This window comes from Glycine soja, chromosome 17 (genome assembly GCF_004193775.1).
Source record: "Glycine soja cultivar W05 chromosome 17, ASM419377v2, whole genome shotgun sequence".
Classification (NCBI taxonomy): Eukaryota; Viridiplantae; Streptophyta; class Magnoliopsida; order Fabales; family Fabaceae; genus Glycine; species Glycine soja.
The window spans coordinates 2,320,568-2,429,085 of record NC_041018.1 but is presented as its reverse complement, the minus strand read 5'-3'; the positions used below and the strand labels follow the sequence as shown (position 1 = coordinate 2,429,085).

The 108,518-nt window shown below is 34.1% G+C and overlaps 13 protein-coding genes, 1 long non-coding RNA gene and 1 other non-coding gene across 20 annotated transcripts; 9 read left to right on the top strand and 6 right to left on the bottom strand.

Annotated features, from left to right (window-relative positions):
* Window positions 1-435: 435 nt before the first annotated feature.
* On the bottom strand, window positions 436-7,822 carry LOC114392479 (aldehyde dehydrogenase 22A1-like). The gene is made up of 15 exons (XM_028353627.1): window positions 7,520-7,822; window positions 7,180-7,385; window positions 7,044-7,087; window positions 6,795-6,899; window positions 5,238-5,365; window positions 4,894-5,016; window positions 4,463-4,616; window positions 3,887-3,990; window positions 3,721-3,799; window positions 3,462-3,557; window positions 3,199-3,336; window positions 2,238-2,453; window positions 1,590-1,781; window positions 1,213-1,356; window positions 436-1,023 (listed from the first exon to the last, which is right to left on the bottom strand). The coding sequence occupies exons 2-15, from the start codon at window positions 7,289-7,291 to the stop codon at window positions 868-870; spliced, it is 1,791 nt and encodes a 596-aa protein (XP_028209428.1). The 5' UTR covers window positions 7,292-7,385; window positions 7,520-7,822; the 3' UTR covers window positions 436-867.
* A 1,550-nt stretch (window positions 7,823-9,372) lies between these two features.
* On the top strand, window positions 9,373-12,131 carry LOC114393317 (UPF0481 protein At3g47200-like). The gene is made up of 2 exons (XM_028354610.1): window positions 9,373-9,486; window positions 10,703-12,131. The coding sequence occupies exon 2, from the start codon at window positions 10,783-10,785 to the stop codon at window positions 11,992-11,994; it is 1,212 nt and encodes a 403-aa protein (XP_028210411.1). The 5' UTR covers window positions 9,373-9,486; window positions 10,703-10,782; the 3' UTR covers window positions 11,995-12,131.
* Window positions 12,132-12,750: 619 nt separating this feature from the next.
* On the top strand, window positions 12,751-16,472 carry LOC114393732. Of its 4 annotated transcripts, none has more exons than XR_003662587.1 (6): window positions 12,751-12,859; window positions 13,928-14,243; window positions 14,524-14,946; window positions 15,451-15,780; window positions 15,860-15,987; window positions 16,096-16,472. It is a non-coding gene; the product is annotated as an uncharacterized LOC114393732 (long non-coding RNA). The 4 variants fall into 4 exon arrangements; XR_003662588.1 differs by having other exon boundaries at window positions 14,524-15,549; window positions 15,691-15,780; XR_003662589.1 differs by having other exon boundaries at window positions 14,527-15,780.
* An 88-nt stretch (window positions 16,473-16,560) lies between these two features.
* Window positions 16,561-22,600, bottom strand: LOC114393731 (ubiquitin-conjugating enzyme E2 32-like). Its single transcript, XM_028355155.1, has 5 exons — window positions 22,387-22,600; window positions 21,943-22,074; window positions 21,382-21,466; window positions 17,440-17,603; window positions 16,561-17,306 (listed from the first exon to the last, which is right to left on the bottom strand). The coding sequence occupies exons 1-5, from the start codon at window positions 22,492-22,494 to the stop codon at window positions 16,860-16,862; spliced, it is 936 nt and encodes a 311-aa protein (XP_028210956.1). The 5' UTR covers window positions 22,495-22,600; the 3' UTR covers window positions 16,561-16,859.
* Window positions 22,601-24,139: 1,539 nt separating this feature from the next.
* LOC114392369 (probable bifunctional TENA-E protein) lies at window positions 24,140-25,803 on the top strand. The gene is made up of 3 exons (XM_028353486.1): window positions 24,140-24,357; window positions 24,503-24,720; window positions 25,284-25,803. The coding sequence occupies exons 1-3, from the start codon at window positions 24,202-24,204 to the stop codon at window positions 25,597-25,599; spliced, it is 690 nt and encodes a 229-aa protein (XP_028209287.1). The 5' UTR covers window positions 24,140-24,201; the 3' UTR covers window positions 25,600-25,803.
* Window positions 25,804-26,500: 697 nt separating this feature from the next.
* TRNAH-GUG lies at window positions 26,501-26,572 on the top strand. Its single transcript has one exon. It is a non-coding gene; the product is annotated as a tRNA-His (tRNA).
* Window positions 26,573-27,061: 489 nt separating this feature from the next.
* LOC114392809 lies at window positions 27,062-27,529 on the top strand. The gene has a single exon (XM_028354033.1). It carries the CDS (start codon window positions 27,125-27,127, stop codon window positions 27,380-27,382), a length of 258 nt encoding a protein of 85 aa, XP_028209834.1. The 5' UTR covers window positions 27,062-27,124; the 3' UTR covers window positions 27,383-27,529.
* Window positions 27,530-30,800: 3,271 nt separating this feature from the next.
* Window positions 30,801-32,425, bottom strand: LOC114393980 (zinc finger CCHC domain-containing protein 10-like). Its single transcript, XM_028355511.1, has 2 exons — window positions 32,310-32,425; window positions 30,801-31,979 (listed from the first exon to the last, which is right to left on the bottom strand). The coding sequence occupies exon 2, from the start codon at window positions 31,875-31,877 to the stop codon at window positions 31,098-31,100; it is 780 nt and encodes a 259-aa protein (XP_028211312.1). The 5' UTR covers window positions 31,878-31,979; window positions 32,310-32,425; the 3' UTR covers window positions 30,801-31,097.
* A 3,458-nt stretch (window positions 32,426-35,883) lies between these two features.
* LOC114392388 (serine/threonine-protein phosphatase 4 regulatory subunit 3-like) lies at window positions 35,884-54,597 on the bottom strand. 3 transcript variants are annotated; one of them, XM_028353512.1, is made up of 24 exons: window positions 54,241-54,578; window positions 48,352-48,432; window positions 44,994-45,093; window positions 44,785-44,869; window positions 44,629-44,678; window positions 44,294-44,373; window positions 44,108-44,167; window positions 43,575-43,674; window positions 43,403-43,480; window positions 43,082-43,149; window positions 42,901-42,969; window positions 42,745-42,822; window positions 42,564-42,659; window positions 41,749-41,819; window positions 41,130-41,207; window positions 40,931-41,024; window positions 39,934-40,032; window positions 39,024-39,241; window positions 38,823-38,937; window positions 37,727-37,858; window positions 37,544-37,651; window positions 37,363-37,472; window positions 37,170-37,271; window positions 35,884-37,086 (listed from the first exon to the last, which is right to left on the bottom strand). In XM_028353512.1, exons 1-24 carry the CDS (start codon window positions 54,283-54,285, stop codon window positions 36,558-36,560), a joined length of 2,646 nt encoding a protein of 881 aa, XP_028209313.1. In that variant the 5' UTR covers window positions 54,286-54,578; the 3' UTR covers window positions 35,884-36,557. The 3 variants fall into 3 exon arrangements, 1 of the variants encoding a protein (XP_028209313.1); XR_003662290.1 differs by lacking the exons at window positions 35,884-37,086; window positions 37,170-37,271; window positions 37,363-37,472; window positions 37,544-37,651 and adding an exon at window positions 38,656-38,746 and having other exon boundaries at window positions 37,736-37,858; window positions 54,241-54,583; XR_003662291.1 differs by lacking the exons at window positions 35,884-37,086; window positions 37,170-37,271; window positions 37,363-37,472; ... (2 more) ...; window positions 38,823-38,937; window positions 39,024-39,241 and having other exon boundaries at window positions 40,931-41,019; window positions 54,241-54,597.
* Window positions 54,598-57,775: 3,178 nt separating this feature from the next.
* On the top strand, window positions 57,776-66,591 carry LOC114394030 (dihydrolipoyl dehydrogenase 2, chloroplastic-like). Its single transcript, XM_028355575.1, has 15 exons — window positions 57,776-58,314; window positions 58,585-58,731; window positions 58,992-59,126; window positions 61,934-62,042; window positions 62,675-62,799; window positions 63,044-63,169; window positions 63,251-63,331; window positions 64,526-64,588; window positions 64,678-64,752; window positions 64,827-64,905; window positions 64,983-65,083; window positions 65,284-65,397; window positions 65,616-65,729; window positions 65,854-65,925; window positions 66,103-66,591. The coding sequence occupies exons 1-15, from the start codon at window positions 57,991-57,993 to the stop codon at window positions 66,148-66,150; spliced, it is 1,713 nt and encodes a 570-aa protein (XP_028211376.1). The 5' UTR covers window positions 57,776-57,990; the 3' UTR covers window positions 66,151-66,591.
* A 1,467-nt stretch (window positions 66,592-68,058) lies between these two features.
* Window positions 68,059-68,747, bottom strand: LOC114392599 (60S ribosomal protein L29-1). The gene is made up of 3 exons (XM_028353789.1): window positions 68,642-68,747; window positions 68,454-68,557; window positions 68,059-68,360 (listed from the first exon to the last, which is right to left on the bottom strand). The coding sequence occupies exons 2-3, from the start codon at window positions 68,553-68,555 to the stop codon at window positions 68,277-68,279; spliced, it is 186 nt and encodes a 61-aa protein (XP_028209590.1). The 5' UTR covers window positions 68,556-68,557; window positions 68,642-68,747; the 3' UTR covers window positions 68,059-68,276.
* Window positions 68,748-71,008: 2,261 nt separating this feature from the next.
* LOC114393302 (GTP-binding protein SAR1A-like) lies at window positions 71,009-73,502 on the top strand. Its single transcript, XM_028354589.1, has 3 exons — window positions 71,009-71,369; window positions 71,479-71,610; window positions 72,856-73,502. The coding sequence occupies exons 1-3, from the start codon at window positions 71,241-71,243 to the stop codon at window positions 73,174-73,176; spliced, it is 582 nt and encodes a 193-aa protein (XP_028210390.1). The 5' UTR covers window positions 71,009-71,240; the 3' UTR covers window positions 73,177-73,502.
* A 3,898-nt stretch (window positions 73,503-77,400) lies between these two features.
* On the top strand, window positions 77,401-79,218 carry LOC114393303 (GTP-binding protein SAR1A-like). The gene is made up of 3 exons (XM_028354590.1): window positions 77,401-77,758; window positions 77,879-78,010; window positions 78,572-79,218. The coding sequence occupies exons 1-3, from the start codon at window positions 77,630-77,632 to the stop codon at window positions 78,890-78,892; spliced, it is 582 nt and encodes a 193-aa protein (XP_028210391.1). The 5' UTR covers window positions 77,401-77,629; the 3' UTR covers window positions 78,893-79,218.
* Window positions 79,219-80,786: 1,568 nt separating this feature from the next.
* On the bottom strand, window positions 80,787-94,850 carry LOC114393667 (calmodulin-binding transcription activator 5-like). Its single transcript, XM_028355054.1, has 14 exons — window positions 94,725-94,850; window positions 94,456-94,578; window positions 93,908-94,033; window positions 93,285-93,400; window positions 92,557-92,645; window positions 92,329-92,374; window positions 91,829-91,946; window positions 91,223-91,342; window positions 91,077-91,135; window positions 89,793-90,206; window positions 82,483-83,177; window positions 81,698-82,244; window positions 81,303-81,614; window positions 80,787-81,217 (listed from the first exon to the last, which is right to left on the bottom strand). The coding sequence occupies exons 2-14, from the start codon at window positions 94,520-94,522 to the stop codon at window positions 81,158-81,160; spliced, it is 2,769 nt and encodes a 922-aa protein (XP_028210855.1). The 5' UTR covers window positions 94,523-94,578; window positions 94,725-94,850; the 3' UTR covers window positions 80,787-81,157.
* A 6,925-nt stretch (window positions 94,851-101,775) lies between these two features.
* Window positions 101,776-106,055, top strand: LOC114393522 (acetate/butyrate--CoA ligase AAE7, peroxisomal-like). The gene is made up of 3 exons (XM_028354877.1): window positions 101,776-102,150; window positions 103,363-103,950; window positions 104,669-106,055. Exons 1-3 carry the CDS (start codon window positions 101,926-101,928, stop codon window positions 105,563-105,565), a joined length of 1,710 nt encoding a protein of 569 aa, XP_028210678.1. The 5' UTR covers window positions 101,776-101,925; the 3' UTR covers window positions 105,566-106,055.
* Window positions 106,056-108,518: the final 2,463 nt, after the last annotated feature.

Sequence of the window (108,518 nt, the reverse complement as noted above, 5' to 3'; positions counted from 1 at the left end):
TATATAATATAAAAGGTAATTTTGAGTAAACAGTATCAATATCTTATATAATATAAAAGGTAAATTAGAGAAAACAGTATCTTAAGTATCTAATGTATAGAAGGTAAAAATAATAAAATTCTACCTTATCAATGGAAGAAGAGAAAAAAAAATAAATTAAATCTCATCTTATATAGGAAAGATTAAAAAAAATCTAATAAACATTCAAGACAAAAAGAAAATAAATATAAAAGTTAGTGTTTTAAAAAATGTTACTTAAAATATCGTCTGAAAAAAATATTGAAAGCTACTAAATTTTTTTTTTACTAAATAGTCAAACAAATTTTTTAATTAGTAAAAAAAAACTAAAAACTTGTTAAAATGTCTTGGTAACCGTAACCAAAGTTGATCATTGTTATATGCCCTAATGAATAGGTATCAAACCAAAGGCCACAATCACAAAAATATCCCATCTCCTGCAATCCAAATAATCGTCAACTAGTTTGAGTTTAAATCCCCTTACATTTGAAAAGAAAGACAAAACAATGATAACTTCTGAGAGTTTTCTTTGACAAGAACAGATAAAGATAGCAACGTTTGATTTTGGGTGTGTGTGGTGGGGGGAGAGCATTTAAAAATTATATTAAAGTGATACCAAAGCTCAACAAAAATGATGGCACAGGACACATGTACAAAAAAAAAGAGCATTGTAGTTAGATATAAATACGTCAACCAAAAGTGAGACCCCCCACCCAACTTGACAATATTAACCATTTAGCGTGTTCTCTTGACTTGCCGCCAATTATTCATTTCTTCCCTTACAGCTTCCTAGCAGCAGGGTTTGAGTATGACAATATTAGCCATTTAGCATGTTACCTGACCTGACAATCAGTCATTTCTTCTCTTGCCGCCGCCACCAGGATGCTGCTCAGTAAGCATTTTTAAAACGTTTACTAATGCTCGCAAGCGGTCCCATATGCCAATACCATAAAGCGCTTCAACAAGTGACTCCTGAAATTCGAATCCATTCTCTGCAACAGGATACTGTAGCAGACAAGAAGCCCATTAAAGTTTCTATTCATGGTGAAGTAAAAAATACTAGTACCTTTTTTCCATATCTTTGCATGTTTTAGCTTTCTTTTTCTTTCTTTTTTTGGTGAATTAGCTTTCTTTCTTTTATCTCAAAACAATTGATGTCGGAAGGAAATAGTAATGACAGTTTTCCTGACTGACCTGAATAGGCTTAGGTATCTTGGTTTTGACAAATGGCCACCATCGATCTTCAGCAACTGCTTTAACAAGACAGCAAGCTCGCAAACCTTCTACACCACCAAATCGTCCAAATCCACTATGTTTCACACCCCCAAATGGTAGGGACTGCAAAATCATAATGCATAATTGCTTCAGTGAAAATGGAGGATAACCTAGGCTGAGTTAACTTTTCCAGGCAGTTTGAAAAAGAAAAAAACTGCACAATCTGCAGTCAGCCTACTTGTTGCACATTCAGAACAGATCAACACATATTAAACAAGCATTTAGATGCAAGATAGACAAGAAGATAAAATTACCATTAAATCCTTTCAAGAGAGTTAAAGATGAAATAAATTTACCTGACACATGTATGTTGATGCAAAATCATTAACCGCAGCTACCCCAGCATGTATCTGTGAAGCTATCTCTCTGGCACGACTCTGATTGCCTGAGAAAACAGCACAGCCGAGCCCATATTTTGACTCATTTGCAAGCCTGACAACCTCCTCATCAGAGCTGAATTTCATTATCGGCATGATTGGTCCAAATGCCTAGTCAAGTATTTAATTGCACAGATGAATTTAGTAAGCAGTTGCTGAAGCATAGAATAATAGAATATAGAAGGGAAATTCTTGAATGTAAATGCACAATTGAGGCGCATGACTGTCATGGGATATGATTACCTAAATTTTAAAAAATCTCAAATGGTTGCAGTCTAGGTAAGTAGGTATGGAATGTATGCATACCTACTAACAATGAACTTAAATACAACAATAGTAATAACGCTTCTTGCACATCATGGCTCACATTATCATTGATTCACACTAATATAGTTTTGTGCAGTAAAATCAAAGCGTAATTGCGCAAAAAACATGGAACAACTAACTATAATTAGATGATGAAAACTATGGCAATGTGAAGTGATGTATGAGTGTGTAGGATATTTGTAATAATCAAAGAAGAAAATAAAGGCATCTTCAAGTAGAAAAGATAGTGAGTTTTGCTACCTCTTCTTGCATCAATCTCATTGTGTGGTTCACATTCACAATCACAGTAGGGGGGAAATATTGATCAACTGCATCTTCACCAATATGTCCAAAACTCCCACGGGCAACAATTTCAGCTCCTTTGTCTAAAGCATCATTTACAAGGCCTTCAAGCTTTTCAGAATGCTCATGCATGCATAAAGCTCCCATATCATACTTTCCAACAAGTGGTGGGCCCTGCAAGAAATCAATAACCAATAAATTAAATAAAAAAATTGACTTTATACTCAATACTCCTAGGACAGAAGTTCATTCTTCAATAATCAGTAAGCAGCAAGTTCTTGTTTATTGTAGTCGTCAATGTTAATGCCATCTGTGAATGAACATAAATTTCTGATACTTTTGTCCCTCCTCTCAAACAGTATATAATCATGAATTCCAGATTTCAGTACTTTTTGTTTTAAAGGAAAATATCATCTCAGAAGAGAATTGGAGCATCCCAGTGATGCCATGCAATTTGTTCATCTCTAAATTCTATTTGTTTGCTAGACATCAACAACAATTCACAGATACTATACATTTTAAAGAGTTCCAAATACATAGAACACACACACACACATACTAGAATATAAAGCCAGTAATAAGTTGATGCTAATATTTTTCTTTAAAGGTTTATGTAGAAAATGGTTCCTTGGGGGCACACTGGTACAGAAAGGGAGAAATGGGAGAAACAAAAAACATGCAGAGGTTCAACTAAAATAGACGACAATGCAATGTATCCTGAACCAAATGTCTATTTCTGATAGTTTTTGACATAGAGCTAAAACAGATGTATAAACAATAAGATAGATTTCTGAAAAAGCAATCTTGTGGCAAACTAGCAATGAAGTGCAAGCATATGTGATTATATGCATCAGAAGCCTATTATGAAAGTTATAGAGTTAGAGAGTTAGATTTAATGAATGTTGTTAAAAACACTTACAGCTGTAACAGACTTCACAATTTTGGTAACTAAGCTAACAAAAGAAGAATATATTTCCCTATGGACATAAAATCGCTCTGCCCCAGCACAGTTCTGTCCACTTGACTGAAGTACAGCCCTGACAGCAATTTGTGCAACCTATATTCAGCAGATCAAAGGCTGTTAAAACTAAGGTACTCAAGAATGGAGATCTCATTAAGCTTTTGTGAATAATAGTTAAATCCAAGCTTTGGGGAATCTGAACAGGGAGAAAGGATTCATACATGGTCCAGATCTACGTCTTCACAAACAATAAATGCATCTTTCCCACCAAGCTCCAGTGTCACTGGTGTAAGAGTGTTAGCAGCATTGTTCATTATCTGCATAAAAAGATGAAGCATATTAGCATAGTGCAATTCATGGGAAATAGGATGCCATCATAAAAATGAATGGAGTATATGACAATGATTGGAAGCAATGAACTATGATACAATTCCAGGTGATAGCAGAGTGAACCCATTCAATTGGCCAGAAGAATCATACCATCTTACCAACACCAGGCGATCCAACAAATATGACTTTATCAACAGAAGATACTAATGCTTCTCCTGTTTCAGCAAACCTGGAAGAAGATCCAATCAATGTCATAGGTGATAAACACAACCATAGAACAAAAAGGAAAAAGGAATGGTAAGACAAATGGCCGTACCCTGTTATCACCTCAACAAGGTCCTCTGGAGCTCCTATGGCAGCAAGGGCTGATTGGATGATCCGGAAGTAGAAGCATCCAGACCAACTTGCATGTTCTGATATCTACAATAAAAAGCACATGATTTTCTTTCAAATTGCAAAACATAGAAGCATTTTATATGGTTAAATAACAATTCTCCTAAAAGCTTAAGCCAGTAGGTGGAAGCTAAAAAATGGTTTTATGCCTCCAACTCTAACATGATCCTTGAGCAATAGCCTTTTTTATCACTTAATACATCAATAGTGCATAGGCCAATTTTAACTTGTGCTGAAATTCAGCTTAATAATGAAGAAATGGGTGGAAAGAAAGGATCAAGCTTGGTTGCGTTAGTGGAATCCATAACAATCTTCTAAATGGTTATTAGGTGGAAGTTCATCAATAGTTTTAAATCTCTAAAACAAGAGTATGTATCGCACCATGCAAGAGATTTTTATTTTTTAATTTTACCAAGGAAAATAATCTAACTAAAATCAACACAATACACCAGCAGCATGAAGAATAATTGTGATAGGTAGATAGTAAGATATTTTATACCTTAATCACAATACCGTTTCCAGAAAAAATTGCAGCCAGCATAGGATTAAAAATATTGTGGAAGGGATAATTCCATGAAACAATGGCTCCAATAACACCAAGGGGATGAAATTCTACTTTAGCTCTCTTATGAAGCATTGATCTTCCAGAAGACCTGCAAAGATTTTTATTCATCACACACAAGGAAAAAGAAAGTGAACATAGAAGTGACTTTAGATAATTTGAAATTTCACCATAGTGATATTAAATGCATGTATAAGGAAGAAGTTATAACTTGATTTTTTGTAATAAAACAATACATATCTTATAAGTTAAAAGGCCTAGTTTTTTGTGTAAAAGAAGGCACATAAAGAACAGAAAATAAAAAGAGACAGATAATTCATCATAATCAGTTTAAGAAAAGAAAATAGTCAACTACTAAAAGAAGGTACCGGTATTCAGGCTTTAACCACTGCTCACCCTCTGACAGTAGCCAATTGATCTTCTCACATGTTGTCATTATTTCTCCTAAAGAGGCATCTACCATTGTCTTTCCAGTATCACGCGAAGATATTCTAATTAAAGCACATGAATTACAAGATGTTATCATCATTCTCATGCAATGATCACAATTTACATCTACTTCAGACCAGATGAATTAAACAGTAGGATAACTATAAACAGTGGATAGTTATGAAAGTTTTGCATATTTTCTAAGTTCAAGTCTGTATCACAAACGTTTCCAAGAAGTGTAAAAAATGAGAAGACTTTTACAAACATGGAAAAGTGTTCTTACTCGCATATAAGCGCTTGATGTTTAATTATATACTTTAAAAGTATACGCAAAAATAGGCGTCTTTGCTTGAAGCTGGACTTTGCCCACATTTTTTGCGCCTTCCTTACTTTTGCCACTCGGTCTTTGACCTATCCATAGATGCAAAGCAGTTATAGTTAATCCAGCAAAGCTAGTAAAAAAATTCCTCAAAAACTAGGAAACAGTATTTTATCATGCATGCTCTGCAACAACTGGCACTTTACATCAATATTCTCCTCTTAGTATCTGTGAATGCTTTGTCATTAATGTTTCCAGATGTATAAAGATCAATAAGAATGCTAATGGGATACATTATACATTAATTCATTTTTATAAATAAGTGCAGACATTCATAAACAAGAAGAAAAAAAGGATGGAAACTAAATATGGTCAACATGAAGAAAAATTGTGAGAACAACAAACATAAAAATCAAAGGAATTCCATAGAACTTGTACTATAAACAACAAAATGAATAATCAATAATTATATTAAAACTGTCCAACAATGTTCTACATTTCAATCATTGTCAAGTCCGCTTCCAGCTTAAATAGTGTTATTCTGGTAATATTATTGTAAAATAGTGATATTCTATTTGGATCGTGTTGTTGCACATGCACACCGGCACTGCTCTAGTTAGTATAAAATTTTATCCAGAAGGTAGAAGCTATGACATGTCAGATTTAATTCAGCACAACCAGCATATTTCTTGCATGGCAATGATGTCCTTGTAGATTTCTTGAGTGTTTGGAAACCAGTTTGTGCCATTTTAAATGGAAGCTTACACATTTGAATGCACCAAATGTAGAAGCAACCTTAAGGGTGGATTGGCATTATGTTAGTTGCAAACCAGGTTTCCAAACACACACGAACACATCTCTTCTATTTATTCGCTCTCCATCTCTTTAGCTATGAAAATTAATTCTTAAAAAGTTAAAATCACACTTCATCAAACACTAATCACAAACTAAGTTTAATTGAAAACTAATTGTGCTTCCCAGTCTATGATATACAGATATGATACTTATTTTCAACTCGATACATATATGATACCGCAACACATATCTAAATATGCATAAAAATTCATAAGACACAATAAATATATATTTGCAATTATGCAAATCCAAATAAAGAAAACAAAATAAAAATTGTAAATCCTTGTTATCATTAATCAATTCCTATTGTCTATAAATAGGAATAGTATCAATCTTATTACTTTCTTGAAATCATCCATAAAAGGATAACGCATCCATAATTTCCAATCTTATTCCTGAGTCTCATATGTATTTGTATCGAATTTTCATAAATTTCTGTTAAAGGTTTGGATACTTCACATGTACCGATGTACGTAACAATAAAGTATCTAGGAGTATCGGTACAAGATACATAACGGATACAGATACTTGAAGTAAATTAAAGTATCAGTGCTTCGTAGTTCCTAATTAAACCATCAATCATTAGCTTCGGTTAAATAGATACAAATACTACTCATCATAACCATTAGCCCACTGTTACAAGAGCACGGGCTGAGGCTCACTGACCTCATCACGCGTCAATGCAGGAACATATCCCAAATATTTCATAGTTGCAGGCTCGTAGCACTGAACTATCTTGCCTGATTGCTGCGATGTTCCCCTCGGAGGTACCTGGATTGGAACCAATGACAGATCATAACGATTCTGAAAAAATGCAATTAAATGCAGTACGGTACCTTATCATGCAACGATTTGCAAGATTCTTTCATATGCGATTCGTTAACCAAAGCAGAAAGAGAGAGAGAGAGAACTCACATATATGAAACTGTTCTCCTGCGCTTGGTTTCCATCGTCTAACACTGTCATTATCACAAATTTGACCGTCACAACAAACCTCATTGTGTAAGTGTGTGTGCGTGCGTGCGTGTGGAGAGAGAGAGAGAGAGAGTACCATCGGAAGTGTCAACGTCGATGGAAGGAACCTTAGGAGGAATGAGCATGAGAAGGAACCTACAAATACCGTAAGCGAATGCTAAAACGAGCAACGGCCACCAAAACGCCATTGGAAATGCGCTGTTTCAGAGCGCGTTCTCTTCGAATCGGAAGAAAACCAGCTAGGGATTTTGATTTGGATTGATGCTCTTTAACTCGAAGCTTCTGCGGAGTGTTTTAAAGGAAAATGCTCCCAGTCAGTGAATGCGTAAGCTTAAGCTCGTGGAGATGAGCATGGCATTGATATTAATAATAACAATCATAGTCAGCAAGGAAAAAACGAAACGGAAAATTCATACTCCGTGCCACGAAAATAAGGAAAAAAGGAAACGCAGATTCCATTCGTAGCGTGATGCGTCCTGTCGTTTTTTATGGCACTTTACTTCTCTATTGGACTCGTATGTTCTCTCTAGTCTATGCCTTCTTTCTCTCTCTCTCTCTCTTTTTATGTGAAAGTAAGGAGGGATTAAAATCCTCAAAGAAAAAATAGTAAAGAAAGAAATGGTACTGGTACTTGATAGTTGATAATATCTTTGAATATTTTTAGTAGATGAGCTTAGCCGCTTATATAATGAGACAGCAATTAATCTTCCCTGAGTCCCTCACAAGTCACAAAACTCGTTGTCTCTCTCTCGATCTCTCGATCCCAGGACCTGCATGGCTGTTCTGAGGTAAAGTTTGAACTTATCAGCGTGCAAAAAAGTGTCTTTTTCTCTCTGATTAACATTGACATTATTATAAAGTAATTTCTGATTCTTTAATTACAAGATTTTTTTTTCAAATTATTTATACTCTTTAAAGAAAAATAATTATTTTTTTGTTTTAATAAGAATAATAATATGTTATATACCAAAATAATATGTGCTTATATATTATGCTATAAATATAATTACTTTGTATATCAGTATATAAAAATTATATTATTAACTAATAAATGTTCAGTAAAAAAAACTAATAAAAACTATGGACTTCTTTAGGCTTGTCACATTATCCATGACTCACAAAAATTTCACCAGTCAATTACTACTATAAAACATCTCATCTAGAAGTGGAAATTAACTTGGTCAGACTGAACCATACTGAAATAGCAAGCTTTAGATTACCAAAGACATTCGATAACATTAGGTCTTAGTCTTAAATAAATACTATGCATCTTTTACATTTTTTTACTTTAGCATTGGAGTGTTTCTACGGGTAAATACAGATTTTACTTGTAACTAGAGGCCGTTGTTGCTCGCCAGAATCCTCTTCTGAAACATTCACCATCTTTGGAAACGCATTCGAACAATGTGTTTAGAGAATCATTGTAAGTTGTAACACTAATAAATTAAGGTGAATTTTTATTTTGATTGCAATGTCATCAACGGGGTTTTAATATTGCCTAGCTTGTTTTTTTATTTTTTTTCTAGAAAAATGGGTCCAAGTTTATTTTTCTGCATGTCGTCCTTCTAAACTCTTCCATCTCAATTCTCACACCACTATCAGTCTATCACTCAAACATTCTCCTTCATATATATTACGCCAACATCACCTTCGTTAATTCCTCTTCCTTAATCCTTAGTCTCCAATGGTTGTGCCTCAGTCACCAACACCTGAAACCTCCTTTTTATCTCCTTCTCTATCATTCACTTCGTTGGCTTTGGTGTGGTCCACACAGTCAACGCGTGAACGAAGCTGGCATGCAAGGGGTGGCTCGATGGATGGAACAAAAGAGCCCATAAACTAGGTCTAGCGGTCTCTATAGAACCTGATATGAGTAATGGGATCATAGTCTTCTGCACTCAGAAACCTTTAAGAAGAATAGAATATAAGTAATGAAAAAGTAGGGAAAACCATGATGGGTTAATGTACTGGCTAGCTGGTACAATTACTGTGTAAACAATTCTTAAATTATCTATTAAGTAACAAATGCTAACCGGTTTTCTCTTTACCTTCAGCATGTTGTGCTTTCTTTTTGTTACGTACAGTTCAGAAATATCAAATTATATCTGAGTTTTGTTCTTCCTTTCCTTATTCATTGGTTTTTCTAATTGCTTTCTCTTACCACACTTCTCAAGTTATCTAGGATTCTGATCAAGTTTCAATTAATATATTTATTATATATATAGTAGCTGCGATAGTTTCCGAAAGTATTACTTACCCGGCTGTTAAGAAATCGATATGATGCAATGCAACATTCTTGCATTGGGTGCAGAGGGAGATAAAGAACAGATTGGTAGGAAACAAAAATTCAGATAACTGACATAAGAGCTCACATACAATACAGGTATACTTTTTTTCTTTTTTTTCTTTTCTAGTTTCCTTAATCACTTTTTCTTTTTTCTACTATTTTTGTTTTTTAATAAATTTGAAAACTACTCTGAGCTGTGGAGGGCTAAGTAGAGCCAAAAAAATTATGAGTTTTCATTCCGACGGATCGCTTTATTTTTTTTATGGTCTCCAAGAATTTTATTCCCATGAATTTACTACCAATTCTCAAGCAATTATGGGGAGTTGAAATTGAAAACAAAAATGTATAGCAGTAACATTATTTGTTAACGCGCGCTAAGACAAAAATAAAGTTTTATTTAATATTTTTGGGGTATGGTGGGGGCTGCTAATTTAATTTACAGGCTTGATTTTCTCTACATGTGATCTTTGATTGATGTTTAGCATGTCGTCGGAGAGCATTTTCAATTTGTAAAATTCCAATGGCTGTGACATACTTTGTTCCCCTTCTCCATATTCCGAATCTTCTGCATCTGCTGTTGTAAACAAACAAATACTACAACATTATTTCTTAAAACCAAAGTTTCAGTGGCTGCGTATAGCAGATTGGGTTATCAAAAGAGATACTTATTAAGGACATATTTCTCATGTAGTCATGTTTCTTAGACACTTGCGTTTAGTAAAATCTATTATGCTCAATATACAGAACCGAGCTAGGTAGTTTTGAATTTTAATAAGTAGAAACCTATTCTAAAATGTTAAATATGATTCATGGGATAGCATATATATAGTATGGACTTAACGTATAAAATGCCAAACTAATAGTAAGCTCTTTGTTTGGTCATAGCACTTATCTTTCATTGCCTTGTTTTCTCTGCTTTAGTCTTGCCAATTTAACATTCTGTCCTTTTTCTTTTCCTTGAAATTTGGATATGATTAACCACATTTTTTTCACATTTGGCGCCTCGTGCCACACTTATTCTCCAGAATCACGAGCCTGTGCATCTTCAATTTCATATTTTATTTTCTTTATTGAACATGCATTGAACAAATCAATTTTATTGGTTAATATTTCTTGCTGTGTATATTGTCTGCATATGAGATTTAATAATGATTTTCATGATAAGTAATATCTTTTTAGAGATATGTAGCATAACAAATTTTATAACTAAGAGACAGAAATATGAAATGTAATAATTTGTTATAAAACATAGATACAGAAAAGGTTATTATATAAATTTTTGTATGAAAACAATTTTTTTTGTGTCTTTCAGTGGATTTGTGTAAGGATCACTTTTCTGGGACTTTTTAATAGGAAACAAGCACTGACAATTCCAGGGACCGGTTCAAAAACATGGACCATAACCCTGCTTCAGCTATCACACAAGCAAACGAAGATCTTGTGTCATCAATCAAAGAGAAGCTTGAAGCCGTTTCATCTTTGAAATCCATCTACAGAGTCCCCGAGAATCTTCGAGAAGCAAATGAGAAGATGTACATCCCTAGCACAGTGTCAATTGGTCCTCTCCATCATGGCAAGGAGGGTCTAAAATACATGGAAGATCGCAAGTGGCATTACCTCTTCACACTTCTGAGTCGACAACCAAACCAGCTTGAATCAAGCTTGCACGAATTTGTTAATGCACTAAGCGATTTAGAGAAGCCAGCACGAAATTTCTACGCAGAACTCAATCTCACATGGAGCCAATTCATGGAGATGATGCTGGTTGATGGGTGTTTCATCATTGAGCTTTTCTTGAAATATTCTCTAAAGGATATAAGAAGCCGTGGGGATCCCACGTTTTCCACGCCAGGGTTACTCAATAGGGTGAGGTGTGACCTTATCTTGTTAGAAAACCAAATACCATTTCTCATTCTTCAAAGGCTATTTCAAATTGTGCTCATTCCAATACAATATGAGCTTACCCTGACCCTCTCTGAGCTTGCCGTTCGTTTCTTCAGAAAAATGTTGCCAGGGGATAAGGACATTGTCAACGAGAAGTTTAGCCAAGAGGGTTATCATTTGCTTGACTTAATTCGCCAGTGTTACCTACCAACCTATGCAAGAGTAATGTCCAAAAAAAGTGTATCTCAAGGTGATCTTGAGAATGAGAGTGCAACAAAGCTCAAGAAAGATGGGATTAAGTCCAAGAGTTCCAAAGCCAAGAGCTTGCTAAATATTAAATTTGCAAATGGAGTGCTTGAAGTTCCTCCCTTCACACCCCATCAGCATTTTACAGAAATGATGTTTTCCAATCTGATAGCATTGGAGCAGCACCAAAATGATAGCCAACCGTTTACATCTTATGTCTTTCTAATGAAAGCCTTGGTCTGCAATGAAAACGATGTGAAGTTGTTCCGCAACCGAGGGATTGTGATCATGGATAATTACACGGAGAAAGAAGTTTGTGATCTGTTTAAAAGGCTGTGTGGGGAAGTGGAATATGGGGAGGACAAGTTCTATTTTGCAGGGCTAATTGAACAAATTTTAGAGTATAAGAGAACTCCGAGATCGTGGAGGAAGATATTGAAATGCAGTTGGCTTAAAACTCGAACTTCTACTTGATGTCAATTTGGAGTACGTTGCTTACTTGTTGCAACGTGCTCCATGCATGCTGTGCACACTCTCTCTTCCCTTATCGTGTGCTCTGTTAAATGTCATCCTCGTTTCTCGATCACCAATTTTTATGACACTTTTTTATTTATCTTTTTTCATAAATTAAAAAATAATAATTATATGTTATATAGTGATTCATCAGAAATATATGATCCCGGATTACCATGTAATAATTACTATTATATCCATAAAAGACTCAAGCTACTGATTACCTATGTTACTCCGTATTCTAAACAAAATTATAAAGTATTTGTAATTATATGCAAACACATAAAAGTTAATTAGCATGTCACATAGATTTCGTAGCTTGTGAAATATTAATAAAAAAAGGTTAAGAGTTAAATTTTTTAAGAAACAATTTTAATAAATTAACAACAAATAATTAAATTATAATATATTATGTATAAAAATTATAAATTAAATATATTGATGTAAATATATCAACATAACGGGAACTACACAACCGAAGGCTGCTAGTACTGGCATTTAAAAAAATTATATTATGTATATAACACTTTTTTATAATATTACTTTATTATATTTATAAAATATAAATTTTATAATATTTATAAAAAAGACTGCCTGTTCTGGACTTTATTATTTTTATTATATTATTACGCATCTTATTTTGCATTTTTTCTTAATTATAAAAAAATATATAAATTTATTGCCCAAATATATTCTGTCCTTTAATTGCGACTAACGTCGCTAACCCCATCGAATGAGAAAGAATTTCATTTCCTTTTGATTGCCAGTTTCAGAGGGAAAAATTTCGTGCAGCACTTTGTGCTCCAACTCTATATTACATTTACAGGTACGCTTGATTATTGATTCTTTCAGAAGCAGAAGAGAGAATTTCTTTGTTCTTCCCAGTACCAAGTCTCGTTTTTTTTTAATATTTTTTTATTTTCACTGCTGCTATTGTGAGCTTATAGTGCTTCCATCCCCATTCATATTCTAACTGAAATTTTCTGCATTGAAGTTATTCAATTTGAGTAGTCGAGGAAAAGAAAATGTGCAATATGTTTCTTCAATGAAAACCAATCCTATCTTCTTTTTGCGAAACTGAACTTTTAACAGTGACATGCATGCGCGAATTTTCGTTCTCTTTAGCTACACTGAGGAAATAAAGGCCGTGAGGTTCCCTTTGTTGCTTCTTTTAATTTGTTCACTGTAATAGTAATAGTTTGTGTATGTTCTTACGAGAGTTAAATTTCTTTGCTTCTCTACCGTGGCAAATTTAAGCTGTAAATAACACTTTTTTGGTTATGGCTGATTCTGAAACAAGGTCAGCGAATCACAATCTATATGTGTTTCTATTGAATCGGTGTTGGGTACTTTTGCATGCAGTTGCTTGTTGCTCAATGTTATTGAATGTCGTGTTTCGTTTCTCGCTAATCTAACTAGTTGACTAATGACCGGTATTGGGTTTTCCCATATTTGTTGTTTATTTTGTTTTTAATTAATATTAATATTGTAAGCTTTTGCTCTGTATCGCTCTTAAAAAATAAAGAACACCAAAAATTACACTAGATCTCTTGTTGCGGATACTCAATTTTGTTTGTATTGCTTGGTTGAGCTGTTCCTTCTGTGAATTACTTCAAAAGAAAACTTGCTTTTGTTCCTGTAGTTGATTTTACGAGTTATCACTAACCAAAAAGTGGATGAACTCTAGTGTGAACATAAATAATTATCAAAAGTTCAGGTTTGTTTCCTTATTTTCCTATGTGTGTGTGTTTTAGTGTTTATATACCTGCCTTTTGTGATTTTTCTTGCAAAGTAATTGTCTTCAATTTGGTATATATCCTTATCTTATTGGCTGATTTGCTGCTATAAAAGTTTCTAAAAGTTTTGTATTAATGGAAATCCTTGGTGTGTCTAGGTTGCTTCTTGCTATGAAGAGAAAAAGGAGTACGGTTTCACATCAACCTCGGGCTAATGCTGATACACTATTTCAGAGTTACTTTGGTCAGCTGTCACCAGTAGAACCTTTTGGAAAACAAGCTGAGAATGAGAATGTCAAGGAAAAAATGGATGCTTCTGCTGGATTAGAAACTGGAAACAAATTGAAGAAGCTAAAGCTCAAGTTTAGGGGTGTTACTCATACTATTCATGCCAAGTCAAAGACAGAAACAGGCTTCAGCAGTGATTCTTTAATAAAAAAAATTTCTCCTTGTTCTGATTGTTCTAAGCCTCAGGTAATCTGTAATTAATGTTTGGTAGCTTCAATATTTGCAAAAGAATCTTTCAGCATCCTTTAGATCACTTCAAAAAAAATAATTCAAGATGTTGACTCCATATGCTCTTGCAACTGTATTTCCTTCTGATAATTTGTTATAAACCTGAAAGGTTTCTTATCTATTAGTCATCAATGCACACAGGATGATACAGATGGTAATTATGTTTGTCCTTTTGATAAGAGAAAAGGCCTTGGCAATAAATTGCTAATGCCCTCTGTAACTGAATCTGGTTTTACAGCAGAGAATCATTCACATAGAGGAAAGACCACCGGAGAAACTATAGATGTCAATCATGAGCATGTCTGTGAGAGCAAGCACATTACCAGGAGATGTGCCTTGAGTGTGGAATTTAGTGATGAAGATAATAAAGATGCAGAACTTCATTTTCTCAAAGACCCTGGAATACCGGGCTCAATTAAATATGGTAAAATGAAATTGAAATCAGGGAAGAAATATGAGGATTCAGACTATGTGGAAGAAGATCCAACATCAAGTGACGAGTCAATATCGGCGTGGAAGAAGCCAAAGAGGGAATCTGTTGATTTACTTGTACAAAGAGGGAATCATACTTGTTCAGTTGACTCATTGAAAGATGTTTTATCTGGGTCAGCTGCAAGCATTGCCGACATCTCAGATGCTTTAGTTCCCATGGTATCTAAAAGTGAGAAATTTATTTATTTTATATTATTTTTACATATTGATGCTATTTTAGCTGTTCTGTCATTTTTAGTTTTTGTATGTGTAAATTCCAACTGTGACTGTTATTTAGATAAACGGTTATCGATTTTTTGTGTTTGTGCATATTGTTTTTAAATGGCATCTAAAGATTTAAAATCTTTATTACCTTACAACTAAGATTTTTTAAAGCAGATGAAGTTTTGGCCTTTGGGGAGTTATTATTTTTTGAGATCTTTATTACCTTACGGATTTTACATTTGAAGTCAGGCCATGTGTAAAACTGATGTAAGAGGACCCAATGAATATGAATTGAAAGTTATCATAATATACCTGATTAAATAAGCCAATTCAATCAAATAAACTTTTATCATGATTCATGAAGTAATTTGCTAGTACATGCTTCAACATGAAGTATCAACTCATACTCATAATACCTGTAGGGGAAAATATTTTTTGAATTATTTTTGTTTTCTTTGATGATAATAAGGGAAAAGGGGAAAATTGTCAGAAATGGAGCAACAAGTCAAGAAAGCTGAGGCTGCAGAGACGTAAAATTCAATCAGAGAAGGCAGCTCGGGAAGCTGAGGTCTGCCTGTGATGCTGTGATTCCGTTGATTATCTTAGAACTAGTAGTTGAGATTGTAGTATAGCATTAACATTGGGACGGAACACAGAAGTTCTAGACTATGGCTCTCATAAATCGAGGTCTGACATTGTGTTTCTGTAGGCAGCCGCCATCAGAAAGATACTTGGTCAAGAATCGGGTAGGAAGAAGAGAGAGGATAAGATGAAGAAGCACAGGGATGAATTTGTTAAGGTCTGGATAAGATTGATGACCGACCATGACTTCTTCCTTTTAGTGATTTGTTTCAAGTTCTAACATGTTGGTTGTGCAGGAAAAATCTAACAAATCCTTCAATTTAGGATCAAATACTGTTAGATTGACCATGAGACCCCAAGGAACTGTAGTAACTTTTTCTGAAGATATTGGTCTACCGAGTATCTTCCAAATGGGAACTAACAGGTACAGCTTTGCAACTCAGTCTCTCAACATAAAAGAGTTTAGCATTTCTAATATTTATATGCTTTAAAAACTTGCATTTCTGCAACGTTGATGTTTTGGAATTTTCAGCTATCCTCCCGAGAGAAAAATGCTCTGGTCCAAACTGCACTGATGAGTACAAGTACCGGGATTCCAAGTCAAAGTAAAACAACAGTTATAAGATTTGATTTACATACAAATACTTTTGAGGAACGGGCGTTGCAACATTTGACAAGGATATCCATGTATATGAAAAGTGAACCAAATATTGAAAATGTTAAGTACCGATGATACATTTCAGCTTTTCTAATTTCACGTAAAATGAAAGTCTAAGTTCTACAAAGGGCAAAAGAAAAGAAAAATATGCCTCTAAATTTTTCTGTTGGGATGTTAACTGTTTCTTCTCACTCTATAACCATAAGAGCATCTCCAATAGACTTGAACTTTAAGTTGGTTCTTAAAGTTAAGTAACTTGCAAATATCATTGGAAGTTTGGAACAATTGAGAATTTATAGAATATGCTTGTATAAGCAACTATCAATAATGCTACTCAACTATTAAAAATATAAGCCACGAAGTTGTTTGTCCGACCTTTTTGTCAATGATGAGTACTTTCGGTTTGTATACATAAATCAGGGGTCATAAGCAAACAATAAGGCATTGTAACTGTACCTACCACATAGTAGACCCTTGCTCACGAACTCATAGCTGTAGTATATATTTATATTACCATAATTACAAGCCAATCGTACAATTCAAAAATCATAAAATATCAGAGAAGTTCTAAATTTTCCTATCGACTATACCTGGGCTAAGAATCTTGATATTGAAGCTAACACGAGCAAATAATTCATCTAAGATTCATCCATGAAAACAGCACCATATTCTGTAGATTTAATGAACTTCTTCAGCAAAAGAACCACAATTGCTATAGTAAGCCCAATAGCAGCAAGTGTAAACAATCGATCGTCAGATTTTTGAATCCTTGTCTCTGGTTTCAGATTTTGAACCCTTGCATCTGACTTTTGGAGCAACTGGTTACTTGAGCCGCTGGATGAATTATCCATTGAAGCTTCAACTCCTGCAGGGTTAGAATTAACATTGACAGGGAGTTCTTGTTCTTCAACATCTCTGTCGCCTGCTTGATCTGGAATCTCCACTCCCGCAGGTAAAGCTTCAGGATTATGTAAATTAACCTGGGCCTCAGCCTCAGCCTCCTCAGTTTTGGAATGTTCTTCAGAAACTTGTGAGGGGGCAAGTTGTGGAACGGGGGATGACTTGCTTAGCATATACTCGTGTATCTGGGATAAAACAGTACAACAGAGAAAATATGCATCCAGGAAAAAACAATAAGCAACATTTTACCTGGTACAATCAGCAGAAGATACTAATGAAAAACATGCACTGGACAAAAAACAATGAGCAACATCGTACCTCATCAATCAGTCTTTGACGTTCAGGAGTCCCAAATTTTGGAGGTGCTTCACGGGATTTAATGGCCAAGGCACGCCTGTCTTCTTTCTTGTAGTTTAATGAGCCCAACGCGCCATTTGGGTTGGTGGGCATGAATGCAATCAGGGCGACTAAAGCAGTCCTTACTGTAAAAATAAATTTACATCAGCTCAGTGAGAAGCTTCTTCCATCAAATGTAAAGAATGAAGCTCCAATGTTTATAATTAATTAATTAATGGTTTTAACTGTTGGAAAATAAAATAAAAATGAAGGAAAATAAATATGAAGAAGATGCACAGTCTTGAATTAAATAACAAAATAACAGTAGCAAAATAAATTTAATTGACAACGCACGAATAATTCATTATAACATACAATAAGCACAAGAAAGAATTAAATTAAGGGAAGAAAGATATAGCCTGGGTTGAAGCGCGTAAACGCTATCCTTAGAGAGAAAACGCCCCCACTGCACGGGTAAGAAATTCTGATTGCGCTCCTCTCCCAAGATACGACAACCCGTTGGTTCCGATCGTGTGCAGCGAAAGGATCCCCGAACCTTATGAACACCAATGCTCTTGCTCTCACAAAAATTAAGTTTTGTATAGGAAAAGAAAGAGATAAATTGTTGGCAGAAAGAAACCAGAGCTCTCAGTCTATCTCTAGAAAAGAGGAAAGAGATATATATATAGGCATTTTGCAACAACAAAATATGACCGTTAGAAATATGACCGTTGGAAAACCAACCTACAGTTGTCAAAACAAATCTAACAAACTAGTTTGACTCATTAAAACAAAATCTTAAAAAAATCTAAAATAAATATTTTATTTTATAAAATAGAATTAATATATATATTTATAAATTTTAAATTAAAACACAAATATTTATCAACATTCCCCCACATAATTTAAAATTTTAAAATATATTTTCTGAAAGATAAAAATATAAGAGAAAGAGCATGTGATATTGTATTTCGGTATAAGGAACCTTCCGGGTTTGAGCCTTATACCTAGTGTTTATGAACTTCCATCCGAGAAAAATGTAGTGACTTGATTGTCTTGAACTACATATTCTTTAACCGGACTTTAGTACACAACTCCTACAATATTGGTGTTCAATTAGGTTCTAATCAGTGGTAGCGCGTTACACGGCCTTGCGCTTGTATCTTGTTTCGTGAGTGTCACTTAGAGATTAGCCCATATCTCACAGTGGCGGCCCCACCACCACACTCACTAGGTGAATCCTCAAAGAGTGAGTTGTGACCCTCACCCCTACAATAATTGTCATCGGATTCATTAAGAGGTATTTTTTTTTCATCAAAAATACACATATATAAATACCTCAACCTTAATATTGCCACAATTTATAATACACCTCGTCATAGGAATGAGAAACGGAACAGCTCCGTCAAATTTCATTTTGGTGTACTTTAGTCAACAAACAATTTCGTTGTTACCCGTTGAACTCCATTCATGGGATCACCAATCACACGGAGACGGGTGTCCATTGTTGTAACTAAATAATGGGCTTTAATCTCATTCCCCTCGACGACTCAAGTACTTGTTGACGCGTCAACCCTTTTGTAAGCGGATCCGCAATATTATTTTCTGACCTGACAAAGTCAAGAGAAATGACACCATGAGAAATCAAATTTCTGATAGACTTATGTCTCACTCTTAAGTGTCTTCTTTTTTCATTAAAATTTTTGCTAGTAACTTTAGATATAGCAACTTGACTATCACAATGCATTGGAATTGAAGGTATAGGCTTATTCAACAATGGTAGATCACATAACAAATTTTTAAGAAACTCAGCCTCACTAGTAGCAGTATCTAAAGCAATAATTTTTGCTTTCATGTGAAATAATAATTTGTCTAGTAGATTTTCATGATACTACACAACCATCTAAAGCAAAGACATAACCACTTGTCAATTTTATTTCATCAAAATAAGAACTTCAAGTTTGTATCATTAAATCTCTCAATTACTTTCCAATCTACCAACTGCATATGCAATATCAGACAAGCCTAGAGAAGTTTGTCAAATGCAATAAAGAACCGATACTTTGAGAATATGTGAAGAAAATCCTTTACTCAAATTTTTCTTTAACTTGATGGATGAGTCATAAGGAGTAGAAACATGTTTCACATCAAAATAATTAAACTTCTTTAATATATAGCTTTTCAACATACTAAGATTGGGTAAAAGTCATGTCATCATTTTTCTTTATAAGCTTAATACCCAAAATCACATCTACACAACCAAGGTCTTTCATACCAAAATTTCTAAACAAGAAAAAATTTACATCATTTATGAAATTCATATTACTACCAAATATCAATATGTCATCCAGATACAAACATAAAATGACGCATCCATTATCATCAAATTGTTTCACATACACACATTTATCACTATCATTAATTTGAAAATCATACAAAAGAATAACTTAATCAAACTTTTGTGTCAATGCTTTGGAGCTTGTTTCAAACCATACAAAGATTTAATAATTTATTTTTCAAGAAAAAAATATTTTCAAAGAAAGTCACATCTCTAGACTCCATAATAGTACCATTAGAAATTTCAGATACTTCTGAATTAATAACTAAGAATCTATAAGTAGTATTATGTAAAAAATATCCAACAAAATATAATTAGTATTTTTTTTTTTTCAATTTTCCTTTTCTTATTAATAGGGATATTAACCTTTATTAGACACCCCCACACTTTAAGATATTTCAAATTTGATTCTCTTTTTTTTTTTTTCCATAGCTCATAAAATTTTTTTTTGTTTATAAGGTACTCTTTTAAGAATACGACATGCAAAATATAAAGTTTCACCAAAGTATTTATTTTATTGTTTTTGTGTGTTATATTTTCACAGGCTTATCTTTTATCAATGAGTTATAAATAAAGAGACAATCAGTCAACATGTAACAACAAAATACTTGCAACATTAATAATAACGTTAAACAATAAGAATTAAAAACCAAACAACAAATGTCCTGATTTTAAAAACTTGTGTTCACAGGATCATTTAACCAAGTAAAAGATAGTTTTCTAATCATATAGGAATGAAATTAGAAGTATGCTTTTAGTTTTTCACATAAACTAATTCTAAAAGCATTTTCTCTTCAAAACCACCATTAGTGAAGAAAATATATTGTAAATCTCAAATTATAAGAAAATATTTTTCAACAATTTCTCACTAATGTAAAAATTTAAGGAAATGAAATAATATAATAAAACATTTTTAATAAAACATAATACATTGTGTCTTCATCCATTAATTTTCGAGACTTACTAAAAAGGGAGTCAATCATATTCATGACAGATATTTTGGTAAAATAGAATGCTCCTGTAGAAAAGACTATGCAAGAAGAACGTGATAACGACTTTTCTCTCTAAGACTGTTGGAAAATAAAATAAAAATGAAGGAAAATAAATATGAAGAAGATGCACAGTCTTGAATTAAATAACAAAATAACAGTAGCAAAATAAATTTAATTGACAACGCACGAATAATTCATTATAACATACAATAAGCACAAGAAAGAATTAAATTAAGGGAAGAAAGATATAGCCTGGGTTGAAGCGCGTAAACGCTATCCTTAGAGAGAAAACGCCCCCACTGCACGGGTAAAAAATTCTGATTGCGCTCCTCTCCCAAGATACGACAACCCGTTGGTTCCGATCGTGTGCAGCGAAAGGATCCCCGAACCTTATGAACACCAATGCTCTTGCTCTCACAAAAATTAAGTTTTGTATAGGAAAAGAAAGAGATAAATTGTTGGCAGAAAGAAACCAGAGCTCTCAGTCTATCTCTAGAAAAGAGGAAAGAGATATATATATAGGCATTTTGCAACAACAAAATATGACCGTTAGAAATATGACCGTTGGAAAGGGTGGAAAGGGATATTACTTACCGCTCCATGATGGTTGCCAATGCTCAGGGTGATGATTTGATATGCTCAAGCAAATCTTGGTTTGTGTCTCAAAACGGCCACTAGGCTGACATCACAACAGTGAATATTTAGCTTTTAAGTTCCAATAATTTAAACACAAAATCATTATAAGAAACAGAAACACCCAAAACAAATTCAGGTAAACATTTTAAAATAGTTTAATTACCCATTTGATTTCTATAGACCTATACTTGAATTATTTTTGGTCTTCATACTTAGAAAGTAGACGTTTCAGCGCCTACATGTGCACTTTTAAAACCGCCACAAAACAAATTCGTAGCTAGAGTGACAATTTTGGGCAGTTTTACATCGCAGTGTTAGTTAACGGCAAGGACTAAAACAGAATTAAGAGACACTTAACAGAAGGGATCAAAAAATGGAATTAAAAGTGCGTGTGTAAGGACTAAAATGTCTAGTTTCTAGGTATAGGAAACAAAACATAAAAATGGTGTAAGAACAAATGATTAATTAAACTTTTTTAAAATAAGAATCTGCTCAGTCTAAAGGGGAAACATATCTTACTGTGAGCAACATAAACGAAGGAGGTTTGAAGGGATATTCTGAAGGCAGCTGAATCCGTCCGTGATAAATACCACCTTCAAATTCAGTATCACGAGGCCCCCTTATAGCAAATTGCCATTCAAATATATTTTCCTGAAAGAAAACACTTTAATGCATTATCATAATGACCACCGTAATCGTAGCTCCAACCAATATTTTTTTTTCTTTCTCAAAAAGTAGACCCTTCAATTTTGTATGTTATTTTTTTATCTTCAAAGAAACACGATTAGCTAGAAATCCAAGACAACAGGCGTAATTGCTAACAGTTAAAGAGGAATACAACGTTTTAATTGCAACAGAAGCAAAATAAGAGAAGGTACCCGTGGCTAAACAAAACAATTAGTGAAATTGAAGAATGAAAAGCCTAAGAATAATAGTACAGGAAGCGAAAGCAATGAAAAGAACCTCAAGAGGGAGGCTCAGGTAGTCATCGGAAGGGTTTGATTGCATCTCCTTGAGCTCTTGGAGAATCCGCTTCACAGCTGGATTCTTAAGGTTGTGTTTCTCCGCCATAGCTGATAAGATCACAATTGCTGCTCAAAGCTATGCCCATAGGGAATGCATAGTATTGTGTTGTGTTAGAGAAAATATCAGAGAGGGAATAATAATGTAATGGAAATTGCAGGGGAGACGTTAGGTATGGCTCAAGGGGGACACGTCATGATTTCTGATATGCCTCTCTTTCATTGGACAGATGGACCTGACGTGTTTATTCTCTCTGCTTGATCCGGTAAACCCCATAAGTCAATCAAAATTAATTTCCTTTAATTTGGATTTCGACAGTCATGTGACTCATGTTCAATTTCATAAAATCCGATTAGCATGGGGTTTGGTAATCTTTTCTGTTCGGTTTAATTTGATATTTAGTAAGCAAGAAAATGTTTTTTTTTTTCCTATGCGAGGATATACACTCCCAAACTTACTTCAACCTTGATTTTATTACTTATTTTCTTAAAATATAATAATTGTAATAAATAATTAATTTTCATCATTAGATCTCAATAAAATAAATAATTCTAAAAGAGTTCAATTTATACTAATTAAATTATTTTTAATTGAAACAAAATATTTTTTTTTTCATTTTCTTTAATTTTGAGAAGTATTTTTATCTATGGATTATATATTAAAAGCAAAATATAAATAAAAAGTGGAATAATTATATATGACATTAACTATTTAATATTTAAATTATTTTAAGTAATAATTCACCTTTTTAATATATAAATAAACTTTATTTTAATTTAAATTAAATATAATTAAAAATTTATAATCATACTTTAAATCACATGTATTTTTCTAGAGAAGTAATAATATTGAGACAAGAATGATATTATATATGAGTTTGAAAAAAATGAAAAGTATTTTATATATTCTATTAATAAGTTGTTAATCTAAGTTGAATTGGAGTCAATCTTAGATAAGATATTAAATTTAAATTTTGTAAATGAAAAAAGTGATTAAAATAAATATATAAGTTAATTTATAAAAAAATCATTTAATTTTTTTAAAAATATATTTTATATTATTTTCCTTTTTTATAAAAACGCTTAATATTTAGGAAGAAGTTTACTTTTATCCAAACAGTTTGATCTAATTCAACAAAACTTTAAAAAGCTTGATTTGCAACACCGAATAGACCTAATTGACATCTCTAGAATCTAGCTGAATTCCTTTGGAAAATACTAGTACTAGAAAGCGTGGGACACTTGTAAGGGCTTTAGCTCATGAAAGCCCACCGAGATTGCCAAATGTACTTGTGCATGGGCTTCTATGTTACTTCAAAGCCACGTCTAGTAGTCCACCAGAGCGGATAGCAAAGTTGAACTCTTAAGTTTAAAGCCCCCAATTAGTGACTAGTGGTTAATTGAGCATCCATAAATCTAATTTTTCAGAATAAATAAATAAATTCTTACATTATAAAATTAATTAATTCAAAGTGACAAGTGCTATTTTTTTCAAAATAGTTTTCTATGATATTTACTATAAAATTCTAATTTCAATATAAACATTAAATTTTTAATCTTTGTCGATGTTTGTCTTTTTTTAGGAATTTGTCGATTTATGTTTAAGAATGAATTTACTTTTAATTAATTAACATTAAATTATTATTTTTCTTTTAAATTGTTCACAGCTTACAAAACTATAAATTGGAGTTGCGGGTTGCTAGTCAAACTAAGAAAGAAAGCGAGAAAACAAGAAGTAGTGAGAAGAAGGGAGAGAATGGAGGAAAAGGCAAAAGCTGAGCAGAAGAAGATAGGTATGACCGAGACTTGGTTGAAGAAGCACCGTCTTCTTTACAATGGAGCCACTAGACACCCTCTTATTATTAGCATTCGCGATGGCACCATCAACACTGCTTCCTTCAAAACATGGCTCGTTAGTAATTCTTCACCCTTTTTTTTTAAGTTATTAGTTTAACTTCCTTTTCATATTTAGTACAATTTTGGGTAGCCATGTCAAGATTCAACAAAAATGTTTGCAATTTAACTGTGACTACAATTCTTTCATACTTGTTATGCAGGCACAGGATTACTTGTTCGTTCGGGCGTTTGTCCCATTTGTGGCTAGTGTGCTGATAAAAGCGTGGAAGGAATCAGATTGCAGTGGTGACATGGAAGTCATATTGGGGGGCATGGCTTCTCTGGAGGATGAGATTTCATGGTTCAAGACAGAAGCCAACAAGTGGGGTATTTCACTTTCTGACGTTGTTCCTCAGCAGGCTAACAAAAACTATTGTGGGTAGGTTTGTTAATCAATCATATTTAACTCGTATGTTTTGATATCTACCACTGTCTTTAGTTTTAATGGTGTGATTAGCATCGATGCACGAAACTTGTGAGTGCATGGTTCAAGACAGAAGTGTATAGTTTGCCTACCAAATATTTGCGAATATGAAGGTGGGACTACTGGCCAAAGATATAGGATTAAGTTGCTGCAATATAAAAGTCAACAAATTTATCAAATTTATCTTACATGGTGACTTATGATTCAATAGCAGAATAAAGATTTCAAAAAGAGTCAATTATGCTAAGTTTAATTAACTGTAGACCATTGGCCCCGGTTAAGTTTTTACGGGTTAGATCCTTTCCTAGGTCCTCTAGTTTAATGGAAAAAAGAAACTTGAATTCTTACTCCTCAAACATGACATAACAGCAATGCAATATGATATCGATACAATTCACTGAGAAACCAGGGGAAGGAAACACAGTATACACTTGGATATTTGTAATTTTAGACAAATCAAATGCTACTTTTGTTTGTATTGTGAGTTGTAACATATTCATAGTTTTATACTGTGACAGGTTGCTGGAAAGTTTAATGAGTCCAGACGCGGAATATACTGTGGCTATTACAGCATTTTGGGCTATTGAAACGGTGTATCAAGAGAGCTTTGCCCACTGCATTGAAGAAGGCTCCAAAACCCCACCAGAACTGAAGGAGACTTGTGTAAGATGGGGCAATGAGGCCTTTGGTAAGTATTGCCAATCTCTGCAGAACATTGCCAATAGATGCTTGCAAAAGGCTTCTGATGAAGAACTCAAAAAGGCTGAAGTTATGTTGCTAAGTGTCCTTGAGCATGAAGTTGAATTCTGGAACATGAGCCGTGGAAATGTCTGATATGGTTCAAGAAGCCTTCAATGTATGAATATAATAAAATCATCTAAGCCTAGGGAAATACTGCATATGTTATTGTTCGGTTGGATCATTCACAGCGTAATGTACTGCGTGAAATGTTTACTTTCCTAGAAAAAATAGAGTAAATTAGAACTGAGAAAATTAAAGAAATAATAAAGGAATTCTACTAGTTTGAAAAAGCTCAAATGAGTTTGAACCTTTTTTTTTTTCAAGTCTACGTTCCATTTGCCTTTCAGTGAAAAGAAGTAAAGAAACTTGTTTTTCTGAATTCTGAAGTTGGAAAACTAATAAAGAGAGTTCCATTGGTTTGTATTAGGAGATTTTTCTATCCATTTAAAAGTGAAAACGACTAAAAAGAGAATTCCATTGGTTTGTATTAGGAGATTTTTGTATCAATTTAAAAGTGAAATACCATGTTGAGAGCATGATCATAGCCTCTCCTTTAAGTTGAGCATTACAAACTAGATCAACTAAACTGCAGTAAAAAAAAAAAAAAAGACCAACTAGAAACTGTTACAACAGCGATTAGAATCACAATTTAAAATGGTGGCCACTTAAGTTGTGTCAACTACAATTTTAGCAGAAAGAAGTATTTGAAATGTAAAAATTAACGTGTGGAGTGCTATTTTTATCAGTATGGAATGGTGAATACAGAAATAAGTTGTTGTTCTAAATTGAACTAGTAAGGTAGTCATGCACAAGGGTGAATAGAGATTGCCAAGAGAGTTGAGCTTAATCTGATTCGTTGGTCTTCTATCTTCATTCTTGAAGCTTGAGCGTCAAGATCCTCTTTATCATGCTCAAACATGCAATGAGATTGCAGAGCTTTGGGTATATGATATATTATTTATCTTATTATCATGCTCAAATATCTACTTATAAAGTGGCTGTAGTTTAGTGGTAAGAATTCCACGTTGTGGCCGTGGAGACCTGGGCTCGAATCCCAGCAGCCACATTTTTTTATCTGGGAGATTTTCAACTATCTAAAGTATGCAATTTAAATGAAATGATTTTGACTAACTACAAAATTGTTAATGGAGATCAGTCGAAGTAGCAAATCAAAACCGCTGCACCAAAGTTTATTATAAGAAATTAGCTTTATTAAATGAATCAATTTGTAGGATAATGAATTTGATCAAAACCACGAACACCCTAAAGAAGAAGACGGCTTCATCATGTGTTAATATATGCTTTCAATCTATAAGTTATCCGAATAAATAAGAAAGACAACATAATTTAAACCTTATCTGTTATATCAAGATTCAAGATGAAGATGCTTTCATGCGTGTTGCAATTTTTTTGGTTAAAACAATGTTCCATCAAATGGAACTTTATGCTCCACCCACAATAACTTTATTTGAGAGATTATTCCACTCAAAAAGTGCAAGCTTCTCTATTAAGTTTCAGAACTATTGTTCCTCCCCTTCATCTATATAAACAACACTTCTGATCTGCTCACAAATAAATCAATCTCAGACACATCACATATATTATTTTAGCATAATACATGGCAGATCTTCAACAAAAACTGGATGCTCTGAAGGGTCTTGTTGGTGTGCTAAATAGCATGGATGAGGGTGAAACTCACAACAATGCAACTTCACCCAATAACCCCCATAATCCTACTCCTATGCCTGGAAGGAATCACTCAATTGGAAAATACAACAACAGTGGCACTCAGAAGATCAAAGGTCTGAGTAACCAAACGGGCTTCACCGAAGGCAATGCTAACGGAGCCATCAACTTTGGCAGTTTACATGCCTAAGTAAATCGATGTACCAAGATCTTGAAATACATAAATAATAATGTGACGCATATATTAAAATAAGAGCTTCACAGTTTGAGTGTGGCTCCAATATTTTCAGCTTTTCATTATATATCAATATATGACTTCTTAGATTAACATGCAGAATACATTAGCTTTGTAAATTATTCATTTAGTAGCCAGTTTTACAAAGCGTCATCAATTAGAATTAGGAATTCAGGATGTTGGTAGTGTTAGATTTTGGCACCAACAGTTCGCGTTCCTTATCACGTAGTGAAATCAACAGACGCAATTGAATTTTTTATTTCTTTCTTGACACCACGAGTTCTATAAAATTGATGTGTTTGTAACAACAACAAAAAATTATATTTGCAAAGTTAACAAATGGCTTATGGCTCGCTCCATTGGCAGACGGTAACTGGAAAGAATATACATTATCTTAATTATTTAGGTATAATAAAAAAATTTAAACGAAATTTCCATCTAAGATATTTAGATATATATATGCATTTCGAACGTAGATTTTGTTTATTTGTTTTGATTTAACATGGAAATTCTAACATGATTCACACCTATATTAAGAAAATGTGGAATGAATCACTAAAAAGCTTTGACACCTAGCAATTATTCCACAAGTTGGATCGTATAAGGCTCACAGTGCTCGATGAAAAAGAAAACTTTTTTTGTCTTAACTCATCATTAGAAGAAATGAATTCCCATTAATATAAAATTCGATCAAGAATAAGTAAAATTTAATAAAAAAAATTATTTTAATTAAGAATCAAATTCACTAATATTTAAATAATTTAATTTTAATTTGAGCACATTACATCATCACTTGATTGATGAAAAACAAAACTAACATTAAGGAGTTTTTTTTCTTCTTTTTTCCATTACAATAAACATAAGACACTTTTAATAAAGACTAAAAAGCACACTCAGACAATAGCAATGATATTGTTCACGGCTTCACGAAAAAATAATTAAGATAATGACAATTAAAAAAAGAATCAAATAAAAGAAAGAGAAAACATTTTTTAATAGACAAAATTACAAATTTAATTTCTATTTTATTTTCAATTTTATTATGATAAAGAAAATTTCAAAATGAGATCAAGTTTGAGGTAGTAAGGTATATTATGGTTTACTTATATGAATTACATATTCACATTAGAGGGGAAATAAAATATTATCATATTAATATATGTAAAAGATCAAAATTATTATTGAAAAATCAGCAAAATAATCTAACAATAATAAAGGTGATGAACTCTTGTGTGCCAAGAGACTATATAAGCGTTTCCTACTCAAATTTTACCATATAAAACATCATTTTTCATTAAAAAAAATCTCAAATTTTTTCATAGTACCTTAAATATATAAATAATTATAAAATTTAAAATAAAATAAAATAAAATCTACAGATGGACTATTGTTTGCGGTAATTGTTAATTTTTGACATTCAATTGTTTAATTCATATTCAATTGAATGACTATTGTTAATAGTTGTAATAGAAACACCTTGTGCTCCAAATCTAATTATATGAATGAATAAACGAAAATTATTGTTTTTTTTTTAAAAAAAAAAAAGTATTGCGTGATGGGTATTATTAACCCATTAAGTTTTTTTAAAAGCTAAATTGTATTGGTATAAAATTTACGATTCTTGGTAATATTGTTTAGTGAGAAGGGGTAGTAAGAGACTTCTAATAACACAGTGGAAACATGCTTATGTTGTGTTAAAAGTTTTACAAGAAATCAAATAAAGTTAACCAGATAAAATCATGTTCTCATTGTGTTTAATTTTTTAAACAGAAATAAGTTTCCGCTGAGTTATATTTTTTACAAAAATATATATATTAACAAAACGAAAACAAGCTGTGTTAAAATAAAGGACGAATAAGGTGAAGAAAGACGTAGAATAGCAAATTCAAGGGCGGAAAAACTAGGGGGTGGAAGAGAAGAAAAAAATGGTGACAATAGCAAAGCCCATTAATATTAAGAGGTGCTTATATACTGCAAACTTCTATCCAGGATTGCTCCTACGCTGATGTGACGGAAACCTTAAAATCGAGGAATGCAGCATTGCATTGCATCCAGGTCAAACTAATGCTAAATTTTAAAAGGAGTGGAATGATTGTAGCACTTTCTAGTTTCTACAACTTTTTAAGGAAATAAGGCAATTTATAACATACTACCAGAAGATGGACCACTCTAGCTCAATACACACAGAACGTATAGGTGGCTTGCGTCCTTAATGACGTTTAATTGCTAGATGACTTGTGTTTGAGCTCTAATCGAAAACATTAACTATTAATAAAAAAGAAAAAAGGTAGTACCCCAACATAATTTTCAATTTTCACTTAAATCATAGTTATGCATGACCCAAAACACACACATCAACAAAAGTAAGTAATATAACAAGACTAACAACAATTGACAGCGGAACTAAACATAAAATATCCACCAGAAGCAACAAAACCAAAAGCTAGCATGGTTCATAATAAGCCAACAGATGTAAGCAATAAGCTCAAGGTCAATTAGTTTGATGTTTAGTCTAGACGCCGGAAAGCCCTCAGATTTTTGTTTTTTTGTGAATGACCCAAAAAATAAATAAATAAAAAAGCCTCAGATATAGAGAATATGTAAGAACCAACTCACTTATGAAAGGCTCAAACTGTACAAGAATTAAGTTTTAAATGAGTATCCGAGTATAACAACATTTCAAACTTGCATCAATTGCAAAAACCATCCAACTTCTTAAACATCTCTATTAAATAGAGCACATCCACAAATTTTTTACTTAAATCCCAGTAATGCATGACCCTTAAGGCTCAACACACACACACACATCACACAGGTTTCCAAAGATAAGAAGATTCATCAACAAAATTAAGTAACAAGACTAACTACAATTGACAACAGAACAAAACATAAGGGGGTGTTTGGTTTGGTTGTTTTCTGTTTTCATTTTCACTGAAAACAAAAAACGGTGATGAAAATGTGTTTGGTTGGATTTTTAAAAACATTTTCAGTGAAAATGAAAACAGGAAACAACCAGAAAATGAAAACAATAAATTCTCGTTTCGATGTTTTCAGTTGAGAACAGAAATCTCATTTCGGGTAAAATGAAATTACGGTGACAATGAATGTAATTTTAAGCAAATCTAAAAATACAAAAAGACAAAAAGTCAATATATCATAAATTTTCAGTATTTTTATTTCATGAAAACAGAAAACAAGAAGTTAAACCAAACATGTTTTCAGAATTCTAATCTTTTGAAAATGAAAACAGTTTTCCGAAAATGAAAACAGAAAATGAAAATGCAAACCAAACACACCCTAAGGGATCCACCAGAAGCATCAAAACCAAAAGCTACCATGGTTCATAGTATGCCAACTGATGTAAGCAATAAGATCAAGCTCAGAAGGTTCAAATGAATAATATAGATGCACAAAAGCACTCAGAGCATGTCCACAAAGTTAAGTGTTGAAAGATTAAACCTAATTTGCAAGTATCTCCAGGACAACATAATAATCAAAGATACAAAAACACAACCCCTGCATCTAGCAAAGCTTATTCTACATTACCGATATCACAAACAAGCACCATAGCTGCTGAACCTTCTTGATTGTATCCATGCACTTGGTAACAATCCAACATATCCCCCCACTCACCAACCCTTTTGTTGCTCCCCACATTCTTCGGTCTCATTCAACGTCTTCGATTATTCCTCTTCTTTCTCCGGCTGCTTTTATCATCGGAATCAGAGTCTGAAGCAGAATCTGAATCAGATGATTCTGATGAAGTGTACCTCTTGCGTCTCCCTCTCTTCTGCTTCTTCTTTCTCCTCCGTCTCCGTTCCTCCTCTGAATCAGAAGATGAACTGTAACCTGAACTACTTTCTGAAGAATAATCTGATCCCGTAACAGATGATGACCCACTGCCACTATCAGTCTCGAAAACAGAATCCTCACTATCACTAGCAGAATCAGAGTCCTTCCGATGCTTCCTTTTGGTTTTTTTGGAACTTGTTTTTGCCTTTTCCTCCTTAGCATCAGGAATATTATCATCCAAATCATAAGTCACAGACACATTCACCCTCAATTTAGGGTTTTTAAGTTGCTGGGTCCGGGATGGCCTTGAAATGTAAACCCGTTCATTCTTGCATTCGTATGTCCAGTGGCCACTTTGGAAACACTTTTGGCACTGAGCCAATCCACCGGCTGCCGACATTGCAGGCTTGAGGTCTTTTCTTTCCCCCAATTTAACAGCTTTTTCGGTACTCATCAAATACATCTGCCTCTTTGCTTCCCTTTTCTCCTGCCATCTGCTGGGCCCTTCTTCCTTCTGCCCATAAGCATTGACGTTTCGGGCAGCTGCAGTCGCAGCCCTTTCAGCCTGGGCACGACTAAGGCCTTTCGCAGCACTCAGGGCTGCAGCCTTGATTCTTTCAGCCGCAGCCTGAGATTTCTCTTCCTTCTTACTAGACATGTTCTCTATATGGCCTCAAATTTGTCTTTAATGACAGAAAAATAAACTCCACAGCATCTAAGTTCCCAAAAAAACTAATTGCGCACTATGAACAATCAACACCTGTGATTTAGAGCAGAAAAAAAATAAACGAAAAGCCCAATAATGCAAATTCTACGAAAATCAAAGAATCTCACGAGCGTTCAGGTGTATTGCAGATGCAACAATCAGAGTTAGGGTTCGTTCATAGAGATTTAAGAAGAAGAAAGAAAGAAAAATTAAATCGAACGTATAAAAGAACCCTAAACAATATCCATTGGAGTCATTTTTCAACCAGAATTTTTGGATCTACGACTAACGCTAACGATGAAAGAACTGAAATGAAAATAAAGGTCCAAGAATTGAGTTAAATTAAGAGAAAGCACGGGAAAATGAATTGTGAAAAGATCTCACCTCAACAGGTATTGAGCAAGAAGTTCTCTTTTCCCTCTGATTTTGAAACTCGATTCAGAATTGAGGAATTGGTCACTAATCAGTGCAGCCCATATATAAACAAGAAAATTAGGGTTGAACGGGCTTTTGTTATTTCTTCAAAATATTAAAATATAATAATTATTAATATTACATTCATTGTATTAGAATTCTTATTCTTATATGTAACAAAAAAAATGATTGATAGATAATTACTTGTTTTTAATAAATAATTAAATACCAATCAGTGTTATAACAATTATTAAAATAATATGAAAAATATATTTATCGAATTAAAATACTGGAAGTAATTATTAAAATATATTGAATTGTTAGAATATTTAATATAACACTAAATATTACTTGCTCCAAAATTTTAAAAACAGACTAAAAGTTAAAATTAAGATTTACTATTCAAAATACTGTTACATGGATAAAAATAATAATGATTGCACTATATTTAAATGAGTACTCATTTGTTTAAATTCTAAGATAGGATATTTTAATAAAATTAAATTTTATAACAAATCTTATGCATAATCAAATTTCTTTCTTTATTATAGTTATAATATATATATATATATATATATGTATGTATGTATATTAAAAGATAATTACAAATGACTAATATTTTTTTTAAATTATTTAAAGCAATGTATCAAATTAATTAGAATTTATAATTATTTTCTTAATTTTAAAAGTTTAATTTTTTTAAAACTAAGTAAAAAATATTATTCAAAATTTAATTTATAATTTGTATAAACTGATATTATTATTCAATGAAAATATTAGTAAATATTAAAAAACCTTATGAATTATAATCCTTCAGCAAAGTTAACTTTAAAAGAAAGGAAAAAATAAAAGATAAAATTAAAAAGAATATATCATAAATTTGATTCCTGGAGTATTAATCTCCTTTCTAAATAGTCATCAAAGTAATAAAATTATATAAGTAATATCTAAAGTATCGATTTAGGATTATATATATATAAAAAAAAAAAGTATCAATTTAGGAACTACAACTTGTATAAATTTAAAATAGCACTAGCAAACGAATGATCTTATCCACCATTTCAAATAAACTGCAAGATAACTCAACTCACGACTAGAAAATTTTGTCTCCGAGGAATTTGAGATCGGAAAGTTTACCGATTGGAGGATAACTTCCCAATCGCAGAAGCCAGAAATATTTATTTTTTTATATATAAAAAGCCAGACATAATTACTACCATCGTTGGTAAACTTTCAAATAATATTTTAGAGAGAAACTAATATGAAATAGCTTCTACAAATTCATATAATAATTTTAACTAGAAAAAAAAACTCATTTCGTTTTTATTTATTTATTCTTCTAAAAGTGCTTTTAAAGAATTTTATCCAAACATATCCTACAAATTTTTTATTTCTTCCTCCTTTTCATTATACCATTCTTTTTTCTTTTTTTTTCTAACTTTGAAGTGAGTAAAAATTAGATTGATTGTCTCTCTTCTTAAGTACAAATAAAATATAATAAAATGAAAGAGTCATTAGTAAGAAAGGGGGCTTGCTTGGGCAAGAATTCAAAAGCCTTTGACAAGGAGGGTTGTGCAGGTGCAAATTAATTCATCTTAAAACATACATGTACACAGGAACTGTCCAAAATCAGAAGACAAAAAAAAAAGTCATCAACCTCTGAACATCTAATAATCTTAACACTAAACAGGGCAGACGTTTAGAATATCCCGGATATAAGTTTCGTAGCGGCTTCAGTGATTGCACAATGCACCATATGTTCGTGAGATGAGTCTCCTGACGTAAGTGCAAGTGCAAGTGTTGCCACAGTGATTGCTCCAGCCATTGCGCTATTTTTCAGCATCCAACACAATAAATCATTATATAATCTTCTAATAAGTACCAGCAACACAACATTTAATTAATTAGCAGTTAGTGATTGAACGATCAAATAATTTCCAAATCTTAAGTTAATAAGCATGAATGTACCTATGTACACACTAATGAATAATATTGTTCCTTTTAATAACCATATATTTTTTATGTTTAGAATAAATAACATTAGGATAATGTTAGGTGCACCCAGTATTTTAAGTGAATGGACGAAAATGTTCTTTACTCAAATTAATCCGTATGACTCATATGTATCAACTTGATCCGTATGAGTCGTTGATCCGTATAACTCATACGGATAAAGTTGATCCGTATGAGTCATAGTTAATCCGTATGAGTCATGATTGATTCGTATGAGTCATACGGATCAACTTGATTCATATGTTTCTTACAGATCAACTTGATCTGTACTTATAACTTACACATACAGATCAATTCACGCACACCCAGCAAAATGTAGCAAAATGGCGTGCCTTAAATGCCAACGACGACAAAACAATCATCATCGACCCGTAACACTTTCACCTCGACTCAAGCGGCAACTCTCTCAACAATGAAAAACTAACACGAATCAACAACAGAGGGAGAAAGCGAAGAAAAAAACAATGGAGGCGTAAGAGAAAAAATAACACTGCAACCAACTTCAAAAGGAAGAAGACACCAGGGACATTTAGGGAATTGTAAAAAATTGCTGGGTGCACAAGCAATAATGCTGGTGCACCTAGCATCACCCATAACATTACATTACACAGTCATTAGCTCCACGAGCTTCCTTCAGCCCATATGTGAGTCCTGAATAAATTCCTGCAGCCAATCCTGCATTTATTTAATTTAGATAAATGTGTAAGGATCGCTTGTCATCCACTATTTGCCTTAAAATGTGTAACACAGGTACAGAACATGACTACATGAGCACGAGGAAACTCGAAAATGTGTAGTTGTTTCGTACTCACTCATGCTATTTGCAAGCTTGGCATTTATAGTTTACAAAAAAAACAAAACCTAAAAACAGTCTCTAATCATTTGCAAATTCATATATAGAGGAACCATATTGGTGTACCACATATTCTAGTAGGCATTGTTTCTCTCGGGTAACTTGGAGACAAATTCTAGTAGGCATTGCTTCAGTTGATGAGTAACTTAAAGACAATGTCAACATGAAATCTAACTTAATATCAAAACCTATAGCTCATCTCCATATGTCGCCTATCCTGATAATTCTTTTTAGGCAACTTCACTGAGCACTATTGTTTTTATTTAAGATAAAATCTTACAGAAACAATGTTGTGTGAGCAGATCTGATACTTTGTTAAGTGTACAAGATGCTTTAGATGTTTGATGTAGCAGTTTTAAAGAAGTCCATAAGCTGATTGAATATTGAAAGCTCATGAAGATGAAATTTGCTTAGACGAATAATGACTTTGACTTTGATGAAATTTACGTCGGGGTAAGTCACGTCTCACGAGTACAGAGCTGCTATCTGGTTCCACTCGGCAACCCATTTTCCAGGACCTAGGCTGGTTGCACAACTGATATACTTGAGTAAACCGCACAACCAATCTAAACCATGAACAGTCGTAGCAAAACCACAACACAACGACATTAGCGTAAAGGCTGGGCAATTACAAAACTGCAGAGCATAAAAAGCGCCACAATACGGAAAACCAAGGTCTAGCATGGCAGCAACAACAAACAGCAATAATAATAATAAATAGTGAATCCAGTTGCGATATGGACAAACTGCATAAGAGTACTTTGCAATACTCAACAGTTTAATACAGATTTACAACGGTTGATGATTCCCACATTTGTGAAAAATGGGCCTTAGAAGAAAAAAACAAAAGAGGAAAAAAAAACACACGGAAAACCTGTGTAGGGCAAGATATTGGCGCCCTCTATCAGGAAGTTCAAATACTGAGAAGGGTTATATAATGTAGTATAATATGAATGATAACCCCTCACCGGCACTTGGATATTCTGGCAGAAACTTTGAAAATAAATGAGCTGGAAGAGGTAAATTTTGGAGAAGGGGAAAATACAGAATTATTTCTCAGGAATGTCATACAAAAACAACAACTACTAAGCTCAAAAGCCCAAAATAGCAAACTGAAGAATAGGAGCCAGATACACCCACGTTGCTGTATTAATATCTTCCCGCCGCCTCTTTGTGGCACTGTACAGTATTCCCACGTCCTCGATGCAACGCAAAAGCAGAATTTACCCCCTTGTAGGTAAATTTCCTTCGTCTCAAAGCTCTATATATGTAGTCAGAACCACTTACCCACCAGAAAATCTATACGTCAAATAAAACAAATAATCTGTCTTCCTGCATATGATTCTGAAAGCTTAGGATCCATTTACAGCCATCTCTGGTGAGGATTTTGGGGCAACCAATGGACGTTCTTCTCCACCCAATTGTATGTTATCTGATTTTGCATGCAAGCAATCAGAAAAGCTTCTAGAGGCTTCACCTTCTTTCTCTACGTGATTGTCTTCTGCTGCAATGTTGCTATTATTGGAACTGCTGCTTCTAGAAATATTTTGTACATCCCCCTGATTATCTTCGCTTGAGCTCATCCTCCCATCTGTTCGAGCACATGTATGAATGTCGATTGATGTTTTCTTACTAGGTAGCACAGCTTGGCTCAATGTTGAACACAAGGCAGCAAAAACACTATCTTTAGATTTAGAATTCTTTGATAACTTCTGTTTCTTCTCAAGTTCAGGCTCCTTATCTTTGGAAGGTAATTTCCTCTTCAGCCTGAGAGACTCCATTATCCCATCATCTTCCTCAGAAGTTTCTGGCTGCTCCCTTGGGGGTGGCTTATAATCTTCATCATCCTCATCATCCTCATAGTCAACCAGTGACCTTGGACTGAAAATCAGGACGGACAAATTATTTTGTAGCATATATGGACCACAGAAAGTTAAACATAATACTAAGAAACGGAAGTCTACCTTAACTGTGAATAGCTTGCAGCAACTCCATTGGATAGATTAGGTTGCTGGTGTCCTTTCTGATTGCGTGGAACAGATGCAGAAGCACTATCCTCCTCATCACTGATCAAATAAACAAAACTTAAGAGACTCCATGCTAACTGTATAAACAACTGAAAATCTACTAGAAATGATCAAGAAAGAAGATATGTACCTGTCCTCATTAAAGTACCGTTCTTCTTCTCTCTCCAGAGCACGCTCATCATTTCGCCTTCGAATGTCCTCTACAGCAGTGGCATCTTTTGTCCCACCATTATCCAAACACTGCAAGCAAGCACATAAACTCAAGCCTATGTTTGGCCCACAAATCATGCTCGTATAGAAAAAAGACTTGCCTGATCATATTTAACTTTCAGTGAGTGAATTGAAGCCAAATACTCAAATTTCATCAGCTGGTCCCAAAAAGAATCGACTATGTATTTCAGCAATAATTTCAGATTCTCCTACAGAGTAGAATATTATCAGCACAACATTGCTTGAGCCATTTAAGATTCAGAACACTTATTAAAGATTCACACCTTCTGAATAAACTCAAAAAGTTCCAGAACAGCAGAATGGAGCAGATTGTAGCGATTGCCATTAGAAACAAATGCATCAATAATTGGCTTCAGAACATTATTCCTAACAAAATAATTTATCAGATGTTCATCCTGCATGTTAACACTCCAAACTGTTAGATGAAATGCAAAATGAACGGTTTTTATAAAGGAAAAACATTTCTTTGGTAACAAGGATGATGAGCTCCAAAATAACAGAGTCAACTTAGTCACGAAAAATTAGACATCTAAAAGAAGAAAGGGGTTGCAGGTTGCAACAGACAAAACCCTACCTCAAAACATGATTAAAAAATATATATAAAATGAAAATTAGTAATAATTTTGAGGAACAAGGGTATCAATTCTCGATTCAAATTAGAGAACCTGAGTTTTGAATTCAAAATGGTTAGATTTAGAAGTAAAATGAAAAATGGCTTGAAATATATTATATAAATGATGTACAGTTGTATCATTAACAAAATGCTTAATGCAATCATTTTCTACCAGAAACTGATCCCAAAACAACTTAAAACCCAAATCTCACAAAACAAAATCATAAAATACAAGTCATAACTGAATATTACTAGCAAGTGAAGTTTCATATATGAGGTATCTTAAAAAAAAACATTAAACTATTTCCAGCCTTTAGCTTCAGTAAAAGTCGGTTTCATGAAACACAGGTTCCATTACAGAAGCCACAGTGCTAATACAAATCTGGGAACCCCCTAAATTTCAAACCAAACCAAACCCCAGGGCAGCTGCAATTGACAAAACTAAGATATCTACCATAAAACAAGTAAAATTCTAGACTTCTTCAACCAATTTACATGATCCCCACAATTCATAATGAAACAGTGGAGTTATCCATTATTTTCCAGTATTATTTGTTCACAGATTTACTTGTCAATCACCTTTTATTAGGAGAAATTTGTAGCCTGTTGTAACATAGCTCTACTGTACAAAAGTAATAATAGCCATCTATCTACTCAATGTAAATTCCCCCTGAACAACAATCAGATTAGCATTATTTAGAATATTCGCTTTTCAAGTCACAGTATCTGCATAAATGTATACTTACATGGCGAGAGAGAATAGTTCGAATGAACCGGACAGCACCAACAACTAAGTATCTTTCTGCTCTCCGTATCAATAGCAATATTTTCTCAATCACATTATTAAGAAGAAAGTTGCACCTAAAAACAGCAAAGAGAACCATGAACATAATTTCCATGCTTAACAGCAAAAAGTCAACCGATACTGCTGAGCAACAAGGAAATACTTTATTCTGTATGGATGATGTAGGACACAAAAGCATAGTAATTCACATATGTTTGATAGTATCTCCGGCTTTGTTCCAATCTGACACTGAATTCTTCGTCCAGGACCTATTGATTTGCCACTTGCATCAGCAGTATTTTCTGAAGGACAAGATGCTGTTATAACCTCAATCAATTGCCCCAAATGCCTCTCAAAGAATATGTCAATAATAGTGTCCCTCTGTCAGATGAAACTAAAACAGTCAATAAAACAAGTTCAGGAACACCTATCATACAAACATAGAAATAGACTTTCATCTTACGTGAAACTTTAACTGACAAGTTTTTCCAACAATTCAGCAGATATATTATAAAATACAACTCAACATTCAAAACTTATCCCTGCACAAACAAAACTTAGTATGTTGACTTCAAAATCAAAGCAAGAAAAAATTGATGGAACACCAGTTAATAAATTGAAGAATAGTATTTTTAAATCACACAAAATACAGAAGAATTTGCTGTCCCAGAGTAAAAAAGACTCTTAGATGTTTTCACTGTCCAAATTACCAGATAACACATCTATCCCCCTATTCCCTTATTACAAACATAATTAATAACATGTAACTGATTCAAACTATCAGCCCTAAACTATCAACATAACAGTTACTATTCATTAATAATAAGAGCAAAGAAAATTACCATTTAAATAAAATACAGCCATAAAAAAGGGATACAAATGCAAAACAACAAGTATCAGGATATGGAATTGAGTTGAGAAATTTTAAGTCAAAGATAAGACCTCTCCTTAAAAATTAAGAACTACATAAGAAACACAAATATATTTCAGTCAAGAAGAATAATGGTCATAAAAAAACAAGTTACAAACAAGGTAAAAATTGACATGTTCCAGAAAATAGCAGAAACATGAACCTGTGGTCCAGACAATGTGCATGAGTCCAATAAATTGCGAAGAATTTCAAGAAACTGGCAGTGCATGTTCTCTCCAAAATCTGTTAACATTCCTTTAACCTGCACAAGATAGTATGAGTAATAAATACAAGCTGGGCTAGCCTTCCATTAAGTCAATACTATATATCATCCATAGATCACATATGCCTCCCAATAATTAAATTTTAATTAGTTCCAGAGTGTAGTTCAGAGTGAGGACATGCTGTGGCCGTTATATCTAAAGATAATGGATACAATGCAAGTAAATTATAACATGGGGTGGCCAATGTGTCTTTACAGATTTTTTAAAAATTTAAAAAATAAGGAGCAATTTTTTAATGTTTCTAATTCTTATTTTTTTAACTACGCAAACTGATTTAAAAACAGTATCACCAAACAGATTTTTTTTTCTTTTTCTTTTTCAAAAAAACAGTTTTAAAATTATTTTACATAACACTGTAACAGTTTTGTGTGAAAAAAAAATAGAACACAATCAAACTTCCTCTTAGGGTGTTATGAAGCTTGAGTTCTTCAGATTCCTTTCTATCTGTCTAACCTTATGTCCTCCATCTACCATAGGACCAATCAAACCACATAGTTACTTTTTGCAGTAACTGTTGACAGTTTACACTCTCAAAACAGTCCCGTGTCTTCAATGTTTAGTTCCTTTCCTTTGGCTCTGAACCATTAGCAAGACTACACCATGCTTTGCATTCATTCTTTAAGTAATACATCAGTTTTACTGTCACAGACTACACATATATCCTACAACAGTCTGCAGCACTAATACAAGGAAACAAACAAAACACCCCACTAAATAACACAACTGACTTCTGGTTTCAAAATTGCAGTATAGCAACAAAGCATTATTATATATAGGTTCACCTACAAATTTTTTATTTTATGTATATCTGCTAATTCTTTATATATGAATGTCATCTAGAAAGTTTATGTGAACTCAGTTGCATACAAAACATACCAAAAGTCCAAGAAGAGCAAATCCTTCCTGTCGAACAAAATAGGATCGCAGAAGATTAGGGTCTTGATTCAAGAAAAGAATGAGGATATCTGTTCTGCAACCATCACAATGGTTTCCCATTAGAAATTAATCATAAGTAAAATAAAAAACAGTCAAGTGAAATTTTATACAGATCAAATTGGCATAGAGGAAGCAATACCCAGTTAACACAAGCTTCTTGTCTTGACTTTGCAAAACATTGGTGACAACATCAAAGATGCCTTCGTTCATTAGATCCCTACAGACATTCAGAATTTAAAATTAATGACCAGTGCATGGTAGTTGAATTGGTATTCAAATTGTGAATTGTAAGATTCATGATCAATAATAAAACATAACATACGTATCTAACAAACAGATATTAAAGCACATATTCATGATTAGTAACTAAAAAAATAGCTCTGAGCATTAGATGCATGAGTTCTGTTAAAATTTGTTATAAAATAATATTATTAAAATTTGTAATAAATATTATATTGTTAAAATAATTAAAATTATTATATATTAAAAATTAATAAATATTCTGCTATTAAATTTACTATATATTAATTAGATATTTGTATTTGAAAAAGTATAACATTTTATTTATAATAGATTTTATGATAACAGGCTGTCTCATGATGACAAGCAGCAAAACATTAGTTAATAAATATTCTGCTATCAGTCTTACGAAATTAGGCGTTGTTGTTGTTGTTGTTGTTGTAGTCTTACGAAATTAATCCTTAAAAGACAAGCAGCAAAACAGGCTGTCTCACCATGACCAATCAAATGTAACATACCTAAAAAGCCGAAGCTGCTGGACCATCTGCAGGCTCTTGCTCAAACTACAAAACTCGTGTAAGAAATAAACCTGCTCATCTCACATAAGAGGCAAACACTATTTAGAATAAGAATCTATGGTAGATTAAACAAGGCAGCATTTACATTTAAGCACTACAGAAATGCAGCCATACAAGATAGGAAGAACTACTAACATAAAACCTCAGTATATGATAAAAGTTACGTAGACATGATTCATTTTAAAGAAAGTAAAGCATTAACCCTATTCTAATAACAAAGTAATAGCGCAAGTATCTACCAAGTTACTCTGTTATGATGCATCTTGATTTACATGACTTTTATGGAAGAAAAAGAAAGATGAAGAATAAACATAACAATTCACTATTTTCGTTTTATTTTAAGGTCATAACATTTTTCATAATAGAAGAGTTACTAGCAACTAAGAATATGGGAACATGAAACTGATAGAGAAACAAGTAGATACTATTTACTGGGATTCTATTTCTTTTACAAGTAAAATGTAAAACTTCAGATAGATCCACCTGATTGCAAATGTATAATAAGGTACATCTTCAGGAAGGAACAAATTCAAATCACGATGGAAATTGTACAGTAGCACTGCCATGTATAAATTTGCTTATTAGATGAGTGGTCATAAGAAGGATGGAAGGGGAAGGGATGGAAAGGGGATAATTCTCTGTCTTGAGTACAAAATATAAGGAGGAGGGTGATGAGGCCCATAAGGGGGAATAGCTTTTCTTTCCAGGTATAGACAAAGAGAAGCAAATAGAACAATATCTTCATCAAGGCTTACCAAGTTCTTCTTTGATTCTTGAGAGGTGGTTGGCGATTTTAGCCTAGCAAACAACTCCTGGATAAATGTACTGTCATCCTTCAACAAAGAGACAACCTAAAAATAACAGAGCAAACAACAATAAGGACATCATTCACTAAATTAAATGATATGTCTTTACTCCTAGTTAATCAAATCTTACATAGGCATTGTTAGAATGTATTATCGAGTTAAGATTTGCACCAATACCCTCATCCAAGACTCTCGCCAGAACAACATCCTGAAAGTGGGAAGGGAAGGTAAAAATCGTAATGAAGATGAAATCAAACAGCAATTAAAGGCATAAAAAGAGCAAAACCTTCAAAAAACCAACTCTATATGTCTGATGTATCTTTGACAACACAACGGGATCTTTTATAGGTATGGCCTACAAGAGAAAATAGGTAAAATATTATAAGGTAAAATTTTCTACCACATCTACAGAGTACAGATCTACCTACTTTGCAGCTCTACAGATATAAAAAGATAGGATACCATACCTCCTTAAAAACAACATGCTCCTTTAAGAATTTACGATGATGTTGAACAAAAGGAACCTCTGGATCATCTGCATATTGCTAAAACAAGTGGTTCAGAAAAGGTAGAAGGAAAGAATGAAGAAATGAAATCATCTAAATCAAATACATAAAACTTAAACCTCTATTAGCAGGCAAGAAAGGCTAAAATACAACCAACAAATTATAAAATAAAATAAAATAAAAACAAAACAAAACCACAGGATAGACATATATGAAATAATGGCTAAATATGAATAGCTCATGTCACTTAAAAGGGGAAAAATTTCAGAAGAATACACTTACATTCGAGGGCACCAATAATGTCCACTATAAAGTCATCACTAAAAATTCTCTCAAAAATCGCTGAACTATTTAGCAAAACTGCAATGAAGCAAAACATATCACAAGAATGAATGCAGACGTAATTGACAAAAATAAGGATCCAAATCAAAATTATGTGAAAATGAATACTGACCAATCCCTTTGACTATTTTGAAAATCATGTGAAGGCCATCAATATTTTCCAAGTCTTCACACATTCTGAATACTTCCATCAGCTTCCGAAAAAACGCTTGCTGCAATTTAAAGACCAGTGAAAAAGGATGCACATAAAATACACTAGCAGAAAAGTGCCATTCCAGCTGCATAAGAGATGACAAGAGCAGGGGACTGTGACGCAATGTGACAGTGTGATGGCACCATTATCATGATTCACGTGTTATATGAAGTATAAACAACTAAGATGCTAAGATAAGAATGAGTTTTGATTATGTATAGGAATTGGGATAAGGACGTCTTAGGTCTGGGATATGCACCACCACAGCAAACTCTCCACCAAAAACAACATTGAAAAAATCTAAAAATCAGGCAAAAAGCACAGGTTTGCAACCAAAAGATAGAAACTTAAATGAATGATAGGAGAGATCACCCAATTATGCAGAACGAAGGTCACTGGTGTACCCAATGAAGACAAACATGCACTAATACCCAAGTTTTAAGTTAGCTTACATCACTTAATATTAGTTCTGTAAGCCGCAACTGATCTGCAAAGCCACTGTCAACCACAGTCTGCAAACCAGAAGGCAAAATCAATGAAAATATATTTAAGTTTCAAGGTATACGTGTATGTATTGTTACTATTCTAAAAAGAAATAAAAAAAAAAAAAAACAAGAAGATTAACAGAATGTCCAAACCTTTAGAATCAAAGGAAGTGTTGATAGCTCAACAGCAGGCAACTCCCTTGGCTCACTGCTGACACTGTGAAATGGCTCACCTGAGATATCCAGCAAAAATAATCATACTAAAACAGTAAACGAGTCATTAGGCAAATAAAGCAAAACAAATTATCAAAACAGCACATAAATAGCACAATTCAGCAGTTTATATTATATTCTTTTGTCGCCGAAGCTAAAACCAGCTCCTAGGAAATAACTTTCATAGTTGATCTATTGAATATTCAAATAATGACACTAAACGGAAGCACATCCGACAGAGAGCTAATAATGAGATTAAAATTTGCATTACTTACTATTTAATGTATTAAAATGCATATTCCTCTGGACATTGCAAATATTGTCCCTGAACAAAACAAGCATGGTAATTAAGCTCAATCTACAGCAGCAGAAACAAAACCCAGAAGAAGCATAACTCAATTGACAATCATTAGCTAGTTGTAAGTTATAACCATATGTAAGAGCAGCCGCTAGGCTCTTGAAAGCTAAGTGCCAGTTCAGTAGCATATTCTGGATCTCTCCATGAGATGATTGTATCTGAAGAACAAAAGAATCCATCAAACTGATAAACACCATGACCCATTTATATTTCAAGCGTAAATGAAAGACAACAGCTCTTTATTGAGAAAGAGAGGAAGGAAAGATAAAAGCTACCAACTACCTTCTTGTTTCCTATAAATATCATCAGAACTGATGCGATGCAGAAGTATGTTCTCATTATCCTCTTCATCATAAACAAATAAGCCCAGCTCTTCTGATCGCTGCATCATAAAAAAAAATATTTTCAATGCAATGAATCCGCGTTTGTCTAATAAAAGATAAAAAGAAAAATCAGGTAAATGATATGCATTTACATGCAGCAATACCTACTGACCACATTTTTTTTAATATCAAACCATATTAGCTATACAGATCACAAATATTTTACGTGGGAGAAGCAAAATATGTAATGGTACTCAGATTTTTTTTATCAGCCAATGTTGGTTGTTAGTTTTTTGTTAGGGGGAGGGATTCAAACCACCAAGCTAACCTTATAACTCCTGTAATGGTACTCAGCTATTATAAGAAAGCAGGTAAAATTAATGTTTTCAACAATCCTAAAGGAAAATGTGTACTAAAAATAGATAAAATTATAATTTTATAATTCGAAAGACAAAGATGAAAGGTTCCATGGCAGTTAAAATCATTCACATGCAGGATCAGAAATTTGTGAAATTGCCAGGATGGATTGTGGAATCAGTCCACTCACTAGTTATTATGGTGCAGCCAACTTTGCATCCAGGACTACAGTGTAATTGAGGGTTAAGAAGACAGTTCATGTTTAAATGAGATGCAAAGGCTTTTGATGTGGACTATTTTATGCTGCACCCTCAATATTGTTCTCCTTTTGTCAGTCCACCCAACTTTCTTCCTTCAAAAGCCTTCACATGCTGCGGACTATTTTCTTAACCCTCAATTATAGTCCTGGATTTAAGTCTGATCTTGAAGTTAATTGTTAGCTGTATGAATATGATTGTCTGACAAGGATGGTGGTTGATCATGAAAACAATGTAAGGTTGATGTCCAACTTGATGATTACAAGGATCAACTCAGTTTGGTGGTCCTTTAGCTAGAATGATATTTGGCTAAGAAGACTCCAACAAATTGGTGGGACCGTGGTGGGAATCTTATGGGGAAGAACATCCATACTTCAAAAATGTTATTTGGATAATAAGCTTGACATTATGTAGTTCCTCTAGGTGTGAACACAACTAGAGTTTCAAGCAAAGAGATCAAATACAAATTCTAATCCCCTTTTAAAATTGCCTACAAGCTAACTACTTGTTCATCTTAAATCTTAGTTGTAATTGCTTTTGTTTAGGTCTAGACCAAAAGAAGAAACTGATCGAAGCAAAAAACAATGAATGATGTTGTATTTGTTAGGCTAATTCAAGAATGACCAAAAAGAAACAAGCTACGAAAAGGAAGAATCTTGAGCTAAATCTAGATGATGCTTCGTCCGAGAATGACTGGATTGTGGAAAATGATGATGGAACAATGAAGGTTTGGATATGGACAACTTGGATGGGGATGCTCCAAATTGAAGATAAGGACTTGGTTCTAGACCAAGGTGCAAAGGACATCAATGATGCTGCTAAATGGAGAATTTGGATGATGAAGATGGACAAAATGAAGATGTTAAATATGATAAATTATATATCTAGATTTTGATTTATGTGAATGGGAATTTTACAGGGAATCTTTTTTCAGCTTGTAACATTGTTGTACTGTTGTAAGTCGTGTGTTGATGTAGACCACACCCTCATGCTATTTATAATATGGAAAAGGGAATCAATATTGATTACAAGATCAATCAATTACCGATAAATAGGAAATAAAATATTCTAATAATAAATACAATATCAGGAATAATATTAAAACATAATCTCACACTCCCCTCAAGCTAGAGCATATGTGTGATATGAATCAAGTTTATTACTAATGTGGTCAACCCAACAAAAACAAAAATAAAGACAGTTCCAGTCATGTGGTTGTGCCGAAAAACGTCGGCGGCAGCCAACGAAGGATGGTAGTTGTGATGGGTGTTCACCCGTGAATAAAGCATGCCCTAAGGCGAAAGGAAGCAGTTTCAGTGTGACACTTGTTGAAGATGCGTCACGCATTGTTTGCGTGAACTTTTCTCGCTAGAAAAGGGCCCTACATGGGGTCACTGTGGCGGAGTGTTGAGTTGGCTGCACTCGTGGACGTTGTGACGTTCTTGAAAGGTCATTGATGCAGACCAACAAGAGCGCGGCACAGTGGCTTCCAAACAGGCCCATCAATGGGCGCAAGTACAGTGCACCCGCAAAGAAAGTTGCGCACAAATGTGTCTGTGTGAGGAACATTGGTGAACCTCATAGCAGATGTGGAAGTGGGATTCCGAAGGAGGGTTGTTAGAGGCCATGAAACACAGCGAAACAGCCAAGCGAGGGTGTTGAGAGGGGTGTTTGGTTTCAAACTGAGCCAAACAGGTCTGAACAAGGGCTGGATAGTTCACCGGAAGTAGGGAATGGCAGCGGAGGGGTCGCCAAAGGATGGGTCTAACCAGAAACAGCGCCACATGCCAATTTGTGAAGAGCAGGTGAGTTACAAGCGCCACAGAGGCATGTGCAGAGGAGTTGCGAGTCTCATCTCTGGCTCAGAGGTCACCGATGGATGGCAACTCCGGTTGGAATAGGTCGTTGGTGAAAGGGATAGGCGGCGATGGCCAAACAATGGACACAAGTATTGCGGGTACTATTCACCCAAAAAACCAAAGAGACGCACATGGAGACGCGCAGTGGCTGCCAGAGCAATGACTGGCGTGGAGGTTGCCAGTGGTAGGACGACAAGCAGAGATGTTCACCGAGGACAGTAGGTCCCCGATGGAGAACAACAAACCTAAGCTTTGATACCATGGAACAGTATTATTTACTGCGGTAAGTTGTGTGTCAATGTAGACCACACCCTCATGCTATTTATAATATGGAAAAGGGAATCAATATTGATTACAAGATCAATCAATTACTGATTAATAGGAAATAGAATATTCTAATAATAAATATAAATATAATATAATATCATGAATAATACCAAAACATAATCTCACAACTAAATTGAAGGGAATTCAAATAATACCTAAAGCGAAAAAATTTGGAAATTCATTCTCTTTCATGGCTCACCTTGAATTCTCTCACCTCAAAACTTTAGTGCATCTCTATCTATGATGCACCTTGCTATTTTAATGTTTTTTAATTTAATTGAAGCAACTAAATTAAATTCCCATACATATCAAATTCCATAGAATTTTGAAATTCTCTATCCAAACACTACCCAAGGGAAAATTAATCAGATAAAAGTAATAGGCAAGCCAATTACGAATGCAAGCAACAAAAGCCTTTTTCCACCAGGTGTAAGAAGCTACACAGAGTAAATGATACCATTACCCAAGCTGTCGTGTCACAAATAAAAGCTTCATCAAATAAAAAAGATTTACAAACCTCTAAATAATCAACAGAGACATGTCCAGTACCCTGGTCATCCCATTTCCCATCATCATTCAGACGATATACCTTGACACGCTGAAATCCAATTAGAAGAGAGATTAAGTAAAAAGAAAGTATCATATATGCCTCTCAACCACAGTTTATAACAATATAGAAGTATTATAATATAAGTAAAAACAAAACCAATAAACTACATGCATTAATCTTAAGCAGACCAACTGATCTCTCTTGTTAAAATAACTATATTATTCATGTGATTAAATCAATGAAATCCAAATCATTATGTATTTGTTTGGCAATCTTTTTATTTCCTCTTTCCTTCAAAAACAAGTCAAAGGCTCTGCTAGAAAGAATGTGAAGCAATTAGCAGCTGCAAACAAGGCCGAAAAGGAAAATGTTTTTTTATGAGCCAAATGAAACAAGAATGCCCCAACTTCCAATTTCTCTTGCAATATGATTGGTAGGAGCAAAATCTGAAGAAAAGAAAAGAAGAAAAGAAATATAAACTGAAATTACATAGTATAATAAAAAGAAATTTATTTCCACGTTGATAGTAATTAATGAACATGAAGGACTGAAAATAAAAATTATCATTGTCATTGATACAAAATTATTTCATTCCTGTCTTTCAGTTCTGAAAACCAAGTGGATGACGTTTTGGCTTCCTAATTGTTCAACACACATCTTTGCAATAATTTATCTCCAAAAAGTACCAAGGTATCTTATCAAATTAAGCTGTAAACATCCAATCCGACAATTTTTTTCTATTTTCAAAAGTGAATCCTAACTGTTTGAGGAAACTAGCATGCCAAGAAACAAGAGTTACTAAAATGTAACCAGAGTTCAAACCAGCCTCACATGAGAATACTAACATCAGATAGGATCTTCTTTCCTCACTTGTAATAAAGGGTATTTTGCATAAAACAAGATTAAAGCACTGAAAGAATAAATATACTGCTACTGAGTACTGATCTTTTAATACAAAATCTGCTTTACTAAGGGTGTTTTCTGATTTGCATAAACCAAGATTAAAGCACTAAAAAGATAAATATACTAATACTACTACTGAGTACTTAATCCTGCCTAGGGTAGCTTTGCTATTCTTAGCCGGTCCCAAGCCCGGATAAAAGGAGAGGGTTGTGTTAGGCTTTCGACAGCCAACGTTAAACTTTGTCGAATCTCTATGACATGGATCAATTACGTAATAATGTGAATGCTAGGTCGTTGCCCGGAAGCAACGCGCTGTATGGCTCGAGTACAGTGTCAAAAAAGCAAGGGCCGCTGCATCGCCGCCCGGATGTAGTGAAAAGGAAGCAAGGGTTCCCACATTTTCGTGAACGGGTGTGGGTAAAGAAGCTAGTTCATGACAGGAGGATTCGCTTTGGTACATGGAATATAGGCACACTTACTGGAAAATCTATGGAAATAGTGGATGTTATGGTGAGGAGGAAGATCAATTTTATGTGCCTACAAGAAACTAAGTGGACAGGTGAAAAAGCGAAAGAATTAGACAACTCGGGATTTAAGCTGTGGTATACGGGAAAAATCAGATCAAGAAATGGGGTAGGGATTATTGTGGACAAGGAGTGGAAGAAGGATGTCGTGGATGTAAGAAGAGTAGGAGATCGTATCATAGTCTTAAAATTGGTAGTGGGACAGGACACCTTTAATGTTATTAGTGGGTACGCACCTCAGGTTGGGTTAGCAGAACACTTTAAGGTAAAATTTTGGGAGGATCTAGAAGGGGTACTTCAGGATATACCCCAAGGAGAGAAAGTTTTCCTAGGAGGGGATCTCAATGGACATGTAGGTAGCGTGGCTAGAGGTTTTGAGGGGGTGCATGGGGGTTTTGGCCTAGGGGAGATGAATGGGGAGGGTAAATCCATCTTGGAGTTTTCGGAGGCTTTAGATCTTTCTATAGCCAATACATGGTTTAAGAAAAGAGAGGAACATCTTATCACTTACAAAAGTGGAGGGACATGTTCTCAGATAGATTTCTTCCTTATCAGGAAGTCTGATAGGAAGTATTGCTTGAACTGTAAAGTTATCCCGGGAAAGAGCTTGACTACCCAACATAGAGTTTTGGTTATGGATGTAAGAATTAGAAATAGGGCAAAGAGAAGAAGTCCTATGGTAGCACCAAGGATCAAATGGTGGCACTTGAAGGGTGAGAAACAAGGAATCTTCCAACAAAAGATATGGGAGGGTTGGTGTGGACAATCACAAGGAAGTGCAAATGATATGTGGAACAAGATGTCCCAAGAGATTATTAAAGTGGCTAAAGAGACGTTGGGTGAATCTAGAGGTTTTGGACCTAGGGGTAAAGAATCGTGGTGGTGGAATGAAAATGTTCAGAGCAAAGTTAGAGTAAAAAAGGAGTGTTTCAAGGAGTGGTCTAGGTGTAGAAATTCTGAAACTTGGGATAAGTATAAGATAGCTAGAAATGAAACCAAAAAGGCGGTGAGTGAGGCAAGAGCCCAAGCTTTTGACGGACTATACCAAGCTCTAGGAACCAGGGACGGAGAAAGATCTATATATAGGCTTGCTAAGGGTAGAGAGAGGAAGACTAGAGATTTGGATCAAGTAAAGTGTGTTAAGGATGAAGAAGGCAAAGTCTTAGTGCATGAAAAAGATATCAAGGAAAGGTGGAAGGCGTATTTCCACAACTTATTTAATGATGGATATGGATATGACTCTAGCAGTCTAGACACAAGAGAAGAGGACCGGAACTATAAGTACTATCGTCGGATTCAGAAACAGGAAGTAAAGGAAGCGTTGAAAAGAATGAGTAATGGTAAGGCGGTGGGGCCAGACAACATACCTATTGAAGTGTGGAAAACTCTTGGAGATAGAGGTCTTGAGTGGCTCACCGAACTCTTTAACGAAATTATGAGGTCAAAACGCATGCCAGAGGAATGGAGGAGAAGCACGTTAGTGCCAATCTATAAGAACAAGGGGGATATACAAAATTGTGCAAATTATAGGGGAATCAAGCTCATGAGTCATACCATGAAATTATGGGAAAGAGTGATCGAACGGAGATTAAGAAAGGAGACTCAAGTTACTGAGAATCAATTTGGTTTCATGCCGGGAAGGTCGACCATGGAAGCGATTTATTTATTACGGCGGGTGATGGAGCAATATCGCATGGCCCAACAAGACTTGCACTTGATTTTTATTGACTTGGAGAAAGCGTATGATAGAGTGCCTAGAGAGATTTTGTGGAAAGCTCTAGAGAAGAAAGGGGTTAGGGTTGCATATATTCGAGCTATCCAAGATATGTATGATAGGATATCGACTAGTGTTAGGACACAGGGTGGAGAGTCAGACGATTTTCCCATCACAATTGGTTTACATCAAGGGTCAACCCTTAGCCCCTACCTTTTTACCTTAATTCTGGATGTCCTCACGGAACAAATCCAAGAGATAGCGCCGAGATGCATGCTTTTTGCAGATGACATAGTCCTCCTTGGAGAGTCGAGGGAGGAGTTGAATGAGAGGTTGGAAACTTGGAGACGAGCTCTAGAAACACATGGCTTTCGCCTAAGCAGAAGCAGATCGGAGTATATGGAATGTAAGTTCAACAAAAGAAGGAGGGTTTCTAACTCAGAGGTGAAAATAGGAGACCATATTATCTCTCAAGTCACACGGTTTAAATATCTTGGGTCTATAATACAGGATGATGGGGAAATTGAAGGGGATGTGAATCATCGCATTCAAGCAGGATGGATGAAATGGAGAAAAACATCGGGGGTGTTATGTGATGCAAAGGTAGCGATCAAGCTAAAGGGAAAATTTTATCGGACTGCGGTAAGACCGGCGATTTTGTACGAAACAGAATGTTGGGCGGTCAAGAGCCAACATGAGAATAAAGTAGGTGTAGCGGAGATGAGGATGTTGCGGTGGATGTGTGGTAAGACTCGACAGGATAAAATTAGAAACGAAGCTATTAGAGAGAGGGTTGGAGTAGCGCCTATTGTAGAGAAGATGGTGGAAAATAGACTTAGGTGGTTTGGGCATGTAGAGAGAAGACCGGTAGACTCTGTAGTGAGGAGAGTAGACCAGATGGAGAGAAGACAAACAATTCGAGGCAGAGGAAGACCCAAAAAGACTATAAGAGAGGTTATCAAAAAGGATCTCGAACTTAATGATTTGGATAGAAGTATGGTACTTGATAGAACATTATGGCGGAAGTTGATCCATGTAGCCGACCCCACCTAGTGGGATAAGGCGTTGTTGTTGTTGTTGTTGTTGTACTACTACTGAGTACTTATCTTTTAATACAAAATTTGTTTTATTAGTTAACAACATGTGAATTTTGATTATTAATTAAAATGGTTGATAAATTCTTAAAAAGTTAAACTAAATAACTGACCAGTATACACAAGAGAGGAACAGGTAGCTTATATGAAAACAAGCCAAGAGACAAACAACTACATAAGAATTCAACTAAATGCCAGAGAATACAATTGGGTATATAATTTTTAAATTTAAGTGGGATCTCATTAATGACTAGGGAAACAATTAACAAAATTAAGAACACGATATCAAGTATCATGTTACGAGTCCCACATTGAGTAGAGTAGGAAGCTAGATTAAGCCATGAGACTCCCACATAATGGACTAGTCTTTTGGGTTGGATTTGCCTATTGTGCTTAGGAGTTAAGTCAAAACATATCATCAGATGCCAGCATTACTAATTTACTATTCATGTCATTGAACATTATTACAGTGAAAGAAGTACAATTCCAACTCTGAAAAGAATGTGGTAGCAAACATAACACAACAAACTGCATTCAGGGTAGTAACAATTAAGAAGTTGAGGAAATTAAGTAAAAAGGGAAATGAGTGCAATTAACTCTCTAGAAAAAAGAAAATGCTTTGTACATTTAGTGACCACCAAGCTAACAACAACACATCAGAAGAAGACTAAATTGGATCATAAGTCCATAACTAGTGCACTGCCCAGTGACACGACAACAACTTCACAGATTCTACCATCACATATTAACCGTAACAGATAAAATTAAAAGGATAAAATATAGAATACTATCTAACCAAATTGCAGCCAAAATCCTCGGATCTAGCATCAAGAAATTCATTTCTGGCTCACATAAGTCTTTGCTAATCCAAAGGTTTAACTTAAATCAAACATTCCAACACTACTAGATCCTTGTCTGATAACTACAGCTCAAAAGAGTATGTGCCCAACAAGGTCTGAGGGTAAAAAACTAAATTCTTACCCTTCAGTTTAATTTCTAACTTCTTAAAACTTCCAGGGGATAATATCCGCGAAATCATATCCAATTATTATTATTATAGCAAGAAGCATATATATCTAGATTCTAGCCTATTTGCTTGGATAATCTAATTGGCACCTAACAAGCCCAATTCTTCACACGAACAGAAAGCATGGAACCATATGTCATTGCATAACCAGTCCTAGACTATTCAAAGATCAATTTCTTATGAGATGTTACCATACACGCTACACACACACACACACACCACCTAGCCACATTTAAAAGAACAGTTTATATCACAACTTAATACATACAAATTTCTCCGAGGGGATATTATGGAAGGCTTTGCCTCCATTGGAAAAATCTATGGGTCCGTAACTGCAACAAATGGATTGCTTTAAACATAGAAACTACTAAAACAAGTTGTTTAAGAAACCACAGCATAACAGGACACGAGCGATACTAAACGAAAACCAATCCAAATGAATCTACGAAGCTAACACATGAGTCTATCAAAGGCCTCCAAAAAATTAAATCGAAACGCGAACTGCAAACAACATCAAAAAGCAAAAAAAAAACCTTCAGAGACTAGATTCTAGGGCAAGGCAGAAGGTTTACAATTACAATAGAGAAGACTTGCCTGCATCGAATTAGTGTTAGGCTGTGATTTCTCCGGCGCTCCCATCGCAACTTCTCGAAATTGAAGCAACAACGGGCACACTCAATCTTGGGGGCTTCGAATTAGGGTTTTGAGGAGAAGGAGAATGAGAGAGAAAAAAACAATTTCAGCAAAGGGACTAAGTTTCGCGGGATCAACAGGAAACCCTAACCGCCATCAACATAGCAGCGTGCGTGAACTTTCTCTCCTCTCCCTTCTCTCACTTTCTCTCTCTCTCTCTCTCTCTCTCTCTATATATATATATATATATATATATATCTTTTTCTCTCTCCCCTTTAATATGTTTTCTCTGTGCAAGACTGCCCCGACCTTCCATTAAGCAAAAAAGAGAAGTGAAAACTATTAACGCATTGCATTAATGATATGGATTCGCATTAATGCCCCTGGGGGTTCAGGAAAATCACGAATGGGCCATAAACTTCAGTGCGATCCGTGCGATTGCGCGCTTCTTTCTTTCGCAATTTAATCACATGGGACGGGGAGGGACTGTTTGGAATTTTGGAAAAACTCAACCAAACCGATTAACCGAGTGAACGCGGGGCTTTTACACCGCGTTAATTGTTCCTGTGTTTTTTCTTGGTTTTTTTCAACTTTCTGCTACTTTTCCTTCAAAAAAAAAAAACAGGATTGAGACATTATTTTAAATTTTAAATTGTATATCTCTAATTGAATGGCAATAGATATTACTACTTCAAATCTTTTTGTACTTACAGACTCCAGCTTGAGTAGTTGGAATGTCAACCATCTTCACTTTTGTGCTTACACACTTGGAGCAAAGACACTCTGTATCAATAGGTTATTAACTCACATGTCAAACCATTTGACTCAAATACCAAACCTAAGGGAGACCGATTACAGTTCACATTTATCATTTATGTGAACTTTTTCAATATATTTTTATATAAATTTTAGAATGTATCTATTTTTAAATAGATATCATATCAAATTTATTAAATTTTTATTTAATTAAATATTAATAATTTTAAAATATAACTAGTATTTTAATTTTTGAATTGCAATTTTATATAATAAAGATTTATAATAAGTAAATGCTTCTAATTATATAGATTGTATTATAATAAAAAATTTAATGAATATATTTTTAACATGTAACTTATATTAAAAAGGACTTCAATTTCATCCTTACCTTTTTGCTAGCTAATGAAGTTCAACTTTATTAAAACTAGTTTGGTCAAGTTTTAAAATATAATATATTATAACTACACCTACCATCATCTTGAAATGTATATACTCCATCGTCCAACTTTGAATTCTTAACTTGTCAAATCACCTTTAAAAACTCTTACAATTTCATCATAGACTCACTATGTACAACCAAGAGAGTATAAAAAACTACAAAAAGTTAAATTCTTTTAAAGTCTAGCCACATATACTGCATCAATTAAAGTATCATAAAATTATTAACCGTCATGGTTTGCATCATACATTTGCTAACACATCATACATTTGCTAACATTGTTACATTTATCACTTGTAACACCCCAAATACCATTAATACATACTATTAATAAAACTTGTGTAACTTTTAGGTATCATTTATCTTATTCTTTAAAGGATACCATGTTTTTTTGTGTATATCATAAACAATGTGTACATAAATTCTTAAACTATAACATTATAAATTTCTCAAATCTTGTAACTTTTACATAACATTTATCTCATTCTTTTGAAGTCTGGGCACATATGCTGCATCAATTAAAGTATCATAAAATTATTAATCATCATGGTTTGCATCATACATTTGCTAGCATTGTTACATTTATCATTTGTAACACCCCAAATACCATAAATACATACTATTAATAACACTTGCAACTTTTTCGTAACATTTATCTTATTCTTGAAAATATAAAGTGTTTTTAATGTATATCATGAACAATGTGTACATAAGTACTTAAACTATAACATTACAAATTTCCAAAAACTTGGTCATATTCAATAAAGAATCAAATATCCTGGTATGAAAACAAAGTGACAAAGAGTTACAACTATAAAATGTGAGAATATACTACTAAGTTTTTCTTGCTTCATGTCGGATTGTTTATTATTATTTAATGGGATAAGTGAAGTACAAATAGACAACAAACAAAAAAAAACAGAAAAATAACACATGCAAATAAATAAAAAGGTAAATATCTATCTAAGGAATCATGTGGTAACAAAACAAATAAAGGGACCAACTACAATTACAGTAGAAAAAAATTAGGCAATTTATATCTTATCACATATAATATAATAACCACACAACACATGAAACATAATTCTTCCAACTTTCAATGTGCAATGTGTTCTATATCACATTCCACAAGGTGAATGCCATGTCATTTGCCCCATTGCCTATATGTGATGAATGTATAAAATATTGACTTGTGATCAAACATAATGGATGAATGCATAAACACTGATTCAATAAAGAACTTTTCAACAATGTAGTACGATTGTGCAGTCGAGGGGATAAATTGGGAAAAATTATATCAATGAATCATAAGTAATCGGATAAATGAATCTGACATCACACTTTAATTCAAAATCTTAAAGTTTAGATTTATGAATTTTATCTTCACTTATATGGTGTCTAACTTTTTCATTCTTACACGAAGTGAGACTCAAGTTTATATTTATACTCTAACAAGTATCAATCTCAAAAACTCATTCTAGGAACCCGAGCTTACACATCAATACACACACAATTCATCAATCATTCCTATGTGATCTAAAACACATGCATGTTTGCATGAGTTTTACTAACTACTTCTAGGTGACATTGGTATTCGATGGTACACTACATTGAGTGTGGATAAAATTATATTGATTCATTAGGAGTGCTAATGCGCAAACCATATTGACTACAACACATAGTCATCGGGTTTTTCAAAACACGATTAACTTATAAGAGTTTGATCCAGTCATTTTATTGATCAATCCCATACCTATATCAACTTAGATAAAAAAAAATCAGTTAAGGTCCAATGGATCGAACTAGTTGATCCAATTTCATAACCATGTCTCAAAATATATTTTTATGCATAAAATTAAATTTATATAAAATATAAAAATATAATCATTTATGTTATTTTATATTTTTGAAACACTTGAACATATAATTTCACTAAGTACTTATAATTTAATAAATTAGTTTATTTTTCGAAACATAATCTTTATATGTAAAATAATTTAGAATGATACTTATAGTAAGATAGAGAGTACTGGGTGAAATAATAAAAACAACCTAAATTATGTTGTTTAATGATTTTATTAAACTCAAACAAAAAAAAATTATTGTGTTTTTGTCTATAGTTTAGAGAAAAAGTTTATATACCCAGAATATAAATTATTTTATATAATCATTCAATTACATTTTATTATTTATTATAAGTTTTTTTACTTGTAAAATAATGATTTTTAAATAATTTAAATTGAAAAGATAAGAAAGGTTGAGTATATAGTTTGTACCAAATGTGGAAGAAAAATAAAATGAGTAATAACGCAAAGTTCAAAGCTAACGAAAGTTGTTGATCGACCGCTCTTTGATTTGTCCGCCCCTTTCTTCTCCCTTCTCACAGCTCCTAACTCTGAACGGACTTCTCGAGGTCCCATTCTTTCTCTTATACTCTCTTTCTTTTTCTCTTCCAGATCTCTCTCTCTACACATCTCCACTTCACCATTTTCCATTTCCCTCTCCCTCCAAAAATGCATTCCTCGCTCTCTCTCTCGTTCTCCGCCACTTCCTCCTCCGTCGCCACTGTTTCCAGATCACGCCACTCATTCCACTCTCCCGCCGCCGCCATGCCTCTCAATCTCCGCTTCTGCGGCTTGAGGCGCGAGGCATTTGGTTCAGGTCTCGCTGCTTCTCTCAACCGCTACCACTCCCACCTCCCTCGCCGCCCTCACTCCGCCGCAGTCTCTGCCGCGCTATCTAGCAATGGAAGCCCTCCCAAATCGTTTGACTACGATTTGCTGATAATCGGCGCCGGCGTTGGCGGCCACGGCGCCGCGCTTCATGCCGTTGAGAAGGTTCGATCTTAATAAACAAAAATACATGCCAACTTGTTATTGCCATATTCATAGTCATAGTAGTACTTCGATAATCATAAATGTTTTTTAAGTTACTAAACCGATAATTAATTTCAAGTGTGCGTATGGAAATTGATATGGCGATTGTTCTTTATAGTTTATATAATATAATGAATCAAGAAATTGATAGTCGTTGATGCTGACTGTGGGATAAAGTAAGTTGAGTATCACATTTTTGTGAGATAGGTTTTATTAACGGCATGATTGCAGGGTTTGAAAACAGCCATTGTGGAAGGAGATGTGGTGGGAGGGACATGTGTGAACAGAGGCTGTGTTCCTTCCAAAGCTCTTTTAGCCGTGAGTGGTCGTATGCGAGAACTAAGGAGCGATCATCACTTGAAGTCCTTTGGCTTACAGGTTAGAAGAGTGTTTGACTGTGTGGGAATATTTGTAATGAAATTAGAATTTAATTAAAATGAACGTTGCATATAACATAACGACATGTATAGTAAGTTGATTTTTTTAATAATTGTTGCAAAAGTTATGTCAACTATAATTTCTTATTGGTTGACCGAAAGTCAACTAAATTCTTAGAATATTATTACATGGTAGATGTGTAGAGTGTAGAGTGATTGACAGTTAAATAATTATTTTGCTTTATTTTTTGCTCGTTTTAGGTTTCTGCTGCTGGCTATGACAGACAAGGAGTCGCTGATCATGCTAATAACCTTGCTTCGAAAATCCGTAATAATTTGACCAACTCAATGAAAGCACTTGGAGTAGACATACTTACTGGTTTTGGAACTATTCTGGTAATGTGGCATATTGCTTGTGAGAATTCTATGGTATTATAAATGCTCAGATATTAGTATTGTTGAATGTGTGTGCAGTTTTGTGTATGGTCACTATTGTATTTCAGCTTTATTCAGAGGACATCTGTACCTTGTCATTGTGAGCAACGGTTCCTCTCTCTCTCTTTTGTACTCTATATATATGTTTAATAGAAAGCAATCAAATGTGTGTGTGTGATATTTTCCACACAAATTCAAACTTCAAGTTGGCATCAGAGCGGGTTCTCCGGCTGCCGTCCACCGCCGTCTCCGACCACCAAATTCTCCGGTGAGACTAGGGTTGGGTGTGCCTCGAGGAGCGCGACTCACCCCTGCAAGTCGCGTGGCCAGAAGATCAGCCACGCGCCGCCACAAGCACACGTCATCTCTGGCGCGTGAAGGCCACACGCCGCCTTCCCGCCGTCAGAATCTCGCCGGACCAACTCCAGTCGCTTCGTCGGCCAGTTCTGAGTACGGTTCAGCCTTTGGTTTTCCGTGTTGACCACTTGGAATGTGTCAGCCTCGCGTTTCCTCGTTTTTCTCTATTTGGGTTTCGTTTTTTTGATCAGAAATGACTTCTTCCGGCCCTGTGTTCTCCTTTTCTGGAACCCCTACTATCATTACTGCAAAACTCAACTGGAAAAACTACCTATCTTGGTCTGCTTAAGTGGAGTTGTGGTTTCTTGGCCAAGAATATCATGACCATTTGGAAAAAGGAGTTGGTGCTGTCCCAAATGACAAGAAAGCTGAGTGGGAAAAACTTGATTTTCAACTGTGTGCTGTGCTATGGCAATCTATTGAGCCAGATGTTTTGGAAATCCTTAGATCATTCAAAACATGTTGCTCTTTTTGGAAGAAGGCCCAAGACATATTTGCCAACGACATTCAAAGCTTGTTGGATGCAACCCAGAAAGTTGCTGCTTTCAAACAAACTAGCCATGATATGATTGCACATGTAGGTAAAGCTCGAGCGGAAGTGGAAGAGCTGAAAAGGTTTCTTGTGGCTGATTCGTTGGAGGAAGTAAATAGGAAACTGAACAAGTTTTACATGGTTCTTATTTTGAGAAGTCTACACTCAGATTTTGATCATGTGCGTGATCATGTTCTTGCTGGTGACCAAGTTCCGTCAATGGACTCTCTCATTACTAGACTCCTTCGTGTGCCCCATGTGTTGAAAGATGAAAACTTAGCTGAAGTCGTGGAAATATCAGTCATGGCTCCATCTCGTGGAAGAGGAGGAGGTCGCAACAATAGAGGAGGCCGTGGTGGAAGGAGTGAATGTCCTCAATGCACCTATTGCAAGAGGATGGGTCACATAAGAAAACTGTTACTCCTTACATGGCTCTTTCCTGACAAAGTAGTACATGTCTCTAAAGCAGAAAAATCAGAGTTTAAGTTCTCTGATGAGGAGTACCAAGAATATTTGCGGCTTAAATCTGAAAAATCCAGCAACCAAACACAATCTTCCTCCGTACCATGTGTTTCAACAGCATGTATCTCTCAATCTATGGAAGGTCCTAGTCCTTGGATACTTGATTTAGGTGCCTCTGACCATATCTCTGGTAATAAATCATCCTTTTCATCCATGTCTTTTCCAAAAACTCCTCACTTTATTACTGTAGCTAATGGGCCCAAAGTTGCATCTTAAGGAATTGGTCAAGTTTCTTTGTCTCCCTCATTAAAGTTGAACTTTGTATTATTTATTCCTCATTGTCCCTACAACCTAATCTCTTTAAGTCAGCTAACTCGTTCGTTAAATTTCTCAGTAATCTTTCATGTTAATTCTTTTGTTATTCAGGAGCATGGTACGGGTCGTCTGATTGGAGAAGGACGTGAATCATGAAGACTCTACTACTTAGAATCCAGCTTTCATGTGTCCTGTTTTGCAACTTTAAAACCCAAGCTTTTGCATGATCGTCTGGGTCATCCAAGTCTACCAAGGTTGAAAATGATGGTTCCTAGTCTTTAGAATCTTCAAATCTTAGAATGTGAGTCTTGTCAACTACGAAAACATGTTAGATCATCATTTCCTCAAACTACACAAAGATGTAACTCGGCTTTCTCTACCATTCATTTTGATATTTGGAGACCAAGTCGTGTCACATCTTTTGATTTTAGATATTTTGTAACATTTATTGATAAATTCTCCAGATGTACTTTTTATTTAATGAAAGAAAGATCTGAACTTTTGCCTATATTCATATCTTTCTTTAATGAAATTAAGAACCAATTTGAAAAAACTATTAAGATTTTCAGAAGTAATAATGCTAAAGAGTATTTTTCTCATGACTTATCCTCATTTTTATCCTCAAAAGGTATTTTACATCAGTCCACATGTCCTCATACACCACAACAAAATGGCATAGCAGAGAGAAAGAATCGTCATCTCCTTGAAACTGCACGTTCCCTAATGTTAAACTCCAATGGTCACTATTGTATTTCAGCTTTATTCAAAGGACATCTGTACCTTGTCATTGTGAACAGCTGTCCCTCTCTCTCTCTTTTGTACTCTATATATATGTTTAATAGAAAGCAATCAAATGTGTGTGTGTGATGTTTTCCTCACAAATTCAAACTTCAAGTAGTATGATCACTCGCTTTGTGTTTGAAATGTTTGAAACTAGAAAATTATTTGGATGAAATTGATTTAGAAATCAAATTCCTTTTTTTTACATTCCAAACAAACTATTAGGGAATTGAGCTACTTGTTTATTAGTCAAGCTATAATGAAAAGGCAAAAAGAAAATTTTGACATTTTGGTTTGCTGCTTTATTTATCAATCTGTGCAGGGTCCTCAAAAGGTGAAAGTTGGCTCTTCAGACAAAATAGTAACTGCAAAAAATATCATCATTGCTACTGGTTCTGTTCCTTTTGTTCCTAAGGGCATTGAAATTGATGGTACATATCAATCCTTTCCTTTTGTGACATTAATATTTGATCTTCCTCGTTCTAGTTTTACTGAATTCAGTGGATTTAGACTTGTGTTCCAGCTAGAAGAAACCAGAGTGCTATTAGTTACTAAGCTTGTGGTGGAAAAAGGGGTGATCAATTTTAAACTGGAGATATTTTTTTTATTAGACTCCATTGACATGTGTATGAGGAAATCTTTCTTCAGTATAGATGGATCTTCTGATTTTCAATCTGAAAAGTCAATTTAGTGATTCATGCAGTCCTACAGCTTTGTTTTTGCAGTCCACGTGGGTCATAAAGTAGACTGAAACTGTCATTATCTCTTCAGCAATTAAAAGTTCCAGAAAACTCCTGAATCTCCTAATCCATCCCCTTTCTTCACATAAGTGCAGATATTCCATGTATAATTTAGCTTCCACCCAATTCAAAATTTTAAAAATTCTGTCTGGTCCTATATTTATGTTATGAGGAAATCTTCTCTCTAATTTATGACACAAGTGTGATGCTCATGCATAAATTCAAACCTTGTTTCTTTATGTTTTTCCCATCTCTGGATTGCTTCAAAGTATTGTTGAGTATGATTACTTTTTAGTGAAAATTTTCCTAAAAATTACCTTCAGGGAAGACTGTGATTACCAGTGACCACGCACTCAAACTGGAGTCTGTTCCTGATTGGATAGCAATTGTAGGAAGTGGATATATTGGTCTTGAATTCAGTGATGTATATACAGCACTTGGAAGTGAGGTAGCACATCTTTGTGATACTGTTTCTTTCTTTTTTCATTACCTTTTGTTCTTGATAAATATTTATAAATAATCGATCCCTTCATTTGACATCAGAAATATGTGGATGCACTGTAAAATCGCATCGTACTTTATACTTTTTATTAGTCCAAGAAGTTAAAAAATATTTAATCTTTATTTTAAAAATTTATGATCCCTAATTTATCCCTGAAAAGATAAGCAAAGTAATAATTGGTATTCTGCAGGTTACTTTTATAGAAGCTTTAGATCAACTTATGCCTGGATTTGATCCTGAAATTAGCAAGTTGGCTCAGAGGGTCCTTATAAATCCCCGGAATATTGACTATCATACTGGAGTTTTTGCAACCAAGGTAACAACATCTTGTAATTTCTTGATATAATTTTAGTTGGCTACTATGACATGCTACACAGTCCTCATGTTTGTTGTATAGATCACGCCTGCAAGGGATGGAAAACCTGTCTTGATTGAACTTATTGATGCGAAAACCAAGGAGCCGAAAGACACGCTGGAGGTAACTTAATCTTTTTCAGAAAGCTTTTAGGTTTATATCTCTTTGTTATTATCAATTGTAAACATTTCTCCCATGAGAGAAGGGAGAAAATTATTAGTTGTCGGTAGAACTTAGAATATCTATAAAATGTTATATTGTTATTATATCTTAGAATGTTTTATACTATCTTAATGATCTCTTAGGAGTATTTTTTGTATTTTATTATAATTAATTCAATTAGAATTAGAAGTCTAGTATTAGTATAAATAGGAGCTAGTGCTTTATATTTATCATGTTACAATACAATAGATCAGTCTAATATAGTCCTTGTTTCCCTACCTAAACCTCATAATTTTGCTTCCACCTATGCCATTGTTTGCTTCACTGTTCCATATCCCTCATTGCCTCTGTTTGCCACCTTACTGTGGCTGTTTGGCAACTTTGGGCTGCAGTTTTTTGTATTTGGATTTTGGTGGTTAGTTAGTCTGTTAGGTTTGATGTTTTTGGATAGTTACTTGGCGTTTTTTGTAATGGCTATTTCTGGTTTGCCATGATTTTGGCTACTATTTGGCTATTTCCAATGTTAACGTAGCATTGAGGGGGAGCAAGTTGGAAGGTTTTGCTATTTTGTTCTGTTGCACCAATGAATCATACCGGTGCTAACTTATCTCATCAATGATTCCTGCGGTTGTGTCTCTTTATCATTGGTGAATCATACTAATGATTATTTATTTTGGCTATGACTGATGTCAATCCTGTCCTTGTCCCAGGTGTAGTCTTTCCCAGTCTCCAGTCTCAAACACTTTCCTGGCCCTAGATGCTATTGCATGCCACTGCATTTTTTTTTTTAAATTTTCTTTACGCCTGTTTCCTGCCCTAGATGCTATTGTGTCTCACTGCATTATTTGTTAATTTTATTTTTGTGTGTTTTTTAATTGTAGAAAGTTTAAAGCCAAGTAAGCTTTTAGCTTAAGCGGGAGTTTTAGAATATCTAGAAAATATTTCATAATATCATTATTGTATCTTAAAATATTGTAGAGTATCTTAGATGGTCGCTTAGGAGTAGTTTTCATATTTTTCATTATATTCTATGATTTGTTTCCTTAATTAATTAGGACTAGAATGTAACCAGCTTAAGTTTGATCTCCCTTTCTTTTACCTGTATAGTTAATTACTTTAGATTTATTACAAGTTGCTATCTTTGCTTTGCTACAGGTGGATGCTGCACTAATAGCAACTGGAAGGGCTCCGTTCACACAAGGTCTTGGATTGGAGAATGTAAGCAATTCCGACAGAGATGTGCTTTAGGATTAGGAGATTTTCTCCAAAGGAAGTAATTGTATATTTTTGGTAACTTTTACCTACAGATTGATGTGGTAACACAGCGTGGTTTTGTTCCAGTGGATGAGCACATGCGAGTAATTGATGCGAATGGCAAGCTGGTTTGTCTCAATTTCTCATGCAATAATTATCCCTCCCTGACTTATTGTTACTGACATAGGATGTGGAATGATAGGTGCCTCATTTATATTGTATTGGTGATGCAAATGGCAAGATGATGCTTGCTCATGCTGCCAGTGCACAAGGAATTTCAGGTAAGTGGTAACTGATGTAACTTTTCCAAAATTTAGTTTATGCAGCAATATCAGTTGATGAAAAAATTGTCTAACAGTGGTTGAACAAGTCACTGGAAAAGATCACGTGCTCAATCATTTAAGCATCCCAGCTGCTTGTTTCACTCATCCTGAAATTAGCATGGTTGGATTAACAGAGGTATATCATAATTTTATTTTGTTTGATGTGTCATTCACTGCAACAATTTACAATGAATGAGTTCTCTTTTATGTGTGGTTAACTTTCTCTCCATTCTTCTTTTCCATCCTCTTTTCCTTATATTATTTATACATTAAAATTTCTGCCTCTTGTCCTTCACTTGAATTCTCTTGTGTTGTGATCAAACTTAAAATCTGCAGCCTCAAGCAAGGGTGAAAGGTGAAAAAGAGGGGTTTGAAGTAAGTGTTGCCAAAACAAGTTTTAAAGCTAACACAAAGGCTCTAGCAGAAAACGAAGGAGAGGGACTAGCCAAGGTTATACTTTTGTATCTTCTTCTTCCTTTAATGATATTCCTGTACAGAAGTTGTAAAAGTGTTAAATTTTGCTAATGAGTTCTCTAGTAGAGTTACTTTGGCAGTGCCAAAATTATTGGTCACAAGACTTGTTCTGCGCTCTCATTTTCTTTGGGTTCATTTACTACTCTGTTTTTACCAGCTTGACATTACTAATTGTCGTTTATGCTTTCTTGCAGTTGATATACAGACCTGACAATGGAGAGATACTAGGAGTTCATATTTTTGGTTTGCATGCAGCAGATCTCATCCATGAAGCATCCAATGCAATAGCATTAGGGACACATATTCAGGTAAGTTTTTCTACCACATTTATGTGTGCACCTGGCATTTAGTTATTAATAATGGTCTCAAAGTCTTTCACTGTTATTTATCCTGCCTGTTTGGTAAATTTCACCGTTTTGTGGTACAATGCAGGACATAAAATTTGCCGTTCATGCACATCCAACTTTGTCCGAGGTTCTTGATGAACTATTCAAATCAGCAAAGGTGAGCTAATCCTTAATTTACTTCCAAAAACTTTTTCTATTCTAGCCGTATTAAGACAATAACAATAAGGAGAAAAGAGTTGAAACATAGAACATTCACCTTCAGACTTGCACACACGCACAGCTAGTTTATTGTAGCAGGTGCCTTAACACATGCCATCTTATATTACTGAGGCAGGTTAAAGCACAAGCTTCTAGCCCAGTAAGTGAACCAGTTGCAGTCTAATCTTCCCAAACAAAGTATAAAATTTTGAAGAAATTTACGTGTACTAGGGACTTCCAAAATATTCATCTTCAGGAGGAACACACAAACACATTCAGAATCCTGTAAAAGAGGGGAACCGTTTGAGGGAAATCAAGAATGACCTGATTATGGATAACCGCCGAAGCTTACATGTAATGGTTTCTTTTCTACTTGATATTCTTAGCGCCAGTCAAAGATGCTTATCTTCATTATTGCATTTTTTAAACTATAGTCAATGAGAAGGCCTCTGACAGCGGCCTATTTTTTTAGAGTGCTACTAGTTTTGCACCGAACACGTATGTACCATTAAACAGTTTTCCTTCAGAGATGATGAAATTATGCTTGTCGACAGACCTGTGGCTTCACTACGTACTGCGTAAAGCTTCGAACTGGTGTTGGATGGAAGTCTTTTCCCTATGGCCATGGTTGTCATTGGTATCGGTCTACGAGTATTTATTGCCTTATTGGTAATGGCATATGTGCAAATACGAAGCATTCACATGCATCTGATTTGATCAACAAGTTGTGTGAATGACATTTGTTTATTAAATTAGTAACCGGGTTACTGGTTCACTTCAACTAGCGAGTACCTAGTTGAATTGGTTGTATCGTTCCCCAACCGGTAAGTGTTTGTGATGGAATATTTAATAGGGTCTAAAACTGTGACATTTATACTAGAATATTCTTTTAAGATGAACCCCAAAATTCGCATCGTTTAACCAGATAAATAGCTATCTAAATCAGTTTCGAGAGGTTCCCTGGTTCACCAGGGAAGTCGGTTAGTTCGGTCTAATTCTATACAAAACTGGTTTAATTTTCACTTTATCAAGACTTAGAATCACTCTTGTTTATGTGAGATTACCAAAATTTTCAACGAACAAACTTATCTTTAACGGGATTTGCAAGAATTAACTTTCTCCACGTTTAGTTATTCAGTTGTAACACAAAATAGCTATTCTAAAAATAATTGTTCATGATGTTTAGCATCTTCCAGTGAATGTTTTGCTAATTATTATACTAAACTAGATAAAGGATAAAAATGAAAACTCGCTAAAAAAAATAATAGTATACAAGAAATATTTAAGTCTCTTACCATATAAGAATATTAAGTTAACACAGAATTCTTTAAGCAATATAAAATAATAATCGACAAAGTCGTTTTTAAGATGTACAAATGCTTTCCCGCACTATTAACAAAGCAATATAAAATAATAATCGACAAAGTCGTTTTTAAGATGTGCAAATGCTTTCCCGCACTATTAACAAGATTTTTTCTGTTAAGTTTTTAGCTACTCGATTTTTTCTTCAATTTTTTTTAACAAATTCTAGTCTTCCATTTTTTTAGTCAGATTAGTCCTTGTTTTGCTTAAAAACTTAATTAACTTCTTAACATTATGGCTTGAACACACTACATAAATAACTCAGCAACATATCATTCTATGAATAAGCATTATTAGGGAAAAAGAAAAGAAAACAAATTTTTCCATAAACTAAAATTTGCTTATACATAAAATAATTTATTTTAACTTCTTCGAAACACTCGTTTTAGTTCACCGTATTTAGGATAAATAATTGTTCATTTGTGTCCAATTCGTAACTTTTGAAAGCTAAAATAATCTATACCAAACATCGAATAACAGGAAAATTGCAACCTAGACTTTAACCAATAGCTGAGCAAAGTGAAATCATAGCACAATTGACAGTTAGAAATATACCGTTCTTCCTCTAGCTTTATAACAACAACGTAAACTATAAATGAAATTGAGAAAAACAAAACAATACTATGGCAAGTCTCCCTAGAAATCATCAAACTCCCTGAGCACTACGCAAATATATGCCCAGATATATAGTTATATTAACAAGCTTACTAAAAAAACAATGCTACGGCAATTACTGAAAAGCATAAACAACTGAATAATAATCCATTGATAAAATTTCAAGGGTCCTTAACAAAAACCAACAACGATGCTATAAGAGTAAGTAGTGCATTCTCTCTGGATTAAGTTAACTCATAAAAATGACTATACTACTAAAGATAGATTCGACACAAAACATATGGGGCCTAAATAACAAATCAAATCCTAATAGGCCCATTTGAGAGTGGCACTTTACTCTTCTTCGGTGGCTGTTTCACCGCTCTTCTTGTTATGCTTCCTCGCGTACCTCTGGTTCCTCAGAAACTTTGGATCCATCTACAAAAATTGCCAACAAAAAAAAAATAAACGAGGGATATGAAAAATGAATCATCGGAAAATAAAAATAAAAATAAGAGAAAAGTAGAATACCCCTTTGGTGGAAGTGTGGCGATGCCTCTTTGGCTTTTTGATGCCATTCTTATGGGCCTTGTAGGACTGGTTGTGAGCGGTGTGGTTCTTCGACTTTGCCATCTCTGCAATTCAATGCACAAAATGTTACGAAATGAAGAGGAAATCAACAAAGTGAGAACAAGTTAGAGAATTTGAACAGAGCGAACCCTGGTCGTGAAGATCCGGTTGGGCTAGGGTTTTCTGCGGAACAGAATTTTGAGGAAGACGTAGGTGGGCTATTATATATGTCACCTTGTGAAGCGAAACCCTAAGACTTTTGACGAAATGACGATAGTGCCCTCTGCGTATCGGGAGTGGCATGGGTTTGGGGATGGATGGGCTTATGGTCCATAAGAACTTGATGCTGGAGGCCCAATAATGGAAAAAATTGGAATTGGTTTGCAACGTTTTGTGAAATGATTTAGTTTTAAATAAGAGGAGTGTTATCAAAATATTGTTTAACTATTAACTCACTCTCCTTTTTATCTAAAAAAAATCACTCTTTTTAGTACACACTCTAATATTCCTATTAACTAAAATTTATAAAAAGATTATAAATTTAGGAGAGTGACTCATTAAAAGAAAAGTGTCCTACTAAAATTTATGATTTTTAATAATTTTTTGTTAATAGTAAAGAGTGTATTTAAAAAATGTGTTACAATTATTTAAATATGTTTAGCATGATAGAAATGGACAAAAAACAATGATCACAATAATTTTTTATGCAAAATAAATAAAATCATTGTCTCGATATCTTTAAAAGTTTTTTTTTCGATTCTAAGAAGATCTTGTTGTTCATCAACATTTTTTAGACTAAATGAACTTTTTTGTCTTCCTTTAATTTTGATCCAAAATTTTGTCTTTTATTTTTCCCTCCACGATTTTAGCTTCCACATTTTATAAAAATTTTAATTTTGATTTAATTCTCAATCTTACATATATTGACGGTTTCACTTAAGGATTGACTAATAATATGCATACATGAAAGAGTAAATTCATCAACTTTAATTCACCAACATCGAGAGAAGTATCACTCTTTTTCTAAATATTATTGTTGTTGTTATTATGTGTTACATAGAGTTAAAATTGAATAAATCATCATTTTAGTTTGAAGAATCACTCTTTAATAAAATTATGGTCTAATTTAAATATTTTTTTAAATATTTGAATGATAATAACTGATTTCTAATACTTTAACAACTACTTAAAAAAAACACTTTAACAACTTCTTTATGTAAAAATAAAAAAAAGAACTTCTCGTATTATTTGTTTAGTTTAAAAGTTATTTAAGAAAAAGAGATACTTTAATGGAAAAATTAATGGGAAAAATTTATTTTTTTAGTCCTCTAATACATGAAGTTCTTTTTTTTCCCTCCTAACTTGATCCTTCAATACAAAAAGTTTTTATTTAAGTTTAATTTAAACTTTTAATTTATTCTTCTAATTTTTAAAACTAATTCAATTTATTTCTTTAATTTTTTTATTCAATTTGTTCATGTAATTTTTTAAATTGATTCATTTTTTTTAAAATAAATAGTTTGTAACAATTTAAAATCACTTATTGATGATTTAAAATTGTCTCAAAGTGTATTTTTTTATAATTTAAATTAATGAATCAAATTTAATAAATTAAAATATTAAATTAAACAAAAAATTAAAAAAAACAAACTAAATTTAAAAATAAATTAAAGAACTAAAAATTAGTCTAACCAATTAATGATTTTATTATAAAAGTCAGAGTTGAGAAATAACACTCGAGAGAGGCAAATTTCTCAAACTAGGTTACTTTTAGAAACTAATTTCCAAAAGGGGGCTGTTTTGAAACTTTTTCCAGGGGGGTCTGTTTTTGAAGGGGACTCGCCAGTGGGGTTGGCGAGTTGGACACGTGGCAGCGCCTGGGGGACTCGCCAGTGGGGTTGGCGAGTTGCTGTCCACGTGGCGGCCACGTGGCGGGTCCCGCCACTCGTACTGACGAAATGTTTTTTACGGAAAAATTTTTTTTTAACTTCAAACGCGTATAACTTTTGATAGGAATGTCCGTTTGAGACCCATAATATGTCAAAATGCTCGAAATTGAATGAAGAATCCCTTGGCAAATTCCCGAAGGGGATTTGGTCAACTCATTTTCCCAAAAAATGGATTTAAGATTCAACCACCCATTTTTTTAATCTTAAATCCTATTTTTGAGCTACTTAGAGGCATTTTTTGGGAAAATGAGTTGACCAAATCCCCTTCGGGAATTGCCAAGGGATTCTTCATTCAATTTCGAGCATTTTGACATATTATGGGCCTCAAACGGACATTCCTATCTAAAGTTATACGCGTTTGAAGTTAAATTTTTTTTTTTCCGTAAAAAGCATTTCGTCAGTACGAATGTCCCCCAGCAACTCGCCAACCCCACTGGCGAGTCCCCTTCAAAAACAGACCCCCACTGGAAAAAGTTTCAAAACAGCCCCCTTTTGAGAATTAATTTCTAAAAGTAACCTAATTTGAGAAATTTGCCACTCGAGAGAACCTCAAGCTTGGTTTAGAATAATGGGTCCCTCCGAGTTCTTAGTTAGATGTCGTGTTTGGGACAAGATAAAGAGAAATGAGGTGCATTCCTACCACTACATGCGTTTGGAACGCTGAATTAATTTTCGCCTAAAAAGACAATTCGGTGGGATCTAGGTTAGCAGCAACCAGCGCAATCTGGGACTTTTCTTTCTTTCTCCCCACACCCAGATTCAAAAACTCAGCTCTGCTCTTTCGTTTGGATCTCAAAACATGTTCTTCTTCGATTGGTTCTATGGCATTCTAGCTTCCCTCGGTCTCTGGCAGAAAGAAGCCAAAATTCTCTTCCTCGGTCTCGATAATGCAGGGAAGACCACCCTCCTTCACATGCTCAAAGACGAGGTGAGGTTCCTCTCCCTTATCATCAAAATATCAAATCAAATACCCTTTTTCTATTTTTTATTTTATTTTTATCTATTAAAAAGTTTTAATTTTTTCGATGCAATTGCAGAGATTAGTTCAGCACCAGCCGACCCAACACCCCACTTCGGAGGAATTGAGCATTGGGAAGATCAAGTTTAAGGCTTTTGATTTGGGGGGCCATCAAGTTGCCCGCAGAGTCTGGAAAGACTATTACGCAAAGGTCGCTCAATCTCTTCATTTTCGCTTATCAATTTCTGATTTTTTCCCTTTTCAATGATAAAATGTGTGATTGTGCACCGTTAATGTGATTTTTAGTTTCTAAGAAATGGGGCTTGGTTTGTGGCCATGGGATTCTTATTGTTTTCGTTAGTGCTTTAATGCATATCTGCTTTCAGTTGGATTTGGATGTTGTAGATTTGTGAATTCTCTTTCAAATCTCGAATGGTAAATAATAAGCTCATTTTGATCTTTTGCTTCTAAAAAATGGTATTTCTTTTGTGCTCGTTAACAAGAGGCGCGGGGTATTTTTTATAGGGGGGCATTGGTTGCCACTTTGTCAATCCTTTGGTTCCTGTTATCACTTTGAGACTTTTTAATTAATTAATCTTTCATAGATCCAATGGCTGCAGGCTTGGCTAAGACCACTCTCTTAACTCTGGTTGGTTTATTCGTTATTGTTCACTTCCTAGTTTTATTTGGTGTGCCAGCTTTGCGCATGAGTTGTTTTTCTTCTCCACTCTTTTTCCTGTGATATTTTGTTGACGTGCTGTTGCTGTTCTGGAATCCTTTGAACCTACTACTTGCTTGATTTTTATATGTGCCCGGTGACACAGATAAAGGTCTTTGTATTATTTATCTGATTCATGGGAGGTAAATATCGACAGTGAAAGTTTCACAGATAGCTCTTCTTTCATCATTGGAAAGTATTTTTTTCTACTATCTTTCCTAACATGTTCAGAATTTTCCCAATGATTTAGAAAGAAAAGTGCACACAGGAGAGTGGAAAGAACAGATAAGGGATTCATAGATCTCTGAAATAGCTAAATATTACAATTCCTTATAAATTGATACATCCAATTGAAATTAAAAAGAAGTAAAAGTTCTAAATTGATACATTCTCTTTTGCCTTGAGGGAGGAGAGCTATTCGTTGAGATTAGCATGAAGTTAGTTTGACGGTTATTATAGAGTATTTAGATCATTGCCAATCTACACTCCCAATTCAAGTATATATTTTTGTTTCATGATTTTTTTTTCTGCCCTTGTGTGTCATGCATGACTTGTATTCCATTGAGCCATAGCTTATTGAGGTTGGTAGTTTCTTTATTGATGATTGTTTTTCATTTTATTCCCCTGGATTCATTGTAATTGTTGTTTGTAAACACATACCTAATCTGCCAGGGCTCCAATGCTGCTTGGAAACTTTTGGTATTGCTTTAGAAGTCACACACACTTTTGGTTTTGCAGGTGGATGCAGTAGTTTACCTGGTTGATGCCTTTGACAAAGAGAGGTTTGCAGAATCAAAGAAGGAGCTTGATGCCTTACTTTCAGATGAATCATTGGCAAATGTTCCATTTCTTGTGCTAGGCAACAAGATTGACATTCCATATGCTGCATCAGAAGAAGAGCTACGTTATCATCTAGGCCTGACCAATTTCACCACAGGGAAGGGGAAGGTCAACCTCACGGAGTCGAACCTTCGGCCACTAGAAGTGTTCATGTGCAGCATTGTCCGCAAGATGGGATATGGAGATGGCTTCCAGTGGGTCTCTCAATATATTAAGTAGATTCTGGCATCATTTCCCACCTTTCCTTGATCTACTAGCACTGTCTGCAGTTACATCAGAAGAGATTTTATCTTTGTTTTTGCTTTTGATGATTTCATTTTGATTGAATTATTTAATACAACTGCAGTGATGTTATGTTATGTGTCACAGTTTGTATCTTTAGATATTTTCTCTTGTGGGGTGGGGTATATTTTCTGTTTGAAACACTGGATTCTGTTGTAGGGGTTATGTATGACTGGGGAGAAACACATAATAATTCTGGAAAAGTTTTATTTCACTTTCTTCCCGGACAATTTTGACTGGAAACTGAGCTATTTCTTATCTTTCTCTTTTGATCCTCTTACAAAAATCTACAAACAACTTATTATACAAAATGGTTTGTGATTCAGTAATATTATAAAATTATTTTACACTGAATAGTGCATAGTTTATTTTCCCACAATATATTTACCTTGGATTTAATTTGAAGGGCATCATGACCCACTAAAGATTTCAAGAACAAGTTTACTTTATGGAGTCACGTCTACTTTTGAATTGAAGATTTGATTATGCGTAGGAACCAGGGGGACGTGATAGTTTTGACTACCTACAAAGGCATTTCAACGCCTAAGTGCCTAACTTCGTAGGTATTGTAGAGTGTTATGATTTAGAATGTGTATACCATTTTGGAGGCAATTAACGTCTTGTATGGTGCAGAATGACGTTATTGTTAGGATGGATTATGATTAGTAACCATCCTACCAGTGTTTTTTTTAGGTCATTGTGACATTCATTAGTTTTGTTTATAATTAATTTTTGCAAAACAAATTGATATAATAATTTTAGTGTGATCTTTTTTTTTTAATCATTTTTTTCATTTACAAGACTCGAAGAGATTTTATTTAAGAAACAAATAAGTGATAGAAAATACAAATAACAATACAGATGTGAACTATATAGTTATACTATTATACAATATTATTATTTCTTAAATTGAAAAGCAAGTGAATGAGCTAAAAAAGTGATATAAGATAAAAAAACGAATCATTAGTACATACAAATTAAATTTGATGATGATGCACAAGAAAAGTAAATATTATATATCAAAACGAAAATAACAAAATCATATTATTGAAGACATAGTGTGTCTCAGAAGTTTGAGAACCAAACAAGTGTGTAATTTATAAAAATTTACAAATGTTACTTTGACATTGCAGTAAATTTATAAATATGGTCAAACCAAAACCATAGTTGACATTGGAATCAAAAGTAGAAGAGGTGGACGAGGTGTCGTACGGAGCTTGGAGTAGAAAAGCAAGAACATGAGAATGGAGGAAGCGAGTGTGATGACATCGCCATAGAGCGAGCGGTTGAAGGAATCCTCATTGATTTTAGGGTACACGTCGAGGTTGCAAAGCTTGCTCATTATACTATCCATGATAATTGTGTGAATCCAAAACCAAAGATCTAATAATAAGAAGAAGAAATTAGGAAACCTAACTTTTATTAACCATTCCTATGAGTGTGTTTTGAAATCGAAAACACTATGTTCAATTGAAATTCTTTCGAAATTAAAACTGTAACGGAATGTTTCAAATTGAATTCAATTATTTTCTTGGAACGATAATGCTATAACTCTAGTAATTTTCTCTTCTATTTTTTAACTTTATGTCTGTGTGTTTTTTATGAATAACAAATAAAATATTCTGATTATTATTATTATTATAAAAAATAAAAGAAAATATTTTTTCATTATTTGTTCGTGTGTAAGGAAGAGTTTATCTTGGGTGTTGTGTGCTCTCTTCTTTTTAGATTCCGGATCTTTTCATCACTTCACCACTTTCTCTATCTTTGTCAACTGAATGATGATACTACGGTCCTATGAGGAAAAAATTCCAGACATTAAAACTTACACTTGATAATTTGAAAATAATTTGTTTTTGTTAAATTAATGACTTAATTGTACAATTTTAGCCTCTAAAATCCAATTGTAATTGTAAGATTTAATCTATATAAAAATTTTGTGAACCTCACACTTTTATTATTCCTTTAATATAATTTTTTTTCTTCATTTTTTTTATTTCATTCTAATCAACCAATCTCACACTTAATAGAATATCCTATCATGACAATTATATAACGTCATATTGATATGGTGACTCAGTTGGCTTGTACGATTTTATTCATTTGATTATATGTATAATTATTTTACTTAAAAATAAATAATAAATTATGATAATCAATAATCACTTCTATCATAATGAAACAATTTGATTAATCTACTTATATTTATAATTTTTAAATAAGATTAAATGAGAAAAAATCAATCACCTCAACCACAAGTCACAATTTGAAATTTCTACTTATATTTATTAAAACATTTAAGAAAAGTAAATGACCTTATGGGTAAGGAGAGAGGTTGTAATTTCAAAAGTACAAAGAATATATTAGTTCATAAGAAAGTCTCATACCAAGGATTATTTTCGTAATATATATATCCCTCTTTCGTTAACACTCATATGATTTATTTGTTTGGATTTTCATCGTCAGGGTCCTCTCATTTGATGGTTTCATTCCTTAGATTATTAGTTATCTATGTATCTAGGAAATTTGACATTGAATTTTATTTAAATAAATTATTTTAATCTTCTAAAAATACAATAGAACAATAATATAGAATTCTTGAACATTTTATATCTTATGACTAATACTTAACAATAGAAGTATCAACTTAGAATAATACTTAATTTTAGAACAACTGGAATCCCGATCATTATAAAGGTATTTTTTTATAACTACTATATATGATATTCTTAACATAGTCCAAAACAAGATTTTAACCTTGTAAGAGATAAGAATACTAATAATAAACACGGTGAATTCGTATTTTATTTATAAACAAAAGACTAATCTTAGCTACATTCTCTTATCCTACTTATAACAAATTTAAGTGCATCACTATATTTATCATAAAATAATTGTTACAATGGTTCCTTAATTTCATTTGGATCAATTACTTATGGATAATTATTTAGTTGATTCATTATCCAATCGTTCCTTAAAATATTTTTATTTTAAGTCAAAATGTAGAAACTAGTGAGGCATAATTGGATTGAGGTCTTTAGTGATAACATAATTAAAAATATCGTAATTTAACTTAATTTTATTATATTATAAGAGTGAAAAAGACATTTAATATAATTATATTTTGTCTTTAAACAATATGAAAAATATTATAATCATTTCATCTTCTTTCTTATACCTCCTATTGTAAATAATTTAAAATTTAATCGAATTTTCCCTATTTCTTCTCACTGCTAAACAAGGGATAATTTCACAAACTATAGATAATAGAATACTAGTCAAAGGCAACCCTGATTATAAATTTGTAATGGACATGTCTTGCGGAAATTAAAACAAAAGTGAGTTTCAATGCCATAGTCTGCATGCATGCTTTTCTGGCATTACGATAGACGCATGAGTGACCAAGCTATAATTTGCATGCATGCCCTCTGATATCATGATATTAGCATGAGTTTACAATGTGCCTGATTGATTTACTATTAATTAGTCTTAAATAAAATTGATTTAGGGATTATTCATGTATTACTTAGATTTAGATATTAATATTTTTTATTATTTTAAATATTAATTTTAATTAGTAATTCTGCATATAGGACAAAATACTTAGATAAAAAGCAACATTTTGCTGCAGTACGTTTCCTTTATCGAGTTGAAACGAATTCAAAAACGCCTTTCACACACGCGATTCTTTTCGTAGATATGTGACAACAACTTTTCACGTACGTGTAAAATTTTTTTTGTTCCCTTGTTTTTGACGTTTTGTAATTTGTTAACCTTTTCTGGAGCTAACAATTTATGGGTGAGTTTGGTTGTGTATAAGAAAAAAGAGAGAGAGAGAGAAAAGTCTGAAGAAATATTTAAATTATTAAAGTAAAGATAAAAAGGCGTAATACTCACACAAAATTTTGAAAAATCTGTGATTTATTTATTATTTATGAGGCTCTAGTATGAACTATGAACTCTTAAACCCAATGACGCGTACCAACCAATCAAATTCACACAACTGGAATTTCCACCCAATAACCGGCTACTCCGGTTTTCCCTGTTTTCTCCTCATTAACATTTTTGCTCATTTACCTCTGTGCCACCGCTCAGCCCATCTTTCACTGGCCAATCCGGTAACCAGTATTCACTCGCCCCCTATATATATGATGAAAAATAGCCGAAGGCAGAAAAACAAAAAGAAACGAAAAGAAAAACTGGTTCTTTTCGCGTTGCGTTTTCTTGGTCTCCCCGTCGATTTTTCTTCTGAATTTTAATACTTCGGAACTTTTAGTTTCCTCTCTTGGCTTCTCTGGTTGGAGTTTCCGGCGACCTTGTCGGAGATTTTGTTGTTTATTTTTCGCACCACTTGTGAAACTTCTCAAAAAAAAAAAAAAAAAACAAAAGAATGTTTCTTGTTGATTGGTTCTATGGAATTTTGGCGACCCTTGGTCTGTGGCAAAAGGAGGCGAAGATTTTGTTCCTAGGGTTAGATAATGCTGGGAAGACCACTTTGCTTCACATGCTCAAAGACGAGGTTTTCTTTTTTCTTTTTTTACTTTACTTTTGTGATATCTTATTATTGGATTATTGCTCAAGGATTTTTAATTTTACTTATATTTATAACTTTTTAAAGTGAATAATTGAAATTTTGCAGAGACTGGTTCAGCATCAACCTACTCAATATCCCACTTCGGAGGAGTTGAGTATTGGGAAGATAAAGTTTAAGGCTTTCGACTTGGGTGGCCACCAGATTGCTCGTAGGGTCTGGAAGGACTATTACGCTCAGGTTTCTTATATTCTTTTTATTATTTTATTTTAATTGCTTGTTCAGTTTCATGTTTATGAATACAGGACATTTGAATGGTATTAGTTCCTTTAGTTCATTACTATTATTATTATTGGGCGTAGTATGTTTATATATATATATATATAGCATGGTATGCTAGATTGGTTGTAGGTTTACATCCAAAGGTTTTTGAATTGATAGTCAAAGCCTGCTAGCTTCAATTTTCTGTTTCATAAATACCTTCTCACTTTGATATGGAATATGGATTTGGCAAAAGGTAAATGATGCATGGAAATTTCTTAATTGTACATTTGCACGTATATAAATGAACAAAAAGAGATGAGAGTATGTGATTGGTTGTTTTTTAATACCTATCCTTCTGTTTTTCGTCAGAGAATGTTGCCCTTATATTGATTGCTATCGAGTTTTCAAATCAAACATAGACATGAACATCTTTCTAAAATTCTAACACCTTATTTAATTTGAGAGCTTGATGGTAATTATATATGAAACTTGGAATTGGTTTGAAGTCTGTCTAATTTGCATGATGAAATCATGCAGGTGGATGCTGTGGTCTTCTTGGTTGATGCATTTGACAAGGAAAGATTTTCAGAATCAAAGAAGGAGTTGGATGCTCTTCTCTCTGACGAGTCACTAGCAAATGTGCCTTTCCTTATCTTGGGAAACAAGATTGATATACCTTATGCTGCCCCAGAGGATGAACTACGCTATAACATGGGTCTCACTAACTTCACTACAGGCAAGGGCAAGGTTAATTTGGTTGACTCCAATGTTCGTCCTTTGGAGGTTTTTATGTGCAGTATTGTCCGCAAGATGGGATATGGTGAAGGCTTTCAGTGGCTCTCTCAGTACATTAAATAGAAAACACGTTCTTTATTATCCTCGTGCTAATGCAGTCTCCAACAATAGTGTATCTCTGCTCATGTAAATTGGATATACTTTAATGGTGGTTTTACTTTTTCTTTGTTATGAATGAGACATGCTTGTTTCTAAATTTTTTTGGTGGCAGTTGCAAGCTTGTGTTGCAGTTCTATATATATAGGTTATTAAAATAGCATAGTTAATAAATGGTGGCTTGAATGTTACTATGTTAGAAATGACTTGTGAACGTTTGATGGTGTTTTTCGTTTTAGTTGACAATCGACACTACGGTCATAAGGACTCTCAGAATATTTTGATGGCAGTAATCTTAGGATACTTGTGACCAATGATAGTTTGTTAGTCCTCTGTTCTCAATCTCATTTCTTTACGAAACTCGGCTTGAAGAAGCCAACTTATTTATTGGACAGAAGTATTTGGGTTTTGACTTTGATTTCACAATTTTAAAATGTTAGGTTATGAAAATATTAGCTGGTCCAAAACACATTTCTGAATATTTTTTTTCTTTCAGAAAAATCTGTAAAAGCCTATTTGATGTGCATTAATCACATCATTATTATTACCTATCAAATGATAGGATTATTTTCACTTAAAAATATGATGAGTAAACTTAGATCATACATGTCAATGGTCATATTGATCACTAAAAAATGTTATTTTTTTTAATTGTAATTATAATATTCATTTGTTTCCTTCATTCTCAAATAAAAAGTCTTATCATTTGATCCGTCTCCATTCAAATGAAGGTGGAAGTGGCTTAAATAAGGCAGCTTACAAAATGAAAAGGATAGTTATTATTGGAAATGATAATGATAACACTAAATCTTAACTACACAATAATAATATATTGATAATAAAAAATAGAAGTTATTTAAAGGTTATTTAAATATGACTTAGAAAAAGACGCGAGTTTTGTTTTAATTTGACCATTCATTAATATATTATCTTTCACTCTCTCTACAAAAACACAATCACCATGCGGATATAAATTTGTCATTTTTTAGGAATAATTTTAAATTATTCTACAACATTCTCCTACTTTCTTTCTTTTTTTATTTAATATTTTTTTATTTAATACTAGTACTTTCTTTATCTATTTTTTTAAAAAATAATTTTTCATAAAACAGCTTAAAGTGAAAAAAAATATCCAAGCATGCTCTAAATAGAGAGATTTGTATGAAAGTTTGTTCATGATACAACATTGCTTTTGAAGTGTAGAAATCACAAAAGGTTTTCCTCCCAACAAACTATTTTCTATATACAATGTCAAAAATTGAATTCCTACTAACATGTTTAAAGAACCTCACTATATTACCAATTGTGTCATATCTTATTGGTCATGCGAGTATAAATCTAGTTGTCATTAATATATGCAATTGTATACTTTAAAGATTCATATAAAAATGGTAAGATATGAAGTTGTAGCAATATTTGTTTATAATGCAAAGGAAAAACAAGGTTCATATGGAACCCACATAACAAAGGGTCCAATTGCATAAGAAATGAGTTTCACCTGAATCCTGTCTTTTTCTCTCTTCACTAGAGAGGATCCGTGTCCTATTTGTTCATGCACACGCAGATATTCCGGAAGGCAATGGAAGCACGCACTACCAAGGCAGCTTCATATAGAAACAAAGCCACTAAAATTGTGACCAAACTTTACTCATCCCTATCTAACCCTATAGTCTTAAGAATTATAACCGTGTCCATAAAAAATAACACCAATGAAATGACATTGGATTATCTCGTGCTCTTTGATATTGCTACAATTTGTTTTGAATTTGGATTTAAAATTTTAACTAACATAATATTGGGGAGTATCATATAATAAATTTTATCATTAATCTAGAGAGATAACTGATATTGGATATGGTGATTTAAGAAACAAAGAGTATCTTTGTAAATATGGGCTAATATTGAAGATGTGTTGGCGCCTATAAATAATAATAAAAAAAATCGCACTGATCTTTGGTTGCCTCTGCTATTTTTGAGTTAAAAGAAACGAAGAAGCCATTACCATCCCCAGACCAGGCTTCTAGCTATAACTATTCTAGTATTCTGTATATTAAACTTTGGGGTGGCACAGTATCTTTGCATCAGAAGTTACAACCATAGAGAGCCCAATGACAGATGAAAACTTTATATAATGACCCATTCTAGGATACTAAGAAAGTCTGAAAGAGTCAAGGGGGACTTACAAAATCTACTGGATACTGCATCCCAAAATTTAGAATCTTTTTGGGTAATCTATGTCTTCAGTTGCATGTCAACTTCAGTACTAAGAAGTCGTTCGAATTCTCGCTCAAGCTGCACAAAGGAGTATTCTAGAAGTGAAAAAACATGCAAGACCAAATCCTCTTAGGATTAATAAAATGTATAGATTAACTGTCACCTTTGCTTGATCAAGGGCCAATTTCATCCTCCTGTACTCTTCTTGTGCTTTCTTCGAACGGAACATAGCCTGCACACGTACCACAGATCTCTCAACACGTTCTTCAGCTTGTTTCCTACCAGCCCGGAAGAATTCCTCCTCTACATCACTTTGCTGATCCTGATCTCCAGTTCCCGCTTCGACAGTTTTGACCTGGAGCCCACGGAAGCCCCTTCTCTTCAAACGCCAACGCAGCACTGCTTTCTCAACCACACCAACAGACCAAAGAATTTTGCAATAATGCTTCCGCACTTGAAAGCACCGGAACGCAGCCTGCATTTTAACATAGATGTTAGTCAATTTGCCCAACAGAATCTGCAGTTAATGTATGTGACAACTAGAAGAGAAGCTTTTACTTGAATTTTAACAGCCTGACAACGCATGTTGAGAAATTCTTTACGAATCTTCCATGTACGGTATGTACACTGTATGCGAGCAGCAGCTGCCATCACTTTCTTTGTCTTGTGGTTCCTAAAGGCATGCTGAATCTTCATTGCTGCAACTATTTTGCGTGCTTGAGCCTCTGGATGGGAAGATGCAACCGCCTTAGTTCTCAGTTTTAGAGAGTGTTCCCTAAATGCAGCATGTATGCGGGAAGCTGCCTCAGCAGCAGTTCGGTAAGCTGCCAATGTATCCTTCAGGTTCTGCTGGTCCTCAGTAAGGTTTGCAGAAATTACCGGATCAGTCGTGCTAGTTTCAAGTGAGCCGCTGATATTTCCAGCTAAGCTCATGTCATTGAAGTGCTGAACCAGAGATTTTTCTGAAAGATAAGCTGCTAAGCCATCATGACCCCTCATATAAGCAAGATCAGCAGCAGTGCATCCACCAGGATTTTGGGGAGTAGGATCAGTGACCAAATTTGGCTTCGCCCCAGCAGACAACAGAGTTGCAACCATTTTCTCCCTGAAGATACAAATTTTAAATCAAAATGTATAAGAAAATTTCAATTCAAAGTTCAAGCAGCCTACTTTACCCAAAATCATGCTAAATTCACATTGATTATGTTAATGTGAAGTGTATGAAGGAAAAAAAAAACAGAAAAGAATGTGAATGGTGAAACCACGCCAAAAAAGGATTTTTAGGTCAATGTAGTTACAGAAGAGCTAATGGTTTAAACAAGTGGAATGTCTGTGTATTATACCTTCCACAATATGCTGCCCAATGAAGAGCTGTCCATCCAGACCTATCACGGAAATCCAGTGACAAGCCTGACCATGAAAACAAGGAAACAGCCCAAGTATATCCCAAAATTGCACACAAATGGATTACACTTTGGCCATGAGCATCATATTCAGTAGTCTTGCAGCCTAAAACAATTCTTTCCAAAAGCCATTCCTTTAGTCTGCTTTTCAATGCAATTCCGAATAGAGCATCTTTTGCTTGTGAAAATGGAATTTGGTTGTCTTCAGTTGACTTGATTAAGTATTGCCAACTATTGGAAATAAATGATGTTTTGAGGGCGAATTGTCTAGCCTCTTTAAGTCTATTGGGTGATACTTTAGTGGATATAACATCAAGGTTCAATTGTTTAAAGAGCAAATATGCAAGCCTCATTTGTAGTTGAAACTCATCCCAATTGTCACTCTCTTCCATTGAAACGGCGGGATCATGCAAAGCAGGAGTACGATATTCAAAATTAACAACTTGGCTAATAGGCTTATGGCCATCAATGCTCATGTAGAGATTCACGAATCCTGGAGAATGTGGTGATACCCAGCACCGGTAGACCCCAACCTGAACAATTTCTGCAGGAACACTAACATCACCACAGACACATAATAGATTGGACTTTGAAAGGTGCATATAGTCCTTATGAAAAAATCCAGTCACCAGGACCTGCAAGTAAAGGAATTCAGAAAGTCAAAATTTTTTTTTTTTTTTTTGGAAGGCGAAGATAATATATTATATATGAAACCAAGTACCAGAGGTACTACATAATACAGAAAAGGTCCTGATAATCAGGAGATACAGCACCCTCCACAGATGAAAACCCTACTAACAGAAGCTTTAACTAAAAGCTATAGACATATTTGAAGACCAACTCTAATAAGGAATCTGGAAATTCCTTTCCCAACCCCTCAGCCAGGTCCATAAGAGAAACAGAGTGCTATCTGTCAGTCTAGTGATATCAAAGGTTTGATTCTGGAAAATTATATCATTTCTGAGCCTCCAAATTGAGGTTGTAACTGCTATCCACCACATTGTCCTTCTTATGTTAGCATCCTTTGAAACTGCTGAGGAGAAATGCTGAAGAAAATTGTCCAAAGGTCTGCAGTGAAACACCTTTTCTTCCTTTATCCAAGATAGGAATTCCCACCATATAGGCATAATTTTGCCACAAGTGAAGAATAAGTGGGAAGCAGTTTCAGGTTGACTATGACAGAATGGGCATAAATTATTATCCACCTGAATCTGCCTCTTAATCAAATTGTCCTTCGTAGGAAGTCTATCCCATAGTAACCTCCAACCAAAGGAGAGGGCTTTAGGAGGAAGTTTAATCTCCCAGAGTGTCTTGAAGCCCAGGTACTGACCTTCATCATCCCTGTCAGCTTTAATAACTTGATAACCAGATTTAGATGTTAAGACCCCAGTGGATTCAGCTCTCCAAATCCAGGTATCATGGAGATTGTTAATTAATCTGATTTGATGGATGTGATCAATGAATTTAGAGGCTAGCTGCACCTCATTATCAAACAAGTGTCTTCTCCAAACCATATTCCAGACCCACCCATTCTCAGTCCAAGATCCCACCTCTGCCACTGTTAAATCCCTTTGAGAAGAAATAGAGAATAATTCAGGGAATTGATCCTTGAGAGGAACTCCTTCATCGCCCCAAGGATCCTCCCAAAACAGGAATTTGTCGCCTCTCCCCAGCTTCCACCTAATTTGATTATCAGCATTGATCACATTCTGATGTTGAAAGATGGCCCTTAAGTCAGCCCACCAAGTAGAGAAATACTGCTTTCTAGGACCATGCTCTAATCCCCTCCAGCCATTATACTTAGAGTTCAGGATTCTAGTCCAAAGCTGGTCTGGTTGGTGGAACATCATCCACTTCCATTTGAACAGCAAAGCCTTGTTAAGACTTTGGATATCTCTGATCCCCAATCCTCCCATATGCTTAGGAGTGCAGCACTGGCTCCAAGACATCCAAGCAATCTTCCTTCCATCTGGTTTTCCCCCCCAAAGGAATTGTCTTTGGATGGTAGAAATCCTATGAATTATAGCTGATGGGGCCCTGAAAAAAGACAAGAAGAAAAGAGGTAATGCTGTTAGGACAGCATTGATGAGTGTGATCCTTCCAGCCATAGAAATATGTCTCTGATTCCACTTGCTCAGTTTAGCCTCGAACTTCCTTATGACAGGATCCCAAACTGCCCTCCTTCTAGGATTAGCACCCACTGGAATTCCCAGATAGCAGAAGGGGAGCTGCAATAAAGCACAATTGAGGTAGGTAGCAGCAGAGTTGCACCAAACCGCAGATTGGCCAACAGCCCCAAACTGGCTCTTGGAGAAGTTGATCCTTAACCCAGAAACCATCTCAAAGCTTCTAAGAATGGTCTTCACTACTCTAACATTTTCCATAGAAGCTTCTCCAAAGAACACAGTGTCATCAGCGTATTGAAGAACATTTACAGGCACTTTGTTCTTCCCCACCAGATAACTTTTGAACAAGTTTTGAGAAACAGCTTCTCTCATCAGCCCTGTCAATCCCTCAGCCACTAAATTAAAGAGGAAAGGTGCCAAAGGGTCACCTTGTCTCAATCCTCTTTGAGGGATAAATTCTGAAGTTGGGCTGCCATTAACAAGGATCGAAATGGAAGCCGAATTGATGCAGGCCCTTATCCACCTAATCCATCTCTCATGAAACCCCAATCTCTTCAGCATATAAATGAGAAATTGCCAAGATACAGAATCATAGGCCTTCTCAAAGTCCACCTTAAACACCATACACGGCTGCTTGGATCTTCTAGCCTCCTCAATCACTTCATTAGCCACCAGAACACCATGAAGTAATTGTCTTCCCTGAATAAAAGCTGTCTGCCTTTCATCTACAAGATGAGGCATAACTTTTCTCAGCCTGTTAGCCAACACTTTGGCAACAATTTTATAAGAGCAGCCTATAAGGGATATAGGTCTGAAATCATTGATTTCTTGAGGGTCTTTCACTTTAGGGATAAGTGCAATAAAGGAGGAGTTGCTGCCTTTGGGGAAGGTGGCATTAACGAAGAATTCATCAAAAAATCTCAGGAAATCAGATTTAAGCTCCTTCCAAAAGTGCTTAATAAATCTGAAGTTAAGCCCATCAGGCCCAGGGCTTTTGTCATTGCCACAACTCCACACAGCACAAGTGATCTCCTCTTCATTAAAAGGCTCAACCATGCTATCCCTTTGAAGATCAGATAAAGCATTGAAGTGGACTCCATCAAGGTTAGGTCTTTGCTGCTGCAATTCATGAAATCTATTTCGGAAGTGCTGCAAAACCTCTGCCTTGACCAGGGAAGGATCTTCAACCCAAGCATCATCAATATATAGTCCCCTAATCGCATTTCTCCTCCTACTGAAATTTATTAATTTGTGAAAATAAGAGCTATTGCAATCCCCCTCTTTAACCCATCTACTTCTAGCTTTCTGCCTCAAGATAGACTCCAGGAGGCTAGCCTTTTCCCAAAGCTGTGATTGAAGGTCCTTCAGCTGCTTGATTTGAATCTCCGAGAGCTGAGAGGGCATAGAGTTCTCCATCTCATTCAAACTCTGTTGCAGCTTCTTAATTTGGATATTAATGTCTGCTGAATTCTCCTTACTCCATCTTTTCAACCTCTGTTTGAGGTTCTTGAGCTTGGTTTTTAAAACAAAATCCCCCCACCCCAAGGGCTGATAACCGAGCCAACAATCTTTCACTACTTGCTGAAATTCCTTGATCTTTAACCAACCGTCAAAGACCTTAAAAGGCTTTGGGCCCCAATCAATAATTTTAGATTGAAGGAGAATAGGGCAGTGGTCAGAAAAATTTCTCTCAAGGTTGAATTGAGAACTATCAGGCCATAGATCCATCCAGCCATCCGAAACCATAATCCTGTCCAGTTTACTTTTGCAAGTTCCATTAGGCCTAACCCAAGTAAAAGGTTTACCCATACAGGGGATGTCCTCCACCCCCATATCCGCAAGCCATTCATTGAATTCTTCTATGATTTGAGAGTCTGGATTACTATTGCTAATCCCTTGTCTTTCTAAAGGGTATCTGATGCAATTGAAGTCTCCAACCAAACACCAACAGGAATCAAGAGACTGAGCTTTTCTATTACTAAGGTTCTGCCATAGCTGCCTCTTCCCAGCAGTATCACAAGGGGCATAGAGGTTAACAACTACTACTCTTTGCATTTGAGGCAGCCAAACTCCACCCAACATAATATAATCTTTATCTGAGCATCGAAAATCAACCTGAAATTTATTATTATCCCATATACATAGTAAACCCCCAGCAGCATTAATGGCAGGCTGCCATTCCCACTCCAGATCACTTTGGCCCCAAAGAAATTGACACGAGGCTTTGTCTAAACAGTCTTTCTTGGTTTCTTGAAGGCACAAGAGATCAACATGAAGCTTCCCTACCAAACTCCTGATAGAAGTCCATTTGAGACCTCTACCTAGCCCTCTAATATTATAGGATATAATATTCATTTATGGATACTCCTGTTTCCCAGCTGTAATGCCTCTTTCCTATCCCGAGTCTCCATGTTCTTGAAGCTGTGAATGCCTTCCTGATCTGATGCATGCTGAAGACCCAGGGATTTCGCAAGGGTCCACTGCTGATTGGCATCTTCAAGGTCTTCCAAGGGATTCCCATCAACACTGTTAACCTCCTCCGCCTCCCCCTCCATCTCTCCCCTGTTCCTGCTGAGAGGACCTTTAGTGAAAGAGTCCTTTGGGTCAGGAACAACCTTGTCCTCCATGTCCAGTGTATTTTCTTCAGCTACAGGCTTAAGAAGGCAGCCCTTTAATGGGCCATTCCGCTGCCTAGCATAAACTTTAGGGAACCCGTCCATGTTCCTGCTAGCAGTCTGGGTCATTGTTATATGTTTTTTCTTTTTGCACTCCTCCAGTTTCGTTATTAGGCCCGAAGTGGAACTTGGCCCAACGTTCTTTTGACCCTGTATGTGGCCTGTGTCATAAAAGTCTCCCCTATCCGTTGCACATGTCTTATAATCCCCATGGGTAATACACTGCTGACCTATTGGTTCTTCAGAATTTGAAACTTTTCCATTTTGGTCTTCCTCAGACTTTCGAAGCACGTCTAACTCGGGTTCCGATGTTATGACCACTGGGGAAAGATTTCCCTGCATCTCCTCTGCACACACATACCCTTGGTCAGCCTTTGTCAAAGTAGGGCCCTGAGAGTGCCTTGCTGCGCCACCTGCGTTAGGTCTGCAATTATCAGGATTTGGGCTCTTGTCCACTGATTCAAACCGATCCCGAGTTTGGCCACAAGGACCGCTGGGTAAAACTTTTGACTGGTGGTTCAAGAAGAAGTTGTTGTTGGTTACTGACAGCTCCGGCGAGTAGGAAAATGCGGTGTCACCGTCATCGTCTTCCTCCGCAACACCCTCCTCCTCCGACGTGACCTCATCCGTCCACTCGCCGGACATGGATAATCTGGTTCTCCGCATGTCCCCGCCGTCACCTACCTCCTCCACCAACCACACTCTGTGATCTTCTTCACCACAACGAACGATTGTTTCCTTGATTATCGCCGGCGGCAGGGGAGTTCGTACTAACAATCGTGCACGATCCAGTCTCCTCCTGTCCTCGGTGTCTTCATCGACCTCGATCACGTCTCCGATGGTTGAGACGACCTGCTTCATATGGTCCACTTCCCATGCTTCAATCGGGAAACCCCATACTTGAAGCCACACGATCCGATTAGATACCCTGTACCCCGGACGCCACCTCTCGAGGGAATAAAAGAGGGTATTGCCGCCGTTCGTCTCTGAGTTGATAAGCTGTTGGGCCTTATCCGCTGAAAGACCAGTAATTAGTACTATGTCGTCTCCGAGGGATCTAGCGCTGATGCTATATCCCAGCTCCCACGATATGTAGTCCTCCATCTTCTCCGCCTGCATCGGTTTCTTCAACCTACCAACCCAAGCCCCTTTACACCAGACTTCCCGACCTTTATTAGGTACGATGGTAATTGTTGGAATGCCATCTACAGCTGTCGTTGTTCCTCCTAAGCCTCCTTTCTGAGCCACCACTTCCACATATGATCTCACCCGAGGTCTATTAGTGGCCTGAGAATCCTTGACAGCTTCTTTACTTTGCTTTTCCTTTTTATCTACTTTTGTATGCGTATGAACATTCGACGCTAGCCTTGTGAACCTGGGAAGGTTAACGAACAGCTTATGGTCATCAATGAAGATATTGTCCAGGTGCGTCTCCAAAAGCTTTACGTCCGAAACGTCCTTGAACCTCACGAAGCCGAACCTTCTTCCCTCCTTGTTACGACGTTTGGCAATGAAAACTTCACGCACATCTCCCCAAATCTTAAACTTCCCCCAGAGCCTCACTTCATTAACGTTGTCTGTGAAATTAGTGAAGTAAAAGGATGTAATATCCTCCTTGTCTCTCCAGTTGGGGTGGTTTGCCGAGAGGTTATGTAGTGATCTGTTCTGGGTATAGTTCTTCTTTGCTGCCTTTGCTTCCCTCCTTCTTATCACCTTGGTCCATACTTCCTGATCAGGTTCAGCATCCTGTCTATTATGTTCCTGGTTCCCCCCCTTCGAGCTTCCGTATGTTTCGTCTTGTCGCGTCTTTCTAGAGATGCTCCGACAACGTGGGAGATATTCCTCGTGTCGCCTATCTCTATCTCTCCCCCTCTCCCTGCTGCGTCTGTATATTCTGTTGTTGTCATAAGAACGGTCTCTTGCAGGCTCTCGATTTCTCAGGGAACCTCTCTGTCTCTCTAAAAGGCGTGCTCTCCCTCTCTCAGGCGCTCTTCCTCTACAGAGTGCCTGTCTCTCTCCCTGTCTCTCTTTCTCTCTCTCTCTAACGTGTTTCTCTCTCATGTCTTTCTGGTCATCCAATCCTCGATATTCAGAAAGTCAAAATAACAGGTAGCAAACATATGAATTCATCAAGCAGCAAGTATGTACTATGTTAAATTCTGTTATAATTTGTATACATGAAGATGTGCATGCTTGCAGCCAAAGAGCAATTCATAACCAATTACAAATGAATTTGGCTAGATTGAAAAGAACTAATAATTCATAATACTCGGAGTTTATATTTCTGCAGTCTACAGCTATGGAATTCAACAGGAACTCAATCAATCAAGATTGAAAGAAAAGACTAAGGAATCAACTAAGAAGTAAGAAACTAAATAAAACATTAAGGAAAGATATGCTTAAAACTGAAAATAATAGCAAGTAGATCTACAAGAAGGGCAAAGGAAACCTTTGATTTCTCAGTGGAAGATACGCATGTAGGGGATACATCAGTGATAGTAAATACTTGTCCTGGCAGAGAAGATTGCTGACTATCCACTATCAGAGATGAATATGGTTCATGAACGGATGAAACTGGTGATTCAAGAGCTGGGTCATCTACTGAACATGGTGAATCAGACATGATGGGGTTTACCCACATTCCAAAGCTGTTCTGACTTTGCAATCTATCATTGACCAAAGTGTCCAAGGAATCAACACCACTTAAGGAAACTGTATTATTCCTCTGCTCATGTGGATTTGCTTGATCGTCCATCGTCTGAAGATTAACACTTGAAAAATTGTAAGGAACACTGTTGCTCCCAGCAATAGGCTGAGTGAGACTACCAAAAGAAGGAATGTCTGCAGATAGATTGTTGGCTACCTGGTGACAAAGCAAGTATAACAAAGCAGTGGCTATTACAAAGTGAGTATCTCCAGAAAAAAGAACGAAAAAAAAAAGGGAGAAGAGGGAAGAGGAAACAAAGGAAATGATACAAATATGAGGTATAAAAAGTAAAAATAAGCATTTCCTTCACTATAATTTCAAGGCATGTTCTTCAAAATGGCTGTGGCCTTTTTTAGATGTGATTGCAGGTGATTTGAAAAATAGTATCACAAAGGTAAAATGACATTTTAACTCCTAATCATGTATAATGAAACAATAATCTAATAGTGAAAACCGAAGTCCTGGATGCTGAATGCCTGAACATCTATAAAACATGTTGTCTAGGAAATATAATAAAATCTCTATAACATATACTTCAAATAGGATAAAATGGTCTTATGATAAATTTCAAAGGACCAACAATCAGGAGGCAAAAGTTTTATGACAATGCAGTTTTTGCAGTTCTTTGGCCTGTTTGGTTGAAGCAGAATGCCTGCATTTTTAGGATCTCTTGGTCCCTTGGTTTGCTTTAGGATAAGTTTGTACTTTTGGCTTCTCTCTGGTGATTAATAGCTCATGGCTTTTTCATGATAGTTTTCACTATCAACATGGAAAGATTGAACGGACTTTTGCTGCATCTTGGAATCTTTCTCCTTTCTTGACCTTTCCATTTTTAGTATTAGAAAAGAGGATATCTTATGCTCCCCCTAGTTATTCTCCAGTGCTTCACTCATTTTCTCTCTAATAAATTTTCTTTCCCATGTGAAAAATGTCAAAGAACTAACTGTCCATCACAGAACTCAAATGAGAAAAAGACAACAAAAAACAGTCATGAATACAAATAAAAGAAAGATAATATTATCTTACATTGCTGAAACTGTCATTCAGTAAAATTTGATCTTGTAGATCAAAATATGGAACAGTACCTGGAAAAAGTTAATTTAAAGTTATAATAAAATATATGGTGCAATCCAGACAAGTGACTGATTATGCTTTGATGAACTACCATTTACCTCCATTAGGCACAGTAGAGGTGTTATGATCATTTGCATCCACCAGGTCATCCCAATCAAGTGTATTAATCTCATGAAGTCTGAGTTCATGACTTTTGACATTTATATTGGCACTCGTGTCTGTTTTTGTCCAAATCAGAAAGGATGAGATATATACCTTATCAAGACAACTACAGTCATAGTTTATTTAATCATTTTTATTTTTTTCATACACAGCATGCATTATAAGCCAACAAAAAAAAATCTTTTTTTTTTATCCATAGGAATCAAAGACATGTACCATGGGATTTATAACAACTCATGCACCTCGTTCAACCAACTATTCCCTTGGTAAAAAAATATATTATGCTTCCTTTGGAAAGATGAGCAGAAATGAGGTAGAAGGAATATATCTGCAATATATAAAGACATGCACATAGCACGTGTTCTTTTCTTGCAACTCATTATCCTGCCTCTCATTGTTTCCAAACAAACACTTAACATCTTCAAAATTAAAATATAAGTATTTTAAACAAATGTCTTACTCATTAGCCTTTCATATTAATAGCTTACAGCAGTACAACTTTTAAGAAGATAGACCACAGAAATATAAAAGTTATTTCTCACCACCAGCATATGCAGTTGTGGTTCCTGAATCTATTTCTTCTGATAAAATCCATGGTGCAGGAGGATCAGAGACAGAACTGGAGTGTGAATTTACAGGAGTGACGGGAGAACCTTGCATCTGTATCATAAACAACAACCCAAAGAATGTCACAAAGCCAGTTATATCTATTTTCACAATAAAACTTTAGAGCAAAAATGGCAACTTAAACATGAAGTTTATTTCTAATTATAAAGAGATTTTAACTGCTAAGTGTCATATTTAAGGTGCATTCTAAAATCCTAGCACTTAGCAGTTAACAGTGAATGGTTATAATTAGAAATAAAACTCATATTTAAAGTGTCATAAAGAGTAAATCAAAGTGACTAATGACTATATATGTATATGGTCTTTCTTCCAGACAAAACAACATACACATGACACACAAATCATGGTTTGTGACATTAAATTGAACTTTTAAAAGGAAAAAAAATAGAGGCAATGGTGAGCAGCTGAACACAACCTCCTGTATTTCACGGTAATGAACAAGGACTATGTGTTCCATACTCCTGAAAAGAAAATAGTGAAAACAATTTTTAAGTCACATTGTCATTAGCAAACTTATTTTAATTTTATGCTTTAACCAATATATACAAGAATAACAGAAGCACCATACTACAAAATAATTCAGCAGTATGAACATGCATAAAATTTTGGAATGGGAGCTTTAAGAAACAGTTGATATGCATACTTATCAAGCAGCCAATAACATCTTCGGACAAAATTTGGGTTATCCTGGCCATGTGCATAATATACATGGATCCTTTCTTCATTACCAACCTGATGAATGGGGAAAAGAAAAAAATGACCAGAAAGAATGTCAAAAATCAGATATGATGCTAATGAATCAAAAATAACAAAAACTGGAGGAAGGAATTATGATCATACAGAATAAACACTTAACTTGGTGATAAAATTAAAGCAGAAAGCCATAAACTGATCTCTTTCTCAAATACTACCCAGAAACAATGATAGATATGTGACTGGATCATTGTACAAAAATCATATGACATACAAATCCAAGATAATGCCTTATATAAAGTAAGCATCACCAGTTAAATACTTCAGCACTTACAGATCTAGAAGAGGTCAATATCTAATAAACTCACTAAACACCAAAACTCTCCTAAAAGAAAAAAGTATTATTTATAGAGAAAGCACAATGAATTGAACAACATCAATAAAATCAGTAGAATAGAAAACTGAGCTCCAAGAAGCCTTGTGTCTTTCAAAATTTAACCACATCTAATGCTTGTCAGGCTACTTGCTATACCCTCTCATCTCTGTTAGTGTTTAATTCATTCATACTCCACATTACAAAAAATGATAAATTATCCCATCTACAATATGTTAAAGAAACAAAATTAAAATAAAAAAATTATCACGGATAAAAGCACCCAAGAAAATGAAAATCCTCACTTTTAGGTGCTCATGAGCTTCTTTAACGGTTTTCCCATCCTTTTTCTTTTTCCAGTTGTGCCCATCTTTTCGGAAGTTCCTAAGCATCTTGCGATCAAATAAGACAATAGTACCACCTGTTGACACACAAAATAACCATAACAACAACAACAACAGTATTTTCACCAGATATTTGACATTGTCTAATCATTAATAGTGAAAACTTATTTGGATGCAAAATAACTAATCAAAGTTCTATTAGATAAGTGAATGAAAAGTCACTCACAGTAAAACCTTATACTGCTTTATTCATGATATATACAAATAAATGGTCCATTTTTTATGAAAGAAGAAAATCATTAAAGTAAAAGCAGAAGATTACAAAGAGATTAGAGGAAAATAGATCCTCCTAAGAATAGAAATTTAAAACTAAATAAATTTTAAACCAACAATAAAGGGTGTAGAAGCTCACAAATTATAAAACAAGCTAGATCACAAAAGCTCCAAAAATTAATGGAAACTAAGGTATGCAGACAAAGTCACAAAATGAATATGATGAGATGACACGTTGTCTATAAAAAAATGCACGATGGAGCAGAATGGATATGATCACAAACATCAAGTTACAGCTAATTGATAATTACTTTTTGGCAAATTCACTGGCTTGACATTAATGGTAAAATACTTGTAATTACAAAGCATGGCATGAATCTCATTGGGACGGAGCCATCTGGTTCTTGCTTCCTCCATAATGCTCCCCACATCCAAATCTGGGGCATATATAAGAAAACATGTCAGAACAACAAATAAACAGAGAACGTGCTTTCATTAATTTCCTTTCCTTTTGACTAACAAAAACTAACATTTTTTTTTTTGTTAACACGGGGTATCCTTGAGCCGAAAACCAAAGACTAATCTCTCGAGGTTCTAAAATCCACTTAAAGGGCTGATGTCTCCCACCAGATGACAAAAATTATCATCCATACAATAGGAGGCTTATCAGATAATTTATCAAAGCGAGGGAACAACTTATGTAAAATCATTTTAGTTCCAATTAAATATCAGGACATTGTGTCTGAACATCTAGTACTACTCACAACATTAATATAAATTACCATCATCGATAATTATTAACTAAGAAACAAAAACTACATCTCAGTGTTAGACACTTAATCAACAGTGAAGTACGTGCCTTGCAATGTGTGGAATCCATGTATCTCTGAACCAACCAGTTGTTGCGCCGCTAAGTTATTCGCCATATTCACAGAAACCTTGGGAAATTCCGAACACTTTTCTCTCACCTAAAACTCAGCAACTGCATATTACATGAAAAATGAAAAAAAGAGCAAAGTGGTGACTCGATAAAAGAAAAAAACATCGTTCTCAACTAAAAATAAAATAAAAAACAGGGTGAAAAATTAGAAGGGTAGTGAGAAAAAATAGAAAAGGTGGTAAATTTACCTAATTGCAGAGAAGGGTGGGTCTGTTCGGATTGCAGAGAAATATGATCGCCTCGTTGGAGCTGAATGACACTCTTTCCTGTTCCTTTCTGTTTTCTATTCTACAGTATGACTCTTATGCGTTAAATTATTACTAGTTACAGTATAAGTTATAAAATAAATAAAATAAGAGCTTTTGTGTAAAAAAAGAAGAAGCTAAGTACGATTAAAATACTAATACGAATAAAATAAATAAATAGATGAAGACAAAAGGTTGTTTTCAAGACGAAAAAAGAAGACAAGAGTTAACAAAAATGTTTTCAAGACTAAAAATACTTATCCAAGGAAAAATAGTTTCTTTTACAGTGGTTTTTTTATTTTACCGTGGCTGTTACGGAAAATAAACATACAAGTGATACAACCACGCGCATTATGCCAACTTTACCATTAGGTTGGTATTAGTGGGTTTTAATAAAAATAAATTAATTAATTAACTTTTATAATAATAATTTTAAAAGTCATATAAATAATAATTTATAATTAAATGATAATATAAAATTATTATAATATAACAATTAAATTCTAATCAAATTTCAAATATATTTCAACTTTTCTAATAAATTAATTTTAATTAAATAAAAATATTTTATCATACTAGTTATTAGTTAATATAATTAAGAAAATTAAAATTCATATTATCAGGAATAAATAAAAAAACGAAAAAACAAAAAAGATAAAAAAACATTTAACACATTAACAAATTAAAAATATTAGAAAAAGTATAAGACTAATTTTTAGTTTTGAAATATTTTTTATTAATAATTATAGAATCATAATATATATATATATATATATATATATTATTTTTTGTTAAACCATTTAAGTAATGAAATGATATCTTTAATATGTCCTTCTCATTTTTATGTTAATACCAAGCTAGAAAAAGAAAAACAAATATTTTCTTTTCACTGAAATGTCATGTTAAACAAAGCTTATAAGCTTTACTCAAAAAAATAAACAAGTAAAAAAATCAACTTAAGTTAGTTACACATTTTCCAATTTTATTTTATTATTTTGCTATTTGAGAAATTCTAAAAAAATTTAAAAAATTATTTAGTTTCTTATTGGATTATGTTAAATAATAATAATTATATTTTTATTATATTTCTCTCTTCTTAAAAACTAAGAAATTTAATAAAAATATCTAAAAAAATATTGTAATAGCATCTTATATTTATGCTTTTAACTCACATTTTACGGTAACATATATGGTAATGAGGAAATAATCATGAATTTTATTTTTCATACGTAGTGAAGTGAAGAATAATAAATTTTCTTTTATCTTAAATTTATATTATTTTTTTTATCTTATTTGATAAGTTGACTTTTTTTTAGTTTTTTTTTAAAGATTAGTGTTAATTTTTTAGTTTTTGTTAGTGAAAGTATTCAAAGTCACAATCTTTTTTTAGTTGTAAATTTTTTGTTGGTTATATAAAAATAAGGTGCTAGGTTTATTCTCAAACAAGAATTTCTATTTTTCTTACCAACCTCAAAAAATATTTTAATAATAAATTATTCTAGTGATGATTTGTAAATTATATATACATACATATATATATATATATATATATATATTATTAAAATAAATACTCAATTTTTTTAATAAAAGAAACTTAAAAAAGGAACTTAAAATAATTTCCAATTGATGGATAATAGTTATATATCAAAATTAAAGAACTTCATATATAAACTTATAAGTTATAATAAATAAAATTTGAGAGAAATACTTAAAAAATTTCCACATACTAAATATTTTCTGAAAAAAATAGTTGACAAATTAACCGACCTTATGTCGTTCTCAATTATTTTTTAGCGAATTAAGTGGGATGAGGAGAAATGGGTCGATAAATTAAAGAACTCAAAACTAAAAAAAAAAAACAAAAGTAAAAAGATTGGCCCAATGAAGTGATCCGATTTTGTCACTCCTGTAAAGCATAACATGATTTCTGCACATATTTGTTTTATGAGTTGATTTAATAAAAATAACGGGATATGAAAATATCAAATTGATATCATGGCCTCTTTTGAAATATGAATATGATATGTCTTATCTATCTAATCAAGTAGGCTTCTTTTTTTTAATATTTTCCTTTGGTGGCGAAGCGAACGAGGGGAAACGGGGCAGTTGAAAGTTCAATTTTTATTTTTGGGTCAAAGAGTATAAGTATTTTTTTAATTTATCAGATTAAAGAGTAATTTTATTTGTAATATGTAATTATCTTTGATGAAAATAAATTTTACATACAATAAAAAAATCAAACAATTTTTTTTATTAAATCAATTATTTTACATAATATAATCACAATAATTTTTTACATCACTACACCTTTGGGCTGAAAGTTCAATCTTCAATGCATGGGCGGCCCGAATCTTTTTTTGATTCATCTGACCACAGAACGCACCCCGTGACGAACGGAAGTAGAAGGTACGGATGGCATCAGCTAAAGAAGTAATAACTTATTACAAATTAATTCCTTTTTAATGAGTCTGGTGACCCTTTGTTCCCATCCTTCTTCAACATTCTCGGTCAAATTAGTTCATAGACCTCAATTAAAATATAATTTTAAAAAAATTATGAAAAATTAGTCAAAATTTGTAATTTTTTAAAATTTAAAAATTAAAATCACAAAAAAAACTAAAATCACATATAAATATTTAAATGAGACCAAAATTGATATTTAATTTATCTATTTTCTTCTGCTGTACCAAACACAACTCTTACCTGCGTTTGGTCTAAAATAATTAAATAGGGTTTGATTATATTCATGTCTGTGCTGCAGGTTGCTTCATGAAAGCGCACCAACTCCTTGTCTCTTTATCCTGTCTATCTATCGCTCTGTTCTTTTGTCTTCAACTTTATCTAAGAAACAGGTAACACGTGTTCAAGCATAGACTTGGTAATGTGGACTATGTAACTTCGTTACTACTAGCTAGCTGTTGTCTTGTTAATCAAGATGTTATGTGTAACACGGGGATTCCAGTGTGACATTTGCGTTCAAGTTTTATTTTAGGAAATTAAAATCAATAAAAACATGTATAATTGGTTGATACTTGATATGCAATACCTTTTTTCCCTCAAATCTGAACTTAACTTTTTATTTTAAAATCATAGAAGCAGATAAAATGAAAAATAAGACATGTAATCAGAAATTAACTTTTTATTTTAAATTATGTCAGGAAAAATAATGTAACTTTTTGTGCAGGTAGAGCAATGCAATTGAACTGCAAATCCATTGACGACTGTCTCACGTTTCTGAGAATGAATTTTAGTTACTGTACAGTTTTAGTAAAACTACCAAGTCCCAGACGAAACCATTTTAAGAGGTTTATATTATACTGGGGATATAAATAAATAAAAAGCTAGGTTATAACTAAAATACTCATGGAATATGTTATATATGCAAAAAAAACAGCAACATAACTGGCAAATCATTGCAAAACATGTAAAGAAAATCGAGAATCAGTATTGACATTGATGGAAAGTTACAGAGAAGGTTGATGAAAGGAACAGAATCATTATTTCACACTATAATAATATCACGTTTTCAACTGAGTGGTGAAAGTAGGAATACAATAATACTTAGTTTCACACAATATGATACACATGTGTTTGAGTAAAATTTTCCTTCAACCTCGAAGCAGTACCTTTTTGTCACATAACACTCAAGCTATTACTCCATTTCATCCACCGTTGAATCATATGGCTTACATTACATCACTCTTTATTCAACAAATGTTACAATTTTTTAATGACTACGCAGATTTAATTCAAGGATAAAATACAAGGAACCCCCTCCATCTGCAGGTCAGATTCAGAAAACTCACTTCTTCATAAAAGTTCAACAACCTGATTCCCCAAACTTACCACATCCTGTAACGTAGTGTAAAATTAGTCCCTTGTGTATGTGCAGAATGAATCAAGTTATAGAGTTTTGATTTTGAACAACTGGGGTTTCTTTAAAATTGACCCATCTTGAAATGGGATTCTTGTATTTTCGCCTTAATTCAACGCGAGACTAGTGCTTAGAGCCTTAAATTTTTCATTACATCTCAGGTTCTTACCCACCTAAGATCATTCCTAGCATTCCTCAATACCTCTTAAACTTGTTTTTAAATATTGGTCAATTGAAAAAAATAATGTTTAACAGAATCCTGGGATAAAATTTTTGAGGCAATGTTTAGTAGCATGTATCAAATAGCTTAGTGAAAGATGATTTGAGGTATATGATGCTTACCAAAAGAAGATCCTCCTCATTAATGCCAAATGCTTTGCGAGCCTCTTCTAAAGACTTCGAAGTCTTATGTTTCCTGCAGATTTTTAAGGGAATTTTGAATTTGTAAATTTATAAAGATGACTAATCAAGTCTTATTTTATGATAAAAAAACACAAAAAGAACAAGGCAATACTTTATCCACTCAAACAATATGCAGTTGTTTATGAAAATAAAAAAATTGACTATTTGATCAATGCCATTTTACTCATTTGCGTTGAATCCTTTGCTATATCAGCAAATTCAGCCATGGTGAAAAGGAATAGAGCTAGAATCATAGAATCATGAGGCATAACACAATTTTAAGAATATTCACACAAATGGTTTTTAACTTTTTGTAATCTAAGGCATGTATGTAGACATCTACATTGATGCAACGGATATGCAGCTAGCCTGACCTGGCAGGTTATTTCATCAAACATATGGCTATAAAAGCACTATGTGCAAATTTGATAATCCGTTAGCCAAAATTGTAATCATAACTCACGTATTACTCTGACCCTTCTAAACAATTAGCATGCTCATACAACAAAGTTAAGAAAACAAATGGTTTATCCTGTAAAACAAAAGGCTTAACAAACAATGCCAGTGATGCAATCAGAATGGAAACATTATCAGTAACATTAAACATCCCCTGCCAGGATAAATTTCATGAACATTGGAACTTTCTTTCATAAACCACATAAATATGAATGCTCAACAGAGCAGATACAGCCTAGATGAGAAACATTGAATATACGAAACTACTTAAAAATGGAATTCTCTGTGGATTTGTAACAATAACAAGGCAATGATGATGAAAATGGAAAAATGAAGACATTAAGAGTGTTTGGATGGGGAATTTAAAATTTTCAAAGAATTTTAAATACTTCAATTGAAATTCTTTTATTTTTAAAATTTTATGTTTGGATAAAAAAAATTAAAATTATGAGGGTAAAAAAAATGAATGAAAAAGAAGAAGAAGATATGATTGATGTGTTAGTTATTCGTGTTTTTTTACACTCACACCCATCGATGTTTCACGAGTTCAAACGGTATTTCTTGAAGAAGATTGTAAGATGAAAATTTTAATTTCTCACATTTTAGAAGAAAATTAAAATTTCACATCGTTGTTTAAAATTTTGTTTTAAATTTCTAAAATTTTAAATTCTTTAAAAAACATTCAATCAATGAATTTTAAATTTACAGAAATTCAAATTCTCTGATAAATTATTTTATTCAGTTAAAATTCTTTATCCAAACACACAGAAACAAATATTTCAGGTATAATATAGTTTACCTAATTTTATACAAGCATTATGGCGCGAAGGATTTTTTTCTTCTTCTAGAAAAGAAATAAAAAATATGAAAAAATCTCGTATGTTTTGAGTTACCAATAACCTCACCTAATCTGATCAAGTGAATGCAGAAGCATCTATAACTTCCATTCATTTAGCAAATAAAATAAAATATGGATCTCTAAAAGGGTAAGCCAACACTTAGCAAAAGAAAAGAATACAAGAGGTTAAATTACAAAATCGAGAATTATAGCCTATCAAGCCATATCTAATCTCAAGTGAATGCAGAAGCATGTATAACTTCCATTCATTTAGCAAATAAAAAAAAATCCATTAATAGCTGATGGTGGAATCTTTGGCCATTCCTATTTTCTTTCATCCTACTTTTTTATCCTTTTCTTTTTACCCCAAAAAAATATTTTCTCTTTTTATTGTATCTCCTTATCAAAAGCTAAAGCTAAAGGTTGGGAAAATTTTGCATATTTGATAATACAGTCATATATAGACTATTACCCATCATCTCTTGTAGTCTGATGAGAATAAATGAATAGTCATTTGTTTTCTCTTTTACAATGGCGACAACAAAGTTAACATTCAAGACTCTATGCATACTATTTAAATTTTCACATTATTAAACTGACTCTAACGAGTTCAAATAATCTATTAGTTACTGAGTAAGTTATAATAAAATTTAATGATTAAGCATTGCGCTGGTATTATTTTTTTTACATTATCAATCAATAAAAAATTACAGTAAATTATTAGCATAAAAATTAATAAACTTATCGTGCATAAATACTTCTAAATAAATGATTGAATAAATTATATATATATATATATATATATATATATATAAATAATTTTTCAAAATATAATTCAAAATTGAGTAAGGCATGAAGTCGAACAAATATGCAATAGTCAATATTCTCTTGACAACATGGATTAAAGAATTCAGGAGAATAACCCCGCAAACAAAATGGAAAAATCAATTTGCTTAGGTGTTACATCAAAGATGACTAAATGTGGTGGAAAAATCAACATGATTCCATTTATTTTAAAAGTGTACTGTTTTAATATATTTAAAATGAATCATATATATTTTGCCATATATATTTTAGACCTAATAAATACTTTTTTAAAGAAATCTTGCGCTGATTTGAAAAAAAAATGCTATCTGAAAAGATAGACATCATATATATGAATTGGCATTATTAACCATTCAGAATAAATTACCATGTAAGATGTGACTAACCATTGAATTTTATCACCGTTATTATCACCCAAGTATAAAAATTCAGATTTAAGTTTTAAATGCGTAAAAACTGGAAAACTTACATTGGCTTTTTCTACAAAGGAAGTTAATATAAATGTTACGAGGGAGAGTTTTTGTAATATCATACAATCTTAGAATTTGCGAGTATAATTTCTGACACATTTTTTTAGAGATAAATTATAAATGTTTTATTTTATAGAAAAAACTGACACCTAAGTTAGAAGTGAGTATATAAGGAAGTCATTGAGAAAGTAGAATGCGCCACTCATTCATTTTGTTTGTTTTTGCGAGCGTAAGGTTGAGGTGTGGAGAAAGCGCGAAAGGGTGGGTGGTGAAGAAGAGATGATGGTGAGAGCACGGCCAAGGGACATAGATCACTTGCCCAAGAACGCCGCCAACTACACAGCGTTAACGCCGTTGTGGTTTCTAGAAAGAGCTGCTACGGTGCACCCCACCAGAAACTCCCTCATCCATGGATCTCGTCACTACACGTGGCAGCAGACTTATCACCGTTGCCGTCGATTCGCGTCCGCTCTTTCTAACCATTCCATCGGTCTCGGAAACACTGTATGTACTACTACTTCTCTACTCCCTTTTATCTTTCTTCCTCCCGCAAATTATTAATTACATATTCGTTTTTTTCCAAAAAACAAAAAACAAAAAAAAAACTCCTCCGTTTCTCTGCTCCTTGGTTTTAGATTGCTCGGAAACATGTCTTGTCCATATAGTCAAACACGTAAATCATAATCCCATTGGTGTTCACGTGTCCTATAGCCTCTCTATCTATTTTGATGATACAGGAAAAGAACGAAGTGCGACAAGTTGTGTTATTAGGAATAAATATCAAATTAATTATTTTAATTCTTAAAACTACGGAATAATTATTTAGAATAATCGCACATTATTATTTATCATAATATTATCGAGTTTTATAATAAGTATTTAAAAAAGCATATATGTGATCATTTTTAAAAATTAATTAAACGTACACGAAAACTAAACTAAAAAAAAAATAGTCCGGTAACTCGACAATTATCATTTTTTTTTATTCTCACTTTAACTTGCACTTGTATTTGTCAAGTTTTTTTTTTAAGTGTTTTTTATAGGCCTATATTTGTCAAGTTTAACAAGCAGATTAACTACAACTATCAGATTCTAATTTATTTATGTTAGGAACTAACTATCATTGATGATTTCCTATTAAAAAAAAAACTATCATTGATGATTAAATTAATTGATTATTGTTGAAGTGAGAGACTTACTTTATTTATTATTTTCATGATATGATGAATTGCATTAATTGATTAATTGGTCATGTAAATTTTGATGATTAAATTATTACTTTTGTTTTTCAAACGGAGGAAGAGTGTCAATCCGCCGATGGATGGATATTTTATGATATACTTACTAGCTATTTATATTTTTTTTTTATAAATTACATAATCTGCTAAACAAATGTTTACATTATTCTCGAGATGAAAAAAAACTGCCAAGTACAATAAATTGTTTTAAAAATTACTTTTAAATATGTTTTTAATTAGCAAGTTAAAACTTTGAAATTATTCTGTATTTATAGTTTGGATTTGGCTCCTAAAGTTATTGTGTAGAACTTAGTTTTGGAAATTATAAAAACTCAATCGTGATGATATGAATATTTTTTTTTGTTGTATAGTGTGTTCATGCTTCACTCTAATATAGTTTTGTTATTTTGGCTCAGTGCTGAAATATGGTGATGCAATGCTAATGTATTGTATAATTTTCTGATACTACTTTCAACAGGTTGCTGTAATTGCACCCAATATTCCAGCTGTTTATGAAGCTCACTTTGGGATTCCAATGGCTGGGGCTGTGTTGAACCCTCTTAATATTAGGCTAAATGCATCCACAATAGCTTTTCTTCTTGGTCATTGCACAGCTGCAGCAGTAATAGTTGACCAAGAGTTCTTTTCTTTAGCAGAAGAAGCTTTGAAAATATGGTCTGAGAAGGCCAAAACCTTCAGCCCTCCACTTTTAATAGTCATTGGTGATGAAAATTGCGACCCTAAGGCACTTAAATATGCTCTGGGCAAAGGAGCCGTTGATTATGAGGATTTTCTCCAGAGTGGAGATCCAGAATATGCATGGAAACCCCCAGAGGATGAGTGGCAGAGCATTTCATTGGGTTACACATCCGGTACCACTGCTAGTCCGAAGGGTGTGGTTTTACATCACCGTGGAGCCTATCTCATGTCTCTGAGTGGAGCTCTTATTTGGGGAATGACTGAAGGAGCTGTGTATCTTTGGACACTTCCCATGTTTCATTGCAATGGTTGGTGTTACACTTGGACACTTGCAGCTCTGTGTGGTACAAACATATGCCTTCGGCAGGTAAACTTTTGACAGAAGCTCTGCATTTGTTTGAGTGATTAACAAATGGGTGTGAACTTGTTATCTCTATTGAATTGAGTAATATTCTGTACAGTGCACATGTCTTGTTGATATTTTGTAACTCTAGCTTCAAGTTTGATGCAATGGTTCCCTTGTTTGGTTTGCATGTGCGAGGAGGAAAAATATGAGTAATATACTATAATGCCCTCATAAATATTAATGGGGGATGAGATGTAAAGATCTTAGGCCAATTATGTGAATACAATCTAGAAGTTATAAACCATTTCCCTTCTTTCCAAATCTCCCAATATTAAATGAGACTAAAATAGGAGGAGGGGGATTTTTGGCCCCCCTTATTTCCCCTTCTCTAAATTTTTGAATCAGGGTAAAATTAAAAAAATCCCTCTCCATTTCCCTCAAACCAAACAACACTGCAAGATCTTGGTTTTGAGTTTCACGAGTAAAAAAAATAGGCAGTAAGGGAGTTTTGACCACTTAAGTGGTCAACTCGGCTTAACCTGAATACAATGTGGCTTTTGGATAACAAGGTTCTTTGAGCACAATATAATTAAATACACTTCTATCTTGTTAACCAATATTGTTGTCTACTTTCTTGAGAGTTGTTGTCTCTAACAGCTAGATACTGATAGTTGATGGTCCTAGACTTAGTCTTACAGATATCCATCCTCAATGAGTTTTTTGTCATGCGTTTACTCAGGTAACACCGAAGGCAGTATATGAAGCCATTGCCAAGTATAAAGTGAGTCATTTTTGTGCAGCACCAGTGGTTCTTAACACAATAGTTAATGCCCCAGCCGAGGACACCATTCTTCCTCTACCCCATGTTGTGCATGTGAATACAGCTGGGGCTGCTCCTCCTCCTTCTGTTCTTTCCGGCATGTCTGAACGAGGATTTCGTGTCACACACACTTATGGTCTCTCAGAAACCTATGGCCCCTCCGTCTATTGTGCCTGGAAACCAGAATGGGAATCACTTCCCCCTGAAAACCGAGCCCGGCTCAATGCAAGACAAGGTGTTAGGTACGTTGGCTTGGAAGGCCTGGATGTGGTGAACACAAAAACCATGGAACCTGTTCCTGCTGATGGTAAAACTGTTGGTGAGATTGTGATGCGGGGTAATTCTGTGATGAAAGGCTACTTAAAGAACCCTAAAGCTAACGAGGAGACCTTTGCAAATGGATGGTTTCATTCCGGGGATCTTGCTGTGAAGCATCCAGATGGGTATATAGAAATTAAAGACAGATCAAAGGACATCATAATCTCTGGTGCTGAAAACATCAGCAGTGTAGAGATAGAGAATACTCTTTACTCGCACCCTGCAATACTGGAAGCAGCAGTGGTTGCAAGGGCAGATGAGAAATGGGGCGAGTCTCCCTGCGCTTTTGTGACATTAAAGCCAGGAGTGGATAAAAGCAATGGGCAGCGTATAATTGAGGATATACTAAAGTTCTGCAAAGCCAAGATGCCTGCTTATTGGGTTCCAAAATCAGTTGTGTTTGGAGCCTTACCTAAGACAGCTACTGGGAAGATACAGAAGCATATACTGAGGGCCAAGGCAAAAGAGATGGGACCTGTAAAGTTGAGTAAGCTATAAACATATTGAAATGATCATGACGAAGAAAGATGCTAGTTGTTGCAATTTGTGATTAGGATTCTGCATACTTATTAGTCAAAGTTGGTATGTATAATATCATAGCAGAGGCTTTTATCTGCGGTTCAAAAGTAGTTTTTTGGATAAGACCAACGTGTCACTCATCTATTTTGAAGTCAATAAATCCATTTTGGCTTCCATTATAAATTTTAGCGTGTATTTTCCTCCATTATGTGACGCAATTTGAGGTCAGGGATAATGTTCAGATAAAAGTCTTTCATATACTCCAAGATTCAAGTTCATGAAAATTGGCTGACATGTGATGTAGTCCAGTATCTCGGCTATCATTCATTATTGGGTTCGGTTATGTCATATTGAAACGTGCAGAAGTCTGGCTCTAAGTTATATTGCTTGGTTTAAATAGAATCATTATCAAGATTCAAGCTTACCTTTCGATATCCTTATTAAGCCAATGAAGCTTCAAGATAGTTCATATAAGTTTTTGACGTTTTACAGACAGATATTGATTGATTTATTAAGGTTGGCAATCGCCAATCGCACACTGATAAGTGATCAGATATATGGTATGCTAGCTTCACATTTCCCGGAACTTGAGGATAAAAAAATTACTGAGTTTTAGTATTATTTTTTTCCATCTCGTTTTCAGTCTAATCCAAACGAAGCATTAAACTCTTGAAAGTTTCCTTTGTATATTTAGGTTTAGAATGTGTACTAAAGATCTGAACCGTCTATAATTCAAGTAATGCTGTTTCAAGATAAAGACATACATGTTAATATTAGTCTACCTCATGTGAATTTGAATTTTCCAACTGATTTTAGAATTGACATGCTACATCTTGACGGTCAAATTTATTATAAAAAAAAAATGACAGAGCCGTAAGAGAACGTCAAACCGCGTGGCCAATGCATAGAGTGATAGAGGTTCTTGTGTAATTATGCGAAGTAACTGACAGACCGCCATTTCAATTTTTCAATAATATTATTCGATCTCTCTAATGGCAGTATGTTACGTGTTAGACTTGGGTTCCAATTTCCCATCAATGACCTCTACTATATATATTTTCTTTATTTAGAAATTTCAGATATTGTTATGTTCGTCTAATTTCTCAATAAGCAAATCTCATGTGATACTTAAATTATATGATTATCTATGCAGTACGCTAGTTTTAGACTGAAAATTTATTGACCTAAGTCATACAAATTACACCCAAAAAAAAAACGAATTATCTTATAAAATGAGTTAGGTCCAATTCATTTTTAATATGCATGTAAAACTTAATTTAAATAGGGGGAAGTTTATTTAAGGAGAATTTCTCTTGGAAAAAACATAACGGTAAAATTTTAATCATTGTCAAAAATTATAATTCAGGTATTAGAAAAAATATTTTGAATAATTAAAATAGCACAAAAATTTTGATTTTTTTTATAGAATTTTAGAACATAGAAATACGTATATTCAAATAATATTAGTCATGTATGCTAAAAATGTAATGGGTGTAAGCTTTGTTTGGTTGTGGGCCTGTGGATGTGAAACTAAAATGAAATCAATCTAACTAAGAATAGATTGATTTGATATAATTTATTATATAACTTCCACTCAGAGGATATTCTCTCAGGAGATCTTGTTTAAAGTACAGTTAGATATAGATATTAGAAGAGTTTGATTAAATTTTAAAAAATAATTTTAAAATAAGTATTTTTTATATAAATACTTTTTGAGAAAAAAAAAGTTATTTCTTAAAATAAGTAGAATTAGACAAATATACTAAAAAATATAAAATTATTTTAACAAATAAATTTAAACAAACTTTCTCATTATTATATGTGAATATATTTTTTAACTTAAATTCAAATCTTGAATTGTCAATTTATGAGTGGGTAGCCTCTTCAAATGAATTCAATCATAATTTAGGTGTGCTTATCAATTAGTTGATGACATCAATTAAGTAATTTGAATAAATTAATGAAATTTTTTTAAAAAATTACACATAACTTATATGTTAGACACCTTGATAACGTGTAGACTATCAATGTAATTGTTATGTTGTTATTTATCAATATTATTATTTGATAAGAGAGGCTAAGACAATTAATAAAATTTTTTTATAGGGAATAAAAATTAAAAAAAAACTGTTTAAAGACTGGAAGTAAAATTTGCAAAAAAAATTATAAACTAAAAACACAACAAATGAATAAACCCTGTATGTTATTTAAAAAAAAGTGAGACAAACAAAAAATTTATTATTTCACTCTATAAAACCATATCTATTTAAGAAAGAATATCTAGATTTGTGGTTTTTTAATTATATTTTTCAATAACAAGTTTAAATGTAATCCTTTATCAGTGTTTTTTATTCATTTTTAAAAAATAGTTTGGTAAAATTGTAAATTTGGTCACCCTATAATTTAATTCACGAATTTAATCCCCTAGTTTTGCAATTCGTTCCTTATTTTAGTTATCAACCGCAAAATTGAACGTTAATTGTTTACTTTAACCACCACATGCCACACTTTTATTAGAAATTGATTACCACGTATCGCGATTTTATTGGAGGTTGATGTTAATTAGGTGTATGAAATTAACGTCCAATAAACACCGGACACAAGGCGTCCCATAAAAGCATAACAAGTGACGGTCAACGTTGGCTCAACATCCAATTTTGAAATAGGGAATTGAAATAATGGGATTGCAAAAACTAGATGACTAAATTCGTGAATTAAATTATAGGAAAATCAAAATCAATGAATGATAAGGGATCAAATATGAATTAAACTATAGGAAAACCAAAATTTTGAAATAAATAAGGGAATTAAATATTATAAGGAAAATGTACTAAGGTGGATAGATGCATGAGAGATAGATAGAAAAAGAAAGATAGAGATAACAAATAGGAATAGAGGACGATAAATGTGGTAAGTGATAAGATGACAATAG

Bases quoted from the DNA above. Each gene is read 5' to 3' on its own strand.
- LOC114392479 (XM_028353627.1), bottom strand. From the start codon at position 7,291: ATGGCGTTTTGGTGGCCGTTGCTCGTTTTAGCATTCGCTTACGGTATT. The intron at 6,900-7,043 runs GTGAGTTCTCTC...GTTCCAATCCAG, and splicing joins AGGAGAACAGTTTCATATAT to GTACCTCCGAGGGGAACATC. The intron at 3,991-4,462 runs GTATAAAATATC...TTTTTATTGTAG, and splicing joins GAAACGGTATTGTGATTAAG to ATATCAGAACATGCAAGTTG.
- LOC114393317 (XM_028354610.1), top strand. From the start codon at position 10,783: ATGGACCATAACCCTGCTTCAGCTATCACACAAGCAAACGAAGATCTT.
- LOC114393731 (XM_028355155.1), bottom strand. From the start codon at position 22,494: ATGGCGGAGAAACACAACCTTAAGAATCCAGCTGTGAAGCGGATTCTC. The intron at 22,075-22,386 runs GTTCTTTTCATT...GTTTTCTTTCAG, and splicing joins ACCTGAGCCTCCCTCTTGAG to GAAAATATATTTGAATGGCA. The intron at 17,307-17,439 runs GTACGATGTTGC...GTTTTATCCCAG, and splicing joins GTCAAAGACTGATTGATGAG to ATACACGAGTATATGCTAAG.
- LOC114392369 (XM_028353486.1), top strand. From the start codon at position 24,202: ATGGAGGAAAAGGCAAAAGCTGAGCAGAAGAAGATAGGTATGACCGAG. The intron at 24,358-24,502 runs GTTAGTAATTCT...CTTGTTATGCAG, and splicing joins CTTCCTTCAAAACATGGCTC to GCACAGGATTACTTGTTCGT. The intron at 24,721-25,283 runs GTAGGTTTGTTA...ATACTGTGACAG, and splicing joins GCTAACAAAAACTATTGTGG to GTTGCTGGAAAGTTTAATGA.
- LOC114392809 (XM_028354033.1), top strand. From the start codon at position 27,125: ATGGCAGATCTTCAACAAAAACTGGATGCTCTGAAGGGTCTTGTTGGT.
- LOC114393980 (XM_028355511.1), bottom strand. From the start codon at position 31,877: ATGTCTAGTAAGAAGGAAGAGAAATCTCAGGCTGCGGCTGAAAGAATC.
- LOC114392388 (XM_028353512.1), bottom strand. From the start codon at position 54,285: ATGGGAGCGCCGGAGAAATCACAGCCTAACACTAATTCGATGCAG. The intron at 41,820-42,563 runs GTAAGCCTTGAT...TGAGATGAGCAG, and splicing joins AAGAATCAAAGAAGAACTTG to GTTTATTTCTTACACGAGTT. The intron at 40,033-40,930 runs GTATGTTTTGTA...TATCTTGTGCAG, and splicing joins TTGCTCTTCTTGGACTTTTG to GTTAAAGGAATGTTAACAGA.
- LOC114394030 (XM_028355575.1), top strand. From the start codon at position 57,991: ATGCATTCCTCGCTCTCTCTCTCGTTCTCCGCCACTTCCTCCTCCGTC. The intron at 64,589-64,677 runs GTAAGCAATTCC...TTTTACCTACAG, and splicing joins AAGGTCTTGGATTGGAGAAT to ATTGATGTGGTAACACAGCG. The intron at 65,730-65,853 runs GTAAGTTTTTCT...GGTACAATGCAG, and splicing joins CATTAGGGACACATATTCAG to GACATAAAATTTGCCGTTCA.
- LOC114392599 (XM_028353789.1), bottom strand. From the start codon at position 68,555: ATGGCAAAGTCGAAGAACCACACCGCTCACAACCAGTCCTACAAGGCC. The intron at 68,361-68,453 runs GTATTCTACTTT...CAATTTTTGTAG, and splicing joins GCCACACTTCCACCAAAGGG to ATGGATCCAAAGTTTCTGAG.
- LOC114393302 (XM_028354589.1), top strand. From the start codon at position 71,241: ATGTTCTTCTTCGATTGGTTCTATGGCATTCTAGCTTCCCTCGGTCTC. The intron at 71,370-71,478 runs GTGAGGTTCCTC...ATGCAATTGCAG, and splicing joins TTCACATGCTCAAAGACGAG to AGATTAGTTCAGCACCAGCC. The intron at 71,611-72,855 runs GTCGCTCAATCT...TTGGTTTTGCAG, and splicing joins GGAAAGACTATTACGCAAAG to GTGGATGCAGTAGTTTACCT.
- LOC114393303 (XM_028354590.1), top strand. From the start codon at position 77,630: ATGTTTCTTGTTGATTGGTTCTATGGAATTTTGGCGACCCTTGGTCTG. The intron at 77,759-77,878 runs GTTTTCTTTTTT...GAAATTTTGCAG, and splicing joins TTCACATGCTCAAAGACGAG to AGACTGGTTCAGCATCAACC. The intron at 78,011-78,571 runs GTTTCTTATATT...GAAATCATGCAG, and splicing joins GGAAGGACTATTACGCTCAG to GTGGATGCTGTGGTCTTCTT.
- LOC114393667 (XM_028355054.1), bottom strand. From the start codon at position 94,522: ATGGCGAATAACTTAGCGGCGCAACAACTGGTTGGTTCAGAGATACAT. The intron at 92,646-93,284 runs GTGAGGATTTTC...CCCATTCATCAG, and splicing joins AAGCTCATGAGCACCTAAAA to GTTGGTAATGAAGAAAGGAT. The intron at 91,343-91,828 runs GTGAGAAATAAC...GGACAAAAACAG, and splicing joins CACAACTGCATATGCTGGTG to ACACGAGTGCCAATATAAAT.
- LOC114393522 (XM_028354877.1), top strand. From the start codon at position 101,926: ATGATGGTGAGAGCACGGCCAAGGGACATAGATCACTTGCCCAAGAAC. The intron at 102,151-103,362 runs GTATGTACTACT...TACTTTCAACAG, and splicing joins CCATCGGTCTCGGAAACACT to GTTGCTGTAATTGCACCCAA. The intron at 103,951-104,668 runs GTAAACTTTTGA...GCGTTTACTCAG, and splicing joins CAAACATATGCCTTCGGCAG to GTAACACCGAAGGCAGTATA.